Source organism: Calonectris borealis, chromosome 2, assembly GCF_964195595.1.
Source record: "Calonectris borealis chromosome 2, bCalBor7.hap1.2, whole genome shotgun sequence".
In the NCBI taxonomy this organism is placed as follows: Eukaryota; Metazoa; Chordata; class Aves; order Procellariiformes; family Procellariidae; genus Calonectris; species Calonectris borealis.
The window spans coordinates 107147169-107252379 of NC_134313.1; the positions used below are offsets into that span (position 1 = coordinate 107147169).

The window sequence follows — 105211 nt, forward strand, 5'->3', positions numbered from 1 at the left end:
CTTCCAGGGTCAGAGCATGCTGATAGAAGAGCACATGCTAGTATGAAGGTGGAATGCTACTGAAATATGGCATATGGCAGCACAGTTGATTCCTCGTTCTTTCTAAATAACAAAGTAATTGATAGAGAACATTCTGGAGGATCCTTTCCTGGAATGATTTAGGAAGCTGTAGCCACCGCAGTATGAAGCATGTTAGGATACCATCACAAAAAATTGGGTATGTTAATTATTGGCCAGTATTTGCAAAACCAGTGGCAAATATCTTTACTTATAAAAGGCTCAGAACACAACTGGATTCAACAGCTATTCCTCCATTCAGAAGGTATATGAATCTTAGCTGACCGAAGGCTGGGGAAATTAGGGGTGTCACATATGGTTACAATGCCAGCATGCTTACTGAGTTATGATATGCCAGAGCATGTGCTGATATCACAACACAGATTTCTAACAAGGCTGAGATTTGCTTTGTAATCCTTTAATGAGTCTCTTTCCATTAAATGCACATACATATCTTGATTCTACTTGAATTGTTAGCAGAGCAATATTCGTGGCTCATGGGCAGGCTTTGCATGACATAATTCTATCTTTCAGTAAACTCCTGTGGCTTCTGTAATAAGAAAAAAAACTCAAGAGTTTTATTGGTTTGATAAAGCTTTCCATGGCTGAGCTGTGTAGAAATCCTCAGACTGAGTTGGGCCACTTTATGCTCTCATTAGTTTACACGGTGATAGTTTATAGTGCTTTTTAGTCCATGAGGCTGGGAGACTCCTAAAGTGCTATGACAGACGGCAGCATTTCTTCAATTTGTGACTTCAGTTTACTGTATGAAAACCTGCATATTGTCCATTTTGTTGAAAAGATCAGATGGATAAGCAGCAAAGCAAAAAGGTGTGTCTTTACCTGGCTTAGCCAATGCAGTGTTTTTCACATGGACCTCTCTGACACTGGAGCCTGGAATAGGGATTCTGCCTTTCTAGACAGTAACTGAGACTGGTCAACAGAGAAAGTTTCCAAAATGCAAGACATAGCAGGCAGACAAGAAGACACCATTAGCTGAGAAACTCCCCAAAAGATAAGGGGATCTGATTATTCCAAGGACTAGTACAATAGTAAATGGTTGGAAGTTACGGAAGAAATAGATGCAAAGAAACCACGATATGTTTTAACTCCAGGAGTGCCATATAAAGTTGCTGAATTGTCCAGCAGGATTATTGAAAAGGCCTACACTAGGCAAATTTCTTTTGAGACTTCAGATTAATTTGTTCCAACCAGAAATTCCTCTATTTGGAGAGTGATATTATTCTAGCTCAGTATCCTTATTTTTGAAGAAACCTAGCAAAGAAGGCTATTGCTTCCATCCTTCTCCACAGTGATATTTAAAACTTGCTGTCAGGACACTGAATGCACTAATAGGCCTTAATTGCACTGACCAACCTCACCTGAGACACTTCCACCTGCACACCCTCTGCCCCTGGGCTGAGGGGCTCCATTTAAGTTCAGGCCTGGGCCTTTTGTCCCTGTCTGATCTATGCCATAGGTGTACTTGCCTCCAGTGCCATCACAGCTATGCTTCACCATGGGCTTTGTTGATCCAGAGCCTGACCTGCTTGCCTCACTTGGGTACTGTGGAACCAGTCCCCGGCTGGTGAAGCTCCTGCCCTGCTAGCCTTGTTAGCGTGCTTGGCTTCTCTCCCAAAGGGAGCAGGCAGTCCTGACTGTTCATTGATGCTTGTCTGGATGAGGTCCTGTGTAACTTGGTTTACCCTTGAAGTTTGCCCTTAGTGTAAGAGGCTGCATTAAATGACCTCCAGAGGTCCTTCGCAAACTACTTGTTTCTGATTCTGTACAAATGCAACCACTAGCCCACATTAACTAGGCACAACAGAATTTGCTTTTTAACAAAACAGAAAAATAGAAGGGAACTAGAAAGCCTCGTATATTATCTGTTGCCTTCAGCCTCCTCATCTGTTCTCTCTTATACTTTTGCCTCTTCTTGTCAGTACTGTGGGGTGTGGGGACATCATGAGACCTAGCTCTTGTGGTTTGTCATGCCGTATAAGAAACATTAAAGGAATACTAATTGCAACAGGTTCCATCTTTTCTGGTGATAAAACAGAATGAGAGCCATCTCCCCTTATGAAAAAGGCCTACCCTGTGTTATGGTGCATATAACAGCATTGCTGTCTTAGAGCTCCAAGCGCATTAATTTCTGTTCATCCTTGTTGCATTGTTCAATATCACTTGCAGAATTAACTTTCCCATCCTTTCCCTCTCTGTGCTTTCTTTAACAATATGTCACAGAACAAACACATTGTTTCCTCAGCCTGTCTCATTGCATTTTTCATACTATTGTTTGTACTTCTATTTATTCTCTAGGTAGCTTTCCTTCTTAATGGAAGCTAATGCATGCAGTGTGTCTTGAAATTTTTTCTCTCTTTGCTACAACTCTGTGAAGTTGTTAACAGTTATTGACTCATGCTCAGCTTTGCATGGCTCAGTGGGTTGGGACATTGATGTCTCCTTGGACAGTTAAGCTCCCACAATTATTGATGTGCAAAGGTATAATTTGTTGGGTTTGTTTGGTTTTTTTAATTTCAGAAATGAAAGGCACAGAGCTATGGTTTTACATCTTTTAGCTTGTTTGGCATGCCACTTTGACATGTTTGCAAGCAGCTACAGATGGAGTGGTTTTGAGACAATGCCAAAATTCCTAATGGAAACCTGGCTTTCTTTGGCCTCTGCATTAAATATTGATCCAGCCACGTAGGGTGTGTTCATTCAAAAGACAGCAGTTCAATTTATTATAGCACTAGGGTGATTTTGTTCCTTGTCCACTTGATGTAGTGTTTCACGTATACCTTGACCTGAAAGGTTGTGGTGTGGAAAAGGTGCCAAAACTCTGGCAATGCACCCGTGCACCATGCACAACATGCATAGTAGATTTTTCTGACTGCACAGTATGTGCCAACTGGAGGTAGTTTTGTTAGTTACAAAAGTGGTGAAATAAACTACTTTTACTGACTAAAAAAACTGCAGTGCAAACCTCTCTGCAGGATGAAGGTAGGAACACCAACATGTTTGCTTAGTACACTAGCATACTTTTCACATGCACCTGTTCCTCTTTGTCATTGCTAAACCACTGCACTGGGGGCGGGAAAACTTCACTCATCATGGAAGTATTTAAAGCAATTGTGCCTCACGAGCTTATCTTCTGCCAAAATGAATAGCCTCTCCACCCTCTCAATGGCATCTGCTAGCAGACACAGTGATACTGACTTGCAACATTAGCATTGCAGGTTAATCATTGCCAAGGTTTAAATGAATTGTGAAACAAGTTTCATAACGCCCAATAAGTGAGGAAAACGTAGAAGCATATTAGAAAAATGTAGAGAGTTCTTTAAAGAGCAATACGTTGTCAAATGAATGGCAGGTAAAAACATGAAGATAATATAATAGAAGTTAATATTACCTTTGCTTTAATACTACTTTGCTTTAACTGAATTTTATTATTGTGCTGACATGGAGTACTTGGCAGAAAAAAACCCTGCATAATCCAATTGCATTGCTTTTCTTCTGAAGGGAAACTATGCTCAACTCAACACTGGTAATTCAGTGACAAATACAGCCATGGTGGGTTCCAGGAAAACAGGCTAGGTTGTGCCTGCATGTGATCAAATGGACTTTGATCACACTTATCTAGAGACTGCATGCTGCAAGTTAACTGACTAAGAGATGCGAGTTGCTTTTAGAAAAGCTGTATACACCTCTACAACAACCCGTTCTCACAGCTTTTTTTTAGAGATAAGCTCTCAACATCAGCCAATTTTGCCTTACAGGAATAAATGCCTATGCTGTAATGCAAAGGCAAGTCCTGATTTGAGTTGCATTGGTGCAACAGTGATGCACAATCATTGGTTGCACGTTACACCTTGAACTGTTCAGGAAGTTCAGGAAACTATGAAAAGGCTAGGGGCTGAGCAAAGCCTTGTAACTCTTCATGAAATATCACCTGGTTTGCAGCCAAGAAGATGGCTTCAGCCAAGGAAATGATGCTTAATTTTGAACTTTCAAGTTTTTCACCATTTTAAAGTTTTGAACTTTTACAGCATAAAGAGAAGGGCATTGTTTTCCCTAGTTAGACAGCTCATGTGGCAGTGGTTTTCTGAAGTTAGACTGAGTAAGCCATGGATATGGAGAGTCTGGTCCCTCAGCACATACAGCCAGGAGAGTTCCAAGTCATTAGTTCTCAACTGGCAACTAGAATGCTCATGTTTTTAATCTTCTTTTTTTTCTTTTTTTTTTTTTTTTTTAATGTAGCTAAGTAGAAAGCAACTATTACTATTATTCTGGCTGGTAATCTCCTACACGGGGGTTAGAGTGCTCTCCACCTTCTCCACTATTCCTAAGATATGCTACAATGAAACTAATAAAATTATTTTTGTGTCTTTACTTGGTGGTCATATCTTAAAAATAAAAGGAAAAATGTATCATTTTCTGTAGCTTATTGGATTTAGTCTGAAAGTCTTAACAAATGTGGATTTCCAGAAGAGCTTTTCAGAACGGACACTGATAGAAAAGATAGATGATACTGCCATATTGATACATCTGAGCTGCCAAGGTATATTATCATTGATTTCAGCAATGACACATTGGGAGTGCCTTATTAAATGTTTCAACAGAATAAATCAATGAATGTTAATATTAATAGAAGGAGTAGGACTATAGAGAAAGGGTGAAGAAAAGAAAGAATAAAATTAGTACACTTGTTTTTTTAAATATCACTTAAGAGTTGTAAGGAATATGGAACTGGAAATAAATCAACGAAAGCTGATATAGCTGAAATCAGCTGTAATTTAACAAACAAAATTATGAGAAAATCATATATGCTGCCCACCAACTTGCTCCTAGAAACAGGATTCAGTTAAGGCTGGTGTGCAAAATGGACAATGCTAGCAAAGGACTTAAGCAGTAACAAGAAAATAGTCTAGAAAATAGCAGTGAAAGGGAGCCCAACCAATGGTCAGCACAGAAAATTATGTTTTCAATACTTGTGTACTTCATCTTTCATTTGAAATGAAAGGGTCTGCTAATGCCTAGCAAACTTAAACACCTATGGCAACTTTGGCCCGAATTAGGAAAGAATAGGCTACAGAATACTTGTATCAACTGAATGTTTTTGAATGCATAATGAAATTATTCTTATTGTATTAAATAACTATATAAAACAATTTAAAATCTATTAGCAACACCCGTATTTTTTGCATGTTAAGACTGGGACCATACAATTATCACCTGGACAGCCTTGCTTTGTCTCTCCCATCCCTGAGTATCTTTCTTCATCCAGTCCAACATCTTTCTTTCCAGAAAAGGCAGGTGTTATGATCAAGCTGCCATCTCTTATGCAACTTTACTGTCCTTATATTTTGAGAAAACTGATGAAAACAGGAATTCTGTCACCAAGCCAAAGGGGTTTCTTTTGGAATTAATTCACTACTTCCCATCAGCAGGCAGATGTTCAGCCATTCCCAGGAAAGCAAGGGTCCATCACACTAATGGTTACTTGGGAACTCAAATGCCATCACTCGGAATATCCCTCCTTCTTTCTTCTATTGCTGAGTGTGACATCATACGGGATGGAATATCCTTTGGTCAGTTGGGGTCAGCTGTCCTGGCTGTGTCCCCTCCCAGCTTCTTGTGCACCCCCAGCCTACTCGCTGGTGGGGCGGTGTGAGAAGCAGAAAAGGCCTTGACTCTGTGTAAGCACTGCTCAGCAATAACATCCCTGTGTTATCAACACTGTTTTCATCACAAAATGTGATCAGTAGAAATGTGATCTGCTTCCTGTCGCACAGTGAAGCAAATATTTGTTTGCCAGGATTCTAAAAAAAAGTAAGTCATTAAAAAGTAAAGGCATTCCAATGGGTAGCATGAGTAACGAGTAAAATTTCTCAGGTGAGCACAGTAATTTAGAGGAAGAATTACATGAAGTTGTGGTGGGGCTTAATAACTAGGTTTTGATATGGCAATAATGGCGTGTGGCAGAAGACAAAGCAGTATTGGAATCGGAATTCAAAATGCAGGAATTGGTGCCTGCATATTTAAACAAGTACAGAAAAGACTCATAAAAGTGTTTGTTCCAGGAAATGAAGAAAATTGGCTCTCAGAGTAAGACATTTAGACTATTTTCTATTAATAAAAGCATGATATGACCAGATTACAGTATGACACTAGTTTTGCAGGTAGAAAAAATAGGGTACTAAAGAGCAATTAATCTAGTAGAAAATCACTGTTTGGATGCCAGAACCAGATAAAGAGCTATTGGCTCAATACTGGGGGAAATTAAATGCTTCTGAAGTACATGCTGCTAACTCCATGGCAAAAATGTCATTTGCGACATATATCCCTGTTTTCTGCATACACTTTATGTCCTCAAAAACATAGCCCTTCCCTGCCTCTAGATTTTTGAACATGGGCATGAAGCACAGGTGCTTGTTTAGATGACAGATCTATCCATAGCACATTCCACTCTTCCGGCCTGTGAAAGCATCTGTGATGCTTTCCATGCAGGCTTTGCATTTCTCACAAAAAATCATAGCCAAATAAACAACTTGGTTTTTAATAGCCAGGGCCTTGTGCTTCTGCAAACATTCCCAGACCTGCACCACAGCCTGCAGCTGGGGCACTTTACTTTCACATCCATGTTAACTGCACAGTCATATGACAAGCAGAGCTGGCAATATGTACCATTATGGATGTGATTACACCACCTGTGACAAATACAGTGCCAAGGTTTCTGACATCCTTAACACTGTGATAAGTTTGATTGTGTAAAAGGAGGAAGGAGGTCTTGGGATATCTATGGTGATCATTTGGCTTAAAAATACCCCAAATTTTTTTCCCCTCAGATAGGAAGATGATGCATATATAACATGCAGCAGGTCTTCAGGCAAGGCAATCTCAGTAGGACCTTCCTGTGCACAGACCACGCCAGTTTGTGAGGCAGCTCTTTTGTAACAATTAATTGCACATCTGTCAGATCCCTCACCGCTCTAAGTCCTGTGAGATTCCCAGCAAAGCAGAGGTTATTGTTACCATTATTTAGATCAATTAAATAGTACCACTTTTTGTCTATGATTTTAGAATGGCAGATAGACTGCAGGGTTCTGTGTCCTATGTTCCCAACTGCTTTTGTAGTAATGATAGCCAAGAAGAAAGCCTGATCAAAAACACAGCTCTCATTTACTCTGTAGGGGAATACTGATGTAGTGTAAAATTCTCTTCTTTCATATTGCTTAAATTAATAGTGGAAGAGTATAAAGGGTTGTGCATGCTGACAGCTTCAAGATGGAGCTGAGCATAATCACCAGGTTCAAACAGTTGGCATGAGCGGTTAAAACAAACCTTCCACACAGTTCTTGTAGTGATACCTGGCCTAAAGTAACGAATCTGTATTCTTCTACATATTGCCTACCTCCAAACCCCTAGATGTGCCATTACCATTGCTGCACATCCTCCATGGATGCCTCCACTCTAACTCCTGTGTTACATTTGCGTGTAGAGGTATTCAAATGCCCCCTCAGAACTTGGGTGTGTTGCCAGTGACCCCTCCTGGTAGACATCCTCATTGTGAACTTGTTCACAACGGACACAGTCCCTTGTTCTATAGGGTGAGTGCAGTATCAAGGATGTCACTTCCAGGGGGTACTGTTCTGCCCTAGCAGGACACGTGTCCACTGCCCAGCAGACTCAGAAAAGCGGTTTGCACTTGAGGGACTTGTGGTTGCCATAAACACTCTCTAGCAAGATGCTCATAATACTGCAGAAATTGTTTAGCTTTACTAATGAGCAGTCTTCGTTGTAATAGTGTTTTCTGTTTTGCTGAGCCAAGAATTATCTGCAACACCAGCACTTTTATGCCCTCCACCTTGCCTGCTACTCCTCTGTACCCAATAATAACCATGGTCTTCAGCTCTGCAAAACCCCTACTGTTTTTTTTTGTACCCTTGGTCTTTCAGCCATAGCTGTACAGGTCTCTAAGACCATGTGTCTGTAGGCTGCATCTCAAAGCCTGGGTCTTGCTGCTTCCACAGTAATCAATGGTCTAACAGTACAGTCTTTATTTCATTCTTAGTCTTCTGCTTTTCATTTATAACATCAACCTAAGGATAAGGAAACACAAGCTTCCAATTCAACTATTATTAGTCTTACAAGTTGCTGTAAGCTCCCGCACAGCTGTGGGTAAAGGATGCTTCCCCACAACCCACATTCTCCAAGAGAAACTTACCTTGAAATTCAGTTCACAGCCCTGGCTCATGTGGTCTTTTGCAGGAAGCCCTTGGGGCTCGGACTGCCCACTAGCATCTCATAAGGACTTCTGTACAACATACAGTTCTCCTTCTGCGACAATCTTGCTTTTTCAGCCCTGAGAAGGCCCAGACGACTGAAGTAGCATGTACTCCACCTAGCGTTACTACCCTTAGCAGCAAAACTAAAGCATTTCACTATTTGAGTGCAACTGTCTCTCTTCTCTCATTCCAGTACTAAGAGTGAGGAATTTGTCCTAGGGCTCCCTGTGTATTCAAACAATACAGCTGTCTTCTTTTCTGCTAGCAGGAATCTGCTGCCCTGTAAATGTCAGAAGTCGAGCCACAATCCTACTATGCTCCACAACAAATAGAAAGTCATTAGGACAATGTGTGACACGAGCAGTCTTTTGAGTTTGTACATTCTAGCATTGGGCTCAACACAAGCTGTTGAGCAACCACTGTGCCTGGCCTTAGAACTTGAATCTCAATAGATTCAAGTCACATGGGGTGTACCAGTAGTAGTCAAAATGTTAAGTTAATATATTTTGTAAGTCATGTTCTACAACCACAGGAACATATCACTGAAGATGCTGAGCCGAAGAAACAGTATCTCACAGAGCATAACAGAGAATCCATTCTGTCACCTCTGGCTGCTCTGCAAGAATAAAATAGAATGGAATTTATACCTACAGTTAGAGGACAAGTGATGATCAGCCAGAATTCACTGGTCTCTTTAATACTTATTGATCTTAAGGATGAACAAAACTTCCTCTCTAAATGGCAAATTGTCATAGAACAGAGTGATTTCTTTTCCTATCCTTTGATAGGTTGTAACTCCATGCTATTACCTGGCACCCTGTCCACCTTAAAACCAGGAAGCCTTCTTGTACTTAACCCAACAAGCACATCGTGCACTATCTCCTTGGCTAATCTGTCCGGAGAACTCAGTGCCCACTGCAAAATGAACTTCTCAAAATCCTGAGTCTTCGGGGTATTTGCATTCCCATCCACTCCCCTGTGACTTTGCTCACCCTTTAAAGCAGGCCAAACTCTGGCTGAGAGTCCACCCCAGCTTTGGCAGAGGAGGAGAGGGAGGTTTCACCATGGCTGCCTTTTGAAAGTGTAACAAACAGCATATAAAGATCCTGGAGGAACAGCTCTTCTCAATCTCCCCCTCCCCCCATTGCCTACCATGCAAAACTTCACCTATGAATTTCAGGCATAATCCACCTATTTCTCTTTTGATCACAGTCTGCAGTCATTAGCTCATGTTTGCCTAAAATCTCCTGTTCTTATTTCAAGCGATTTTGTCCCTCAGTGTGCCACCAGAATAGTCTGCCCACATTTTCCAAATTCCAGAGTATTGCTGGTTGCTGTCCAGGTTGCAATATGCTCAGGAATACTGTTGAGTTTATGTGTCCCTTTCCTCATTTTGTCCTGCTCTGTTGCTATCTTTTCCTATCACAGTGAGACTGTTTCCACCCATGTCTTATTCCAGAGCCTGATTTTCTGCCCTTTTAGCAGAAAATGCCTGAGCAACGTTTTCTGCATTCCATGTCATTACCTTCTCTGAGTACTCATGACTCTAAGGCGTGGTCACATCTGGGCTCCTGGAGTGACAATGCCTTTGTTCCCCCCCCCACATACGCTAGCATGCCTGCTTTCTTCCTCCTGTATCTCAGCCAAACCTGCTGTTTCTTGGCTGTCTTACACCCTTAGACCTATCCTTGGGAAGCCAAGCTCAACAGCATAAGGCATATGGCTCCAGCCCAGTTTCCAGTGTCATTCATCTACAGTGTTCATTCATATCTTCAAGCATAAAGAAAGAAACCCTCCCATACCTTCTAGTGTTCTCCATATTTGGCACCCTTATGACGAAAGACTGCCTGCTATAATACAATCTTCCAGGAACTCTGGAATGAAAATCCTCAGTCATTACCTGAGTCCATGCCTTTTTCTCTCTGCTGCCCAATCTCCTTTTCCTAAAACTCCTCCTGTCATGGATTCATATGGGGCCACACTCCCACTCTGCACCTATAATGGCCAAACCTCCCATCTAGTAACAATTTGGTGGCTTAGTAGAGAGGAAAGATCATTACTGACTTGGCTGGAGGACGAATTTTTTACTGTTTAATATCTTCATCAATGACATAGTGGGATCGAGTGCACCCTCAGCAAGTTTGCAGATGACACCAAGCTGAGTGGTGCGGTTGACACACCTGAGGGACAGGATGCTGTCCAGAGGGACCTGGACAAGCTCAAGAAGTAGGCCCATGTGAACCTCACGAGGTTCAACAAGGCCAAGTGCAAGGTCTTGCACCTGGTTCAGGGCAATCCCTCAGTATCAATACAGGCTGGGGGATAAAGGGATTGAGAGCAGCCCTGCTGAGAAGGACTTGGGGGTACTGGTGGATGAAAAGCTGGACATGAGCCGACAATGTGCGCTCGCAGCCCAGAAGGCCAACCGTATCCTGGGCTGCATCAAAAGAAGCGTGGCCAGCAGGTCAAGGGAGGTGATTCTGCCCCTCTACTCTGCTCTGGTGAGACCCCACCTGGAGTACTGCATCCAGCTCTGGAACCCTCAGCACAAGAAAGACGTGGACCTGTTGGAGCAGGTCCAGAGGAGGGCCACAAAAATGATCAGGAGGATGGAACGCCTCTCCTGTGAAGAAAGGCTGAGAGAGTTGGGGTTATTCAGCCTGGAAAAGAGAAGGCTCTGGGGAGACCTTATTGCGGCCTTTCAGTACTTAAAGGGGGCTTGTAAGAAAGATGGGGACAAACTTTTTAGCAGGGCCTGTTGCGACAGGACAAGGGGGAATGGTTTTAAACTAAAAGAGGGTAGATTTAGACTAGATATAAGGAAGAAATTTTTTACAATGAGGGTGGTGAAACACTGGAACAGGTTGCCCAGAGAGGTGGTAGATGCCCCATCCCTGGGAACATTCAAGGTCAGGTTGGACGGGGCTCTGAGCAACCTGATCTAGTTGAAGATGTCCCTGCTCATGGCAGGGGGGTTGGACTAGATGACCTTTAAAGGTCCCTTTCAACCCATACTATTCTATGATTCTATGATTTGAAATGAACAACAAAATAGGGACCAGTAACTGATTGGAGCCAGTGGGCTATGGAGTAAACCGAAAATTGCACTCTTCAGCTGTGACTTTGGTGGGAAAAAGGGGAAGTCTTAGCTCTACTAAAGTAGTTTTTATTGATATCAATTTCTTTCACATTAATATTTTCAACTTGTAGACCTGGATAATGTTTTGAAAAACATTTTACAGGGTGACTGGTTTTAGCATATATTCACTTGAAGAGTAACACATCTGCCACTACTCAGCTAATTCTTTCAGGTATTTTTTGCAAATCCTTTTGCATCTGAAAACAAACCTTTTTCATAACTTCTTGATATAGCTGGTAAGATGTCCATTCCACAGAAACAACTGACTTTGCTTTAACAAGTTTTTGATGATAGAAGCTGTTTGGCCATTAAAAGTATTTGGAATTAAAGGAAGAAATTAAAGTATTAAGGAATTAAATATCAGGTAATACTTAAAGAATGTTTTTACTTTTGACATCTAACATTGTATGTAGAAAAAGAACTGTTAAAGCTCAAGGACAAAACTGAGTCAAGAGCATAGCTCGCTTAAGTTGACCAGGAATTGTAGGATAATATTGGTTGGAAGGTACCTCAGGGAGGTGATCTAGTCCAATTACCTGCTCCAAGCATGTCTGGTTAGAGAAGGTTGCTCAGGACCTCATTTAGTTGAGTTTTTAATGTCTTCAGGGGATAAGATGCTGTAACATTTATGAGCAAACTCATCCTGTATTTTACCACCCTGGTGGTAAAAGTTATTTTGCATGTATCAAGTCATAATTTCTCATGTTTCAACTTGTGTCTATTTCCTCTCATCCTTCTACAGTACACTCTGGCTCTGTCTTCTCTATACCCTCCCATTAGGTAGTTGTGGACAGCAGTAAGATCTCTTCTTAGTCTTCTCTCTTTGAGACTGAAGAAATTCAGTGCCTTCAACCTCTCCATGTATGTCATGTACTCCTGCCTCCTGACCAACTTGGTAGTCCTCTGACTCAGTCCAGTCAGGTCTTTTTTGTAGTGGGGAGCCCGCAGCTGGACCCAATACTACAGAAGTCATCTCACAAGTGCTGAATAAAGGGGAATAATCACTATCATGCTTACTAATACAGCACAGTACGCAGCTGGCTGCCTTTGTCACAAGGGTGCACTGCTAACTCACATTCAACTTGCTGCCCGCCGGGACTCCCTACCCCCCAAGTCTTTTTACACAAAGCTGCTGTCTAGACAATGGGATCCAGCCTGTACCATTGCATGGGGTTATTCCATTCCAGGTGCATGGCTTTGTACACATTTAGGCTGAAGTCTAAAATAATTTCTCATAGTCAGGACTGGAAAAAATGGGAGAACCATGGGATAAAAATGCCATTGATTTCATATGCGGCTTTATCAGCTACTTCTTAGTAAATGCATTACTTACATTACTTAGTAAGTACTTAGATGTGAGCTAACAGGTAAGATGTAGCACTCCTTAAATACCTAATAAAGTTACCAGAAATGCACCCTAAATAAAAATTCATTAATGAGTTATTACATTGCTATTTTAGTGGCATCAATCCAATACCTGTTTAATCACTGCCTACGTCAATAGAATATAATTAGAATTGCATAAGCCTTTGGTTGAAGCTGCTGAACTGTCCTTCCTAAGCAGTCACACAGACACATACTTAATTAGAAACTTTGGCACGTATTTATTTGATGGCAACATACTGAATTTAAACACCAACCTAAATCAGTACTTACCTCAGGAGTTATTGCACTGAGGGATGATTTTAATTAACGCTTCCTGAAACAGCATTTATTAGTATCTATTAAGAGGTATCTAACTTACTGGGTAAGCAGTAAATTCTGAAATTCCTTAAATTGCTTGTTAAAAAAAGATAAGCTCTCTAGGTGCCTTGGGCAGAATGTACCTTCCTGACTGTATTGTTCGATATGCAACTATCCAAAACATCCCACTACTCAGTTTTCACCACAGCGTTTTATTTCCTAGAACTTAGATTTATAAAAAATGCTCCCTAGTAAAACATGTAAGCTTATCATACACACACAATTTTGAAGGAGACAGCCCTTTGGTTCCTAGCTACTATATAAAAAGTGTTCTATTAGGATGAGTTTTTCTTTACAGTGATCATGATTTTTAGTTTAGTTTCTTACAGCTCCTTACAAATGAAGCCCTCTAGTCTGACTAGAATAAACTTCCTACACTTTAAGGGAATAAATGTGGATGTAGCAAGAAGACTGGACATTGGAATTAGCACATATTCGATCCAGTAGAAAGCTGAATCACTTACTAGGTGGCAGTTCCTGGACATGATTTCACAGAAAGTAAAGTTGTGAGGGGTAAGCAAAGCAGATCTCCACACAACAGACATGTTTTGCCCCTCCTTTCTCTCACTGAAAAGAGCTCCAGAGCAGGCCACAGTAGGTCATACAATGATCGAGCCTAAACCAATTTACAGAAGATTGCCTGAAACATCAGAAAGGTGCTATGCCTTGGTCTGTGCTCTGAAAAAGATTCATTCAGTGGCAAAATCCATTTTCTATTGTGAAAGAGACCTCTATTTTCCATAGAAGTATAAAACTGGACAACCTGACTTCAACAAAAATATACGGTGCTGGGAAAAGTAGCTCTTGGGATGGCAGAACAAGACATAAGTCTAGACTGTAGAAGGGCACCTCATCCATACCACAGCCCTACTCCAGAAGGAAGCAAAGCATATTCAGCAGCAGATTTCACCCACTTGAACATAAAGGCACACTCACCTACCCTTTGGCTGGAAGGATCCACATGTTGCTACCTGCAACAGGGTCCTGTTAACACCAAAGGATTCCCAGGACCCTTCTGGGACCTGGCTTCTCCCAGGATAGCAGCAATGTGGTGTCCTTCCTTCTGCTCAAGAAGCTGCACTGCTTCCTCCAAAAATCCTGAGATGACAAAGACTAAGAAACCTGGTCTATAGCTCAGGAGCATCCAAAATACAGCCTTTCTAAAGATACCTTTTCTAATGTCTCTGGTATTCTGGTTCATGGTTAAATAAGAAGCATATAGACATAAAAAATTGCACATCAACCATCTTACGAATTCAGCAACTTAGTAAAGGATGAGAACAGCATTTGTTAAGTAGCAAGGCTTCTGCTGGGAATTCAGCATCTACGAAGTCTAAAATACTCAAAAACCAACATTATTTGAACAGTAGTATCTATCTAAGCATTTTTTTTTTTTTTAACCTAGTAGGAGACTGTTGTGACCATGTCATGTCTTGAATGACTATTTCCAAAGATGGACAAGATAAGCGAACAGAAAGCAAAATTGATTTGTCTCTTCTGCTGTCATTTGCGCACGCTGATAATGATTATATGTTTAGTCACCTTCTAGTCAATGACAGTCCTGAACTGAAGTGCATTTTTTTCAGACAGAGATTTCCAATTACGATCTGTTTTGCAATGCTTATATACCTGCAACATGGAACCTTCATCCTCCAAAATATCGTGAAAAGAAAGTCCAAACTTACTGTCAGTTGAGGTAGTAAGACAAAAGGTTTTCAGCTCTCTTTCGAGAACTCTTTAATCCCAGATCATTTCTTGAGCCATCTTGCACTCCATCTGAAATACCAGGTCAGGCCACTAATTTTTTGCTGCTATTCTTTATTTCTGTGGCTTTTGCCATTGGAGGTGCATTACTTGGTATTATAAAAGTTTCAGGAGGAAGCAGTTGAAATAATTTCAAACTCCCAATTTTCAGACTGTTTGCTTTTTGAGTCTTCCTGCCTTCTACTGAACTGTGCTGGCAAAGTTTTCACCCACCCCCCCATAACATCTGTCATCCTGTACTTGTTAAATCAATGCCCACAGGGACTTTTAAGTGACATTAGTCCTCACTTCCCCACCCCGCCGCTGCCCCCGCCCCATACCACTCTTTTTTACAGTCACCATTACAATTGAACAGTGGGCAAACAACAACGAAGGGACGAGTTAAAATGATACATTTTATTGCCAAGTAGCATTTAGGCTGACATAGTAAAGGTTTTTTCAGATAACCAAAATGTACATTTATATTCAGATAATCACCTTTCCTGTACTTCTGAATCCCAAGAAGGTAGCAGATAATCCTTACTCTCCATTTCCTGGGGAGTCCTTCTTTACTTGCTTCATTCTCCTTACAGCATTCATTTAAAATCACTTTAAATCCAGGAAATCACACCTCATATTTCAAAATTTGAGGACAAGGACTCCCCAAACTTCCATTTAAATATTTATTGTTTCTCTGTGATATCTCAGTCTTCCAACTTCAAAATACCAAGACAAAGCTTGCAAACAATTCCAAAGCACTGAACTTTCAACTTTGATTTATTTCAGGTTTATAAAGAAAGAAATTTTATACCAGTAATGACTTGAAAAAATCAAGTCAAATATAGAACTTTCAACAAATAACTTAAGAATTAAGTGTTTTAGAACAATTTTACTTTGCTTATTTCATTATGCGGCAGATATTGTACAAAACTGCCACAGAAACAGTGGTATTGAAGTCCACTTATGCATCTTACACAATTTTAGGTTAAACCCAAGCGCTGAATATTCAGAGCACTTTAAACATGTTAAACAATATAGATAGATAATAGCACAGCCCAAATGCCAAAGTATCTGCCTATTTTATACACAATTTTAAAAGCATTTCATGAAGTTGCATGAATTCCAACTGACAACACATAATTTATTTCAAAAGATGCTTATTGCAGAGTACTTCTTTCAAATAAATTTACAAGACAAAATATTATTCTTAGGGCTGTGGAAAATGACTAGCATATCAAAACTTGAGTCTCGGTTCCAGTGATGTCAATAGGATTTTTGCCACTCACTTCACTGATGCAAAGATTTCTTTTATCCACTCATTTTTCTATTAGATAAAAGGTGTAAAGTCCAGCTCAGATTTACAAAGTAGCTATTTGAAAAATATTTCCATGAGGCACACGTGCAATATGAAGATGAGTTATCACAGATATCAAAACTACAGCCTTTAGTACTATTCCATACGAAAGTCACAGATACATTGCAGCAAAAGCAAACCAGAACAGAGAGGAGAGCACCACTGTTAAACTTTGCTGAGTTCCTTCTTAAGGCTATGTAACTGTGTTCTGGGAAGAAAGACACCAATACATTCTTTTTGGCATTACTTTCCCGGGTAAATGTATGGTATCATGTTTTTAACCAAGTTATTAAAATGCATTTAAAAATAAATGTTTCTGTACATGTGACTTGCTTCATAACCACAGATATACTCCAAAAGCTATGATTTAGAGATGTATAACATACAGATCTATAAAAATGTTTTAACATTAATGTAGTTAAGAGGTTTAGTGAAGAGAATTATGACTTCTCAGTATGAACAGATTCAGTAATAATTATTAGTCTCATCTTGAGAAGCTGAAGATTACCTGGGTTTTCTTATTAAAAGCAATGGCAGAATATTTGACTGCTGAAGTGCACCAAGGTTCATATTTTTATGTTAAAGCCATAACCTGATAAAAATTCCAAAGAGCAGAGCTAAATATAATGCTATTAAAACCTTCTAAGTTTTAAATTTCAAATCAGAGGTGCAGATATGAAGTTTTAGCTATATCCATGTGAAACTGTGTGAAAAGTTAATAGGCTTCAGCCTTTTTATTATTATAAATGAAATGACTTTGTAATTTTTCTGTTTGTTTTCTGTAATGTTAGGTCTACCTGTGGTATACCAACTGTGTGTGCTCCAGTGTACGTGCATCTAACTTTATACTCTCAGCTCACCAAACGTGTGTGCCAGCTCCTGTCCAGAACCTACCTTTGCAGTATAACTATGTACATTCTCCCTAACAGGTGTTACTAGCTTGAAAACAGTGCTATATTAACATAGCTCTGAGTTTCAAAACCAGAATTAGCCTTTGTCTGGCCACATTGAGCTGGCACTGGAATAGATACACACCTCACAACGAAGGGACTGAAGAAATACATTCCTGGAAAGATGCTGAGCAACTTCCTTCTTCAGCTGACCTTAGCAAAGCAGTACACCTTGTAGAATCAAACATTAATTTGCTTAAGAAATTAAGGGCAATATAAGATATGTTAATTTATTTTTCATTTCTGTTCACAAAATATTAGACAAAAAAGGTCAAATCAATTTAAACCACTACATGCAAATTAAAAGCCTGAACACTCTTGAGGGCTGAGAATCCTTCTGGTAACTGTTTTACCTGAAGCATATGCATTTCAAATATTTAGAAACATGTAAGGCTGCATTTTTTTTTTAACATGGAATAATAAGCTCCTACAAAAATAGGCAATTACAGTATGCTTTTTAATTTAAAAACATTTTGGAGGACAGATATGGTCTGTGAGTTTGCTGCTCATTCTTTCATGTTTCACAAGCTGTTCAAGATGAAACATAGCCACAGAATGCTTCACAGTTAAGGCTCAGGGTCGTGTGATAACTATAAGTGAATCTAAGCATGGATAACTGCCTTCCATTTTTTTGGCAACAAATCTCACACTACACCATAGTGAGCTGGCTGAGAAAATAAATCAACAACAGATGAGTCTTCTGCTAGATCTGTTTCTTCATTGTGCTAAGCCCCTTTTAGCAGCAGCCTCTGATGCTGTACAGGGGACTCACCTCTAGTGCTACATGTAGCCAGCCACAAGGAACAAGAAACAAAGAGTGCATCAGTGTCAGTTACTGAAGTTATTAACTCAAAAAATCTTCTCAAGTGAACAGATACTACTCAAATTCAGAGCTGTGCCACCCCTTCTGATCAGACCTACAATCTCCTCTTCCAGAGAGCTATTCACGTGTCTTAACTCATCATCTGGAAACAATTCACCGTCTATGAGACCACTTTGGTGTCTCTCACTGTTTAAACCATCACCCCATTTTGTTTACGGCATTTCCCATAAAACAAAGATCTTCCATTACCAAACAGTTTAGCCAGATGGTCTTGTAAATTTTACAAATACTGTTCCAAATTCGTAACATACTAAAACCAATCTTCACACATTCACCTTAAGCTTGCACAGCACAGAAAAAATTATAAACCTCCAATAAAACCATGCAACCCACCCCCCGAAGACCATCAAGCTAACATATCTAAATACAAATTAAACCAAACAGAACACTAAAATAATATATAAAGTCTCATTTTGTTCAAGATCTTCAATAATGAAGTATTAATAATTTTCTTGTATTGTTTTTTTTTGGGGGTGGGGTTTTTTTGTTTTGTTTTTTTTTTTTTTTTTTTGGTTTTGTGTGTGGGTTTTTTGTTTTTTTTTTTGCCTTTTTTTTTTTTTTAAACACATCAAATTTGAGATAAAGCAAAATAAGTCTTAATTCTCCACCTTCCCCAAATCCTGGTTCTTCAGATACCAAAGGAAGTCTGTGCTCTTAATGGGCATTTAGTGTATATATTCATACTTAGACTAAATTTTATATTTCCTTCCATATAGAAGAGTAACTCAAATTCCCAAATTTACCACATTAACACAAAAATGAATTAATAAAATATGAAAACACTTTAAGAATATTCCCATCATTGTTTTTAACACAGATTATCTCTGGTCCATTTTATGTCATGTGAGATATGTCAAAATAAATCTTTGAGATATATCATTGTTCTTACTACCCCCAAAAATATATTTGATTACCAGTTCTCTCACTTTAAAGGCATCAGTGGAAATCTACATAATTCTGACAGCACATTAGATAAAAAATTGCACCAAACCCAGGTTTAAAAAGCTATACTGTTACATAAACTGTAAAAATGCATAACTTTTTAAAGTATCACAATCAATCTAACTTTAGATGTTAAATCATGAATATGCTGAACAACTGATCATTTGACAGATAACCAAAAAGCGCCTCACACAATAACTTAGTATCTTCACCTCTAAGCTTCTATATCATAATTCTACATCAATCACTTCAGTCCTGGACATCAAAGTAGTCAATTACTGGCTCTTCTTTTAATGGTTTGGATAGACCACTCTTGCCACTACTCCTGAAATTATAAGAATATTAAATGTTACTCACCCGCACGAAAAACAATATACAAAGTAAACTGAAATCAGAAACTCCCATATCATCTCAGTGTGCACATGCACACTGCATTGGTAAATGGTATGCATTTCTACATTATGTTTTAACGGAAATACCTTAATGCTCCAGAAAACCTCTGTTAACTGAGTTTTGGGAAAAACATATTCCTTGTTAAATTTATGTACATCTATGTGTGGCTGAATTGATACAATTTGTTTTGGGGTTTTACCAGTAAATACCATTTACTGGCAATATGTATTACAAAAATGATACTGTACTAAAGACTAAATGTTCAACATGCCTTTTTAAATGAAAGAACAAAAGATACACTGTTGAAGTGAGTTGATGATCAAATCTGCTCGCTTTTAAAAGCGAGAGCAACAAAAAAAATATACGGTAATACCAAATCCAAACACTGTAAAGATTTTTTTGGTAAGACAGTATGAGATCTTCCAGAAGACTTTGTAGAATTAAGCACTTCTAAAGACATTTCACTTCTAGTAATTAACAATAAATGGCTAAAGCCCTTTTTTTATTTAATTTTGCCACATAGCTCCCTTTCATTAGGGTCACTGAAGACAGGAATCCCACAGAAGTAAGTGGAAATAGAGAGTAACAACCTTTTTAAAACTCACATTGAGTTACACCGTAAGCAGTCATTTTAGACACGTGTTTTGTTCTAGATGCTTCTGAAACAATTTATATTTTCTCAGAACAGCCTACTTTGTATTCCAGCAGCACCTTAAACACCCAATAGTTGCTGCAATAGTTACTGCAAAATTAAGCAAATGGTAATTCACAGAACATTTCAAATGCTAATTTGGAAATAACTTGGAGGTTAAAAGTTCTGAAAAGTAAACCTGAACAAAGAATAAGCCATCCATTAAAAAAATTCATAACTATGAAATGACTACAGGTACCTGAAGCTGGCAGGTCATACAAAGTAAAGACTGTTCTATTAGACTATTCACGAAGAAGCCTTATATATTGCATCTTCAGTAGCTTTCACTATTTGAGAAAAATGGTAGTTCACCTTTAGCCAACTGTGTAGTCATATCTACACAAGAAAAATACATTTACTACCTGTCCAAATAAATCATTTTATGCCAGTAAGACATTACTCTTTTACACAGAACAGTTAAAGGTAAAAAAAATCCCCCAAACTCCGAAACAGCCATCTCTTCCCAACTATCTAATCTTTATTTAAAAAAAAAAAAAAAAATTCACAATATTTGTTATATTACTACTCCTACACCACATAGTCAATCCTACACTGTCTTAGCACTTCATTTCAGGTTTACTTCTGTGGAAAGAAAATCTTAGTGCAGGTTGCAAGCTCCAGAGCTGTGTGTGGGTTGGGAAAACAAAGAAACAGGAAGTATGAAGTTGAAGCTCAGGAACACTCTCAGGTAACTCAGCACTAAATTGAAGAATACTGTTTTAAAAACAAATTCCTTACTTATCTGTTTGTTTGTAATGAGGAATAGGAGGTGGAGGCCTGCTCTGCATTTCTTTATCTAGCACAGAAGTTAAGGTATTGCTTGGACAAATGGATTTTCCTCTAGAGAAATAAAAGAAAGGTTATTTAATTCAATAGGAAATTATATTCATTAAGAAGTTAGGGCAAAAGAGTTACATTTTTAAGTAGTAGTTCTGGTATCAAAGAGTTCATACATGTATACTTAAATCATCTATTCAAATATTTAATTTTCCAACCACGGAGATCAATAGTGTGCAAAGTCCATTTTCATTACCAAGAACAAGATATCTAGTATTCTAAATGTCTCTTGATCACTGCCTATAAAAGATGCAGAAGCCGCTTACTAGGTTTGAATGTTGGTGCCCAGACTCCTTCCTTTCTGCAAGTGAAGTGCACAACATGATTAACTGTTAAAATACCAAAAATGCAACACTTGCATTCTAGGACAACATATATCTGTTCTTTCACAGAACAGATATAAGATCAGAAGCAACAACTTAATAACTTAACTTGGCATCATGTGAACATAGTTCACTGCATCTTCACAACCTGTTACAATGTTTTAGAAACATGTTCTTAAACTCTGGCAGTAAGTCATGTTAAACTTGTTTATCACTCTGCACTCAAAGTAGCCCTGCTAAGCAACACTCTCCCAGGAACAATGCAGCAACACTGCCTCTTCCTTGTCAGCTAGCCCAGGCGAACAAGATCAGAAAAATAACATTACGCATTAGGGGAAAAAAAAAAAAAGGAAAAAAAAAATCAGCTCTTCATGCCTTCCACACTAGTTACAATCTATTATGTGATCACGACCATACAACGAAGGATCCCATTTGTGCTTGTCCTATCTGCACAATGCAAGGGTCACTGTGGCTGTGGTGCAGGGCAGTATTTTCTCCAGTATAGGAGGACAGTATACTTTAGCATGTACATTTATATGCTTTAGGCATATATTGGCTGTGACTCACACTCAACTTCAGTATGGCAGTCCATGCCCAAATGATGCACTAGCTGGAGAAAGAGGAAGGATATTAAAAAAAAAAAAAAACAAAACAAAAAAAAAAACCCCACCACAAAAAAAAACACAGGAAAAAAAACTTAGAAAGATTGTTCCAAAAGGTACCTAATGAACAAAAAAAAATCCAAATAATTACCAAACACACTATTTCTCTAATAGGCTGTGGAGATGTCTTAAAATTTCCTATAAATTCAGAGCCACTTTCAAGAGTGAGCTTGCTTTATTTCAACTTCCAGGTCACTGTTACGATTTAACTGCAAGACTGAAAAACCTTCCACTCTCAACATCTTTTCCATTCACAGTTTCTTTTTCATCTTTTCTGAGGGCGAATAAGCTGAATAAATTAAAATTCTTAAACCTTGTCAAGGTCAATTTCTTACCCTTCTTGTACTTTCCTCTAAACCCCTGCTACTGACATTTTAAGACCAAACTACTTCTGGTACACTAAACTGAATTGCTTTCCTATTTTTATCCGAATGATTTATATTGGATACTAGGAAAAATTTCTTCACTGAAAGAAGTTGTCAAGCATTGGAACAGGCTGCCCAGGGTAGCAGCTGAGTCACCATCCCCAGAGATATTTAAGAGACATGTAAATGTGGTGCTTAGGGACATACTTTAGTGGTAGATTTGGTAGTGTTAGGTTAATGGTTGGACTCGATGATCTTAAGGGTCTTTTCCAATCTAAATGATTCTATGATTCTATGTCAATCACTAAATAATGTTTCCTCCTTGTTTATTTTATTCATGAATTTTTAAATAAACTCCTCCCAGAGCAGAATCCTCTAGACCATGCGATTCTCTGTTTACTTATCACATTAAATTCCCACTTACAAGTTCATCTTGTTCCTTTCAAAATTACATTTCAAGTAGCAAAAAATGCTGCAAAACGATGGCTTGTGCATTGTTATAATTCCAGAAATGTGCATGTGTTAAGAGTTCCATGCTTTGTCACATACTTGGTAATTCATATTTTTTCCCCACCTCCCTCAGAGTTCTACGCAGTTGAAATCTCACATCAGTACACAGATGAACACTAGTTCTATTTCAGAGCTTAAAAAACTTAAGTATTTGTCTTATTTCCATCATGTCTTGTTTTCCATCAGTTCTGAAAATATAATGTCCAATTCCAGTGATATTGTGGCAATAGAGATGAAAAACTCCACAACATTCTCAAGGTAAGTCAGAAGTCCACTAAAATATGAAGTGATGATCCCTGACCCCATTTCACTATTTAAACTGAGTACCGATGGTCTGTTCAAACGAACTGCAAAATCTTGCAAACGTAGGTCACCAATTCAAAAAGTGTCCCCATCTCCCCAACACTGAAAGTCTTCATTATTTGGAAAAAAAGTTACTTGCCACTGACCATAATTTTTTCAAGATTATATTACGTTTACATGTACATTCTAACAGCAAGTATATTAGTGTCCTATCAGTTGAGAACAGCTAATTTTCCCCTCTTGTATAAAATGGGTAAAATCTCCTTTAGCTTCAAGCCTGGCATATAAAGCCAGGCTTTAAATGCTCCCACTATCATTTTAGTCACCTCTCAACTGTAGAGCTCTACCTGAAAAGACTAAAAGCGGACAAAGATAGATGGGAGAATATTTTGTTGTCTTCTTTCATTTTTATAAACTGTGGTGTGCAAAAACATGGAAACCCAATTGACTGGAGGTAAATAGGCAAAAAAAAGAAAGGCTAGAAAGGCCTTCACCAAGTAAACTAAGGTGTCTGTCTTTTATTCTAAAACGTCAGGCTAAATCTTGCTTGTGTAGGAAAAAAAACAAAATAAATGAGAGTTCTGAAATGCAGGAAAACAGAACACTTGGAAGAATACATGTGCATTTATTTCTACAATTAGCTAAAAAAATCTTACTAGAAAACAGAATGTTCCTGCATTGCAAGAAAGTAAATACAGCAGCTCTGCTCTGAAGTGAAATGTTCCCAGGATGTAGAGGGTTAATATATCAAACCTTTAAAAATGAGGAGGGATTAAAGCCTTGTGGACAGTTAGAGGAGATCCTGGAACCAAATTTGCTTTGGTCACATCAAGGCCTAGCCCTGTTTTTGCTTTGACAAGATTGAGTGTCCCTCCAAAAAAAAGCAGAAGAGAGGTGCAGCTGACTGTCCAGCCATGTAATCACAGAGGCTTTGGAGACAAAAATCTATCAACTCACACTCAGGCAGGCAAAATGTACACCACTTCCTGTATACTTCGGTGACACACAGGACAATAGTAGACTGACTCCAACCTCCCCAAATTTCTGTGAATATTTCTATTCACTGGTTAAAACAAACAAACACAAAACAGCCAATCATATTCAGCTCATCTGGAAGAAAACCAAACAACTGAATTCAACTAAATAGGTGTAGAATGGAAAAAAACCCTTGACTAATTAATTGTCAGAAAGAAGAAAGCAAGCAGATCCTACCTTCCTGCTAACATAAATCATGGTTATCTATCATCAGTTGTAATAGAACTGTGGAGATGGAACCAAAAGGCTTTGCAAGTACTTTGGACATTTTGATATGAAAGTTGCCATTCTTCATTCTATTAACTTAGTCTCAAAGTAAGGAAAAAAGACAACTGCCTGCCCCAAGCAACAAAGATGAGATGACAAATTTTTAGCAGCACTCCAGGGAAAAGCAAGAACATAACTAACTGCCTGCTGACTATAAAGCACTGGTAGTGCTGACAGGATGGCCTGTTGTATAAAACTGAACTGTGGAAATCAGGACTCAAACTTATCTTCTCCTTAAAGACTAGAAATTCAATTTTCATAACTCCAGGATGGATCAGCATTGATCTGTTTTAGTATGAACTACTATAAAATTCTTTGCCCACTAACCTGTCCAGAAATGACTCCATGTAGCCTTGCAATAACGATCCATCAGCTTTCAGGCAGAGCAGGTTTTTGTGAGAAGTGTCTCCAAAAGCTGATACAGTTTGGGTGGAATAATGAAGTAAGTGGCTCTCAAACAATCTCCTGATTGTCTAGACTTCACAGATCGTATGTCATAAGCTGTCAAGACGCAACAAATATTCTCAGGGCAAATGATGTCAAGATTGAAGGAAAAATATTAAGAAAGAGATGTAGCACTTTCTGGAGCAGGACTGCTGTTAAAACCACTTTGGCTGGTGACCTGTAGCATTATTTGTGCTTAAATTGCTCAAAAAGCCATAGAGATTAGAGGTGTTGAGATGCAGTCATTTGAAAAGGCCTTTGTCATTGCAAAGGGGGGTGAGGAGAAAGTTAGCTTTTTCCTCATGGCAGAGGAGAAAATTCCTAGAGAGTGAAGGGTAGAATAAAAGTCCTTAAAGCAACAGAGTACCTTCAGGAAGTCATCAGAACTTCTGTCGAATTGCAAGTGAAGTTATTCCAGATACCAAAAAGGCTGCAGAGACAGTTAACTTATTAAGTAAAATGAACTTGTACCTGCAGATCAAGTACTGAAATGTGTCCAGAAAAACTTCAAGAAGCCAAAGAATAATTCCGTTTCCTCAGAGTGTATAATTTCTTTTCAACCCTGCCACTGGAATGTACAGTTTTTGCCTTCTGTGATGCAACTGCCATGATCTGATAAGGATGTTCCATGTAGTTACAGGGGTTTTAATTTCTTTAGGTCTTTGTCCTGCTGGTCTTGTGTAGCCTGCAGCTAGGTAACCACTCCTGAACTCTCTCTAGGCTGACCTCATTGAAAGGAAACAAAATCCTGGGTGAAAAAGAATAATACAGAACACGTCGATGAGACTGTGGCAGGATGTATTTTTCTCAGTGAGAACAATGTGCAGGGACCCTGTCATCTTCCTGAAAAGTCCCCTTGTTCATGAGGAGAGACTGATCCTATTGTTCTTCCAGAAAGGAACAGAAAAGGATGGGTCTTACAGGGATGCCTGTTCTCAAAAACGCTTCCAGGATGTCTCAAATCTGTACAAGCTGCTTGAACACTGGTTACTACATAACAACAAGCAGACACCCCTTAACAGGCTCTGGCATCCAGAGTTACTCAGAGGAGGAGGAAATTCATGAGTAAGAGACTTCAAAAAACCACTGACAGGTACAGTGATGCACATGTGTCAACTTGGAGAGGAAAGCCCTCCCCTTTTCACCATACCAGTCTGGACATTACCTTTGAACCTGGTTCAGAAGGAATCTGGTATTGCAACTGCTGAAAAGACGACTGCAAAGATGATCAACAGGGAAGCACAGAGAAGGGCGCTTGCAAGGATTCACTTGGGGTTTTACACTTCAAACAACACCAGAAGTGTAATTCAGATCAACGTTGACAGTCAATACCGGGAATGCTCTCTATGTGGTTAGACATTGGCAATGCTGTACATCAGTGATTCTAATGCAGCCAATATGGCCAACTCTTACTGATGTGGTGGAATGATGATGGGGGCAGGGGCTGAGGGCAAAGCAGATTTGTGGTGTTTGCTCCTAGATATCTGGAAGAGGAAGAAGTCCAGTTGGAGGAAGTTTTCTTAGCACCAACGAGACTTTCTCACTCCTCTGACCAACCTGTATGGCAATGTTACCATTTCAATGACACAACGGGGGAGTGTGGAGAAAAATGGTCTCTTTGCCTAGCATCATTTTGAATTATCCATACTCAGAGGAGCCCATAATAAAAATCTGTGGGGAATGCCGAGAACAGGATGAAACAAAATTAATCAAACCACTTGGACTTTCTGGTGACTACTAGGCCCCTGGGACTTGAAGAAGCTGTTGTGAAATACTCAAAAATATCATCACTTGAGCTATCACTTGTCTACGGCGCCAATGTTTTTTGTCTTGAAGAAGTGGCAAATAAAAAGACAATTAAAAGAAGCTTTGGATGAATCCACTGAAATAAGAAACATTGCTATGCAGCTGAAGAATATGCTTAGTAGACCACTTGGTGTCTGTAAGAGTGGCAGAGATGAAATAGCAGCATGTGCGTTCTGCACGGTACGCTATTCCCTGAACAACACAAGGGAAGGAGCAAGTGTGCAATCTCTCCTAAAACTACAGAGGAAGGCCTCCCATTCTCAAGTTGCAGGATATGTCCTTGTTTTTAAAGCATGGTCATCTGTCCTGCCTCTTTCTTTGACTCTTCCCTAATTTCTCATCCTGCCCCCCCTAACTATTTCTTTTTCTTAAATCAGCTTTTTCAAATATGATCTCTTTCCTCACCTTTCTTTACTAGAAACAAAGACTATCTTAAATCGTTTCACAGAAACAGAAAGGGGTATCAAAGTGGTGTTCCATCTCTCTTGGAAGGAATCAAGATTGTAGTTAAGCTATCAACCCATAAACATGCTCAGAAGCAGCTCATGGCACTCTAGTAGCATGGAAAGTGACAGGTTTTTTTATAACTACAGTCAGTATCTACAGTTAAAACAACTGGTTGTCAAGAACCACAATTTGACAGTGCTAAACTAAATATGCTGCTCAGTGAGCAGCAGAATCAAGGAAGCCTTGATAGCTGATTTGGGAAGCCTTCCCATACTATTCTCCAGTGCAATCACCTTGCTTTTCCCCCAGCTACATTCCCTTCATTTCCTTCTCTAATATGAACTGCCTTCTGTGGGTCTTCTCCAAATATTTCGTTTTGCTTAGAAATCTCTTCAATTTGCAGTAATTCCAGCTCCCTCTTTGTCCATTAACTAAAGAGGGAGTATACTCTGTGGCAGGTTATGATAGATGGAGAACAAATAAGTTCCAATACCAGATTTTTTCAAAGAAGGTGCAAATTTAGGTATGACTTCTCAACTCAACAATTAATTTTCATGAAATTTTATAGCATTTATTATCTTTGATACCTTTATCAAATAGCTGGTGGCAAAAAGACAGAAAGTTACTGCTAAGATGAATGGAAAACAGCCTTGCAAAATCTTTTCTTAGCTTTTTTATTTCTAACTGGGTTTTCTTCTCTGAAGATTTACTTGACTAGTGGAAATAGAAGCCTATGAAATTATAAATTTAAAAACTGCTTTAAAAAAATTTCTACTGGAAGTTACTGCATGTTGCAAATTGCATTGGAAATAAACTCATTCGAGTAAGTGATAAAAACATCCAATTATTTAAACTATAGTTAATAGATTTGAAAACAATAATGAATTACGTACTTCACTGCAGTGATAACAACGTTACGCTTTGGTTCGTTGTCATAGCTCACACTTTCAATGCCATAAACCTGAGCTAATTCATGGATGATTCTGCGGTGATCTCTGTTCATTGGTGGGTAACAATGGCTCTTCTTTGTATGCTTGCCCTGAATTCAAGAGAAAAGTTTAAAAAAAAAAAAAGAAAAAAACATAAAGTTTTCCTTTGGAGGGGTCAGGAGGAAGAAAGAAAGAAAAAAGAAAGTGCTTCTACCTCTAAAATTTTGCCGCCAGGACAAAATTAGTACCACAAATTGTTAATACCTCAGTATAGACAGAAAACTCATCTGAAAATGTCCGTTTATTTCCCAAATATTAAATTACGTGTTCTCTATTGTTTCCATCACCTCAAAGTATACACACACCCACATACATATGTATCTTTTAAGTTTGAAATACAAATCCTGAATGTATCCATTCTACTTACATCCCAAAGAAGCAGTATAAAATGATTTTTTCTGAATTTTTATTTTTCAGAATGATCTGCCGATTTTGAATCAGATCTAATTTCATTTTTCAGACTGGCTTTACAATGCACATATTGCAGATAGCTACGAAGGTGTCAGATTTATTTATCATTTCCTCTACCAAAGAAGCTATTTATCTGCAAAATCTGCCATGTAATGGCATCAATAGACTTTTTATTAAATAAAAACAAAATTGTAGTTTTAATTTCAGTTAACAAAGACTGATAATGCTTGATTTGACACTGATTGCTATATAAACAATAAAAGAACAAACAAAAAAGCAGGGGCCTGTAAGCCCTATCCTAATGGGTTGGGTGACTTTGTAACAGCAAATACAGATGAGGATGAGACACTTAGTGCTTCAGTCTGCTTCAGGGACTCAAGACACTGCTTCAGCTTTTGCCTTGGTTGTCCCTAACAAAGTCTTCTAGGTCTTTGGGTCTACAGATGGGATTCCAGGAGAAGACAAACTACCAGTAGCAGAATAAGATTGAGTCAGGGATTTCTAGAGAAATCCCAACCTATACAAGTTCATGGGACTGCAGGCAGTGCACTTAAGGGCGCTGAGAGACCAGGACGATGTCCCACTCTCTGTCGTCTCTGAAAGATTGTAGAGAATGGGATAGGAACCCAATGATTGGAGAAAGGTAATTGTTGCAACTATGTTAAAAAAAAAAAACAAAAGAAAAACAACCTAAGAACTACAGGTTGGTCAGCTACACTTCAAAGCCTGGGAAAAAAAATCATAGAGCAAGTCCTTTTAGAACCCATTTTTAGGTACATGGAAGAGAAGGTCCCTGGGAGTAGTCAATGTGGATTTACAAAAGATCGATCACCTAAATTAATGTAAAGAAAACCACATGTAATAGAGCAAGATACACATCAGAGGTACATTGTAGCTACCGTGTAAATGGAGGGTTAATATCTGTCTCCTCCTAGATTGTAAAACAGCTAAGTTATGAATAGTAACTGGACCAGAAACTGTGGTCAATCATTTCCATAAGTCTCCAGGGTAATCACATGCTGTCAGGATATAATCTTTACTTAACAATAAACAGTAATAATCCTCCCACCTATTACAACACTTCCAGCATATAGACAAGCATTTAAATGAAGAAAATGCTACAGATTCTGTACCTATTTATGATGACTAGTAGCGCTTGCTCTAAAAAAAGTGGTGATGGTTCCACGCTCAGAAAAATGTCAGAATTTCTGTCCATAGGCAGACAGAGCTGGATGATATAAATGTTTCCTGTCTTGCCTGCTTACATATATCAACGATGACAACTCTGCTATGCTAGGTGAGTACATACTGATAAGTCTAGGGGAACAGATGTTCATGAGGCAAGCAAAGTCATACAATGATAGATACAGCTGAACCATATTAATGCTAAAACTTGTAAGTATAAAAATTCTTTTTATTACTTATTCATTCAGTCAACCTGAAGTTGGTATTTCCAAAGGCACAGTGCAAAAAATAAAAAAGTCAAAGTGAAATGTGTAAGCATAAGTAATAGTAATCAGTATGAAAGACATAGTACTGATATAGGCAGAGCTACCTGAATGCTTGATAGACTAGCATGCAAAATACTTTTAATACAAGTAAGCAAAGCTCTACATCTAGAAACAAAGAAAATAAGCCACATCTTTAGTCAGAAAGGATATAGGAGTCATGATAAACAAACTGAACACACACTCAAGCATAAGGAGGACTTAGGGGTCATGGCAGAAGAACCACAAGTATAAACAGTCTCCTTGCACAATGCCATGCCTAACATATTAATCCAATCTTTGGCTACATAAAAAGGGGGAGTTGACTTGGTCAGGTTGGACACAGGCCTGAATGAGCAACACTGATAACACTTACCAGGTACAGAGACATGATCAAGACAACATAAATACCTGTGGGTTGCAATATGAAACATGACTCTTACAAGGGAGAAAATAAAGCCTCTGAGACTTTCAGAAATAAAAAGAAAAGGTGTGCAAGAAGAATAATTGAGTAGAAGAGCAGGTTAACTTTACAGTGCAAGGGACATGTTCCTTTTTACACCATACGCTCCACCATTTTGAAGGAAAAGAAAGTCAAGAGCATGGCCTCCACACATGCTGTCACTTATATCTTCAAGATGGGCAAGGAGGACACACGGAGCTACAGGCTGGTCAGCCTCACCTCGATCCCTGGGAGCAGCTCATTTTGGAACCCATTTCGAAGTACACGGAGGACAAGAAACTCCTCAGGAGTAGTCAGCATGGCTTCACCAAGGCTTCACCAACTTGAAAAACTTCTACAATGAACTGACATGCCTGGTAGATGAAGGGAGAGCAGTGGCTAGTCTTCACCTGGCCTTCATTAAGGCCTCTGACACCGTCTCCCATAAGAGCCTTATAGCCCCTCAAGCTGTTGCCGTAGGGGCTGGGTGAGCAGGCAGTGAGGTGGATTGAGAACTGGCTGAATGGCCAGGCCCTGAGGGTGGTGATGAGCAGCACAAAAGACTAGTCGGAGGCTGGTAACCAGCAGTGTACCCTGGGGGGAAAGGAGCGGGGCTGCATACTCGGTCCAGTCCTGTTTAATATCTTCATGATGTTCATTTCATGTTCTTTATTAGAGATTTGGATGATGGGACAGAGCGTACCCTTGGGGAGTCTGCCAATGACACAAAGTTGGGAGGAGTGGCTGATAGGCCAGAGGGGCATGCTGCCATCCAGTGCAAGCTTGACAGGCTGGAGAAATGGGTGGCACCTGCATCTGGTGAGGAAGAACCCCACACCCCAGTATATGCTGGGGGGCACCCAGACAGAAAGCAGCTTGGCAGAAAAGGACCTGGGGGTCCTGGTGGACACCAAGTTGTACATGAGCCAGTGATGTGCCCATGCGGCAAAGAAGGCTACTGGTATCCTGGGCTGCATTAGGCAAAGTATTGCCAGTAGGCTGATCCTTCCCCTCTACTCAGCACTGGTGAGGCCACACCTTGAGTACTGTGTCCAGTTCTGGGCTCCCTAGAACCCAGAAGAGAGAGAGCTGGACATACTGGAGGATCAGTGAAGGGCCACAAACATGATTAAGGGACTGAAGCATCTCTCCATTGAGGAAAGGCTGAGAGAGCTGGGACTGTTCAGTCTGGAGAAGAGAAGGCTCAGGGGTGATATTATCAACATCTACGAATGCCTGAAGGGAAGATGTAAAGATGGAGCCAGGCTCTTTTCCATGGTGCCCAGTGACAAGACAAGAGACAACTGAAACACCGGAGGTTCCCTCTGAATATCAGGAAACACTCTCTTTACTGTGAAGATGACTGAGTACTGGCCCAGGTTGCCAACGGAGGTTGTGGCGTCTCCATCCTTACTGATACTCTAAAGCCGTCTAGACATGGTCCCAAGCAACTGGCTCTAGATGGCCCTGCTTGAGCAGGGGGGTTGTACAAGATGACCTCCAGAGGATCCTTCCAACCTCAAACATTCCATGATTCTGTGAAACAACTACAACCTTGTGTAGCAGGGCAGAAGTCAATCTACTGTTACTAAATGGCTCATGTGCAGAAGCACAGGAAGTTTGTAAGCAATGTGAATAATGCAGACCTAGAATGGGCATCTAAACAGAAAACTGGTAATCAGGAATCTAACCATTTCAAGAAGGAATTTGACAGCCTTGTGAAAGTTAATATGTAAATTCTAAATAGAGAATTTTTAGGGACAGAACATTGAGATTTTCATGGAACTCCTAAGGTAACAGTTGGGTTTGCCTACTGAAGACTTCATAAAATAAGAATGATTTCTTATCTGCATTTGCATTATAATATATGGATACCAAGCTTCAAGGCTTGTGTCACTTGCCTTTGGTGTTCAGAAAGAAATTTCTTCCCCTTTGAAATATAATCTGACTTCTGGGGACTTCTTGTACCTTATGGAATAGCAATTCCCAACAGCCTGAGGGGCAGGATGGGGCAGAACTGATCCTTGAGATACTGAATTGTAATGTAGACCTAACTGGTTCATCCTGATCATGAAGGTAAAAGCTTTAGTAACCATTGGGTAATTCTCCCTTTAGGTCAGACAGATTAGGTTTAGACCAGATTGTCACATCTGGTTTGGTTTCATTTTTTCATTCTCTTCTGCAGTGTAGATGCTCTTTAACAGACATCATTTCTCTGCTTTGTAGGATCATTATTTAACAAATAGTTGGTTACTACTGAGAACTAAAGCACTGGAGATGGTCTTGAGCTCTCTGGTTCTTTTGTTCTGTCATATTTGATGTCACTAATTCATTGTATATTGCAAATTCAAGACCTGTGGTTGCCCTTTTTTTTAATATATATTACATATCTTGGTTTGATATTAGTATAGGCATATACATTGGTATACGCAGTTATCATATATAGAGAAATATATACGTGTGTACATACTTGTGTACATATGTGTTTATAATAAAGGCAGTATATAAAGGTATATGTAAAATAGGATAACCACAGGCAACACAACATTGGGCAAATTATTTTTAGGTGATAACAACTGTTCTATGCATGTATTACCAAGTGTCTGAGGTTGGAGGGGCCTGAACATAATTAGACACAGATGGCCCCCTTTTAGACTTTCATTCCCATGTGTAAAACAATGGGCAAGAACATTAGACAGGCGGACAAGCACAAAGATTGTTTAAGAAACATTATACATAAAAAAAGAAGGAATAAAGTTAAGTAACTGTCCTCAGGGGGTAGAGGGAAGGAAATTAATGCTTTCTACAGAAGGTTAACTCTTTCTCGAGCTAAGGGCAACTGAGGGTAGTATGGTTTACACTGTCTTTCGAACCACGTAATCTGGGTCAGGCATGGTGCAGTGGCAAGCCAGGAGTATGCTAAGCTGACAGGCCTGAAGGCAGAATTCTGCTTTCACTGAAAAACCTTGATTGTGCCCATGGTATCAACTTCTCTAGGTATACCGGAGTCTGCCAAACAACTGTGGCTGAATCCGAGTCTCCTTACAGAAGGAGGAGGACTACCTCACACACTGGCAAATGCAGGAAGGCATAGGGATCAGAAGAATCTAGGCTTTCCTCCTCAAAGTCTGAACCTTTAAACGCCATCTTTGATGATTAGTACTTTATTAATGGAGACCCAAAAATTAATGATAATCCAGTGATGCATTAAAGCCTAGCACTGGTTGAATCTTTAAACAAAGCTTGGCTGTCACCAAAGTAATCCTGAACTACTATGTCTCCTAAAAATTTTGTTCTATTTATAATTAAAATGTGCACTTTATTGGAGCCCAAACAGACCTAGTGTCAACTCGTAACTATTAGTATTAACAAAGTTTAGTAACATCAAACTCTCCCCAAACTAAACAAAATTGTTTCTTATAATAAGTCATACAGAATATCTGAATACTGACCTTATTCACAGCTTCCACAAGCATTCTCATTTCCTTCTCAATGTCACTGACAAATTTTAAATCCTTCCTGCAAGAACAGCGTTCTAGGTAAATGAGGCAAGAGAGCATACAAAGATACAGTATCTTCATCTTTTATAAAATTATTTTCAATAAGAGCAAAATTAAAGAACTCAATTGACTGAAGCAGAAGCAGCAGTGAGAGCACATTTTGATTTATATATTACACTATTTACATTAAAAAAAAAGTTAGTATGTTATCACTATTACAAAAATCATGAATTATTTTCCCTTCAACCCTTGGAACGCAGCATAAAATTCTATGATACAACTCTACTGTCTGACAATACAATTCTACATTTTCAAATGGATAATGTACATTTTAAAGTTGCCATTTCAGTGTTTTTAAATTACGTGTCATTAAGGCAATTTACTTAATTAGAATACATGACTAGATACAAAAATGGGGATTGGGTAAACAGAGTGGAGTTCTTTTCCAAGACAGAGGAAAAGTGCACTGACTTTGGTCTTCAACTCGTCTAGCATAACAAGTTAATAAGAACAAAAGAAGAAGTGTAAGGCTACTTGCAAGCAAACAAAGTGTTCTTGATATGAGATACTAAGGATTTTAAAAAAATTTTTTTTTTTACCTTGCTTAATCACAGTAGGTCAAGTCTTTCACACGTAAGGGTGAGCTTTGTGCTCTGTTCTTAAATAAGCAGGTAAACTAACTCCAAAAGTAAGGTTGTTATTTGTTAGGGCACCATCCCCAAGGGGAAAAAAGGCTACCTTAAGATTCCATATCTCAAAGCTAGTTAGTAGTAAATAACCTTATTTCTTCAAAAATAGGCACTATTACATACCAATAAAACACCACTTTGTGAATGATGTCAGAATTTCATCAGTCAAGAAGTGCCTACCAAAGTAGGCACTACCATCTTTGGTAGTTGCCCTACCAAAGTTCTGGATGCTGAAGTGAATGTATCATCACAAGATCAAGTGGTCTCAAGCAAACATGCAAAATGGCAACATTGAGTAGCTCGGCTACCAACATCACTTGATCACTGGTATGATGGACTCAGCCCGTCACTGGAAAACCTTCAAGGTTTTGTAACAGTGGATGGACATTGCATGCACTTATCAGAACTCCTGGATCTTCAGAGCGGAAAAGTATTACATTGGGAGAACTGTAAAAAGGACCTGAACTTGTAGCATTAAAAAGAAAAGGGCCTCCAGACACCTAGGCTATGAAATACAGAGTCAGCCCACACGGCATGAGGCTTTGGAAAGAATATTACAGCAATAATCTCAGGTTCAAAAAAAACCAACCAAAAAACGCAAAAAAAAAAAACGCCAACAAAAAACCCAACCAAAACCACTGATCCCTTCAGGATGAGCTAAACGTGAGAGAGTCAGAAAGCAAATGGAATGCCAGCGATGAATGCCCAAATTTCAAGGTGAAGTGATCATAAGAGGTAAGGAAAAAAAATGGAACCAACAATCCAATGAGAGGGTCCACAAGCACCTGATGTGTAATATTTAAAAACCTATTGAGGAACCAGCTCACAGACTGGGGGATATGTTCAAAAAGTTAACTCTTCAGGAGCCTATAAAAACAGAATTATCAACTGGAAGTCACCAGTGCAATCGATCAGGTGGGAGTTCTTTCAGAAATACTTAGAATGTCTCTCAGCCTCAAGAAATCCCAAGATAGTCAAGACTGAAGTACTCAAATAGGAAGACAAAACAGAAAGCATACTATGCTAGGCACAGGGCTGGGGTGGTGGTGGCGGCAGCAGAAATCAACTGATTAAGAGAATGTTATTTCCCTGTAGGAAAAGATGAGATGGATTGGAGTAGATGAACTGTACAGAAACTAGTTTCATGGGCAACACCTAACGTCCTTCGTTCCAATGACCCCCTAAAGAGTAGAAGGGACCTTACTCCCTTTTGCTTGTAACATACTACACAATGGCAGAATTGTGACTACCCATATGTGTGTTCAAAGGTGAGGCAAGTGTTTTATGCACGCTTTGTACCTCCAGAATCTTTCATATAGAAGAACTTCATGGAGGAACAACCCTGAACCACCTGATGATCTGAGCCCCAACCTACAGACTGTTCAGACAGTAACAACAAAGGACAGGCCAATGCAGATGGGGGAAAGACAGAACAATTGCTTTTTCTTTGGAAGCATCAAGAAGATACTGAGGGAGCATAATTTGGGTTGAGGAATCTTCAAGGAAATGGCAGACTTCAATATTCCTTGATCTGAAAGTTTCCTTTGAAGGAGGTACTCTCAAACATCTGGATTTGCCCTAGAGAGTTCTGGATGCATCAGTGAACAGCTGAGGCAATCCAATGGGAAGATGCATCTTCTGTATCTAGATGTTCAGAGTGAAGAACAGTATTTCAGACTGCTTACTCCTCTGCTACTAAGGCTGACAAAGCACAAGTAAGATTTTCTTTACAGAATCAAACTTCCTTTTGATATCACCAGATGAAACAGTAAAGAAAAAATAAAGTCTCCTTTCGACAGTGTGCAATTTTTCCTTTCCAAATTTGGGAGCAAACCTCATTAGACTGCCATGACATAAGAGCAGGGGAGTGTCAGGTCAACATGCAAGGAAGTATACTCTTTATTCCTAGCGATACAGAAGCATGAACCCACACTTCACTGAAGGGCAAAAAGAAGCCTGCAGTTGCCAAGAAACATTGACAAGCTCGACTGTTAGCAAAGATCTTGAAAGGCCAAAGGTAACAGAAACTATCCATTAAAGATGGGGAAGAAAATGAAGCCCGTTATAAATTATTTCACAATAAGATGAAAAAACATCCTGCAGGTTCAGTAGACTTCTCTGTATGATCCTGATCGGATATCTGGATGAGTAGGGACAGTAAGAACCGGCTACTGCTTATTTCTCACCTGTACTTGTCTCTGGTTCTGGTCTTGCAGTTTTAGGTTGATTGTTTTGGTGTCTCATCAGCTTGCTCATATCCTGTTTGGGGAATTTCATTTGTGGTCATCCTGAGCTGGAATTTGCTTGTATATTTACAAATTAACCAATGTACAATTCATACTGCCCTATCAAAACCAAATGGAGTGTCTCAATTTTCCAGGATATTGATGAGTATCTATTACCTGACTGAAGTATTTTCTCAAGTATTTTTAATTCTTTTGGGTTACTCATCTGAGCTCTTACAATAAGTTTTCCAAGTTTTGCCAAATGTGTTGTTTTATTGTTGTTTTATTTTAAAAGGAATATTGTTATTGCTTACTAGCACAGAAATCATGATTTGCACACGATTCTTTCAATTAAGCTATTTATGGCTGGTTATGGCCAAACAACCAGCTAACTGCTCATTGTGAGCTCCTATGTTCTAACCTGCGATAGACACTTAATGAAAAATAATGTACAGTAAGGAAATGAAGTGATTCTTAGAATAAACACATCTGATCTGACAGTGGGTATACTGAAATTCTGCAATGTGGGACTTGAAAGTCTCTTCTGTGCAGTTGTCTATAAATGGTGTACATTAGGCTTCTCCTCCCCTCCTTGCATTGCACATAAGCAGGAGCAGGCCTACTGCCATTGCAGTTCCTCTCAACCACACTACTTAATGAGAATGTTCTTAATTGCTTGGTTTTTCCACTATAGTTCTTGCTGTGTATTTTTTCCCTTGCCCAGATTTTGCTGCCTTTGCCAAAAACCTGCTTATTCTTGCAACACTTGCCAGTGCAAGATTTTGCCTCTAAGTGACTGACATTCCAGGCTTGCAGTTTGCCAGTCATGTGCTTGAGAAGCTGCCTTCACTGCCCCTTCCTTCAGTTCTTGTTTAAGAAAGCTACAAAGGTGTCTCCTACCCCTAAACCTGTACACTGCTCCTGTTGCCAGATCACACACAGGAGTGCTTGGCTCTGCCTTCATTGTCTACAACAACATGTGGAGGGTTAACTCTTGGGAAGACTGGCTAAGAAGACGCCTACAAAGGACCCATCTCCCTCTGTGTCTCTCTAAACTTAATCATTTGATCCGAGATTTCCCTGGTCCACACAGCTGCTGTGGGGTCTTGCACAGCCAGTGACAAAATAAAATTCTCTTCTGTGTAGCTCCATGTGGCCAAATATTCCAGATGTCCTCCCTTCCTTATCCAGTAGTATTAATTCATCAAATAGCAGCCTTAGCACCATCCTTGTCAACATCCAACTTCATGTCAACGGGCCAACTTGAGCATTTGCTTGCTCTCTGTGTCTATTTCTGGAGCCTCTTAAAAAGGTCAGTGCTGAAGTGTCCACCCCGTGGATCTGTATCCCCTGATCTGTGCTCAGTTGTGAATCTCCACACTAGATTCCCCTTGACAGCAGGGCATCTCCTCATGTAAAGGTGTAGAGACTTTTCTTCTGACTCCTTGTCAGATTCTGACAAACACATTAGCAAGATCAGCATGCAGCAGCACTACCATACTATTCTTGGTGCTCCCTTCTCCTGTCACTCTCCTACAAAGGAGACATATTATCTTGGCATGCTTCCACTTACTCATCTTCTTCCTGCTACCTGGAGTTGTACTGCATCTTGGAGCTTTAGGGTTCTGTAATTAAAGGTTACAGCTCAAAATCAGGAGTTTTCTCAAGCCCTGAACTCTTGCATTACTGAAGTGACTTGCTCAAGCAAGAATAAATGCATCTGTCAAGACTTATACAGAATGCTGAGCTACCTCAAAAAAAAATTACTGTAACAGATACATTTTGCAGATCCTGCCACTTTGAGGGAAATCCATATCTTTTGCAAGACTGCCGAGATAAAAGATCATCAAGAGCAGTCAAGGAAGTAAGTTCACAAAGCCATAGCTTTACAAATTGCAGATTGCTGCTCATGTAAAGAGAGATATGTTAACACACAGAGAAACTCACTTATCTTGAAGATTAGATAAATGAAATCCAGTAATTCAACGTGCAAAGTCATTGACCTGAGGACTAACAAAAACTTTTGCTTTAAGCGGTGGATCAGTAAGAATAGCCTGGGTGTATTAGTTTATCATGAGTTACCAATATAAAGTGGCTACAAAGGAAATGCAAGTAAAATCGCAGCATGACCGAGAAGAGGTATTTTTACAGAGAAGTGTGGAAGCATTAAGGCTACTTTTCAAGGTATTTGTTAGACCATTTGGAATACAGAGCATGATTCTGGTCAGTTCTGTTCATGAAAGATGAACACTGCACTATGGGTAGAGAATGGCTGACAGGAAAGTAAGATTGGATTGTACTCCAAAAAAAGAGAGGGGACTACAGACAAAACACAAGATACTCAACCCAGTAAGAAAGCAAAAATGTGTGCTTTGTTTTCTGAAAGAGGTAGAGCAAAACATATTCTATATACACTTAAAAGAATAGTCCTTATAAAATACCACTTTTAAGTGCAAATACTAATAAAACAGTACCTCCACAATGAAAACATTCAGCTCTTACCCTGCAGCAGGCTAATCAGTTGGAAGTAAAGAGGTGATTTACTCTTAAATTCTATGTGGCTATTTATGTAAAATTTTCACTTGTCTCAAGACATCAACACATTAAATAAAGGATTTTCAAGTAAAAAACACCTTCACAAAAATATGAAATTTATGTATCATTAGGATAGCGAAGCAAGAGCAAAACAGATTCAGCTGTTCTAAAAACTTAAGAGCTGGTAAAAACTAATGTCATGCCTACAAACACACACACGAGAGTAAAAACTTCTTAGATGACACTTATCATTTAAGCATCTTTTTAAAAATGTGTCTGATCTCTCCCTGTCATTCCAGATTGCGTAGTATTTATTAGTGTGATGTGTTTGATATTACCTTGACTTTCTATTGCGTCATTTTCAGATGTTTCAGTCTAGCAGCCTCTTTGCAGTCAGCAATGGCATAGGCTTAGCTCTGCATCAATCAAGTGTTTTATTAATTCCATTTATTTTTAAAATAAAGACAATAAGGCAAAAAAAAAATGAGACTGGGGGAGGGAAATAATGTCAGGCTATGAGAGCATATTTCATTACTTAGCTATCACTTTTGTCTGTCTTGAAAAGTTTACAAGGAGCACTGAGATGAGGTTTGGTTGTGTATGAAAGCAGTGGAGATGTGAGAAGTACAGGTACTGATTTGTAATAAGAATGGTGGAAAATGATGTTCCCATTCTAAATCTGGTCCTGTTACAGAATAAAGGAACCTGTCAGGCACCTTTTACTTTTCAGGTTCTCATTTTGCAGGTCTTGAGAAGTGCACATCACCTCCTTTGCCTCAATTATCATCTATTGCCAAGACTGGAGAGAAGAGTAAACATGGGCATTTTTACAAGAGTAAGTAGAACTATTCTGCATTTCCCATCTTGCTCTCAACACTGTTTACATATGACACCTGTCATCATTAGAACACATACCTCGCATCTTCTTTTAAAAGGTCACTGTACTTTGGTCCAGAAGAACGGATGTTAAAAGGATCAGAATTATCATCTATTTCAAGAGCCTCAGCAAGACGCCTAAATTTGAGGGTAGGAGGGAACAAATGTAACAAAAGCACAACCAAGCAAAAATAAACACACAAATCCTCCCCCCAGCCTCCCAAACATGTTGTCATTGACGAGTAAAGATACGGGTTAGTAATACAGATGAACAGCTTGCAAAAGATACAGTCTGTACATTTGAAACTACTCATTTAGGACTTTTCACTAGAATATTCTAGTAGATGTCAGATCACTTAATATAGATGCCTATAGCATAGGAATCATCTCCACATTTATCCGTTCTCTAGGTCATGCAGGAAAGGATTTTCTTCTACATAGAATTAACTTTCTAAACCTGGACTTCTGAAAAAAAGCAAGCAAGTTCATTGCCCACCTGTTCCTCTGAAGAGCTAAGCATTCTTCATCACATTGCAATCTGAATTATGAAAGAAAAATACAATTAGAATCACTGCTGCTACTCATACTTTTCAAACTGTAGCTTTGTTGGTGTCATATCATTATCACAGCCTAAAGTAGTAAAAAGAGAATAGTGTGTGAGAATAGTTTATTGTATTAGATCAGATAATACAGCTAAAACCAAACAAACAACAATCAAAGATCTTTGAGCACGCAAGCCCTTCTCCAGGACTTGAACAGAAGCAGCAATTACCAAAGCCATATAGAAGCTGAGAAAAATAGCTTCTGAATTAGATTTTATTATATTGGTAAATTAGATCATTTGAGAAAAAAATGCAATTAGTATCAGCATTGAGGGGATGCTAGGAAGGATGGGAAATTAGCAAAGGAAGATGTGACAAGGTCACTTACTCCTGTGCATCAGAAAAAATTGTCAGCCAGGGAAAACAGAAAAGTTAGCTATGCGTATGAAGGATTATGATGCACCATAAAAATAAGTCTTTCAACTGAGCCCATAACTTCTAGTGTCAGTAGAATTATGAATTTCAGTTTTCTGTCTCATCTTTGAAAGGTATTTTGTAATTTTATTTTAAGGGATTAAAATGTCAGAAGAATCAAGAGTTCTCCAGAATTTCACAGTGGCAGTTACAAACTTCTGTCCCTTAGACTGCTTAAGTGAATTAATTCTGTTGATAATAGTTCCTTGATTTCAAACAAATAATTTCTACAGGGCAAACTGGTTCATTCAGTGACATGTATTATGTTTGGAGACACACAGCTATAGGATCCAGATCTTCTGGTGGTCTTCTCAAAAGAGGCAGAAGAAAGTTAACGTACTTGCATTCTAAGATCAACCTGGTACTGTTTAAAGTCATTTGCTTAAAGAATCATTTTCTCCTCCTCTAAAAGAGGAATGTAGCCAGTTTTGAGAAGCTACTCTAGGACTGACCAAATTTGTCACAAAAAACCCCCAAGCCCTAATAAGGAAACTGAACTAAAGTATAAAATGTCTACAGACAGGACCAGAGAGTGAAACAAAGAAAGGAAATCTCTGCACAGTTTGCATAAAACACTCTGCTATTGTAAATGAATGAAGCAGACTTGTAAGTTTCTTTGAAAATAGTGGAGTTTGATAATAAACTAGAAATTTAAGAATATTAAGAATAAATATTTTATGTGCCACCATCTCTTTCCCCCCCCACCCCAGTATTTGGTAGATGAAAAGAGTGGGGAAGGGAGAATACTTCCTCTGACTGTCCTTGAATAAAGGCTACCTGCCACAGTTCAGATATCATACTGGGAAAGATTCGCTCAACGAAAAGTCATCTCTGGCAATTCAACTATTCAAGGAAAAGACAGTTTAAGTCTGCCCACACAGAAAGGTGTGCAGCAGTGACTACAACACAATTTATATTACACATTGCAAAAGCGGGGACACCAACAGAGACACTGGTGTCTTATTTGCTCTCCTGGCAAGTATACAGCTGTAATGACAGACTTGCAGCTTCAGTAGCTGAAAAAGTCATCCCCCCTTCTTCTACAACCCCACACCCCCATCCTTCCCCGGGAGTTCTAGCACTGCCAAATGGTTGCTTTCTTTAAACAGTGACTCTTTTTTTGGAGAAGCTGAAGTTGGCTTCATACTGTTGAATATATTTGTATCTGGTTGGCATTGTGATACAAATAGGAACAAAGCAGTTGAGGCTCCATCTGGGTAAAGCAGAGATTATTCTACAGTAATTCTAGAGACAAAAATTAATGCTCATATTGTACACCTTTGAGTATTCAATTAATTGAAACAAACAGGGTAGGCTAAAAGAAGACTCAATTACTGTTTCCTATTTGTGTCTTTCTTGTACCATGCTTATACACTAATACCATGCTCTTTAAAGTTGCATGCAGGAATCAGTACGGCTCTCCCTCTTTCACCTTGTTCTTTCCCCAAACTTTCTTCTGAAGTATGACACTGGCCCAACTAGAACAAAGCTGGAGACTGAGATGAGCAGGTGCTCCCACACATCATTTCTAGTGTTCATCTTGCCCATACATTCAGAGTTAAAATTATTTCAGTGTAGAAAATTATCCAAAAGGACATGCTCCAATTTCATAGATATTAAACAAATAAACAGAACAAAATGTTCTGTAATTACATGCTCCAATTTCATAGACATTAAACAAATAAACAGAACAAAATGACTAGCAAAAGTTCTTGAAGTATGCAGGTATTAGCTTTTGATACAGGAAGTCATGAAGCAACTGTATGGGAAATTTCACTATTTTGACTTTACACAATATAAAGGAATATTAGATTTTAACAGACATAGACTGTCTCTGAAATAATAAAATTCGCAATTAAGAGAGGAGAGATGGTAACAGAAAATAAACTAAAACCAGAAATTAGGGACTTCAAGGGCAAAGACTTCATGAAGTCAAGTTTCTGACAGAAGGATGTTGGAGGAACTTGACAATTCCTTACAGAAATTATACGAAAAGTAAAAAGACAAGCTATTCCAATCCTGAGGAACATCAGGAGGAACAGAAAATCACCAAACCTAAGTCGTAAGTGTTTTTGTGACTTAAAAGCAGATTTGCAATGCCAGCCAGTATGAGAACACAGAAGCGCCAATCAAACTGAGATACAAATGTAAGAAACCTAAAAAGGGTACTAGAAAAATATTATAAATAGTAAGATGATGAGTAGGGGAAAATATGCCCTATTAATCATCCAGGAAGGAATGCTGGATGATGGAAGGAATGCTGAAACAGAAGATAATAGCAAAAAGTTATACCATCTAGAAATCTGAAAAAATCCAGAGGAACTCTAAGGAGTTTGCTGGGTAGAAAGAAACTCTGAAACCGCAATTACATTGTTCCATACATAATTATAACAACAAACCAGCCAATGATAGAGAACTCATTCTACATGAAAGAAAAAACATGAATTGCTAAGGAATTGCAAAATACTCTTTTAGCAGTATTGTTACAGTAGAGTCAGGCTATTTAAGGTCTTCCTATTTTAGCTGGGATTTTGCTCACAGTATCATGTATTTTCCATGTCGCCTATGTTTCAGGTACACACAAGGGTTTCAAATATGTTTTTACATGTATCTCCTTACCTGGCCTGCTTCATTTCTTTTTTCGTAATAAGCCTGCTGATTTCCACTGAATCCCCAAGCTGTAGATCTGTTAACTTAGTGGCTATAGATATAGCAGCTATTCTGAAAAAGAGCAGCATCAGATTTCATTTGAGGCAACACAAAAACCTTTGAAAAGGTGTATAAAGCTGCAGATTTAAACCTCCAGGTGGAAGAAGTAAGACAGACTGACCATTTCCTCATCAGATTACAGAATGGGATCCTAGTTCCATATCACCTAGTTTTAGGAGTCTAATTGAGCTATGTAAATTAAGAAGTTACTCTCTCTCATCTCCCTCAAGCAGCTAGGAGCAAGACTAACAAATGAACATGCTTCTTCAGGGAATTTTTCAGAGCATCAACTCTAAGCAAGTCTAAACTAGGCAATACGAATACTCTTTCTTCTCACCTGCTTAATATTCAAACTACAGCTGACCGTATAGCTTTAATTGCCTTTTTAACTTTTATGTGATTTTTCCTTAACTGTGTGCAACTAAAACCTGTAAAGTAAATTTATAAAGTACTTAGAAATTTGCTTAGAAAATATGGATGATACAAGCCATAAGGAAAGAGCAAAATGCCTACTGAGACTGTTAAAATTTTCTTTATAAAGATTCTTCATCACTCCCTTCAATAACAAGCCTTCCCAGTCCAATTTTCTTGCTAAATTTCTGTAACTAAAATATACAGAAAGTTTTTAGTGAAATATACCACACCATTCTCAAACAAAATCCCGAAAATGGAACATTCTATCCTCTGAACCATCTTTTCTGTTAAATTCAGATAAAAGGATATGTTTGTCTCTACATGTTTTGCATCACATTCAGAGAACTAATCAACTATCAGGAAGGAAGATAATTGTATTAAATAAAAACAAAAAGCACTGAGAAGCACCATCAGCTTCATATTTATCATGTGGTGACAAAATCTAGGCAATGGGCCATTAGATTATATGACATCATCATTTGTATCATGTGTACAGATATAGCAGCACACTCCCTTTCCTGTTATCTTGGGCATTCTTTCACCGACATTCACTGACAAAGCTCAAAGCTGTTTCATCACTCCTATAGTGTTTTTGAGAAAACTTGGATACCCCATTAACTTGCTAACCTTTCCACACTAGTACTACAAAAGTTACTTTATTGTGTTTGGTTTGGGGTTTTTTTTTTATTGGTTGTTTTTTTTTTCTCTTCCCCAAGTGTGGAGATGATGGGAAAAAAGCCAAACCTAACTCCCACAAAATCAGAATATTTTAATCTTTCAGCAACCTGAACAGTTGGAGTTATCATACAAAATCAGCTGGCATTAAATGCTGCTTTTGTTAGTATCACATGGGCCCAGAGTAATTTGTAACCATATATGAACACATTTGAACTAACAGATACAAACACTTGCTTTAAACTGATTGTTTCTTTCCCTTCCACTTGACTTGGGCTCTGATTAGATAAATAAATACGTATGTGTTCAGCTTATGCATGCAAGGACTCTCACTGACTTCAAAGAACCATTTTCCTGTATGAATACTTCTGCAGTGCTTGAGCTATAGAAACAATGGAGAAATAATAGCCTTCAAAAATTTGGACTTGTAATTGCGTTACCTTCCCAGCTTATCATTGACAAGCATGTGTCAATTTAAACTGCTATTTCAAAGTTGAGTCAGTCTTCTGATTTGTATTCATAGTGAGATAGATTTTAAAAAAAAAAAACCCTTTTTTTCTAAAAAAGAAAAAATTATTACCACGCCTGTAAGTCTATCTTGCATTCAACTTAGTATTGACTACAATTGTTCTTAACTGTTTTCTGATTAGCACATTTTTTCTCCACATTTTCATTAGGTAATATTAAGTACCTATTACGTAGATGCTAAGCCATCTTCTGTCAGAATTTGAATCTGGGCAGCGTTCAGTAGGAACAAAGCAGCATATCCTAAGCTGGGCTAGTACTGGGCCCTCAAATAGCAGTTCCAAATAAAACAATCATTAGGAAGCTTTCTTTGAAAGACAGGGAGAATCTGTGACTGTGCTCTCCTATCAACTGGAATGCAGAACACCACTCTGGTTGCATATCAACTCTCTAGATTAATTTTTTTACTCCCTCTCAGTCACAGCCTCAAAGTAAGATTTTTTTTTTAATTATTACTGTTTTGCTATTTTCATTTCAAAAGTTCCAAAGCCCTACTTTTCTTCTTTTCCTTGTCCTTTCCTTGCCCTCTCTTGTAAGGGAGAAAGAGAAATAAGTTTAGAAATAGGATCTGGAGACAAATCTATTGCAATAAATGGAGTTGCGTAGGACTCAGTTTTTAAGAGCCAAGATTTAGATGCCAAAGCTCTCCTGCCTAAATTTAGCTATTTCAGAATGACTTTAAATCACTCTTTAGCTTCCATCACCTGTATTGACTAGGTTCCATCACACATTAAGGGAAACTTAGACAGCGACTCACACATGGACTGCTATATGTAGTCACCTACATTCAGGAGCCTGAACCTGGACCTGCCCAATTAGTCTGTATCTAATTGCTCTGTGTGCGTAGAGCAGAGTTCCACAGATGGGAGATTCAAGCTTTGACACACCATCACAGTTTGACTAACAACAGTGAAAAGAGGAATGTGTTCCAGTACAGCATACCTGGTATGAAAGCTCAGGGGAATACAAAAAAAGAAACAGTACATGAAAGTACAAAAACAAGTGTGAAAAAGCTTGTGAATGAAATATATTTAGTCAAGCCTGAAATTTAATCAAACTGCAAAGAAGTAAATCCAGTAAGGAATTAAAAGAATTATTACAGTACAAACCTTTGATATGTATTAGATGCTTCTGAGCAAATCATACTCTCTTTTCTTCTTCCACATTCACATTGAAGATCAACCTGTTGTATCACACAAGACAGCAGCTTTTTTAAACTTTTGTCTTTTTATGGCCATGGAGGTGTGTGAGGGAGGGAAATTTATTCCTTTAAAAAATCCCACTTTAGTGGAATAATGGCGAATTAAAAGTGATGAAGTTTTTTAAAAAAAATTCGAATATTATAAGTTTATGTAAAAAAATGTCATGTTATCGATACACAAACATGTCATTTTTTTTCACAACTGTTATTGGCTGATAATTAAACCATACAATTCGCCTGTGAATTTGCAGTGAATTTTCTTTGGGTATCTAACCTTTGCACAGCAGGATGTTGTTGGACAGGGTGAAGAAGGATGACATGGAGCCATGCAAGGATGATTACAATATAGCCTTGGAATAACACATGGCTGTTTACACTCTTCGTCTATAAGACATTCTCCTTTATGACAGATTCTTTTACATTTGTGCATTCCACATTTTAACACTTGATTGCAGCGAAGTCCACAGGAAATATCAGTGAGATGACAAGGAATATTACTTCGCAGCTGGAAGAGGGGAGGAAAAAGACGACAACTAAAAATTAAAAATGCAAATCTCAAAGTACTTTTACTGTTCACACCTTCATGTGGCACTGTCCATGCAAGAATCGTAATACTAAAATATGTTAGGACAAAGACTGAGTTTTTCTTTATATCCATAGTCCAATATAGCAGTTGGTCTGAATTCATATGGCATAAAAGATATACTTCTCTAATTTAATCACATTAAACTCAAACTCCAGTAACATATTCCATTCCAAAGAGGCCACAAAATCTAAGTCTATGGTCTTAGGACATTATTTAGTATTCAAAAACATTAAGCATCCAGACTTACTTCATGCTTGCCCATACACCATTTCTGAGTGAGATAGGTACACGGTGGACATTTCTCCTCACTATGACATGAATGGTACACTGCAGTCACAGTAATATAAAAGCCAGCACAGTTTTATTAGCATATTTCGGTCAAATGCATTAAAGGAGACAGTAAAGACTATTAAACGTGAGTTTGCATTTCAGAACTACACCATTTATGGGAAGTGTGATACTTCACGCAAAGATAATCTGTTCTTTAAAGTACTCTCTAAAAATTATGATGTCAGGTTTTTAGGTGAATATTCTTCCGTATTTTCTAAATTAAATAGCAGAGAATATTGTAAGTTCTGAGCAGGGTTATACTATCAGACAGAATTTGTCAGAAAGCGTATCTGTTTCACCTGTGCTATATTTTTTGCAATCAGCCAATGTAATTCCAAGGAATGTAGAAATTAACTGTTCACTAGATTACCCTACTGTTTCAACAGAGCACTTAATCTTTGGAATACAGCATTTAATGTGTTGAGACTATTAATAATGATCAGAAAAAAATTCAATGTTTTCACCAGCCAGGAGTACTACTACTAGTATTCAGGGCAAGTTTTTAGTTGGTTGGTTCTTAATTGTAGATTTTTGGAAATATTCACAACTACTGAAAAAGCATGTAATAAAAAACCAAATATATTTTCAAACAGACCTATATACACTTTTCTACATTTTGATTAAAACAAAACAAAACACACAAGCAAAACTGAATGGCCTGACTTACCTGGATGATCACAGTCATGTGGCCTGGTGCACGTTTTTTTACACTCTGGTGGCTGAGTGCCACAGGGGACAGGAGGGTAAATCACAGATTCACCACAATAACAAGTTAACTCGTCAAAACCTGAAAAGACAAGTCAAATATACGCCAATGGCTACATGTATTTGCATTTCTCCACTATGAGAAATCTTTAAATAACATGCAAATGTTTTACTCCAGCTTTGTTTTTTGATATTAAGCACCACTGTAGTGAATTTATTAGCTTTTGTGGCTCCTACAAGCAAACTGGACTATGATCACTTTATTACAAATTATGCTTGCTTTTAGAGAGCGGTTCTTTGACAGCAACATTTTGAACTGGAGCAAGAGAAATGCTCATGTCAAGTTGAAAGCTGTTGGTGTTCTATCCTTGACTTAAAAATGGGGAGATATCTCTTGAATTCCCTTCCAGAAAGCACATCATCCAAATCTTGTGCTCCAAACTTCCCCCCAACCATCACTTTTTCAGACCAGTGGTTAGATTTTGTCCTTTTGCCAGGCCCTGCACATTCCAGAGAAAACTACCAGACGGCCACGAGCCTGTAGACTTCTTTCTATAATTTTTTCTGTATACTTCTTTATGTCATTTAGTATTATATGGTCCTCATAAGCAGCTTATGAGCCTGTCCAAATACTTTAAAGCCAACTTTGTATGTTTTGGAAGTTCTCTGTCTCAGGCAGTATACATTTCCTTCCCCCCCTGCCCCGCACTTGTGAAACAGACTTTAAACTCTTATCACGAGATTCCAAAGCTCAGTTATCAAATAAACAAACGAATAGAGATACTTACAAACACCATCCCAACTAAAACTTAATACTGCACAAAAATTAATACAGTTCACTGCTGTTTTTCAGACTATAAAGAAACTGGGAGGGAGACTGATTGGAATGCAAACTACAGTTCAAACAGATAAATCCTTAGAAAAACAGGACACTAAGAGAAAATATTAACATCAGAAGTCATATAGAAGGAGATCTGAGGACAAAAAGAGAATATGATTGGTCTATAAACACATAAAGAGACAGTGGATAAGGGAGAACAAGAGAGAATGAGGAGGTAAGAGAATAATGGGGCAATAAAAATACAAAACAACAATTCCAACCTGAAGAGAAGATGAGTGTGTTAAGGGAGTTGCGGAATTCAGCAAGTTCTCCGACTCTGGGAATCACAGGATTCCACCTTCCTAGTCTATCAAAGCAAAATCTGTTGAACTCTAAAACCCCAAAGGTTCCTACTGTCCCACTTCCATGGATATGATGGCTGCTGGATTAATATGCAGTTCCAGCAAGTAGTGAGACTGAACACATATTCCAGAGAGACAAGACACACAATACATACATGACAATAACGTGACCGGACACACAGACTAATACAGAGCCAACTGAACAACAGGATTCACGTAAACAGGAATACCAATTGCCAAGTCCTCTTCCTCCTCTCCAGCTCATCAGGATTGAGGTTGACTAGTGAAGACACACAAACATGCATACACTCTAGATTCAGAAGCACACCGCATTCACGGATCTCAAATATTAGCATAGGCTCTGTCTAATATCCATACTTTGGACAGACCCCTTACCCAGTCACTGGCTGAAACCTTGGTGTCCTGATTTCAGCTGGGATAAATTTGTTCCTAGTGCTGTGTTTTGGATTTAGTATGACAAGAATGTTGATAACATATTGATGTTTTCAGTTGTTGCTAAGTAGTCTACTAGTCAAGGACTTTTCAACTTCTCATGCCCTGCTGGGTGCACAAGAAGCTGGGAGGGAGCACAGCCAGGACAGCTAACCCAACTGGCCAATGGGGTATTCCATACCATGTGACGTCATGCTCAGTATATAAATAGGAGGTGTGGTCCAGGAAGTAGAGATCGCTGTTTGGGTATCGGTGGGTGGTGAGCAATTGCATAGTGCATCACTCATTTTGTATGTTCTACCATTATTATTATTATTTTCCCTTTCTTTTCTGTTCTATTAAATTGTCTTCATCTCAATCCACGAATTTTACTTTTTCCCCACCCCTGCCCCGATTCTGTCCCCCATCCCACTGTGGGGGAGGAGTGAGCGAGCAGCTGTGTGGTGTTTGGCTGCCTGCCAGGTTAAACCACAACACCAAGGTCCCTGGAAGACCTAAGCGTTAGACAGCTACACTGGCTGCTTGCTATTGATGAGACATCATAGATGAAGAATCTTAACTATAATGAAGGTTCCTTAACTAGCACTAAATAGGGATAATGGGGATGGGGAGGGAGTGCAGAGAAGTCTGATCCAAAGTGTAGAAATACAACATCTGACAATTTAAAAAAAAAAAAAAAGCTGTCTAATACTGACATCATTTGTTTTCCCCAAGAGATGTACTGCTGTCTTGAAATAGACTGCGTGTGTATAAAGACACCCTGGCATAGAAAGGGACCTCACCTTTCAGCACTGAGGAAATGACACTGGAAAGGTAAAATACCTGGGAAGCACACAGAACCACAGAGGTGTAGGTGCACTCTAGTATTATATCTTGATGCCAGCCCTCACCATTCCCAGCATAACCAGTAGTGGAGATGGAGGCAGGGGCAAAAAATCCAATCTATTGAGTGGCAAGTGGCTTGCAGCTGACCATGCCATGGCACATGATACCATGGCTGATGCAGCCCAACCGCAAAGTGACAGCTAGACAGGTGGATCAGAGCCAAGGATGGACTTCTTCGTGCTGAGAAGCACTCCTCATCAGCTACAGGGTCAGAATCACATAATATATGCCTCTGAAATCTCAACTAGCAGCATCCAGGGAAAGCAGGTAAGAAATCTTTGAAGATATTGCTTAGCTGATTTACCTCTGGACAGATTCAGAATGGGAGACTTCAGGGACACAAAGGTTTAAGCCAAATGATCATAAGTATCTCGTTCTTTGAGTCAGTAGCTGCTTTTCCTGTGCTCAGAAAAGGGCCTCACTGCAAAATTTCATCAGTGAAGCTTGACCTTTCAAATGTATTACATCCAACAGTGGAACAATTTACAGGGGAGGCAATCCTTAGGTCTCTCCAGGCTAAGACAGGCATCTGAATAGTAGGTCTGAGAGTGAAATACAATCCTCAAAAATATTGCAGAAATGTGGAGAAGTTTAATTATCTTGAAGATCAAACCCGTGAAATCCAGTGAAGAAAAACACCGTCTCAGAAAAATCTGTGCATTCTGACTCAACTAGACCAGAAGCTACTAATAGGACCTCTGAGACATTCAGGTTACTATTTTGCTTTGTCAAGAGAAATGTTTGGACACAGAAACATTTATTTTAAAGAGAGGTACAGTCAGCATGCGCGTCATATTCATAGGCTATTAAGACAGACTACAATGCTATTTCAACCACAGTGAGCTTTAGAGGTTCTAGTACCTTCTCTTTGCCAGGATGTTTCCATGAAAAGTTGGTCTCCATAAAAATGGAGTTCTTTGACTATGTCCATGTGCATATGATATAGGAGAGAACCATGTACTACTGCAACAAAGACGCTTGCAGCTGTAAACAGTACCCTTACAATGTACAAAACCTGTGTCTCTTCTTTTCACCAATGTCATGAGGTCTAGTTCACACTTTCAATCTCACTGTCCTCTTTGCCACATTTGAGCCAGCAGTTCCAAAGCAGTACCCAGTTTGAGAGGAAACTCACTTTTCTCCAGTAGTGACTGCAGAACTACTAGACAAAAGACAGTATTTGATGAAACCTGAAGGGGAACTACAGGTGAGTATTTATATTCCATTCTAGAAACACTCTCCCCTCACAGTTTTATTGTAGATAACAGCAGATACAAAAATAAACCTAGAATTTGAAGCTGTGAGAGTTGAGAATGATGGATTTAAAGAAAACTTTCAAACTTCTTAAGCAAACGCTGAGTAGAGGGATGGATACAAGCTGAAGAATCCATTAAGGGCTTTTTAAGCCCAACTTTCAAAAATTGCATTTAATAAATAGCTTATAATTTCTGTGATACGCTACATCTATATAAAGAAAGGGGAAACCTATATTAAAATATGAGACTGAGAAAAAAAAAAAAATTACACTGCTATCACATATGAAGATGTTCCAGATTAACTACAGGTTCTGCTAGCAGAAGGAAACATAGAAGCATTCTTCTGTCTGCTTCAGGCCAAAATCAGAAAATTTAGTATTATCTACCTATTATAATGGTGCAAAATAATCAACATATGATCAAGTGGTAAAAAGCAGTTGTAGAAAACTAGTATATTCAACTGGCACAACTTTTAATAGAGTACATACCTGTATAAAGCTATTGCACCAGCTTAATTCTTTAAATAGTTCAGCAATCCTAAGGAAATTAATACCTCCTGGCTGTCATATTTCTAGCAATTCAGTTTCAATTTTCACCATCCAGAACATGACCAGAAAGCCTAAGACACATGTGACTGACATCTCTTATTTCTTCAGATGGTCCTGTCTAGAGAAACCTCACTAGTGTACCAACTTGGGAAAGTCTGAATTCTAAGCAGCTAAACAGATTCTGCTACACACTTCAATATCTTTAACAGTTATTACATTGTTAAACAAGAGTTCCCTTAACTTAGAAATTATCTTTCTAAATATCGCAATCCTCGCATGATCCCTCAAATTTTTTAAGTGATTGCTGGATCAACATACATTAACTGAATATATTTCACTGTAATTCAATTTTAACTATTAAAATCCAACATTTAGCAAACTCATCTAAAATGAAATAACTTTCTCTTTCATGAAAAAACATATAATCAACATCAACTGCATATTCTGCAGGTTCTGGTCAATTTGGATCACATTCTCTGTCCAACACTGACCAGTTAAGTGAATAAATTTCTATAATAGATAAGAAAAAATGTACTCTTGCACATAACTCACTTGTTTGCCAGCATGTTTGACAATTGCCCCGATGACAGGGTTCTTCACATCTATGAAGCCCACAGTTGAGTTTGCGACCACAAACCAAAGAACACTTATGTTCTGTGTCCTAGGGGAAGACAAAAAAGAAAAGCAGAATTAAACTACAAACCCCACTGGTTTATTTTTCTCTGTGAGGTCATAATCTACTAATTGACAAAACTGTATAGCACAAAAAATAGCTCAGGCCTGATCTATACAGTTTTTCCATCCCTATATGTATACACAATTTTTAAAGCAGATGCTGTTAAGACCACTGTTGAAGACATAGCTACATCATAGCTTATGCTTCTTGTATTAAGTAATATTCTTCCCCTCCCCATTCTCCCTGGAATCACTGCAAAGCACCTTTACACTGATTTAATTGCATTTAGGCAGGAATGTGGTTATACATTTATAATTATACCCATAAAACAAATACTGCAACATAAAAGCACACACACAAACCTTTTGAGCATGACCAATACTGCAAATAGAGACTGAAGATGCACAAAAATGGAAACATACAAAAGCAAGAAAGTCTTTTAACATCACAACCAAAACCAAACACACACCACAATGAACAATTTTATAAAACCACATGTAAACTTACCACACAGCAAACTTCATTACACTTGTGTCGTCCACATGATCTTTTCTTGTTGCATCGCTTATCACACATGAATGTAATAGCAGCTATTAAAAACAAAAGAAACCCGAAAAACAGTCATAACTTTTATGTCTTTGCTTATGCTGAGAACAAAAGCTGCAATCACAATATTATGCTAAGGCTGTTGCAGAGCATGGTCTACAAGAGACTAATACTGAGTAAGTCAGCAAGCAAACTTTTAAATTACTTGCTCTTTGACATTAATTGCCCATGTGAACACTTGGCTTTCTTTAAACAAACTCTTGTTCAAAAAGATTTTGGAGAGCAGAATACATGAAACTAGTTTATTTCACATTAGTCTTTACACCATAAACTCTGCACAACAGAACACAGAAAACAGGATATCCTGATACTCTGGAGTATCACAAACATCCAGTTTAAGACTGCTCAAATACAACTACTTCTGATATACTCATGAAACTAGTGCTAAAAAAGAACATCCTTATCACCATCCACAGGTAACAAAAGCAATCACTTCTGGATTCTGAAGAGCAAAGTCTTCATAGACAAAAGCTCAAATTAGGAAATATGCATATTACTACCTTATGTATCTTGTAAATAAATACCTCAGTATGATAGGGGTCCATCAAGGAAATATTTCACTGAGGTGAATTTTGAGATGCTACATCCAGAATACCAGGAAGTGTCAAATGGGAACTCTCTGCCAAGCTCAGATGCAAAGACCAGCAGCATATAACTGTGAAGCAGAATCAAAGCTTGTGTTTCCCCAGGAACTTGAACAAGAGCAGAGCAACAGCATTACTTTGCCTCTGAGCTGTGCAAGTTGACTCAAAGATATGCAGGATGCTGGGCGGGGCAACCTATTGAATATGGCAGGTGGCATAAGACACTGTTCAAATTGAAATAGACAATTGTCTGGAATCTTCAAGATCAAATGCTGAAGAACTCTTTCTTTATGTAAAAGATGGATAGAAATGAAAAAAGTTTATTTCAAACCTCTTCCCACAAGTAGCAGCATCTCAAGAAATGACCAACTTGGCACAGAAGTATGGATAAAAGAAGCGGTATTGATCAGATGTTTGCCAACTTCGTCAATCAAACCCAAACTTAATATGAGTTGTGTATCGTTTTTAAAACAATGTCACATTATATATGTAACATAACATTGTACCTTTATTTCTCAGGAGAGCACATGGGACTTCCTAGGAAACAAACAGGGAGCGATTAGGTTAAAACAGATGAAATAACTGAAACTTCCTTATCTAGACAACACCTAGTCACATGATACAGAAAGAAGCAGCACTCTCAGTTTTCATGTGTATAACACTTACGTATACAAAAGTGAAACAGAAGCTGGGAAAAAAACTTCAAATCTTTTAACACAATACTTTTTCCTTAGAGGTTCAATACCAATTAAAAAAAAACATAGTTTTGTATTCCCCACTTAATTCAGCAGATAATGCTGCGAAGTGACAGAAACAGGTTTGTCCTAAGAAACCAGAAACTTGCATGGAGGAAACCAAAAGAGCTCTCCCAGAGAATATTGACAGAGCGCATAAATTTGTGCTTTGACCAACTGTCCCAAAAATGCAAGTCTGACTTGATTTAAAAAAAAAAAAAAAAAGAAAGAGAGAGTGAAGTCAAATCTCACGATCAAAGAAGTTTTACCTAGATTAAAGATCTCAATATGAAAATAAAAGGTGATGGATGACAAGAACATTGTTGATCGACTACATTTAAACCTTCAGTCATCACAACTTTATATTCTGAGTTCTCATTTCCGAGCATCACATTTTTCATGACTGATTTAAATTATCACTGTAGTCCACTCATACTTTTTCAAGAAACAGCTTTCTGGTCTCTGAGAAGCTGCGTAAACTCAAACCCAAACCTCACTACTTTGTTTCAGGCTTCAAAATGAAAGATAATCTGAAGCCTTCTACCCCATAACTACGTTCAGCAAACTTGCAGGAGAAAACTGTTCCAGCCTCAAGCAAAGTCTCAGTCATTTCTATGTACTTACAGACTTACACATTCAGAAGCCATCTCTACTTATAGATGATATATAACAGGTCAGAAAAGTCATCAAGGCTCCTGTGATAGTAGCCAAAGCTATGATCATGGAAAGTAGCATAGTTTAAAAATATACTAATTATTATGTAACAATTGCTGAGAATCTGCTGGGTCACTACATAAATGTATGAAGAATGAGGACCAGTAAAAACTTCGTATTCTCTCCAAAAAAATCTACAACAAATCTACAAGCTATTACTACAAAGTTTTAGTTAGCTTTTTATGTTAGGCTACCTTTCTTCTCTCAGTTTATATTACTCTTGGTAAAACTACCATTCTTTGTGCTATATAAATACTGCAAGATAATATAGGACTTTGCAGCCAGCTTCAACAAACAGAATTCTGTGTAAACTCTGCAAAAATAGCTCAAAAAATTGCTTTCGCAGTAAGTAGCCTATGTTAGCACTTCACAGTATAATCTAGTTAGCATCTATCAGTTAGTATACAATGGAGGTTCTTGCAACTAAGGAGCACAGCACCTCTTATACTTCTTAGCTTTCTTTTCCTCAACTACGTCAGCTCCTTTTTCTCCACAGCTTTAAAAAACAACAAAGATTACCTGTTTCCATGGTCAAACTTTATACACTCACCTTTTTTTTGAAGCCACACCTACAATAAATATTTGATGTGTGAGAACACGGTCTGCAGTCTCCTTCATGGCAAAGGCTTTCACATGTATGAATGAACTCTAGCAAAATGAAAATACAAAGATTAACAATTAATAAAAAAATAAAATCCATGACGTGGAACTTCATTTTTATTAAGTGCATCACTGGTCAAAGATACTAAGCTTATGTGTAGCTGGGTTTCCAAACAAATTAACTATTTTGAGTCAAATGCACATAAAATTTTGCCATTGTTTTCAATTTTTAAATCCTGAATCTATAGACTAGAGTTTCAGGTCTACAATTAACATTGAAAATGCATACATTTTAAGTATTTTTTACATTAGCGTATTAAAAAAAAAAAAAAAGATTTTGTGTGATACTATCTTACCCAAGTTTCAGGACTTTTTAGTAATTTTTTCTTCCTTTTCAGCCCAAAAGAATGACTTACTATGCATACCTTCATATTTCACTTACTAGGTTAACTGAAATTCAACTAAAAGCTAAATTACTCATTCCCTTTCTACTTGTTGTTCTTGGACTAACAGAATGGATCAGTCAGTAATAAGAAGCCCTCATCTTAACAGAATTTGTCTCTTTCCTCTCTAAAGTCTAACAAATCACGACTAAATATGTAGTCTGTAAAACTGGAGCTGCACACCATCTCTCAGTTAAATACACTTGAGTTACCTACAGCACTCACTGAAGTCTCAAAAAGCTTCTGCACATAACTTTCTCCAACTTTCCAACGCTAGTCTTTACTTCATGACCCTCTTACAGCAGCAGGAAATGAGTACTTACTGGAGGCATGTGAACAAAGTCATTTACCTCTACCAGTCTCCACACGGAAGTCAAAGATCTAGGTGGTCTTTTAAAAGACATCAGTACACATTACTCTCTAGAAATTCCTACAGCTCTATTCCTCTACCAATATAGGAAAGGTGCATGTAAACAAAATTTAAAAGGCTAGCTAGTGTTAGTGCTTTTTAGACAAATATATTTCCTGATTTTAAGGTATCATTATGAACAGTCACACTGCAGGCTCTGCAGTGGCTTTTACACTCAGTTTGGTTAAAACCCCAAATCACTAATCAAATATTTATTTCTTGAAATGAAACAGTTAAGGACCACTTTTTTTTTTTTAAATGATGAGATAATTTGAATACTCTGATGCAGAAAGTTCTAATTACCATAGCTACCACAAGAAAGAGGCTTGCCACATGTTTTTCCACATGATGGGATAGGGTCTGTGCATATTTTACGTTCAACACATCCTAGTTCCAGTAACTTGCTGAGAGGAGTCTGACCACAGGGACAGCGATACACTACTTGTGGAAGTCGTGGACAGAGCTGGCAAGGCTGAGGATGGCATACTTGCGTACAGTTGTGCCTCCCACAATTTAATTTTCTGGAAAAAAACAAACCCAAAGAAACAAAAAACAAAACAAAACAAAAAAGAAAACGGGGAATTATCTAAGAGTATCATGATCACTGAGTGTGAATAAAATGACCTTTTTCTTTTCAAAAGCCTAAATTATAGCAACCTTACTTGCCACATATATTCTGACATGAGAAGTTCCCAAATCCATCAGAGAATTCTTCCTTTGTCCCACACAATACTTCTTTAAAGTTGCTTCCACAGTAACACACTGAAAGAAAGCAGTATTCCACAGAAAACAACACAAGAGAACATCAGTGACAAAACACCTCCAGCAGTACAGCAAATATAAAAAGGTAAAATGTGAAAAATTGTTACAGTCAGTTTTTAGAAGGATACTGAAGTTGCTCTTCTTTAGATTTATTTCAGCAATAGAGGTTTCTCAGTCCTACAGAAGCCGGAATTCCTGTTTTTTGTTTTGATAAGGAGATAAAAACTAAAGCGGAAGTACTATCTGCACAAAGGGCTTACTTATTAAAGCAGTATACATAAGTTAATTATTACCTTAAAAGTTGAGAAAATTTTCTACGTAAATTGTTCAACAAAAGCGTATTTGTATACTGGCACACATACTTGGACAATTTAATTTCCATTCAAGAACAAGTTTAGAAAATTTTAACAGAAACCATGAGTAGCTTGTTGAAATGTGCTTTCCTATACTTCTTTCTACTCTTCTTCCACGTACTGTTTAATCAAGCCTCAGAATTATAGTAAAAGATTAAGTAGGATCATAGGACAATTCAGGTCAGAAGGGCCCTCAAGGGATCAGTTAGTCCAAGCCCTTACTTAAAGCAGAGTCAGCAATGAGATTAGATCAGGTTACTCAGTGTTTTATTCAGTTGGGTCTTGAAAACCTCCAAGGTTCCAAGAAAAGAGTTTTTCCTTACAGTCAGTTATAACATTTTAACTTAGGCTTATTGTTTCTCATCCTCTCCCCATGCACAGCCTGTCTCTGTCTTCTTGATTACCTCCTACTAGCTATTGAAAGGCCACTACTCAGCCTTCTCAAGCTAACAAAGTCCAGCACCACCAGCCTGTCCTAATCGGGCACATGCTCCAACACCCTAATCATCTTGGCAGGATTCTTTCTAGTCATGGTTATATTCTTATTTAAATATAAAGTGATGCTGACACATTTTCCATTTTTTAAATATTCTAGCAATAGATTTTGGTTTTGTTAAGTAAAAATAAAGCACTTGCCTCTTGGTACTGGTTTTTTTCGCCCTCTCGTTTTTGTAGTATAGAGTGGATATACATAAGGCATTCCAATACTTACCTTGCTGTGCTGTTAATTGGCAAGGTGAACATTTTCCTGCATGGCACACTTGAGTACAGCTGTGCTTACCACAGTTTAAAGTATTTCCACATACATTAGAGCAATGAATTTTTGTTGATTGGCCACAGCGAACTGAATGACTGTAGAGAAACGACACCATAGTCTGTCAGCTACCTTAATATCTACAGAGCATTTATTAAAAAGGAAAATACTTTTTCAATAAAATGTCAAAGCCTTTGAAAGGGAGCATAACTTATTAACGAAAGAGTGTTTAGGAAACAACTTCCCTATTTTTCCCCCTGCTTCCCCTCTCCCGCCCCCCTAAAGTAGGAAATTTATCACAGTCGTGAGTCTATGGAATTTTCTCTCAACAAAATGGAAAAAAAAAAGTGACACTATAATTTGAACCTAATGTATGGTTATGCATCGTGCCAGAAGAGCAGATATTTCTATTACAGACATCTTTCCAAAGACTTAAACAATTCTAAGTCCACTGAGCACAATGAAGATAGGGATGTGCAACAATGAAGATAGGCCTTAATAGTGAGTCAGTAGTCTACAATAAGAGTTGGGTTTATTAATTAAATTGTTTAAAAAAAGGGACAAAATAATAAATTCTCCTCTTTTTCCATTCTGGCTAGCCTCATACAATCGCTGTAAAATGTACATTTGAAATAGTTACTTTAAAACATCTTGAAGTCAGAGGTGCCATACCATACGTCTTGGATGCTAATACAGTACATATGAAAAAATGCTATTTAGAAGCAAGTTTTAAGTATTAAATGCAGTATTACAAAAATCAGCAATCTGGTGAAAATAGCTGGCACCTGGGAAATAATAATAAATCAAAATTGGTTGTAACTATTAAACAAGCTTTTAAATGCAAGGAACAGCTAGAATAAAAAAAAAGGGTGATCTTACTATGTAAAATGAAATTCAGTAATCTACAACCAATCCATTTTTCTACTGAAGACCAAGTGCTTTCAACCACAAATACTGCCACAGAAATAGTTGCATCTTCTTTTGAAAAATTAAGATCAATTAATATTACATTCAAAGTTTCAGAAATAATTGTAAAAGTCTGAAAACCTTTTTTCTAGAGCAAGAATGGTAACACTGAAATCGGTTTTTGTTTGGTTTGGTTCTGGAAACGAGTACAGGCAAACATTTTATTACACAGAATCAGTTCTAGGTAGCTAGAACAGGAACTCTAAAGACTCAGAACAACTGAGTATGAGAGATCACATAGAGTATGGGCAGTACAGTCTTGCTGTTGGCAGTGACACTATATGCATCAAACATGCAAGGAAAAGATAGCCTTCAAGTCTGGAATATACTACAGACATCTCTTTTGCTAGTGGTACAGTTTCTCAGAAATGTACACATTATTTTTTAAATTATTATTTCTGGAATGAAATAACTCAACACGACATTCCATGCAGACAGAAAAGGTGTGAACCTTTTTCTACTTCTTTCTCTGTGTCTTCTACAAAATAAAATAAATAAATACTAGAATAGGATTTCAAAATCAAATCAACTCACGGACTGGTTAGATAATTCAGCTACATGTACCATAAATTGATTTTTAACACAAACAACTCTTTTATTATTTTTATTTTTTCTTAAAAGATTAAAAGCAATTGCATTTTTTTTAAAATATAAAGTTCTCCAATTTTAGCGCACAAATAAAGTTACAGCTCAGAATAAACTTTGTTCCGTAAACTTGTAATAAACTATAAGAAAGAAAAATTTTATTATATAAACTTTCAATAAACTGTTCGTATATAAACTTCTGTTTGTATAATAGAAGCATTCTTACCTTGTTTGTCCACATTCACATGTTTTTGTTACAAAGGCTGGGCATGAAGGGCAAGGTCCTGGATGGCACAGGCTTAAAAACAAGTCAAAAAAGTTAACTTTACAATTCTGTTTACTTTAGTTTTACTACACTCCCAGAGAAACAATCCACCATGACTCAATCTGCAGTGCATTATCAGAACATTATACAAGCCACCTCCTGCAGGGTATGAAAGCATTATTAACACAAGAAAAAAAATATTAGATTATTACAGTTGCATCAGTCTCAAATGTCACTGATGTTGAAGAAAACTTCAGTATTCCTACTGCTGTCATATCAACAGTAACAGTGCTACTAATACATTTCATATTTTGCATTTCACCAGCAGACAGGCATCAACTCAACTGTGTTCATCACTGGTAACACTCAAACCAAACATCACATGTCCAAACCATTAATACATTTCTTTCTTCAATGATCTTAAATAGATTAGAGACAAACACTTCTCCATGAATTTCTTCTGTTGAGTTGGTGGCTTTATCTTTCAACTCAGCATTTCTAAAGCCACCAGTAAGAGCTGTTCCTGTAGGGTAACGCATGGGAGATGCAGCAAGTCTGCCTCAGTTTTCTTTCTTACCATCAAGTGCAATTTCCCGTGAGTGTCATCGATGGCAGTCCTTTACTTGATTATGAGATCTCACCTCCTGCTTCAAGAAACACTAGATGGTCCCTATCTGCATGTAAGACCTCTGCTGGGCACAGACAAGGCCAGGTTTGTGAAATTATACTTAACTAACTTGTCTGCACTCTTCCTTAACCAGTTCTCAGTTCTCTTCCTTTGCAAATGCAGCAACTCTCATGTGGAGCAATTATTACGGGCCATGACTGACCAGCCCAGATGTCCCAGCCAAAAGAAAAAGAAAAAAAACCCAAACAACAGCAAAAAAACCCATAAACACACACTATCCAATTACATGGTAATTACTAAATTCCCCAAGTACAGTCGCTACGCAAGTACTAATTAGTACACCAGTTACTATAGTCACAGGCAATATAACTGAGTCATGTCAGCAGTTTGTCAACAGTAGTCTGGCTCCCTTTTTCCTCTACCACTCGTCCCAGTTGACGACAAGGCCTAATCTAATCGCGCAACTTATGCCAGCTCTAACAGCAAAGCCAAGCCATTACATGATAAACCAATTCAACACGAAAAGACACCACCAAAACCAAAACCAAAAAACAAACGACCAAAGAAACCACAACCCTCCCTCTGTGATAGGTCAGTTTTATAGCATAATGAAGAGTTAAATAAGCACCAGAGCAGGCACAAGGAAAGGGAGAAAAGAGCAAAACTGGATGGAGCAGGGAAAACACAATACAGAGGGAAACAGGAAGAAAGCAAAAACATTAAATTAATTAAAACTGTATTGTGGAACTTTAGACAATGAAAATTAACTCATGCATTCTGCAACAGAAAACCTCTTGTAAAAGGACAGCACTATATATTTCACTTTCTTGACTTCAATTCTCCATGTAGGATTCTAAAGGCTGGATGCCAGCTTATAAACTGAAGAATCCCATTAAAAGTAGATATAAACTTAAAATACTATGATCTAGGTCATAACTTGGAAAAGGGAGAAGACACATCATCTTCAGAAATCTTGTCATGGTAAGTTTTCTACTTTTATATTATTTTCCTCAACACTGTCACATTCAAGCAATGTTAACATTGCTTCCATAAGCCCAGTCTTGGCACACTTTCTGATGATACTATACCACTCAACAGCAATTTATACTGATCGCAGATATTTTTAAGTCGTAAATACCTATAATAGTAGACTGCAGCCTTATAGCAAGATTCCTTTTGTTAGAAGAGTATCACGCAATTAATTTCCAGACACCTCCAAGTTTTGATAAAGTGTGTCTCTAAGACAGTTTTAAGCAAGCTTCTGTCATTTTCTTAAAAAAATGAACAGAAAAAACCTAGTAATGCAAAAACTAACCCTTTGAAACCAAACTTCTGACTTTAAAAATAAGTATTCTTTATGCATCCCTCCAGATACACGCATTTGCGCGCTACTTATTTAGCGAAACTCTCTGGTACAATTTGATTTATGCAGAAGCTACAGTATGTCTACAGTTCCAGGATTTACTTGATCAATACAACAACAGTTAAGACAGAAATTCAAATTTCATTCAGCACACAGACACACACAGAAAGCGCAGAAAATTCTCCTTAGATGATAAAGATGGATGATACCTTAGAATTTTAGTCTGTTTTAAAGGGACTAAGCAAAAAGTTAAGTTAAATGACTTAACGGTGTTACAAACTAAACTGAAAAAGGCAGGCTGAAGACTTCAGTATTAACTTCTGTTCAGTGAATGCAGAATCTTATTTTTACTGAAACTCTATTATCTATCATTAGCATGGATGATTTATTTCAAAAGTTACTGCTGCTGCTCTAGAGAACTGGCATACAAGGAAGGTTGTGATGATAGATACGTCCAGACATAGGAAAAATTAAACTTCCATTTTCCTGACAATCAAAATACTCTATGCTGTAAGACAGACCAAAAGGACTTCCAGTAACTGCTGGAAAAGATTACAGCACCAAAGATCTATGAAGAAAGACCAGACACTAAAATCTAAACTTTTAGTAGAGAGCAAATTTCATTTACTGCCTTTGTAAGACCTTTTTCAAATGCTCTCAAGGCCTGCATTTATCAGGAACGTTTTCTTGAACATTAAGCTAGATGTTTCTTTGATGTAGAACCTAACAGAGTGAAATGAATTTCAGTGTATTTAAACTAAAAATGTGAAGAGAACTCACTTTGTGAAGGGGTATGCACACAACAGCTCGCACTAGCAAAAGGCTTGCAAAGCACTCCCTTTTCAAACAGCTGCTTGTCTGTTCCTCAGCTCTGCCAAGAAAGCTGTTTATATAAATGGTTATTAACCCATTTCAATAAATCTGAGCAAATGTTAAAGATTTATTATTAAAACAGTGTAAGTTTCACCAAAATGGGCTAGCTAGTGCCACACTTAACACAGGCATCCAACTAAACTCTACACCATGAAGAGGAGATGGCAATAACATCTACATTTTAAAAAAAAAAAGTCAGATTGAGGAAATACTGTTGGGAATTGGCCAACCATTAAAAAATCCATATGCAAGGGTGGGGTGGGGAGTGGGGGTGGAGGGAAGCAAACTGCCAAAACCCAAAATATAAATGAATAACCAAAATACCACTTCAGTAGAAAATCATTTGTTCTGGTGGTATAAAGGGGATCAACACAGAGGTGCAAGCTGGTTACAGGCAACAGTAGGCTGAAGAATTGCTGTATGTCTGTAAGCTCATTTTTTAAATTTGAACACCAATTTCAGATATTCCTTACAAGTGTGAAAGAGATGCCAAATAATTTGAAAGCCATAACCACCAGGGTCACAAAACTTAAGGAAACATAGCTCTGATTCAAACTGAAAATATGTAGGATGCATACATCTCATTACATCAATTTTAGACAGTACTTAGACACAAAGGCCTCAAAAATGATGGTCTAACACTGCAAAGTAGAAAACTATGACCAGATAGACCCCCTCACATACAACACACTTCTTGCTTGAACCTGGCTGTCATCCTAATCTCTCTTAACCAGTGTGTGAGCTTTAATAACCTTTCCAAAAGCATCTATGTGATGCTGAGAGCTCTAGACATTCTTATTACCCATACCAGGATCTGTTCTCTTTTGAATCTTATTGATTATTTGCATCAATTTCTTGCAAGATGCCCTGCCTAGCAGAAGGCATTGTGCATTCTGAATTTGCCACCGTCTGATTTAAATGCAGGTCTCATTTCATACTCAGGGAATGCAGCAGGGGGGGAAATCCGCATACTTTCAATGTTTTCTTGATAAAACTAACTCCCTTACAAAGTATTAAAGTAAAGAGGATCCAAATCTTTCCCATGACTTTTAATCCAATTCTTTTTCCTCAGCCACAAGAGTCTGATGCTTACCTAGTTTTAAAAGGAAAACAAGATTCCCAAAGATCCACTTTGACCCAGTTCAACTTGCCACTTCATATCACATTAAGAATAACGTAACCACCTAAGCAGCACTTGGAATAGCACAACTGGCACCACCAGAAGATTGCATTACTAGTCACATCTCTCAGAGCTGCTCATTTCACAATCGTTTGCACAAGCCTAGCATACACCATAACACAATGCATATAGAAGGTACACAGCAGGAGGGAGACTGAAGTTTAGACCACCAACAACTATTACAATGGCTTACTTAGAACACCTCCTGTACTCTGCACATTTCATCTACACGGCAGAGGGAGCAAATACAAGCATCCTAATGCAAAGCAATGAGAACAATGTTCCTCTGATGTCACATATGAGCAGAAAAGGGGACCATTGTTTGATCCTGGTAGCGTCACATCAGGTAGCTGCAGTGTAGATACACGGTGTGTGGTTTCTGAAAACTCAGACAATACTGCAATTCAGATTCTGTTGCTAGGCACTGCATAAGTAATTCTGATATAAAGAGCAGGGGATAGCTATAAGTGTCTAAATCTCCCATCGTTGATGCAATAGCCACAAAGAAAGACAAGAAACTAAGCAAGAATCCCATGGCTCAGAAAGCAGGTTCCCCAAGACCCAGGTTCAAGTCTCACCAATGAACAGCATTCATAACAGGATTCATTCCGATTAGCTCTGTCAGAGACTCACAGATTGCAGATACAGAGGTCTCCTCAACTGCAAGACAACGGATGGAGCTGGACTTTAAATGAGTCCCACACACTTCAACTGCGAAGGGTTTCCCAGAATAAATGGGATTAAATACTGGAGAAAGGGCAACATCAAGAACACCACACCAGACTCAGTCCACTGCCCATAACAGTGGACAAATCCCTACTATTAACTAAAGTCACACAGACTTGAGAAGAGCATGAATAGCTTACCCCAGAGAATTCATCGTCCCATCACACTGTGAGGTAGAAGGTCTTGAAAATGACATGACAGACCCAGAAGGAGGAGGAAAAAAAGAAAAGGAAAAACAAAGAAGTTTTTAGGATCTCAGTGAGCAGAATGGCATTTCCGGTTCAACCCTTCTCACCTTATGGGAACTTGTGGGAGCAGAGGAAAATGGCACACAGCAGATCCATAATCCAAAGAAACAAGTGCTTGCAAGAAAGAGTTCTCAGATCATCTAAACTCAAGCAAGGACCATGAAGCAGACTCCTGGCTTTGATGGCAACAAGTCCACCTTTGAGTACTCTCTTGAGGAAAAACTCTGCCCAGATACAGATCATGATCTGGACTTCTAGACCAGTTGAGGTTCTCCAGTGGGTAGAAGTTGGTAAGAGACTGCCAAAGATTCATTCAGATGATAAAGCTCCACATCTCTAACTCCACCACTTCCTGATACAGCAAGAGAGAACCAGGTTTCTACTTGCTTTTTGATACAGCAGATGGAGGCAGAGTGTGTCCTTGTTCCCATCCCACATGGGAGGAAGAAGTGTCCAAGGTATACTGAGGAATGTTCAAAACTGGGTAACAGTGATGCTGAAAGTGCATTCCTCTCCAGATCACTATCACAAGTCAGAGTGTGCCAAAACCACCCGTTAATCTTGATCTGCACCCTTGCTGTCTCCTTACCTCCAGGACTGGATGATCTCAGCATGGTTTTACTCATGTGGAACAAGCTGAATGATAACACTTTTACACTTCCTACAACTTAAACTGGTAGCAAGCTGGGACTTTAAAAGGTCCAAATTTTCACAGCTCTTGATACAGATCAGACTACCAGGACTACAAATTTGTAGCTTGCAATAGGCACAATATTGCCACTACTGTTCAGAAGACTTCCCAGAAGAGAATGCCAGAGACTGAGCCTCTGCTGTAAACTGGGACAGGAAAGAGGAAGAACAACTGTTTCATACAAGCGCTATAGGAAAGTTTGTCAGGTAGCAGATTGCAGTCAGGGACTTCTCAAAGTAGTTAAGGAGTCTACTTATGTCTGACTGGGCAAAAAAGTCCTCCACATGCCTCTCCTGAGATGGAGGCCAGCAGCTGGCCTCCAAGAGAATCAGTGTTGTGCTGAGTCAGGATATCAGCTACATCAAATGTAGTCTGAAAGCTGATCTATGTTTCAGTTTTATCCTGCAAACCACAGTGAAGAAGATCTGGTATGATGATGAATTAAGAAAACAGCTATAGCACTGAAATGCCAGCCTGAAAAGAAATCTAATATAATATTTTCACATGTGGGAAAGAAGTATTAAAGAGCAAAGAAATACTTTCATTCAACAAGATGTTGAAATAGGTTTGAAACACAACGCATTAAATAAAAAGTTCGGAGTAAAGTTCTAGTAAAGGTCTGAGTTTTAGTAAACCTTGGAAAAAGTGTAAGATGACAATCTATTTGTTGGAATGACTGAAGTTTTTGTGTACCAAGAGCAGAGACAACTGCTTCTGACTATTAAGAATTTCTCAAAACAGAAATATGAACAGGTATTATGGACCAACTTCCACACATGGAAGATGAAGCTAAATAGGCTAGGAACAACATATAATTTATTTTTCTGACTAGCAAGCATATTTATACATTGAAAAAGCTCGCCTAATGCTGTTAACCTTATCAATATAATACCACCACACTGCTAAAAAAAGATCTAAAGGAAAACATCCAAAACTGAAAATAGAATTGCTCTTCTTTGCCTCTCTTCATTGAATTATACTAATAAATGTTAGCAAAAACAATCCGAGTTACACATACTGATTAAGATCTCCATGAGGAATTCCAATTCAACCATCTGGTGGTCTCAACAAATAGATAAATACACATATTGCCCTCTTATCCCTCAACAGTTTACAAGCCAAAGAAAAGAAAAAGAAACAAAGAATAGAAGTAAGCAGTCCTTCAGTTTAACCAAGTACCACTAGCTCTTAGATTAAGATTATACAAACACTATTACAGGAAAAGCAGTACCTAAAACAACTGGTGGACCACCGGATACACATTTAAAATTACTTCTATTCACTATTACTTCTCTTCAATGAAAGTTCTTGAAACCAAGTTAGGCAGCTGGTTCAGTTCCTAAAATACAATGGAAATGTTGCTACTATTGTTGCTGACCTCCTGTTCATTCTCTCATATGAACTCACTTTAGATGTACGAACACAAATAGCCTCCATTTCTTCGAGGCTTCAGTTGAGCTATAAGCCAAATACACCTCTAAGCATATCCTATAGTCAAAAAATATCCAAATACAGTCTTCAGAAATTTTCTCTAGATCATGTCAATATTCATATAATAAACATTTACTTACATGTTACAAATATGTGGGCAGTCCAAACACTGTCTCTTCTTTCCACAAAGTTCGCCACAGCTATGTGGGATTTCATTTCTATTCCATTCAGGATTGTGCACCTTACCTAAACCACGTCAAAGACAAAAACATATTTATTGCCTTGAATAAAATACTGAGTTTGGGAAAAATATCACACCAAAAAGAAAAAGCTGTATTTTCAATACTGGCAGTAGTTGTCTTTGAAAAACAAAATGACACAATATGTTTTATGTTTTTCTCAGCTTTCAGTGCTGATATATACTCAACTTAAAAGTAAGTGCCACTGGAATATCAAGCTCCAGAAGATTCTTTCCTTCTATGCCCTCAGCAGGCACTTAGGTAGCTGGTATTTTACGTTAAATTAAACTGATAAAATACAAGAAAATTAAAAGGTCCCTTTAGTTGGTCAAGCTGCATAGTAGATAAGAAAATTAAAGGGTGAAACTCCCTTGCTGTCTCAATGCAGAAGACAAAAAAAAAAAAAAGAAAATAGGATCTAGCCAGTAAGGTTAGAGGAATAGGGGCAGTATAAGGAATAGGGGCAGAATGAAATGACTGGGCAAATTATAAAAGTCACTTCTCTAAAAAGAAGCAGACTTTACATAAATCTAAACATTAAAGGTTGACGTTTTGATGAATGCAGCAGGAAGTCTTGAACAAGAAGTGATAAATCCAGTACGTTCGCTTCAAGTATTCTGTATTTCAGATAAGCACTGAAACCATATTTTAATTAATCTGACATACTGTTCGCAAATCTCATAGCTGTAAGTGCATGACATGATCACCAGTGTTAAAGTTAATTGCCATGGTTAACACATGCAAACCTAATTTGGCTCTCTGCAAGAGGGGAATTAAATTACCAATGAAGCAACTGAGCCAATATTACAAATTTGAGTTGCAACAATTAAAAACATCAAGAAAATGTATTTTTGGCAACATAGTTGTATCATTTTAACTCTTTTAGTACACCTTTGTATATTCTACGAATAGCAAGTTAGGAAAATACGAATAAACACCACATATGGCATTTATTCACCTGAGTTTCAATTAAACTAGTCAAATATCCAGGAAAATCCTGAAAATTAGAACATTCAGAAAAAAATAAGCTAGGAATTTCCTCATGGAATGGTGAAAAAACCCACACTTAACTACACTCAACACATAGTTAGTATTTTGCATCAAATAGAAGACAGCTTTGCATAAGCCACTGGTGATGTCCAAATGCTGTATCTATCTATAAACGATTATCTATGTAAAATTATCTATAGACGATTAAAGTCTTATGTTCCAATATGGTGCTCTGCTAATAATAACCCTGTGGACAACTTGAGGTTCCTGCTGTAGATCTCCCAAAACTATGAAACAGTCTTTAAGCCTAGGCAGAACTTCTTTCCTATTTAACAGATGGACAACCTGTCTTATAAGTGTAATTTTCATTTGGAATCATTCTAACTTAACTGTTATCCCCATACTCGTAAGATTTCACACATTGTCATACAAAAACTCTCTTACCTGCATTGCACTGTTCTTAGCTGACACATTGACACATAAAGAGAACTTTAGATAAAATTGTTACCTATTACAGCATAAGTCTAGTTTCTTTAGGGCAAGCTCACTGACTCCCAGTTCCTGTCTCAATTCCAGAATATTCTGTTTTGTAGAAAGCGAGGTGAAACTTCCCAGTGACTCTGACTTAAGGAAGGAGAGCTACGTGAAATCAACACAAATTTCAAAAGTGTAAATCCCAAACAATATTTATTTGCATGTATGCAACTAAGTAACCTAATTAATTTCTCCCTTTTTGTCATATACTTATGGCTTAGTGAATGTTGTACTCACTTCATTAACCTCTTTTATTAAAAATGTATCTACATAAATGTCTGAAAAGTCTGTATATTATTTCCTATTTAAACTGTATGTGTCCCCGATCAACATAAATGACAAAATTGCTAAATCAATTTAAAGGTTTAGATAGTTGTATGCTTGAATTGTGTATTATTTTGGTGTATCTTGCCACAAAGAAAGACATAACTCATGCAGGTTATTTCAGTCCTTCTACAGAAGGGAAGCTTGTAGGATAGCAGCCCAATTCTATCATTATTCTATAAAAATGACAATTTTTATACAGTGATATGAAAACATTTATCACTTATGATGTAATATCTAATTTTTAAATTTTTTTAAGCAACATATGTGTGATTCTCTGCGCAGCCACCTTTCAGTGTTAATAAAGACTTAAACAAGGTTAAATTTCAAGGATGTAGACAAACAAGCAGCAATATCAGAATTCAAATTAAAAAAAAGGAATTAAAGTGACATAATTAGTTTTCTTTGCAAAAGCAAGCAAGAAACTCACCACAGAAACAAGTGTAAGTTTTAGGAACTTGGGTAGAAGCATTCTGACAAGCTGGACATCTCCAACCACTATTACCATCTGTAGATAAAAAAATTAAAGATAAAAATGACTTGAAGTAAATAAAGGAGCTAATTTGCAAACCTAGAGTAAGTGCTCTCGCCTTGTTTCTTACCACAGCTGCAACCTAAGTTTTTCCATTTACTCAGAAGTGGTGAGAAAGCAGGTTAATAAAATGCATTTTATACAGCATCATGATAAACACAGCAGTGGTACTTCATCTGACCAGGCTCCAACTTTATATAGAGGCAAGAACATTTTAAAATTGCACTTTTTTGTGTTATCCTGTACCCTGTTACAAGACATTCCACTAGAATATAGACAGTCTTCACCATATCTAAAGATGTGAGGAAAAAAGTGTTAAAGTGTTGGAAATTGGTGAGAAAAATAGCATTACCTGTCTTAAGTACTACCTGTATTTTCATTTTTTGTTATCCTCTCATATTATGAGTTTACGTGTCTTGTAGAAGACCAATTTAGTATTGCTTCATGTCCAGAATAAATTAGTGCTATATAAACCAGAATAATCTACTTTAATTAATTTAAAGGTGACAATACCTAGCTATTGACTAGGACATCATTCTTCAAGCTGGTATTTTATTAAATAGTAGTTCTCTTGCTTCTGCGTTTCAGGATAGTGTTGGTTAGCAGTAAAGGAAGAAATTCCATGAAAGGAAAGTGACATTCATGAAGATGTTTCCCAAATTCAGTACATACCTGGCTACGAAGAATACCAGTGTGAGAGCACTATTGAACACAAAGGGGAGCGGGGAGGAGAAAGGCCTTTTTTTTATATCTATAGGTATATAGATATTAAAAAATATATATATATAAATATAAACTGATTAGCTCTGTCTCTCTTAACCAATCAATTCAGTGCTGGTAAATTAATACAGCTGTGATTTTAGAACAGTTCTTCGCAATTAAAAAATCTGACCAAGATTGATGATATTTTCACATTATGAATGCAGGAGGGACTGCAAACAAGAAACCCTATGTGTAACAAGACAACTGCACTGCAATGACAGGCACATCTAGGTTCGCTATCAATTGGATTGGAGACTTCTTACGTTAACCATCATAAGGCACAACCGTAATGATTTTCACAAACTGGAAATGATCCAGATTATAGACTGCCTTGACACTCCTGAAATGCAAATCTAAAGCATGTCTATTCTTTTCAATACTTGGTGCCTATTCATACCCCTCATTATCCTGGCTCGTATCACTGTGCCACCAAGACTGCTGCAGAGAGCTGTACAATTATGGGCTAAACAGCTGTAGGACAGTGGCACAACTCATATTCATGCTCAAGACCAACCTGCATTTCCTGACCAATTTTTTTTTTTTATTTGACTGCTACAAACTGAAGCATCTCAGAAAGAAGCATCTCAGACATAAGTGTTAAAAGCTACAGATAAAACCTGGCAGCAGGGGACTGAAAGGGGTATCTGCTGATGAAGCTGTCAGCACCTTATGTGGCTCCTCCCAAAACTAGCACACTAAACCCGAAGAGATTCCCCACGGTATTACTTTGTACAGTATACTTTACTATTACATTAGCAACATAATTTCTTTCATCATTATTCCATGTTATGTTTTTCAAAAGCTGTGAAGGTAAGCCTATCAGCAAAGCTTCAGGAGGCCAGTAGACGGCCTCTCCTATCAACATCTCTCCTGGAACAGGATGCCTAGTCCTCTACAAGCAACAGTTTCTCTAGAGTATAGGAACCTTCTACCAAGCAAAACAGCCTTTCAAGATATATTTTGTTTTTCTTAATCATAGACTATCCTTTGCTTTTCTAAGACATAACTACATTCATGTGGGTCCACCCACAAGGAACATGCACAGTTGCTTTCCTCCAAAAATACAAGAAATAGAAGTTTTCTTCCTGGATTCCGATGCAATTACAGTCGGATGTAATGACAGTAGGGTGACTCCTGACATCCACATTTGTAAGGAGTGGTCCTGTAACCACTCCTTACAAATCCTGAATACTGAAGAAAGTGAGAGAGAGTAAGGATGACCCTACCGAATGAACATTCCACTCTCATGAATCTTCTCATGAATAGGAGTGAAGTAGGCAGAATTCCAATCAAAGACACCAAAAGGACAGTTGTGTAAGCAAAATCAACACACCTCACTCCAGTTTACTAGAGATTGTTTTAGTATTTGCTATCCTCTCCCTCCTTCTGGGATAAAAAGATTCCTTACTTGTAATTATTTACCAAAATTTTTTCCATACACTTTCATATTGCAAGCATCCCTATTTGTAGCACTTTCCGCCACAAAAATCTTGATCTGTGGTAGCATGCCCAGAACCCTGCCCATTCCTATTGCATACCTATTGTCATAAAGACACAGTGGCAGTGAATGATCTCCTAAGTTTCCAGAATCGTAAAGGATTAAAGGGCTCAAAAGAACCTTGACTAAGAAGAGCTGGGAATTATATATACAGACTATGGATCTTTACGTGTAGTTTCAAACAAGCAACTTTCCCCTTTACATGCTTGCCTAGATGAGTCATAGGTGATTATATAAGAAAGGATCCAAACACATCTGCTGCAATAAAGAGTGAATGCTAAAAGGCTATGTTTCCAAAGGCAGCAGTACAGCAGGAATTTTCAACGTATATACAATGCTAGGTACGTAAAAAGAACTCCAAACAGAAGATTTCAGTCACTTCAGCTGTAGTAGAATATACTAGAATCAACACTGGCAGTTTCATGTTACCATTATGCAGTTCTCCAATGAGATAATCTGTATCAGAATAAATTACTGCTTCTCAGCTAGAAAAGAAAACAAATGGCCAAAGGGTATGGCTATTTAAAATGCTGTCAGGATTCAAACATCTAAGGTCACTGTCTTGACAGATAAGCAAGATAAGCAGACACTATTTTGATCAAGCAATAAGCTGTTTCAGGGAGATAAATCAGCTCCAAAGAAGGTGACAGAAAAACAGCTAGGAGATAAAAGTTCTCAGCAGTCACTCTCAGTTTGGCTTAGGATCTCAGTCTTATCCAAAAATCTGTTCCCTTCTCAAATATTCCAATGCCTTTATGTTTCAAATCTTGTGCTGGTATTGGTAACTTCCTTTCTACTGTCAGTATGAAGCATGACCAGCCCTACCCAGAAGTCTGTCTGTGCATCTTCAGAAATGCAAGAACTTTGCAACCAATCCTTTTTGCAAGAGATTTACAGTCCGTAAGAACTTCTCTCAAACATTGGGAAGTAGCTGACAGACTGTATTTCCTTGGTCTGCCCAGAGAGACACAGAAAGACACATGAAGAATGCTAAATGCTAAAACAAGCCGTGCACAGAAAAAATTAACCCTACTTCAAGATTAACACTGCCATCTTCAGAGTGTGTCTACATCACACAAGTGAACACAGCAGAGAGGCTGCAATTCAGCCTTAACTTACACCAAAGCATTCAAGGGGCAGAATGTAGTGGTATAAGAGTTTCAAAAAATGGTATAGTACAAAGAATTTGAAACAGTTCAAGCTAATGACAAAGGGAGAAGCTTTCTGTCTTCTCTGAATTTCATTTCACTGCATGGCATTGGTGACAGATTTCAGGAGTACTTTATCTGAGAACAGAACTAGGAAGTGGTTGAGTAAAAGCAGACAACTAATGCTTGGAGTGCTTCTTCTGTTTGACAGCTCAGCTAAGCACAGATGAGAGAAGATGAGACATTTCTTGGTGTGTAAAAACACAGCCACAGAGCTTTGCATCTTGATGAGCTGATTTCATTGAATGATCTTATACTTATGTATCTAAACTGGAAATTAGTTTTAGTTAGAATACTAGCAAGAATCAAAACAGTTTGGAGGATTATACAAAGCATCCAAAGAACCCTGAAAAAAACCATTTTTTATGTAAAACTCGCTTTGTTTACAGCTTACTGGTTACCTTAGACAATATTTATAAGTAGTTTTCCAATATAAGAAACACGTGAACTTTGCTATTATATATATTTGAGAGAGAAAGTGTCTGCAAGAGAGAATACCAACCTTCAGCTTGTGAAGCTGGTGATCGTGCCCACTTCTTAATGCAATTCAGGTGGAATACATGGTAACAATTCTGACAGCTCCACACTGGGGCTACAATTCGGACCACCTCACAGCATACCATGCACTCATACTTCTCCGTGGTCAGCTGTTCAATCAACGACCCTGCAAATAAAATATATTACTTGTGCATGAAACATCAGTTAGCTGATGTGGCAACAATAATTTCTGCTGATGAATACCGATCATTCTGGTCTTACAAATTAGTTAATAGTTTTAAGCCAAGATTTCGTTTAAATTATAACAGAACTTATTTTTCCTGTGTGGCTATAAGCAAGGTATTAGTTTACTCCTGGAAGATTCCAGTTTGATACTTGGTATGCATTTCTCTAGTTTCAGAGCAGGAAGAGGAAGTATGAGATTCCCATTAAAGTGGCAACAATAATTCCTGTTGATGAATAGCAATCATTCTGGTCTTACAAATTAGTTAATAGTTTTAAGCTTGGCAGAAGTTTGAAATTTTACTCATCACTTTATATGAGAAATTTATCTTTGCATAAAGTTTAAACCAAAAAGCTTAAAGCTCTTAACTACAGAAGTTTCAGCCAAAATTAAATTTAATTCCCATCCTCGAGTATTCCTGGAAGACCACACAACAAATATTAACAGTGAAGTACCTGGATTATGGAAATAAGCCCGTCATAAACTGACTGCTTTAGGAATGGAATTACTGGGAAACAATAGTCAAAGTACAAGGGCCTTTTGAGCCATATGAAAGAACGTGAAAAAGTACTTTGAAAATAAAGCAGGAACTCCACATGAAAGACAAAACAGCCTGAAAACATAGTTAGATGTGCAACCATAACAAAGGCACCACATAACTTCAGTGCTGCCAGATTAACTCTCTCATCAAGCTAAGGCTACCAAATACACCTTAGAAATGCTTTTTGATCTATGCCCACAGAATTTTAGAATATCTTAATTACAAGTGTAAAGTGTAAAAACGTACCATTTTTAGATGGTGCCAATACAAGGGAAGTTAGAACTCATAATGAAGGACAAAAAAATGAAAATAAAAGAAAAATAACTATCATTCAAAATGTGCTTGTACCACACATGACTGAAAGCAAGCTCATGGATGTCTGGAAACCTGGAAGTGTTAACTCTGTTTGCCCTCCTTAATAGGATATAAGCACCTTCAAGCTTCTTTTCCAGCCCTCCTGCATCAAGCACCACAAGGCTTAGAATTAACAGTCATTTCTGCTTTCGGCACCCCATGAATTCTACCTGCTGCAAAGCTAGCATCCCCACGTAAAACATACTACTTCTCTCCAGAAGACTAAAGCTATACTGTACTCAGAAAGGATAGCTGTCCCATAAATAAAGTTAAAAAGCACAGTCTCAGTCCCCTGAAAATAGTGGCATATACTGTTTCCAAAATAGCTCCTAACTAAAGCATGCAAAGAAAAACTGCCATTTTGGAGGGGAAGTTCCTTAAGTTCCCTGTAAAAGATTACTACTTCTCTTCCTGCTTATTGCATATGAGGTTTTTCATTTAATGGTAATGCTGGGAGAAAGACTGATGTATCTTTAATTTTATAATTCAAGTAGAATCCACAATCATGAAAGTTAATGTATTTCAGTTAGAAAGGATCAAGGACGATCTTGATTCTTGAGCTCCTCCTAAGGGAACAAAGTTTCTGACTGGAGCTATCTTATGCTTCCCGGTTATGCTACTACTTTCTCAGCTCTGAAAGAGAAGAGACACTGAGAAGCAAAAACTTCAAAAGATTGAATACCACAGTTAAGATAACAGGAACTAGTCTACCTGTCTCTATCATTCTGGGCAGCAGCAGATCAGGTTGAGATGCTTTGTGAAAACCAACTAAATATAATTTTTAGTGTTTGTTCAACTGGAAGAGACAAAAAAAAAATCTCTTCCTATTGCCTCTGAAAGAAAATAGGACTTCTTCTGCTGGGTGCTATGAATAACATGAAACTATTTTCTCAGTGCACACTTAAGCTTATCTAAAACAGTAAGAAAAAGCTACCTAGGTTGTCTAGAAACAGAAACCAGTACCATGATGAAGAGTGAAGAGATTCAGCTGATTTCCATTTAATGTTTTAAGTCCCTAATGGTATGAGTTGGCACAAAATTCACTCAGTCAGTCAAAACCTGTGGGTCTGCTTTACACCGTCAATGGCACATGTTTCTATTCTCAACTTCCAAAAACAGTATCCAGAGACTTTCTCTATTTCTAATTACCTTTTGATACTACCGTTGCAAAAAAAAAGCAAAAAATCCAGTTAGGAGCAGAATAGTTCCTCTATCTGGCATTTGCCTACTTCTACACAAAACGTGAGAAAACTTATTCTGCAAAGATCAGTTTTAGGATTGTCCCTCTCAAGTCCCATTGTTCAGAGTGTTCAGAATTTTACTCCCCGCTCCTGCAACATACACATGGTGCCTGACCAGGCCATCATTTGCAGTTTGGCAGTAACACAAAAAAAACTTCAAACAAAATCTGTTCTTCCCTAGTAAACTTACAGAACACCTCCCCACTCAGAAACCACACATTTACATTTACTTCTACCCTCTGAAACTGATATTAACTTAATGTGAAATAATAAGCCTCTTCAGGTAGTCAAATGTGAAGGCAGTTTAAATTATTCAAGATCCTATCTTTAATACAGAAGTACAGGACAGTCTAGAAAACTTACCTGTATGAGTTTCTTTGTTTTTTGGTACATCACTTTGCTTTTTCCAGTACTGGGTCCAGCTGAAATGAAGTGCAGGTGCCTGATTCCCCTTTAGCAGGAACTTTCTTCCATTACATCTGACAGAATCAGACAATTGATGCCTGATTTCACTGGTCAAGTTTTCATCATTTTTGTGAACAGAGAGTTCTTTCTTCCTCTCATTTTTATCTTTTGGAGCGTATGCAAGAGAAGACTTCTTACCTACTTTTGTATTTTTACTACGGTGAGAATCATGTCTTTTCTGACACTGCTTTTCTACTGGGGGTTTATTCCACACAGGCTTCCGGGGATATCTTTTGTTTACATAATTGTAGCCTTTCTGCTCATCCCCACTACCAACAGGTGCATCACAGAATGCCTTTCCAACAGATGATTCTGAAGAGTCAGACTGAGTCAAATCCAAAGATGGAACATTTTCAAACAGCTCTACTTTCTGTTTAGAGCTCACTCTCTTTTCCCTGTCATGTACTTGCTTTCCCTTCTCCCTGAAACCTCTTCCAGATGCATGCATCAGATGTGTTTTCTTTGGCTTTGCTCCTCTGCTATCTGCATTAGGTACCTCCCTGTCACTCTCTGAGGAGAGAAAGTCATTGTATCCTCTAGCAGGTGCTCTTCTCCCAGGTACTATTGCAGCATCTGAAATTCCTGGACCTGCAGCAGCATCAGCAGTACTTTGCCTTATCTTACTTCTAGCACATGTGCTATCGTTTCTTGATCTGTGCCATCTCTGGCTTTGCAAGTTGCGATTCTTCAAACTTTTACTGGTACCAAAATATTGGTGGAAGTCTTCAGAATTCCCATATTGACTTTCTGGATTACAAAAGCCACGATGCTTTGTGGAAGAGCTTTCGTAATCTGTACCTCTTTCAGAAGACTGACTAGGAAATGGTAAATTAATTCTACTCTGATTACTGTTAGAGTCTTTCCTATCTTTATTTACCCAGTTTATATCTGTAGGTTGTCTTTCTCCTGGAATGGAATCAGCAGCATCAGGACTGAAATTCAATGCACCTAAGAAGTGAAAAAATAAAACCACACTTAGAAGACTATTAAAGAGTAAACATTTCTTTTCAGCAAAATTACCATACATGGAAAGGCCCAGAAGTTCAATCAATCCCACACTTGGCAGAACAACTGCAAACAAGTTTCCAGAAACTAGAGTTGAATCATACAGTGCTTTGTGGAAGTTACCTTCTCTTGTCATCTTTAGAGAAAGACTGATGACCCAGAGTTAAGATAAGAATATAAAAACGTAAGGTAAAGAAAAACATTTGAAGCAGCACTGTACGTATACAAGACATGAAAGTGTGATAATGTGCTGAACATGTGCTGAAGTTTTTCCTAGCATGTTTACATACCCACACAAACCTGAAGAAAAAGGGGTTTAAATACGTCTACATCTGAAATTTTAATATTACACAGAACTTTGAATATAAATTAAAATCCATCAGCCAAAGAGTAGCAATAGTAAATGCTTGCATGAACTCTGATTACACTGTTCCACACATACAAACATATGAAATGGTAGACGGACTACCCAGGACAGCTTTGCAAAATTATTTTTCTGTTATGAGGCCATCAACATGAACTAGGCTTCTACTTGTCATTTCTATGTCTCTAGATAAAAGAAAGAGGTGCATGATAGAAATCCTATGTTGCTCAATTTCATATCACATCGTGCCGGTGGGGCCTGCCTGCAACAGGAATTATCAGGTGAATATCAGGGACAGTTTAATACGCTGGGGCAGATTCGTTAACTCTTACACAGTAGTGTAAAAAAGAGAAGAGGCTTCTAAAATCTCATGGAAGTCGTGTGCATTTTACAGGTTAGGTGCAGTTTATTCCTGGTTCAGGACAATTCAAAGAAAGAATCAAGCACTCGGGCTATGAACATGAGACTCTCCAAAAGGCTAATGTTATCTGGGTCTCTCAACTACCTATTATTTTAACTTTTTAATAAAGATTGTGGAAATTAACATTTTGAAGGGAAGAACCGACCAGAATACTTCAAAGCATTAACATACTTTTTGCAGTGAATTTCATTTACTTTCAAATGAAAGAGTTTTTTTAAAACCTTTAGGAATGGTCATAACTACTATGAGGGATTTGGTGGCCAAATTAAAAATATAACATACAACTTCGAGGAAGTGAAGCTTTAAGCTTACTAAAAGTTAGAAATTTAAAATTACATTTAAGGATGTTCTTAACCACATAACCTAATTCACACTTGTTTTTAAAGAGACTCAGTTGAAATTATTTTGGTTTTTTTGTCATCGCAAAGACAATATATATGATTATAAATCATTATGTATTATTATACTTTATATTTTTATATTTAATATATTAAGATATTAATATTATAATATAGCATATGTTATTAATATAACAGGTTGTTGCTGGGTGATGCTTGCACAGGGGACTTTTTGGCCTTCCATGCCCTGCCAGGTGCAGGGGAAGCTGGGCGGAGGGGAGCACAGCCAGGGCAGTTGACCCAGCTGGCCAATGCAATATTCTATACCATGTGACACCATGCTCAGTATAAAAACTGGGGGGGGGGAGGGGGCCCCCCGTTCACGACACACAGTCAGCAAGTGGTAAGCAGCTGCATTGTGCATCGCCTGCTTTGTATATTCTGTTATTGTTCTCATTGTTATTATTACTGTTCTACTTTGTTTTATTTCCATTATTAAACTGTTTTTATCTCAACCCAGGAGTTTTCCTACTTGCGCCCTCCCGATTCTCTTCCCCATCCAACCGGAGTCGGGGGGAGGGAGGGGGAGGGGAGGGGGGGGGGGGGGGTGAGCAAGCGGCTGCATGGTGTCTAGTTGCTGGCTGGGGTTAAACCACCACAATACCCTAAAATTTAAAGTCTGATGGATAGATATAACAAGGTAAACCAAATGGCTTCTTAATGTTTAATAAAAACATGTTTTTCAAAAATCACACAATTTACCTTTAAAAAGCATATTCTGTTAAAGACCATTGTTTCTTCAGTTATGAGATGTAGTATATAAAATGAATTATATGCATGAATTCTAAACAAATTGCTGCAGAGGGCTTTCAAATGAATGCAGTAAATAAGCTTGAGTAAGTATGTTTTGTAGATCAGTAAAACATACTATCTTACACTGATATTAAAAACATGTTGGACATGGCTTTAAAATGCTCATTTTTTAAAATAAAAAGTCAAATTGACTTTTGAGCATGGCCTCCAAGAAGCATAACCAGGACTTGAAATGTAGCTGTGGAAATGATATTTTTGAAAGCACTTTCCAAATAATCTATTAAGTTTGAAGAAACAGATGGGAAACCAGGATTCAGATACTTAAAAGCACCTCCAAAATATGAATAATTCATTAGGACTTTTTATATCACCCATGAATAGGACTCCTGTTCTTACTGTCAGCTTTTACATTATAAAAAAAATTCTAAAGAAGTGGTAAATTTTACTAAAACTGATTTCTGTCTGCGAAGATGAGAAACAGCAAAATACATATACAAGTGTAATAATCAGTAGCTAACACTGGCTCAAATTTCCTCTGACATGTTTACATGTACATACACAAAAATCCCAAGAAAAAGGGAACCTCCAAAGCTAGATTCCAGCCTGTATTTCTATAAAATAAATAAAGAAAATAACAGTTACTTTAGAAACAACCTCTACCTTGCAGGTTTTAATATCCCTAAGATCTTGAATGTGAATTTAAACCAAGCATATGAAACTCATATGGTTTCATGCCTGTTCTGCCATAACATTACACCACTTCAGCATTAACTGTGGACAGAGCCAGAATGCCCTGGCAAAGTTAGGTAGTCTGTGTGAACTACTCTTCAGAAAAATAATTTGATAAGGACACTTTTAAAAACGTGAAACAAATTAGTAAGTACATATCTCATTTTAGTAAGTACAAGCTCTGCTTCAAAAACAGAGCTTATTTTGGGGACCAGGACAGCCAAACTTTATAACTTAGGTACTTTTTTTATGAAGACATCAATAATGATATTTGAAGGTGCCACTTAAAGACATCACGCCTAAGTGATATTTCTTCTCAGTTTCAGCAAGCTAAATTCAACTAGATTCTGAAGAGCCATTAAACGATGTACTTTAATTAGGCAGAAACTGTAGGAAGTTGATATTTAAGGATAAATGTAAGAAAGAAAAAAATATATTGAAGAAGTCCAGTCAGAAAAAAATACAATGGATACAAGAGTCTACAGGATAGCCCCTTAGGTGTCAGAGGTAGTACTTCTTTATCCTTTAATGAATTCAGCTCTATCTCCTAGATAGGAAGAACTCTGATTTTCCTTCCGAAGCTTCGATCAATACAAAACTGGAACTAAATAAACAACACTGATTAGTACCACCCTTTCTGACTGGACAAGCACTTATTTTTTAATTGACCACTTCTTATTGAGATACACATAAATTCAACCAAAAATAGCATCACCTTGAGTACTGTGTGCAGTTTTGGGCTCCACAATACAAAAAGGATATGAAAATATTAGAATGTGTCCAAACGAGGGCAACAAAGATGATAAAAGGACTAGAGGACTCAGGAGGAACAGCTGAGGATACTAGCTTTGTTCAGTTTGAAGAGGAGACTGAGGGGTGACTTCATTGCTGTCAACAGTTTGCTCATGAGGGGGAATGGAGAGGGAGGTGCTGATCTCCTCCCTGGAGGCCAGTAATAGAACATGAGGGAACGGCTTAAAGCTGTGTCAAGAGAAGTTCAGATTGGGTAGCATTAGAAAAAAGTTCTTCAGTGAGAGGGTGGTCAAACACTGGAAAAAGCTTCTCAAGGAAGTGGTCATAGCCCCAAGTCTTTCAGTGTTCAAGAAGTGTTTGGATAATGCTCTTAGACATCTGGTTTAACTTTTAGGTTGCCCTGAGTGGAGTCAGGAGTTGGACTCAATGACCCCTGTGAGTCCCTTCCAACTCAGGATATTCTATGATTATATGTTCTGTTTATATACTGGCTCCAGGTAGAAGACAAAGGTAATTTCAGGACAGATGTCTTCAGTTTCAAAGCAATTCAAATAACCTATTCTTTCACCTAAAGACAGATGACAGTACAGAGTGCATACACAACAATTTATTTGTGTCAGCACTGCATATATCCAGACAAGAAATGGTCCAGTCAGCTGAACACAAAGCACAAGTTACAGGGAAGACACTCCCTGCAGGTCTGCAGGTCTTATGGTATCTATATTACACTGTACCACAAAAAAAAAACAGGTATGGTGCATTATGGAAATCTGAGGCTTTCCCCATAGCATTAGAAGCTTTAAACCTCTTCCTCACAGAACACCAAGCTTGATCTTTTCTGTCTTCTCTGATCATTTTATATATTCACCCTCAGAATCCTATCATTTCCAGAGATGACACAGATTTACAAAAGGTTGGATTTCTTCCTAAACAGGGGTTGTGCTGTTTCAGGCTTAAAGACTCAAGCAGTGCAAACCATTTTCATTCAAAACAATCTGCCTGCCCAAAATTTATTATTTATTCCAACTGTAATAGCTCATCTAATAAAAGATATGCTCCCTTCCCGCAAGTCTTGCCAGAAATTATTAGAGAAAGATTAACATGCAAAATCATCATTACCATAGAATCACAGAATGGCTGAGGTTGGAAGGGACCTCTTGAGATCATCTAGTCCAAATACCCTGCTCAAACAGAGTCAGCTAGAGCAAGTTGCCCACAATTGTGTCCAGGTGGATTTTGAATATCTCCCAGAACGGAGAGGCTATGACCTCTGTAGGCAACCTATTCCAGTGTATGACCACCCTTACAGTAAAAAGGCTTTTTTTTGTGTTCAGATAGAATTTAATGTGTTTTAATTTGTACTGTTGCCTCTTGTCCTTTCACTTAATACCACAGAGAAGAATCTGGCTCCATATTCTTTACTCCCTCCCATCAGATATTTGTACACAGCGCTAAGATCACTCTCAGACTTCTCTTCTCCAGACTCAACAGTTCCAGCTTTCTCAGCCTCTCCTCACATGAGGGATGCTCCAATCCCTTAATCATCTTCATGGCCCTTTGCTGGACTTACTGCAGTATGTCCATGTCTTCCTTGTACAGGGGAGCCCAGAACTGGACACAGTGCTCCAGGGGTGGCCTCACCAGTGCTGAGCAAAGGGGAAGGTGCATCTCCCTTGACAAACTGGCAACGCTCTTCCTAACGTAGTCTAGTTGGCCTTCCTTGCAGAGAGAGTGCATTGCTGACTCATGGTTCTGCTTATAGTCCACCAAGAGCCCCAAGGTCCCTGTCTGCAGAGCTGCTTTCCAGCTAGTTAGCCCCCTGTGTATATCGGTGCAGGTGCTATGTTTTTGTCTTTTTATGCTATTGTCCAAATTCAGTGCATCCACATTTTGGACAGAACATGAAGTTTTAGCTAGCCCATTTCAAGATGTCATAGGAGAAATATAAAAGTAGGGAAAGAAATACAACTTCACCATAAGTATCTTCATCATCCTAAGAGAAGTATCTACTACAGAATGGATTTTGCATAAGGACAATAAATGTATTATAAGTTTTCACTTTCCTGTTCACCCTTACAGTGGGCTACTCAATACTTTATAGCAACTCCCTAATCTCTTCAGTTTAGTGATGCATTGTACCATGTATAATGACCCAGCTGCCACTGCGAAGGCAAAAAACCCAAAACTACACTCAACAGCAATTACGGCAACTGATGGAAAAAAAGAATCAATTAATGGCTATTAAATACAAATACCACCTGTCCCTTCTAGGTCCACAGGGCTGGAAACTAGAAAGGTGTATCTATGTGAATAATTATTCTACAGTTGCCTTGTTTTTTATATTCTTCCCCTTTGTCTCTTATACCCGTTCCCTGGGTATAAGAGAATATGGGTCTCAATAACTGTTCACTATTGGCAAAATGGGTGGGATTTGGCCCTGGATGGGCTGCACATCTGCCATGAACCAAAACTGTCATTCTTAACCTCACCTGCTTCCCCTGATCCACTCTGAGAGCAGAAATATCTTTCATATTTAAGCTCTCAAAATCATACACTCACTCCGTCCATGAAGACACAGGGCAAAAGCCAGTTCCCCTCCTAATATTGCACAAGCACAATTCGAAACTTACCTATGAGATGGTTCTTGGTAACATAGTATGTATTACCATAACAAGGAATGAACTCCAGAACTTAATGCCATATGACAATATCTGTGTTAGCTTAAGAATTACAAAGCAAATGTAGAAATGGTGTACCATCCAGACTAATCTACTGCTTTTCAGTAAAGCTATTTTTAGCTCAGTATATCTAAGACCCTTTGTTCCAATACAGTATATACACTATACGAAAGGGTTCAGGACCAGAGCTGACTTGCAGCCTGGCAGCATGGAAGATAAACAGACAAGCAGACATTCGCCTGCAGCAGCTTCCCTTTACTGAAACTATCAGTTTCTGCTCTCTGAACCATGTCCCAGGCTATTCCAGTTCCCACAAAGCAGTTGTGGACCCATTTTCAGCCCATCAAAAAAATGAACTCAAATAACTTTTCCATCATTATTGCCAGGCTGCCAAGAACAGAGGAGAAGAGACAGAGGATGCTATTAGGATATAGGCTAATGATAAACCTTATGCTGAATTAACATTAGGGTCCTGCAAAAGTAGAGATTTGTATTTTCTTCTTCACCCCAGCCACAAAAGTCCAGGATTCTTTCTGGCAGAAATCTAACAACTCTACAAACAATGAAATGAGTTAGCTCATCAAGTGCCCCCAAAGTGACATTGATTACCTGAGAAGTCTACCCAGACTGCAAGAAAATCAAAAGACATGATGAAAACACTAAATATCATGACTGACTCTGGGCAACAGTGTTATTTCTAGTTATATGCTCAAGACACAATTACATAAGGGTTCTTCTATTGTTAAGTGCCCGTAATGCATGATAAATCATTAAATGTGAGGCTAGAACATGGATCTTGAAAGGCTATTGCCCCTCCTCCTCAGCAGCCGCACCCAGTAAAACAAAAGTTAATCTGAACCTGCATCATAAAAGCCAGCAGGGAGAAACAAACAAACGAAAAAAATCTTTTCTTGCACTTGTGGCATTCAGTCCCACTCCAGGTCGGGTCCCTAAGCCGCTCTCCACCTGTGAGCCCTTACCTAGATCACTCTGGGCAGATGGCACCTGCTCTAGGCAGTCACCTCCTGCACGCCCCAGACCTCTGCTCCTAGACCCCAGCGAGACCCCACGAAAACGCCGCAATTTTACAGCAGCCCGTGGGGCTGGGAGAGGTCAGGCTGCCCTGTGCAGGCTGCACCGCCCTCTGCTGGGTTTCACGGGCACGGGTGGGCAGAGAGCCGTAAGTTTTCCAGAAACTAACCGTCTCTTTGTATTTTTTCTGGCGTTCCCGTTCGTTTGTCACATTCTAGAAGCTCAAACGTTGCTCCTCAGGCAAAGTTTCCCTAGCGCGCCCTGTTCAAAGGCGAGCTCAGCCATTTCGAGCGCCACAGGCGCCGCGAAGTTGCGGCGGGCGGGGGCCAGGCGGCGGCAACAAGTGGTGCCGCAGCCCGCGCCCCTCGACACAACAGCATTCGGCCGCGACCGTCACGGCGCGGCCCTCTGTCCGACAGCATCGCTGCGGAGCGATGACTGCTCCTCCCCTCCACGCCCAACCCACCCCACCGGCCCCCTCCCCAACTTCCCCCCGAGCACAGCAACCGCACTTACCTGCACCGGGCCGCGCCTCCGCCATGCCAACGTAAGCCCCCCTGCCGAGGTCCAGCTTCCTGGCCGCCGCGCACGCGCACAGCTCGTGCCCATCTCTCCCCCGGCGGAGCGCGGCCATGCGCGCGCAGCCGCACTGGAGCACCGAGCGCAAGCGGGAGAGCAGAGGGGGGCACGAGGCGGGAGAGGCGGGGCCAGGGGCAGGCGGGCGTGCGGGGGCGGGGCCGTGTGCTCAGCTGGGGCCGTGGGGCGAGCGGTGCCGTGTCCGCCGGCGCCGGAGCCGGAGCCAGGGGAAATCGGGAACTTTGATACTGCAAAGGAGGAAGAAAGGAAAACTAACAGCGACGAAGAAATGCTAGCGCTGGCGATAAACTGGCCATTTGCTTGGCAATCAGCTTGCCTGCTGCGGCCTTTCCCTGAAATGGGCTTACTGCATTTCAGAGCCCGGCTGAGCGGGCCAAGAGCAGGAGGGCGGGTACAGGACAGCTCGTCGCTCTGTCTCGGTGCGTAAAAGAGGTGCTTTCTCTAGGCACAGGGTAGAAAGTAGGGATGTGTCATCAGGCTATCTATTGCATTCTGCATGCACTGCCCTAGGGAGGTGGCAGAGCCACACACTTGTCATCTCAAATGAGTGCTGGAACTTAAGCTTCTGTTGGAAAGCCCACACAAGGATTCCCATACTACAGCTGGTGCTGCAGACAAATCTTACCAAACTCCAGCCACAAATACTCCGTAGATCTGCACTCTTTGTCATACTGCAGGTTTCAAGCACCAGTGTTTAACCATTGTATGATTCACACCTCCCTGCAGAGGTTTGCAGTGCCATGGTTACAGTACATCTACAAAACAGTTCTATGCTTTCACTGCTGCAATGTGGCTCCAGAGTCCTTACAGAGCTGCTGATCTTTTCAGATGCTGCAGAGTGAGTTCACAGTTCCATAGCAACTGCAGCTCTGAAAAATGGCACCTCAGGAACACTGCTGCACACAGTCTCTGCATTCTGCCCTCCACACCTTCCTGGTCAAATTCTCGGATCAAAGTTCCATTTGCTGCATAGTTCTTCCCCTCTTAGTGGGCAAAGTTCACGGCTCCAAAGCCCTTAAAGAACCAGTGGATTTATTGCAGAAACATTAGCTGTTGAAATGCACCCCAGACTCCTTGCCACTGCTGCAAAGGAAGCTTGCAAACTGGTATGGCAACAGCCTTATGAAGATGCTACATGTTTTGCCATGGATTTTAAGTGTGTTTGAAGTGCTTTGCTGTATGTAAACATCATGACCATCTGAGGTTGCAAAGAAAGGTACATGGCAGTGGCATCCTTTCAGAGGTGATGCATGGTTTTCCTGCTGTTGTCAAGAAACTTGCAGTAGTCCTCTGGTGCCCGTAGGCTTCTCTGTCACTACTGTAGGGATGTGACCATAACATTACATAGAACTACTACAAATTTTTGGCACTGCTTTACATGAATACCACAGCACTACCACTTCAGTATCCACACTCTTTTTTGCTACCACCAAAAAACTGTTGTGGTATGGAAAGCGCTATAGGGATTTGCACCTGTATGTGCTGCTGCACAAATGCCAGTGATTAGGTCTATCCAGCTTTTCTTTTGTTCCCTCTTTTCCCTTTTTATCTAAACAGTTCTGCTTCTTTTTTCCTTTCTTGTCTGAAATCTGCACTGGGCCCATCCCATCCACTCCTGATAGCCTAACTTAATTGCCCAGCATTTCTGTACAGGCATGTGATTTTATTCTCTTCTTTAGTTTGGCCAAAATAGTCTTTTTATCTTTCCTCATCATTTCTCCTTTTCAGTGTAGGGATAGGGGCAAGAATGTCCCCACTATATCATACGCCCTCCCTTAAACATATTTTTTATTTCTACTTTGTCATACTTTAATATTTATCTCCCCATCCTTTTGCCAATTATCACTTATTTCTTTTCTTAGTGGCTGCTTTTTTCCATCTGACCAGTATGACTGTCAGAAAGCAACAGGGACAGACTGCTCCATATGGAAAGTAGAGCTGGGAGCTGAGAGTCAGCAAATTCCACAATACCTGAGCAAGAAGAGCAGAGCAGGTTCACCAACACTTCAGGCAACAGGCCAGGTTGCCAGGCAAGCCTGTAGTGACAGGGCAGCTCAAGCCAATGGGTAAGGATCAGAGCGGGTAGGCACAAGCATACCTGCAACGTAGTTCAGGCAGACACTAAGGACAAGAGCATGAATTTTAAAGCAGCATGGGAAAGAATGAGAGGCAGGCACCCATTGAGGCTTCTCAAGGCCTGACAGCTACTTATAAAAGTTGGTGCTAAGCCCATCCAGACAAACCCCCAGGGTGGTGGGAAGGGACATGGGGGAGATGTACTCAGAGCCTTTACAGCCACAGGTCTCTCTTATATGCAGCAGGGATGCTGGTAAACAGCCTTGCCTTCAAGGGAGAGGGGAGATGAAGGGAAGCAGAAGGAAGGGAATCCCTAGCCATAACTGTCAGTGCCAGCATGCCAAAGAAGATAAATCTGCTAATAGAAACATATTCACTCCTGAGCTGGCATCATGGTATAGTCATTTTTAAGGACCAGTCATCCCATGGTGGGGTCAGTGACTACTCGGGAGATGCCTCGACATGAAGAGAGCAAGGCTGCCATGATGCTGAGATTCTGATGAGGAAGACAAAATGGACTACAGCCAATCAACTGCAAGTTTAGATGTTCAGCATGAGTCTCCTGCATACACACAATACCCTTTTGTGCAAAGGATTTCTTGGAGTTCCTGGTTTTTAAAGAAGCTGTTCCTAGGTGTTTCCAAATGCCATTGGGGTTACAATCTCTGCAGCCAGAAGCAGTAGTTTAATACAGTACTGTGTACCCCTCCAGAAGGCAAGGGAAGAGAGAAGGTGCTGTGGGCACAGTCCATTGCAGCACACAGTTATGTTCTGTCTCTTTTGTTCTTTCCTTCCTTACATAAAGCCCTTATAGACAAGCAAAAAAAAATCCACCAATATGCTTTAATTTAAAAAAAAAAAAAAAAAAGGAAACTACCTAAAAGTGAAGAAGCTTGTTAAAAATGGAGGGGCAGCTAAAATAATTATGTTTTTGAGGGTTACATGGAGACTTTAAGGATACCATAATGGAGGCTCAGGGCAAATGCATATAAGGGGAAAAAGGAACCTGCCATGGTTAAGCAGCAGGGACAAGGGAGCCTGTTGCTGGGGACAGCGTTTCAGAAGCAGCCTACCAAAAGCTAAATTTGGGCATATAATTGAAAATAGAATCCGAACTTGTGACAGATGAAAAGTAAACCACACCATGAGACAGGCCAAAAGGGTTTGAGGAACAACTTGCATAAGACATAAAATCTAATAATAAATCCCTTTTCAAACACTTCAGGTTTTGGTAGCCTGCCAGACAGTCTGCAGCACCAGGAAAATTAAAAGAAATGTAAAGGAGCATACAGAGAAAGTAACAGAAAATCTAAATTAGTTCTTTACATCTGTGGTCACGACAGCAGAGCTGGATGAGGTTCCCAAGCCAGCTCTTCTTCTTTATGGGGGGACTCACCAGGGGTTGCGTCTTGAAAGAGTCGGTATGGAACATATAGGTTATGGAACATATAGGCAAAATTAATAGTAACAAATCACAAGTACTACATGGTATATAACCAGCAATTCTAAAAGAATTCAAGGGCAAACTACAAACTGTCCTGTACAACCTCTAGTATAAAGCTGCTTTGGCAGCAGGAGACAAGGATCTGTCAGCTGTAACATCAATTTTTTAAAAGGATGCTTTAAGAAACCTAGAAAAGTACAGGCCTGATGTCTGTACCAGGCCATTTAATGGAAACTGTAAGATAGATTAGAATTAGTGAGCATATGCATAAAGATGCTGTAATAGGGATGAGTCAAAATGGCTTTTATAAAGGGAAGAACTGCCTCACAATCCTACTGAAACGTTCGTGAGTCAACAAGCTTGTGGCTAAGGGAGATAGACCCTGGAATCCTGACCATGGATTTCTGGAAGGTATTTGGAGAGGTCACTCATCAAAAGCTCTTAAAAGTTACACTGCCAAGAAATAAATAACTGCAGGGGTAAATAACTGGTTGAAAGACAGGAAATAAGACAGTAGGAGTCAATAGTCCGTTTTCACACTAAAAGGAGGTACCAATAGAGTCCCACAAGGATGTGTTCTGGAACCTGATCTGTGCAACATATTTCTCAAAGATCTGGAAATGGCAGTGTCAAAGTCTGCTGATGGTATAATGTTATTCAGGGAAATATAGGCAATGGCAGGCTGAGAAGAACTGCAAGCAGAAGAGTCTTAAGATACTGAGTGTATAGGCAAAAAATGGCAGATGGAATTTAGGGAAGCTCAGTGTAAAGTAGTGCATATGGGAAGAAACCATCCTATCTTCACATATGAAACGAAGAGCCCTGAACTGTTGCAACAGTTATAACAGGTAGTTGTATGAAAACATCTTCTCTGTGCCCAGTAGTGTGAAAGAAAGCAAATCAATTATTAAACATTGCTAAGAAAGGAGTAAAGAATAAAACAGAGAAAACATCAAGACGGTGTATAAATTGATCAATATTGTACCCAAATTTGGGTCCCCCATCTCAAAAAGAATACAAAGGAATGGGGAAAGGTTCTGAAAAGGGCAAGGAAAAAGGGTTCATAAGCATGCAATGGCTTCTGTACAAGGAATGACTTAGATAAACCTTCTGGAAAAGAGTGTGTTTGTGGGGTTATGATAGAGGCCTGCAAAATCTAGAGCAGCACAGAGGGAGGAAACAGACTGAGCACTGACTTTTGACAGGTGATGTAAAATTAAAGATCATTTGCAGTCCTGGCCAGGCAGCACTGAAAGAAGGTCAAATGTCAAGATTAAGCTGCACTTGACCTAACAAGTATGGGTGCTCTGATGATCCAAACAAGTCAGAAGCTGAAAGAAAACATAATGGTGGGGTGCTGATACTAATAAAATGATACTAGTGACAATGGCTAGTCTGGTTTGAAAAATCTGAGCGTCCATCCCAAAGCACCACACAGGAAAATTAAGACCATGGGTGAATCATAGCACAGCACGGTTTGGGTTGGAAGGGACCTTTAAAGGTCATCTAGTCCAACTCCCCTGCAATGAGCAGGAATCAATAGACCTTACTTGCCCTGACCAGCCTCACCTGCGGCTTCCACCCACAAGCTCTGCCCCATGGGCCCAGGAGCTCCACTTAAGTTCAGAACTGGGTCCCTGACTCTGGCCTGAGCTGCATCATAGGTGTACCACAGGTATACTTGTGTCCACTTCTGTCTCCTGTTGCTTGTTCTGTCTCCTGGATTTCAGGATTGACCTCAGATCTGACTTACCACCTTGCCTTTGTCTGATGATCACTGGACTCTTGATGAAGCCTGTTATTGTCACTAACCCTGCTTGGGTACTGTAGGACTGCACCGGGAGTGGTGAGGTCACTGCCCCTGCCTGTTTTGTGGTCAGTCCTGGCCTGTCTTCCCCTGTGGAGCAGTCCCCATTCTGGCCTGAGAGCTCCTTGAACTCTGAGCTGAGCACCACAGGGCCAGGCCCTCAGGCTGTGCAGGGGCTAGCCCCAACGGCTCTCTACAGCTCCAGGCCCCAATGGCTTCTATCGTGGCTTAATCCCAGTCGGCAACTAAGTACCACACAGCTGCTCACTCGCCCTCCTCCTCCCCCCGGTGGGATGGGGGAGAGAATCGGAAAAAAAAAGTAAAACCCATGGGTTGAGATAAAGACATTTTAATAGGACAGCAAAAGAAGAGAAAATAATAATAATAATAATGATAAAAGAATACACAAAACAAGTGATGCACAATACAATGGCTCAGCACCCGCTGACCGATGCCCAGCCTGTCCCTGAGCAGCGATTGCTGCCCCCCGGCCAACTGCCCCCAGTTTATATACTGAGCATGATGTCATATGGTATGGAATACACCTTTGACCAGTTGGGGTCAGCTGTTCTGGCTATGCTCCCTCCCAGCTTCTTGTGCACCTGGCAGAGCATGGGAAGCTGAAAAGTCCTTGACTCAGTACAAGCACTACTTAGCAACTACTAAAACATCAATGTGTTATCAACATTATTCTCATACTAAATCCAAAACACGGCACTATACCAGCTACTAGGAAGAAAATTAACTCTATCCCAGCAGAAACCAGGACAGCTCCCTACAGCTCCAAGCTAATCTCCAAACCCTGGCCAGGAAGCAGAGATAAGGTCACAGCCCTGCAGGATTCTTTAACATCCTGTGTGCCCAGAGTGATCCCTGCCCCCAGCTTTGCCAAACCCCCTTCAGGAGGGATCAGGTGAGGGTTCAGGGATTTATTAGGTACACGTGGCTAATCCTTACAGCGGGGGTGCCATGTGCTCCTCTGAAGTTTTGGGGTGTAGTGGATCGTTTACATTGATTTCAGAGTTATCTGGTACTGGCTGTGACTGGCACAGGGCAATACGTGATCTTCTCCTGCATGTCATCTCTGCAACCTGCTGCTGAAGCCCTGCCATTTATGTCCAGTCCACTGTGTTACAGAAGCACAACCTTCTCATTAACTGGCAATTGGGTTTCTTGTGGTCCCTGCAGGAAAGTCTGCCCTGGGATCTTCTCCAGGCTGTCTTCCCTATTTCAGCACTCCGTGTGGATTGGTCTGGACTCCCATGTTTCTGGTTTTACACTGCATGAGGCACCACAGCACAGCCTCAGCCCAATACTCCTACACCACTGCAGCTCTGTCTTGCCAGATGCCAAGATTGTACCTCTACCTCAGCCTCTGCTCCACACCCTTCTATGCTCCCAGATAAATACAGCAATCCTATGGATGTCTGTGAGATGAAGGAGGCAGAAAACACTACTATCCCATTACTCATGACTGCCACCTTGACCTGGCACCACGAAAGGGGGTGCCCTTCAGGTACATCTTTGCCTTATAGCACCGTGAATTAGCACCCTGCAAGGAGGACCTCAAGGACTGTCTGGCATGTAGGTTTATCCACTCCTCCCATGTCCCTGCTGGGGCCCCTATTTTTTTTTCCTTCTTTAAAAAAAAAAAGTCTCTGTGTAGATTGCAGTGGGCTGAATGGCACCATGGTAAAGAACTGGCACCCTCTGCCTCTTGCCCTGGAGTTCTATGAACATCTGCAGGGAACTTGCTGGTTCACAAAGCTAGACCTGTTAGAGGCCTGGCAGGAGAATGAATGGAAAACTGCTTTTCATACCACATACATACAGCCACTATGTTGTGATGCCATCTGCTCTCTGCAATGCTCCAGCCAACTTCCAGCATATTGTAAATGATGTTGTGAAGGACCTGCTTCATTATTACATAGCAGCATGTCCAGATGACATCTTTGATATTCTGCACCACTTAAGAGGCATATGTAGACCATGTCTGGGAGGTCTTGAGTTTCCTGTGGCAGCACAGAATTCTATGCCAAACTTGAGAAATGGTCCTTTGACCAGCAAGAGGGTGGGGTTCCTGAAGCCCCAACATCTTGAGTATGGACCCCCAAAAAGTTGAAGCCGTCACTTTCTGGTGTGCAGGCAGTGCACAGGATCTCAGGATTTGCCAACATCTATTGACAATTCATGAAGGGTCTTTTTTCTGGTATTGTGGTTCCTACAGGAGCATTCACCTGAAGTGGGCTTGCTTTTGGTGGATGCCTGTAGCACAAGTGGCTTTTGAGAAAATGAAATGGGCATTCACCACAGGTACTAACCTCTATTGAGACCCCAGTTGGCCTTAAGTTGCGGAAGCAGATGCCTCAAACCAAGCCACCAAGTGACCATCCTCCCCTAGAAGGTCGGCCTTACACAGGAACGCCACCCATTTTTCTCTTAGCAGTTCCTCCCTGCTGAGAGAAATTAGAAGCTTATCTGGGATAAGGAGTGTCTTGTCAATCAAAGCTGCCTTTGAGGAACAGCAGCAATTCCTTGAGAGGGCAAAAACACAACAGTGTTGCTGACCAACCATCAGAACATGGAATAGTATCAATGGGTGAAGCGTTTCTCTCTCCATCTTGCCTCCTCTACGTGGTTCCCCTTCACTTTCACATTATGTCCAGGAAAGCAAAACAGCAAGGCAGATGCCTTGTCACGGAAGGAAGATTCAGATTTGGATGCACACCTTCTGCATGCACCCCAACCCTGTTTTCTCCAAGACATTTCATTACAGCCATGGCAGAGGATGAATTCACCGCAGAATTTTTCCAGGCCACTGGAAGCAACCTGAACCTAACACAGCATCCCATTGGCACAGCTGCCCTCAGCCTGCAAGAACAGAATGGTTGCCTGTACATCCTACAGGGACCACTGCAGACAAAGCCTTCTGCCAATGCCATCATGTTCCTGCACCTAGACACAGGGGCTGCTGGATTATGCAGTACCTGATTACCTGGTGGCCCACAGGACAGGGAGACGTGGCTGACTATGTCCAGGCCCACTGTCGTGGTTTAACCCCAGCCAAGTAAATAAACCCCACGCAGCCGCTCGCTCACCCCCCACTCCAGTGGGACGGGGGAGAGAATCAGGAGGGCACAAGTAGGAAAACTCCTGGGTTGAGATAAAAACAGTTCAATAATTGAAACAAAACAAAGTAGAACAGTAAGAATAACAATGAGGACAACAACAATAACAGAATATACAAAGCAGGCGATGCACAATGCAACTGCTCACCGACCGCCGACCGCGTGTCACGAACAGGGGCGAACCCCCACACACACCTGCTTTTTATACTGAGCATGATGTCACATGGTATAGAATACCCCATTGGCCAGCTGGGTCCACCACCCCGGCTGTGCTCCCCCCTCCCGGTGCAAGCACCACCCAGCAACAGCCAAAGCATCAATGGGCCATCAACGCTCCTTTCACACCAAACCCAAAACACAGCACACCCCCCAAGCTACTGGGAAGAAAGTTAACTCTGTCCCAGCCGGAACCAGGATACCCACAACAGCTGTGCTTGCACGAAAATATCACAGGGTCCCTAATAGGTCCTCCCTGCTGCCACATAGCCTTGGCTATTTGTGCATATGGATTTAATAGCAGACCTGCCCCCCTTGGAGTGGAAAGCAGTGATCACAGTGATTGTGGACCTGTTCACCAACATAGTTTACTTCATTCCCCTCAGAAAGTTGCCCATAGCCCCACCGACTGCCTCGCCCTTCCTATAGCGCATTTTATGGTGCCATGGCCTCCCAGACAGCATATTAGTGATCAAGGGGCCTATTTAACAGCTGGATTTTTAAAGGAGCTTATGGGCCTTCTCCAAGTGCCTCTCCTTCTTGTACCATCTCCCAGACAAGTTACCAGACTGAACATCAATCAAATCCTGGACCGATACCTCCAGTGTTACAGTAACTTTCTCCAAAGGTGAGAGGGTCACCATCTTCCTATTGGTAGCATTTGCCCATGCTAACAACATCCATATATTTACACAGCAGATCCATTCTTTGCTTACTTTGGTTTCTTCCTGTGAAGTTATCCAGCCACACTGGCTGCTTCATGCTTACTTGCAAGTCGAAGATCTGCTCACACAACTCCAACAGCATTCTCACCCCCTCAAAACTCAGCTGGACAAGGCAAAAGGGCCTACAAAAGATGAGCCTTGGCTGGTTCTTGGCAGTTTGCCTGGGACATGATCTGCAGAGGAACAAGTCTAGCTCAGGCCTCCTCCAGCTCTGTTGCAATCTGAAGGCTTGGAATACTGGTGTCTACAGGGAGGAAGAATATGGGCAATGCTGTGCTGTAGTGTGTATCTTCAGACAACACCAAGAAACATGTCTCTCCCACTTCTGATTTCTGAGGTGCATAGCACAACGGATCTTACCTTTGCTCCTGGTGTCCCAGGTCCCAACACTGCTTTCCCTGATGAACAGCTTATGGACATCAAGTTCTGAAGTCCCCACACGGCCCTTTTACCCAGACAAAAAGAGCCTACGGCAACTGTTCCCTTTTACACATTGTTGAGATACTGGACCAGCCCCACAGGGCTCCACAGAGCTTGCATCTTGGTTCAAAGCAAGCAGCAGCTCTACTGTCTTCAGTGGAAGAAAGAGGCAGGTCCCCCCACAGGCCTAAGCAGGTGGTGAAAGCTGTCTGGCATGAACACAAACAGCAAACGAGGTAGGAACATGCATCACCCACAGAAGCATGTTGTGTTACCAGGAACTAAGCACAGATCACCAGTCTGCAGATATAGAGTAAGTATTGTTTTAGAATGGCATCCATAGGGAGGTAAGGAAAGGGAGATGTGCATGGCGTACTAGAAAGACATGCTGGCAAGTAGGACCAAAGGCCTTTATGCTAAAGGACTCCTGGCAACTAACTTCTGATTTGCATGCAGCAGACACCTTATTTTGGGAGAAGAATTTAGCTGTATAAGCATAAACTGTATCTTGTTACAAAGTTTCTGAGCAGCCATAGTTCTATCTGGAAAATCTTGATGAGTAGTATTATGTGCTGTTGAGATGCCCAGTATGAACACAAAGCATCTCCAATGCCCATGCAAAATCCAACATGTTGAGCTTACCATACATATATTTCTCAGGTAACTCAGTTCTAACGAGAACACAAGGCACTTGCTCCACGTGCATCCGTCACATGTACAACTGACATGCAGTGGATCTGTAAGCACTGAGTAGTCACATCCCTGTGATTTCTAGTCAACCTTTCGTACTTTATGTAATTTCAAGGAAAAGAATACAAGAGGATTCTACCAATGTTGTGTCACCCAATTTACTACAATAAGTTTGAGCTTTTTTTTTAAGAAAGACCTTAAAATTTAAACACGGTGGATTTCAAATACGTCCTTGTCACCAGTACAGTCTCCTTCCTCTACCACTCATCATTCAAGTATCAGAGGCAAACAAGTAAAAGAATTCACTGCACGCAGTAGAAGTATACAGGAGGACCATGCCAGGTAATTTACCACCTGGGGGTTCTCCCAATACTGAGAAGAGGCACTAAGAATGATACTTTGGGAATGATACAGAAAAAATCTTTGATGTCATGGTAACAGAACAAAGAACCAGAGACCCTCTCAGAGTTATTTTCATAATCAGAAGAAACTGTACCTCTGAATTGATGAGCAGCCTGTGGCAACAAAGCTGCTTTTCAACATCTGACAAATCAGAGAGGAAAAGAAAAAAAAAGATCTAAAAAAGAGCTATTGCAGTACTGAAGAAATATGCACAGAAGACTCAGAAAATAGGGTAAAGAAGGAGAAAGCCAGAGAAGGGAGATAAGGATATGACACATCATTTTCACCCTGAACTAGGAGTTGACTCACCCAGATTCCTACACAGTGTCCATGAGACTATAGGAAAAAGAAGCTTTTTGTGTCCTGTAGTACACTCATCTGAAAAAACTCCTATATATTTATTCTCAGCACTCTGAATATTATGCAGCGATAACCTAGCAGATGAGTCTGCAATGCTGAGCATACCATTCAACTGGTGTGTCTGGATTTGTCTTACTCTAGAGGAAAAACCTGAAAAAGCAGGTGAAAACAGAGCCATTCAGAAGAGCAAAAAATAGCATATTCTGTCTCAAATTCCTTTACTGTCAATTTGTGTAACAAACTCATAATTCTGCAGAATGTATATGTGTGTACATATCTGTATAGAGAGTGAGAGAGAGAAAGAGGGAGAAGAAAAACAGGAAGAAGAGAAGTTTGGATATACCAAATAGACAGAAGGTAAAGGACTCCTCTATGAATAACTGTTAGTGATTATCTAGCTGGCAGCCTAATTAAATAGCATTTCTTAAGAGGCTGACACTGTTTAACATCTTCACCAATGACCTGGAAAAGGGGACGGAAGGACCCTGAGCGAGTTTGCATATGACACAAAATTGCAGGGAGCACATGATATGCCCAAAGGCATTCAGATTGACCTTGACAAGTTGGAGGAATGGGCCACCAGGAGCCTCATAAGGAGGCTGAGGTAACTGGGTTTGTCCAGCCAAGAGAAGAGAAGACTAAATGAGAGATCTGATTGCTATCTTCAACTACCTAAGGGGGTTTATAGAGAAAACCGAGCCAAGCTCTTCTCTGAGATGCATAGCTATACAGGAAGTAACGGATTCAAACTGAAACAACAGAAATTCTGACTGGAGAGGAGAAAAAGATTCTTCACTCTTAGAACAGTTAAGCAGACTGGCCAGAGAGATGGTAGGACCTACATCCTTGGAGATTTTAAAAAAATCACCTGGACAGGCCCTTGAGCAACCTGATCTAGCTCAAATCCACTTTGAGCATGTTGGACTACAGACCTTCAAAGGTCCCTTGCAAGCTGAATTTTTTCTATGGTCCTGTAATATTATTTATAGTAATAAAATGATAATATCCTTGCCTGCTAATGTCTAAATAAAACAGCTGTTTCAAGTCTGTCTTAAATGAGTTGTTTCCTTACCATTATTGCATCCCAGGGTACTGGGGATAGGAAGCAAGAAAAATTGAAGATTGCACTTCCATCCCAAAGTGTTGTCTCTTTAGTGAGGAGAGTGGGATCCTATTTGTCTGTATTTCCATTATGGAGATGTGAAGTACTTCAGAGACCTTGTACATTAGACTGTCAATAGGGGAACACCACAAGAATCTGAAATCGGCAAGAGCAGCTGAAACAAGAGATTCCACTGAAAGACTGCATAGAAATTCCATGTAGGAGGTACCTCTGCATATCACCACAGCTGGGATAGGGGGAAGTGGCACATCTCCATGGAGTAATATTACTCATTTGATATTTTTGTTCAACATCAGATAAGACATTTGGATGCCAGTAAAGCCTTTGAAAGAGTTTAATGTAGGCAAAGTATTAGTTACACTAACGAAAATTCATATTGTTACAAGAACTGTAGGGGTGGAAGGTTAAAGGGAAAAAAACCCAAAACCAGGTGAGAGGGATCTTCATTTATATAAGAATTAGGAACTTCATTTATATAAATCTTTAATAATCAGTCCAATATATATCAGTCCAATAATATTTCTTATTTTTATTAATGGATTTAACATCAGATTAAGTCCATGATAATAGAATTTTCTGAGGATACTAAGCGTTGTCCATGGGGAACTGCAACAGCATACAGAACTACTTGGATATTATAGAGAATGAAGGGATAGCATCTCAGTGAAAGGTAATGGCTCAATATCCAGGCCATGCAAATAGTTACAAACCAGTCACAATGTTTAGAAACTCAAGAAGGCGGCAAGTAGGATCTTCAGTTGCAAGAGGAGATGAGCTGTCTGGAAAGTTAAAGAAACTGAGTTGACATTATCCAAAGCACAAGTAAAACTCATCTGAAATTTTCTCATCTGGAATTGAATTCATGTACATCCCCGGTCACCTATGTTTAAAGAAATGTGATTCTATCTTCTATTCAGGGAATAGAAGATTTATCCTAAGAGATAAAGCAAAACAGCTCGGATTGTTTAGCCTATCAGAGGCCAAAACAAAACAGGTCAGGGTCAAGAGAAGTCAAGAGAGAGTTTGGTTTTGTTATTTGTAAATACAGCATAGGGGTACACAGCTGGAAGTGAGGAGAACTATTTAAGGTAACAGAATAATTGGCAGAAGAACAAAAAGATATAAATTGGCTATGATTAAATTTAAACTGGAAATTAAAAATGGGCTTCTAACAATCAGGGAGTGACATTCTGGACCAGCTCCCAGTAAACATAGACAGAATAAGAAATCTAAATGGCTGATAATTGCTGTAAAGTATTACATGTGACTGTGAGATGCTTGACTCAATGATTCAACAGATTTCTTCCAGCTCCCATGTTCGTAATTTCTGTATAAATTATGAATACCTGGTGGCGTCATAAACTACCACCAATATATCTCTCAATTACATTGTCTTCATCGCTTTAGCAACTGATTATCATTTAATAATAAAATTCAGTACTATATCATAGAATCATAGGATCATAGAATCATACAGGTTGGAAAAGACCTCTAAGATCATCGTGTCCAACCGTCAACCCAACACACCATGCCCACTAAACCATGTCCCTAAGGGCCTCATCTACACGTCTTTTAAATACCTCCAGGGATGGTGACTCCACCACTTCCCTGGGCAGCCTGTTCCAAGGCCTGACCACTCTTTCAGTAAAGAAATTTCTCCTAATGTTCAATCTAAACCTCCCTTGGTGCAACTTGAGGCCAAGTTGGTGATGATGACCAACTATGATGACCTAGAAGCAGTAATATGTCACTGAAGCATGAAGCATGAGCAGGGATGTCATTAGCCACTGCCCAAAATAAATTTTAACACTTAATGCTACTCAAGAAAATTTTCCCAGATCATCTTGTCTGATCACCGTGCTAAGCTATTGTGCTATCTGATGTCCTAAGTTCTTATATCAGAAGGCAAAGTAAACAGTCCTTCATGCAACTCAAGTTCTGATAGGGTTTTATAAAACTACCTTGGTCACCTCTCTTCTGTCAGAGTTCTTGCATGTTTTTGCATGTATTACCTACCTTTGTTTCTCCTTTATATCCTTCTCTGAATCTTTCTGATTGTGCTATATCCATTTTTTAGACTGCTGAAATGAGAAGAGGGAAAAAAGTACAACTTACAACATGTAAGATGCAGGCATGTGATGGGTTTATACAGTGGCTTAGTGATAATTTATTTTCTCTGCTTACTACCATCAAATATAATTTGAAATAATCAATAGATTAAAAAATATTTCGGGGATGAGAGAATGGATGACACACACAATGTAACTGCATATCTTTCATTCCTGCAGGGAACTAAATTAAAATGACTTAAGAGAATCATGTTAAGGTTTCCATAGAGGATGCTTTTTTATCTTGTGCAGCAATGTTTCAAACTGTAGTATAGGTAGTTTTGGATGTCTGCAAACTCGTGTTGGAGGATATATAAGAAAATTCCTTTGATGGCAGACCACCCATTCACTTAACTATTTTACAGATTGTCATTACTCTGACATCGAATGAAGCAATAAAGTTGAATTTCCTTCAAAATGCAGGTAACTTGTTTTATGACAACTAGATTTTTATTGGTAGCTGGCGAAGTTCACAAACTTTGTGAATCATTTAGGATTCAAAGTTACTTCTGTCTGTGTAAAACAATATGTATGTCTAGTGTCATCTTTTTGTCACTTGAACAACTCAGGTTCCACTGCTGCTCCTTAATATTTTGCATAATTTCCTATATTATCTAATGCAACGTAATATACTAAGGCTTACTAAAAAAAAAACGATTAAATGATAGCCCTACGGTTTACAAAGCTCACACTGGTCTCTTCAGCGGTATTAGTTTCTGCTGATTATTTTAGCACCTGGAATTTATGTTAGAATCACTTCTTCCTGCCTAGATTACTCTTTGCGATTCACTTCCTACCATTCACTTCAGAGTTGTCATTTTGGCACCACAGCTTTTGTTACACATAGTCCATGGGACACCACATAGATGCTATAGGAAGACTGAAAGCTGGATCCAAATTTTGGTACTGAGGCTTCAAACAGATAAAATTCAGAATATACTTTTTCTTGCAATTTCCCTTGAAAAAATCAGCTCTGAAGCCCATACACTACCAAGGGGAAGATCACAATTTCCACAGGAGCCCCCCCTCTTACAATTATGCATAGCTCATTCAAAGACAGGGGACCCACATTTGAGTTTAAATGCAGTTCCTGGATCCATGGGCAGAGGGCATGTATAGAGGTCCCAAGCAAGGCTGCTCAGAGCAGTCAAATCCTACTTGTGCCCTTGGGGCTCTGTCAGCAGCCTCCCCTTATATCCTCCTGCCTCACTGTCACATGGAGACTCCAGACAAGTAACATGGGGCTTTTTCATAGCCTCTGCAAGCAGGTTCCTGTGCTGTTTTATTTATGGTATGTTTGGCATGTCCTAGGTATGGTGTGTAACAGGGTGTACGTGTTTGATCCCAGAGCATGCCAAGAAGACCATTTTAAAAGGCACTTGCCAAAACAGCACACACTTGTCCACATTGCTACCTCAGTCTTATCCCAATAGCTATCCAATAGTTAGCCAAGGCATGTTTGGAAGAATGTTGGCTAATACAGCCCCAAAGCATTGTGCAAACAGTTAAACAACTGGGATGACCATATGCCCTGTTTACTCCTATAGAAGATGATTATACTGACTCCTGCATCCAGATGCTACTGAAGTGGATTACGTAAGAGGGAGAAGCAATAAGGTTTGGTGGATCCTCTCTAACAGAGGCTGTCTGTGGTTGGTTGACCTTGGTTGGCTGCGAGGTGCCCACCAAGCCATTCTATCACTCCTCCTCCTCAACGGGATGGGGAGAAAATATGACAAAAGGCTTGTGGGTCGAGAAAAGGACAGGGAGATCACTCAGCAATTACCATCACGGGCAAAACAGACTCGACTTGGGGAAATTAATTTATTGGCAATTAAACAGAGTAGGATAATGAGAAATAAGAATAAATCTAGAAACACCTTCCCCCCACCCATCTCTTCTTCCCAGGCTCAACTTCACTCCCAACTTCTCTACCTCCACCCCCCGAGCGGCGCAGGGGGTCAGGGAATGGGGCTTGCGGTCAGTTCATAACATGTTATGTTGCCGCTCCTTCCTCCTCACACTCTTCCCCTGCTCCAGCATAGGGTCCCACCCTCGGGAGACAGTCCTTCATGACCTTCTCCAATGTGGGTCCTTCCCATGGGCTGCAGTTCTTCAAAAACTACTCCAGCATGGGTCATTTCCATGGGTCACCAGTCCTTCAGGAACAGACTGCTCCAGTGTGGGTCCCCCACAGGGTCACAGGTCCTGCCAGAAAACCTTCTCCTGTGTGGGCTTCTCTCCACGGGGTCACAGTTCCTACCAGGAGCCTGTTCCAGTGTGGGCTCTCCATGGGCTGCAGCTTCCTTCAGAGCACATCCACATGCTCTGGTGTGGGGTCCTTCACGGGCTGCAGGGTGGGTATCTGCTCTACCGTGGACCTCCATGGGCTGCAGGGGGACAACCTGGGTCACCATGGTCTTCACCACAGGCTGCAGGAGAATCTCTGCTCCGGCGCCTGGAGCACCTCCTCCCCCTCCTTCTTCACTGACCTTGGTGTCTGCATAGTTGTTTCTCTCACATATTCTCACTCCTCTCTCTCACAGCTGATGTGCAGCATTTTTTCCCCTTCTTAAATGTGTTATCACAGGGGCACCACCCTGGGCTCAGCTTTGGCCAACAGTGGGTCCGTCTTGGAGCTGTGTGGAACTGGCTCTGTTGGACATGGGGGCAGCTCTTTGTCTCTTCTCACAGAAGCCACCCCTGCAGCACTCCCCCCACGCAAACCCAAGACACTATGGCAGATCTCTCTTGAATGCCAATTGTAAATAATAAGCATTACTATAACTTAGCTACGACAGGACTGAAACAACCCCCAAGTTCTAAGCACAAAACAACTGCAATTCAAAACACTGACTAAATCAATCCACTTTTAATGTTTATTTTCTTGCTATTGCTGAAAAGATTTGTAGCATAGTCAATACATAGTCATCGGCGTCAGAGCACTGGCTGTTAATACTGAAACAAAACCAAGATTCCAACCATGAAATAAAAACTTATCTGTCAGAACACTTACTAAATAAATAATTTTGTGGCTTACATAACAGAGTTTGAATATTTTATTTTCTATTTTCTTAAAAATATTTATAAAAGAATCAGGGCTTCCTTGCCTACTGATGAAAATATTTAACCCAGGAATAATATGTAACTGAAGTCTTATTGCGGGAGGATTTTCTGTTTGCCAAGAGAATTTGAACTGACTTAGTTTACAAAATCCCACAATTTGTTGGTTGAAAATATCCTAGTTATTTGAAACGTTCCATGCTTTGAGCTATTCCTCCAGAAAACTACAAAGCAGAAGTGTAACGTGCAAGGACCAATATCCACTGAAAAAAGCAGGAGTCTTTCATTAACTTCACTTCGATGAAACCCTAAAACTATCTAGGAAGAAGGTATGGTTGACACAGTATATAGAAATAGTTTCTACTTCCTTGCACAGAACCCAAGACAGGAGCAGTTTCCCCCCACATCCAATAAAGGATGGAGATTCTCATTAGCCTTCCTTTTGTGGTTAATGTATTTACAGAAACTTTTTTTATTGCCTTTTACTGCAGTAGCCAAATTAAGTTCTAGTTTGGCTTTGGCCCTTCTAATTTTCTCCCTGCATAGCCTCACGACATCTTTGTAGTCCTCCTGAGTTGCCTGCCCCTTCTTCAAAGGTCATGAACTCCCCTTTTTTTTCCTGAGTTCCAGCAAAAGCTCTCTGTTCAGCCAGGCTGGTCTTCTTCCCTGCCAGCTCATTTTTTGGCCCATAGGGACGGACGGCTCCTGTACCTTTAAGATTTCCTTCTTGAAGAATGTCCAGCCCTCCTGGACTCCTTTGCCCTTCAGGACTGCCTCCCTCTGCAAGCAGCTGCCTCCTATCAGTCAAGACCCTTTGAGTCAGAGATGCCTGAAATCCAACATGCAGGTTTTTTGGTTTTGATTTGCTCATAATATGATGTTCTAGCCCCTGACTGCTATTTCTGGCTAGCAGCAGGTATTTCTGGCTGCTTCATTCTGCTAGTTCACATCTTGATTTTATGTAAATGGTAGTACCTCTCTACTGCTTTCTTTCAGCACTTATGCATTTTTTTAATGAACTAGAACTTCATACTCAGAGTTCTTCACTAATGTAAAAAAAAAAAGTAAGTGGTATTATTCATGAGTAATGACAGTCAC

General features: G+C 39.4%; 1 protein-coding gene across 14 annotated transcripts; it reads right to left on the reverse strand.

The window, feature by feature from the left end:
- Positions 1–15372: 15372 nt before the first annotated feature.
- On the reverse strand, positions 15373–86607 carry NFX1 (nuclear transcription factor, X-box binding 1). 14 transcript variants are annotated; one of them, XR_012672537.1, is made up of 25 exons: positions 86471–86599; positions 77720–78769; positions 75002–75163; positions 70930–71007; positions 68553–68658; positions 61234–61305; positions 59415–59554; positions 58250–58349; positions 57891–58108; positions 56686–56783; positions 55194–55224; positions 54005–54087; positions 53374–53482; positions 48460–48579; positions 47710–47789; positions 47151–47381; positions 46785–46858; positions 43972–44073; positions 40833–40874; positions 40376–40474; positions 33964–34030; positions 28076–28221; positions 21287–21321; positions 20922–21023; positions 15373–19424 (listed from the first exon to the last, which is right to left on the reverse strand). XR_012672537.1 is itself a non-coding variant. In XM_075142898.1 (24 exons), exons 1-24 carry the CDS (start codon positions 86586–86588, stop codon positions 19349–19351), a joined length of 3504 nt encoding a protein of 1167 aa, XP_074998999.1. In that variant the 5' UTR covers positions 86589–86607; the 3' UTR covers positions 15373–19348. The 14 variants fall into 14 exon arrangements, 7 of the variants coding, with proteins under 7 accessions (XP_074998999.1, XP_074999000.1, XP_074999001.1 ...); XR_012672542.1 differs by lacking the exon at positions 21287–21321 and having other exon boundaries at positions 33964–34046; XM_075142898.1 differs by lacking the exon at positions 21287–21321 and having other exon boundaries at positions 86471–86607.
- Positions 86608–105211: the final 18604 nt, after the last annotated feature.

Bases quoted from the DNA above. Each gene is read 5' to 3' on its own strand.
- NFX1 (XM_075142898.1), bottom strand. From the start codon at position 86,588: ATGGCCGCGCTCCGCCGGGGGAGAGATGGGCACGAGCTGTGCGCGTGC. The intron at 75,164-77,719 runs GTAAGTTTTCTA...TTTTATTTGCAG, and splicing joins AAACAAAGAAACTCATACAG to GGTCGTTGATTGAACAGCTG. The intron at 28,222-33,963 runs GTCAGTATTCAG...TCTTGAATTCAG, and splicing joins TTGTGGAAGCTGTGAATAAG to GGCAAGCATACAAAGAAGAG.